Source organism: Taudactylus pleione, unplaced genomic scaffold (genome assembly GCF_031769625.1).
Source record: "Taudactylus pleione unplaced genomic scaffold, aTauple2 ptg000845l, whole genome shotgun sequence".
NCBI lineage: Eukaryota > Metazoa > Chordata > Amphibia > Anura > Myobatrachidae > Taudactylus > Taudactylus pleione.
In genome coordinates this window covers 6,503,085-6,647,263 of record NW_028285247.1, presented here as the reverse complement: position 1 = coordinate 6,647,263, position 144,179 = coordinate 6,503,085, and the positions used below count along the sequence as shown (strand labels likewise).

General features: G+C 46.4%; 1 protein-coding gene across 4 annotated transcripts; it reads left to right on the top strand.

The window, feature by feature from the left end:
• The first annotated feature begins 24,986 nt into the window (after nucleotides 1-24,986).
• On the top strand, nucleotides 24,987-140,244 carry ZBTB40 (zinc finger and BTB domain containing 40). Of its 4 annotated transcripts, none has more exons than XM_088458644.1 (18): nucleotides 24,987-25,071; nucleotides 31,416-32,466; nucleotides 45,260-45,393; nucleotides 56,089-56,296; nucleotides 56,396-56,556; nucleotides 63,358-63,550; nucleotides 65,825-65,961; nucleotides 66,263-66,461; nucleotides 66,805-66,938; nucleotides 87,199-87,367; nucleotides 100,991-101,437; nucleotides 102,345-102,551; nucleotides 103,637-103,801; nucleotides 104,289-104,503; nucleotides 104,597-104,759; nucleotides 111,181-111,267; nucleotides 118,556-118,782; nucleotides 138,862-140,244. In XM_088458644.1, exons 2-18 carry the CDS (start codon nucleotides 31,467-31,469, stop codon nucleotides 139,105-139,107), a joined length of 4,092 nt encoding a protein of 1,363 aa, XP_088314770.1. In that variant the 5' UTR covers nucleotides 24,987-25,071; nucleotides 31,416-31,466; the 3' UTR covers nucleotides 139,108-140,244. The 4 variants fall into 4 exon arrangements, with proteins under 4 accessions (XP_088314770.1, XP_088314772.1, XP_088314771.1 ...); XM_088458646.1 differs by having other exon boundaries at nucleotides 25,032-25,058; XM_088458645.1 differs by having other exon boundaries at nucleotides 25,056-25,076.
• Nucleotides 140,245-144,179: the final 3,935 nt, after the last annotated feature.

The window sequence follows — 144,179 nt, the reverse complement described above, 5'->3', positions numbered from 1 at the left end:
CACAGACACAAACATTTATGATAAGGTTGTGATGAAATGTTTAGTAGGAAGAGATATAGAGACAGGTAGAAGAGATAATTTCAACAGGATAAGTAAATGTTTATTTTGTTTTGTTGTTATGGTTTATCTCACACTGTTTCTTTGTTTAAGCCAACAGGTTGCTAGTTGGAGCAGGAGATGAGAGAACGTTGCTGGAGATGTGCCTGAGATGACGATGGCCAGAGAGTGATTTCTTATACAGGAGAGTGAGTCCAGGAGGACAACAGAGTTAAAAGATCTGACAGCACAACCATTATATACATCTATGTGTATTGTGCAAGACTGAACTTGTGCCTTATATTGGTTGGATCCACACACTCACCAATATTTTTATATTCTCAAGACTTTCAAGATTTCACTGAACTGAACTTTACTGATAATAATTATCTTATAAGTAACTGATATATTTGATATAATCATATGTATTATTCACTGTTTTATTAGAGTATTCACATATAAAAGGGGATTGTTTATGTTTGAGTGCATGGTGGGTAGGAAGATATTACAAATATGGGATGTAGGAGCTCAATTAGTTAATACTGCCAGGGAATGGCGGGCTCTGTTAAACATTACACGTAATTGTAGTGATACCCCAGACGTGATGCAATTAACACTTGATCCTGATAAGAGCAGAGATCTTTTGGCCATTGTATACACTGTGTTGGCTAATATTCCATATATTCATCCAGATGATGTGTATTACCTTTGTGGAAGAAAGGCCTACAAATGGTTGCCCTATGGGGGATTTGGTAATTGTACATTGGGACATTTGATACCCACCACATTCTTTACAGATGGGAATCAAGTTAATACCAAGCAGATTCTGCATCATTTGTTAACCAAGAGAGCAGTGCGGCCTTTAAAACAGTATTATGAGGAAAGTTGGTTACAGTGGTTCAACCCTGTTCAGAAATAGGGCGTTGGTTCACTGGTTTACTGCATATGCTTATTTATGGAATCATGATTATAATATGTATGTATTTTGGGATCAAGGTATTATTTCTTTGTGTAGGGAAATGTTGTAACACGCTGGATTCTGTTAAATTGATGCCGATTAGGAGGAAAGATTCCTATGAGAACATGATATACATGTCTTCCACACCATAAGCCCAAGGGTGGATTGTATTGGGATAGCAAAATGGCTACTGACAGCCATTTCTATTCATGGTTCTTATGTGTGTATCAGACATGAAGTGGTATCAGGCATGAAATGGTACAGGAATGTGGAAGCAGACAGGCCATAAATCCTTTAGGCGTTCTCTACTGCGATGTACGCTTGCATTAAGTTTTAGAAGTCCTTATCAGTAGTTAACCAATAAAGTAGTTTGAAGTAGGTTATGCCCATATTAGTAAGAGTTAGATGGGTATGCAAGTAGGATACTATATAAACGAAGAACAAAGAAGCTTCCAGTGGCCTGCCCTATGCCTGGACCAGAGACTGCAGCTGGTGGCTAGGATATTGTTCGTTCCAGCTCTATTCTGAGAGGAGGCTCCTGGATCGTGTAACCATCTTATATTCCGAAGCTAAGTAACTATTATTCTTCCATATCTTGTTATCTGTTGTAATAAATTATATCTTTTTTTTTCAAGATACTGGTTTGTGTGGCTTAATTAACCTTCTGTATCCAAGAACCTTATCTCGTTCCATCGGGAACAACCTGTTAATTCAAAACCATTCCAGGAGACTACCTCATGAAGCTGGTTGAGAGAATGCCAAAGTGCAAAGCTGTCATCAAAGCAAATGGGGGCTACTTTGAGGAATCTAAAACATAAAATATATTTTGATTTGTTTAACACTTTGTTGTTTACAACATAATTCCATATATGTTCTTTCATAGTTTTGATGTCTTCAGTATTCATCTACTATGTTGAAAATAATTTAAAAAAACAAAAAATGAGAAGGTGTGTCCAAACTTTTGACTGGTACTCTATATGTACTGTATATATGTATACATATATGTGTGCGTGTATATATATATATATATATATATATGTGTGTATTTATATATACAGTCAGGTCCATAAATATTGGGACATTGACAGAATTTTCAGATTTTGGCCTCTATTCACCACCACAATGGCTTTGAAATGAAACAAACAAGATGTGATTTAACTGCAGACTTTCAGATTTATTTTGAGGGTAATTACATCCAAATCAGGTGAACGGTGTAGGAATTACAACGGTTTCTATATGTGCCTCCCACTTTTTAAGGGGCCAAAAGTAATGGGACAAACTAAACAATCCTAAAGCTAACATTCACTTTTTAATACTTTGTTGCAAATCCTTTGCAGGCAATTACAGCCTGAAGTCTGGAATGCATAGACATCACCAGACGCTGGGTTTCATCCCTGGTGATGCTCTGCCAGGCCTCTACTGCAAATGTCTTCAGTTCCTGCTTGTTCTTGGGGCATTTTCCCTTCAGTTTTGTCTTCATCAAGTGAAATGCATGCTCAATCGGATTCAGGTCAGGGGACTGACTTGGCCATTGCATAACAATCCACTTTTTAGCCTTAAAAAACTCTTTGGTTGCTTTTGCAGTATGCTTCGGGTCATTGTCCATCTGCACTGTGAAGCGCCGTCCAATGAGTTCTGAAGCATTTGACTGAATGAGCATATAATATTGCCCAAAACACTTCAGAATTCATTCTGCTGCTTTTGTCAGCAGTCACATCATCAATAAATACAAGGGAACCAGTTCTATTGGCAGCCATACATGTCCACGCCATAACACTACCACCACCATGCTTCACTGATGAGATGATATGTTTTGGATCATGAGCAGTTCCTTTCCTTCTTTTCTCTTCCCATCACTCTGGTACAAGTTGATCTTTGTCTCATCTGTCCATAGGATGTTGTTCCAGAACTGTAATGGCTTTTTTAGATGTTGTTTGGCAAACTCTAATCTGGTCTTCCTGTTTTTGTGGCTCACCAATGGTTTGCATCTTGTGGTGAACCCTCTATATTCACTCTTGTGAAGTCTTCTCTTGATTGTTGACTTTGACACATATACATCTACCTCCTGGAGAGTGTTCTTGATTTGGCCAACTGTCGTGAAGGGGTTTTTCTTCACCAGAGAAATAATTATTTTGTCATCCACCACAGTTGTTTTCCATGGTCTTCTGGGTCTTTTGGTGTTGCTGAGCTCTCCGGTGCGTTCTTTCTTTTTAAGAATGTTCCAAACAGTTGATTTGGCCACACCTAATGTTTTTGCTATCTCTCTGATGTGTTTGTTTTGATTTTTCAGCCTAATGATGGCTTGCTTCACTGATAGTGACAGCTCTTTGGATCTCATATTGAGAGTCGACAGCAACTGATTCCAAATGCAAATGTCACACCTAGAATCAACTCCAGACCTTTTACCTGCTTAATTGATAATGAAATAATGAGGGAATAGCCCACACCTGTCCATGAAATAGCTTTTGAGTTGATAGTCCCATTACTTTTGGCCCCTTAAAAAGTGGGAGGCACATATTGAAACCGTTGTAATTCCTACACTGTTCACCTGATTTGGATGTAATTACCCTCAAATTAAATCTGAAAGTCTGCAGTTAAAGCACATCTTGTTTGTTTCATTTCAAAACCATTGTGGTGGTGAATAGAGGCCAAAATCTGAAAATTCTGTCAATGTCCCAATATTTATGGACCTGACTGTATATATATATATATATATATATATATATGTGTATTCCAAAACTGTCCCGCACTCTCAACTCAGGAGTAGACAACGATGGGGTGCTTCCAAGGATCAATGGAACCCACATACATGCTTGAATTTCCAACCGATGGAAGGAGGCACTCACCACTTGAATAGTAAAAATAATATTTATTCATAGTCAATTTTCACACTTGTATGGATGCATCTGTATTCTGGTCAACGTTTCGGTCCACAACAGAACCTTTGTCAAGACCTCATCCAAAACATCATACATACATATGGTAATAAAAAAAACTCTGTGAAAGAAGAAAAAAACAAACAAACATATTGACATGTCTAACAGGCTCCCCAAAGCTAATTTAAACTAGTGAAAAAGACCAAAAGAGCATAGTATATAGCTTGCTGGGAACTATGTGCAAACATACATACACAGAATAGTGTATATAATGTATATAATATATGTGTACAGACATTGAAGATGATGGCAAGTGCTGACATATTTTTATTATGGTTCATTTAAAAGTAGACATATAAACCTATATATTTATGGTCACTCGTGACTATAGAGACAACCAGCATGCGTGGGAAATGAAATATACCCCAAAATGCACACACACCGGATACCTAACTCCTATATCCAAAAAAGATTTAAAAAAAGTACTTCATAAGTCAATCACATCATAGTGAAGCAGTTGTATGAGGCAGGGCATATTGAAGATATAATGCCTGCAGAACATGAGGAAATAATGACCTAACTGGTCAGCATAATTCACAGCGCATATCCGTGGGAATGCTCTTACCTCATGCATCAAGACTGTTCAATGAGAGATGGAGTGCATCCGCGTGGTGTGTGGAGAATGAATCGATCAGCCGCTTAAAGCTGGCGTACCGATCATCCCTGAAAAAGCCGCGAGACCGGAAGTGCGCGGTCATGTAGTGACGTACTTCCACGTGTCAGCTTGAGCCGCACGCTTAAAGCTGGCGTCACGATCATCTCTGAAAAGAGCCACGAGACCGGATGTGTGCGGTCATGTAATGATGCACTTCCGCGTGTCAGCGTGACCCGCATGCTGTCAGAGGTAACCTAGGTGAGCGGATACAGTGGCTCAAAAGTGCCATGCATATCGCTGATACAAAACAGCTCTGCCATGACAGTAAAGCTCATTCAAATGACCGAAAATTATGGGATGTCTAAATACGGGAGCCTGATCGCACCGTGTCAGTATGCCTGTACAGAACCTTAATGACACAATAACTACATATATACACTTATGACGAACATATATAAAAACTATATGACAGACATGTATATATGATTGTATATAATTCATTTTAGTACCAAATAATTTGATACCACAGTGTTATTTAGATATATGGCTTAACTCACACATTTTAAAATCCATCACTAAACAGACCAATATGGGTATTGACCCGTATACATTTTTCAAATCTTATACGCAATTGATGACAAGCAGTTAGGTAAACATATAAATGGCACAAGTGTGCACACAGTATATTATTATCTAGATGTTATTATTTATGTGCACTCAACTATAATAGTGCATCTATTACAACATACTAGCTCAGGACAAGAGTGTGATAGTCAAACCACACATCAGGGTTAATTGCATTTGTGTAATTTAAAGAAATACATTCAATGGGTTGCGATCATTTAGACCTCTGGGCATAACTGGATCCAGCTCATAAATCCAAAAGCTCTCTCGTCTTTTCAATGTGACCAGCCTATCCCTACCCTGTTTGGGTGGTATCCAATCAATAAGTTTGCATCTTAGTGAAGCTGCTTGATGTCCCTTTTCTATAAAATGCCTCGCCACTAGCTTGTCGCTAGAACCAGTTGAAAGAGCTGCTCGAATGGATGCTCTATGGTTCGCCATGCGGTCTCTAATCCTCCTAGCAGTCAGCCCTACATAATATAGACCACACGGACATATTAAGATGTATATTAAATAATCTAAAGCACAATGTAGTCTATATTTAATTTTTATTTTTCGACCGGAGTGCGGATGCGGGAACGTAGGTCCCACAATCATGGAGGCACAGGTTACACAATTGCCACACGAATAGCTCCCAGGTCTTTTCAACATGATATCTGATATCTCACTTTGTTTACCAGGATACACGGTGGGTCGCATTAGCAACTGTCTCAAATTTGGCCCTCTTATATGCCATTATGGGAGGTGACATTTTTTGAAAAGGTAACATTTGATCACTTGTGACAATGGGCCAGTACTTTTTCAAAGATTTCTGCGTTGTCTTGGCATTGCCATCAAATGTAGTAATGTATATAAGACGAGAGTCTTTTTTGAAAGTATTCTTGGTTGCACTAGATTCCACAGAAGCAATAGATCTAGCTTTCTCCAAGCATCGTGTTAAAGTGGACTGTTGGTAACCACGCCCGAGGAACCTTCCCGTCATTTCATGTAGTTGAGTCTCTCTACTAGATTCCGTGGAATTGATGCGTATAACCCATAAATACTGCGACAGTGGTAAATTGTCTTTTAACGCTGTCGGATGATGGCTGGTGTTAGAATTGATTTCATATGTGAATTTTATGGGAGTGTCCAATGAATTTAAATTGGTCACCATCAATTCAAAAGCTTCAATAGACCCGGTCCTGATTAGGAAAACATCATCGATAAATCGACGATAGAATTTGATCGAGCTGCCATAGACCGAAAAGATATTTTCCATCTCATATTTGGCCATGAATAAATTGGCGTATGACGGAGCCAAGTTGGAACCCATCGCTGTACCTGATACTTGCATATAGTATCGGTCTTTATATTGAAAATGGTTTTTATGTAATACCAAGGCGGCAAGCTCAATCAAAAATTCTGTGGGAAAATCTTTCGATGGTCTGGTCATCAATGCTTCCTTTAATGCCTCTAGCCATTTATCGTGTGGAATCACAGTGTAGAGAGACTTGACATCTAGAGTGGCTAATAGGATATTATCTAGGGCTCCAATGTCCCTGATACACTCCAGGAAGTGACCCGTGTCATGTAGATAAAAAGGATTACCACAGACCAGTGGTTGTAATTCACTGTCCACAAAAATAGCTAGAGGTTGCAAAACTGACCCTTGGGCCGATATTATCGGTCTCCCAAGAGGTCTCACTAAGGTCCTGTGGATTTTGGGTAATGTGTAGATGATTGGGCACTGTGGTTTATCCACTGTCAAGAACCTTAATTCATCATCATTAATCCACATCTGTGAGTGGGCATGTTGTAAAACTGCATCAACTTGATGTTTAATATCTTCCACCGGCCTAGCAGTCAAAGTAGTGTATACATCTGAATCATTTAGCTGTGACCAGTGCTCGAAGTGTGCCGGTATACAACGGTATGGCATACCGGCACTTCGAGCAATTAAGATTTTTTTTCCCCCTCTAATTTACAGGACAGAGGGCGGCGCGGGTCTCCACCCATTTGGACAGTCCCCTAAGCCAGAGGCATGTATTTATGCGGCTTGGCTCAGTGAAAACTCTGGGCTGTCAGTCACCGAGCAGCTGCCCGCCTATCTCCGCCCATCCGCCCTGTGAGCCGTTCATTGTCCCCCGCCAGAAGAGCCCAGCATGTTCCTCAGAGCCTGCCCGTGGCTTGGATGCCGGCAGCCGTCCTCCTAGCTCCAAACCCCCGCCCACTTGCCCGGGTGTACTACTGCCTTCCGGCTGCTCTGAGCCCTCCCGCATTGCCAGATACCTGCCCCCGCTGGAAGGTCTCTGCAGCAGCATTACACACTGCATATGCAGAGACCAGCATTGGCCACCTGTGTGCAGGGATGCCGTGAGGGAAGGGGGGAGCGGGTACTGTTTACCTGGGCCCGGCACCGCCCCCCCTCCCTCTGCCTGTGGGGGGGAGCGATCACATTGATCGTGCCCCCCTATGGCTTGCTGAGGGGCCCACACACTCCCTTCCCCAGCGCGCAGCGCGGCGCTGAAAAATAATGTAATTTATGTATTTATAAAGCCTAAGGGGGCGTGGCCACGGCTCCCGCGATTAGGCCATGCCCCTTCCTGGCCTGGGTCTCGGCAGCACTGCCTGTGTGTGCCCATCCTCTGTCGGTTTCTGTGACATCCTGGTTAGTCATGAGTCACAGCCTGACAGCCACTAATATTGGCTCCCGCGGTGAGTTTCAATTGATATTTGGTTGATAATTCTAATACAGCAGTTAAGCATATCTCATATAATGGCCACTGGAGGTATCAGATTTTTGGATGAGGGTCTTCTCTCACAGGCTGAGAGTGGTGCAATCTCATTCACTGATGATGAGATTAGTAAAGTGCTGTTTGAGAAATTGGACTTCAATTCACTACCTGCTGAAACTTCAGCTGACATTTTCTATAGACTCCTCAGGTTGCAGAGATGAGAAGTAGATCTTTTATTACACGGCCAATTTTTATCAGAATATCACCATCGTAAACAGATTCCCAGGGGATTTAGAATCAGTAATGTACCTACCCTGGGCAGAAATAACCCAGTCTTTTGCAGCCGGTGGTGTGCTATTTTAAATAAATGTTCACTTGACCTGATGGTTCTTGTGATTGAGGAGGTTGGTAGTGAATTGCGAAAGGTTAAAATCGATATTGAACTGGCCAATTTAGTCACACTACCTCAATTGAAAGAAGATAAGGGAACTAATTGGTTGGAGAGACTGCAGTCTCAAATCGACACTTATAAAAGGGATTTAACTTCCTTTAAGAGGAAAAAATTGAACGTTGTTATTAGTGATTATCAAAATCATACCGTATATCGCTGGTTGTTAGGTGATAGTAGTATGCCTAGATCTAGACCACAAAATAGACCACCACGCCGACAGCGAACCTTACATTATCCCATGGAGTCTTGTTCCTCAGTCTCAACATCTGATACTGATGCCAATTATGGCACAAGTGCACCTGGCAGTCATTTTTTAGACCAAGTGACGGACCAAGAACATGTTCCACCAGAAGCAGCCCCAGGACGAGTCGGAGACCGCACCCAAGGCAGAGTGGTCATAAGACGATGAAGAAGGGGCTGGCAGATTTAAGTCGAGTATTTAATTTATCTGACACACCACTTGATGAAGTGCAATTAACATTATTAGCTAAAGGTTTAACATTTGTACCTACATACAGGCATAGTGGCTTTAAAACAGCTATAGATATGTATAAATTCGGTAGATCAATGAGGTTAAAAGAATTCTTCGCAGAGAGGAACACTGCTGTGCCGGTTAAGAAATTCAAAGGAACATCTACTTTTGATCCCCCATCACACAATGCCAGCTTGAAAACGTACTTAAGACTTGTTAATAATGAGATTGCCTCCACGAATGCTCCTAAAGTCTATGATAATTTAACTACCAAAGAAAAAACAGCATTGCAGGCCCTTAGGGAGAATACTCACCTTGTTATTCGATCGGCCGATAAAGGGGGAGCAGTGGTTGTGCAGAACTGGGAGGACTATGATGCCGAGTTGATGTCACAGCTAAATGATTCAGATGTATACACTACTTTGACTGCTAGGCCGGTGGAAGATATTAAACATCAAGTTGATGCAGTTTTACAACATGCCCACTCACAGATGTGGATTAATGATGATGAATTAAGGTTCTTGACAGTGGATAAACCACAGTGCCCAATCATCTACACATTACCCAAAATCCACAGGACCTTAGTGAGACCTCTTGGGAGACCGATAATATCGGCCCAAGGGTCAGTTTTGCAACCTCTAGCTATTTTTGTGGACAGTGAATTACAACCACTGGTCTGTGGTAATCCTTCTTATCTACATGACACGGGTCACTTCTTGGAGTGTATCAGGGACATTGAAGCCCTAGATAATATCCTATTAGCCACTCTAGATGTCAAGTCTCTCTACACTGTGATTCCAGACGATAAAGGGCTAGAGGCATTAAAGGAAGCATTGATGACCAGACCATCGAAAGATTTTCCCACAGAATTTTTGACTGAGCTTGCCGCCTTGGTATTACATAAAAACCATTTTCATTATAAAGAACGATACTATATGCAAGTATCAGGTACAGTGATGGGTTCCAATTTGGCTCCATCATACGCCAATTTATTCATGGCCAAATATGAGAGGGAAAATATCTTTTCGGTCTATGGCAGCTCGATCAAATTCTATCGTCGATTTATCGATGATATTTTCCTAATCTGGACCGGGTCTATTGAAGCTTTTGAATTGATGGTGACCAATTTAAATTCATTGGACACTTCCATTAAATTGACATATGAAATCAATTCTAACACTATTAACTTCTTGGATGTTTCCATTAAATATTCTGATGGGAAACTGGATACCACTATTTTTAGAAAACCAACAGATAGGAATTTGGCATTGCTGCCCACCAGCCATCATCCGACAGCGTTAAAAGACAATTTACCACTGTCGCAGTATTTACGGGTTATACGCATCAATTCCACAGAATCTAGTAGAGAGACTCAACTACATGAAATGACGGGAAGGTTCCTCGAGCATTGTTACCAACAGTCCACTTTAACACGATGCTTGGAGAAAGCTAGATCTATTGCTTCTGTGGAATCTAGTGCAACCAAGAATACTTCCAAAAAAGACTCTCGTCTTATATACATTACTACATTTGATGGCAATGCCAAGACAACGCAGAAATCTTTGAAAAAGTACTGGCCCATTGTCACAAGTGATCAAATGTTACCTTTTCAAAAAATGTCACCTCCCATGATGGCATATAAAAGAGGACCAAATTTGAGACAGTTGCTAATGCGACCCACCGTGTATCCTGGTAAACAAAGTGAGATATCAGATATCATGTTGAAAAGACCCGGGAGCTATTCGTGTGGCAATTGTGTAACCTGTGCCTCCATGATTGTGGGACCTACGTTCCCGCATCCGCACTCCGGTCGAAAAATAAAAATTAAATATAGACTACATTGTGCTTTAGATTATTTTATATACATCTTAATATGTCCGTGTGGTCTATGTAATGTTGTAGGGCTGACTGCTAGGAGGTTTAGAGACCACATGGCGAACCATAGAGCATCCATTCGAGCAGCTCTTTCAACTGGTTCTAGCGACAAGCCAGTGGTCAGGCATTTTATAGAAAAGGGACATTTGCAGCTTCACTAAGATGCAAACTTATTGATTGGATACCACCCAAACAGGGTAGGGATAGGCTGGTCACATTGAAAAGACGAGAGAGCTTTTGGATTTATGAGCTGGATCCAGTTATGTCCAGAGGTCTAAATGATCGCAACCCATTGAATATATTTCTTTAAATTACACAAATGCAATTAACCCTGATGTGTGGTTTGACTATCACACTCTTGTCCTGAGCTAGTATGTTGTAATAGATGCACCATTATAGTTGAGTGCACATAAATAATAACATCTAGATAATAATATACTGTGTGCACAGTTATGTACCTAACTGCTTGTCATCAATTGCGTATAAGATTTGAAAAATTTATACGGGTCAATACCCATATTGGTCAGTTTAGTGATGGATTTTAAAATATGTGAGTTAAGCCATATATCTAAATAACACTGTGGTATCAAATTATTTGGTACTAAAATGAATTATATACAATCATTTATACATGTCTGTCATATAGTTTTTATATATGTTCGTCATAAGTGTATATATGTAGTTATTGTGTCATTAAGGTTCTCTACAGGCATACTGACACGGTGCGATCAGGCTCCCGTATTTAGACATCCCATAATTTTCGGTCATTTGAATGAGCTTTACTGTCATGGCAGAGCTGCTTTGTATCAGCGATATGCATGGCACTTTTGAGCCACTGTATCCGCTCACCTAGGTTACCTCTGACAGCATGCGGGTCACGCTGACACGCGGAAGTGCGTCATTACATGACTGCGCACTTCCGGTGTCGTGGCTCTTTTCAGGGATGATCGTGACGCCAGCTTTAAGCGTGCGGGTCAAGCTGACACGCGGAAGTGCGTCACTACATGACCGCGCACTTCCGGTCTCGCGGCTTTTTCAGGGATGATCGGTACGCCAGCTTTAAGTGGCTGATCGATTCATTCTCCACACACCACGCGGATGCACTCCATCTCTCATTGAACAGTCTTGATGCATGAGGTAAGAGCATTCCCACGGATATGCGCTGTGAATTATGCTGACCAGTTAGGTCATTATTTCCTCATGTTCTGCAGGCATTATATCTTCAATATGCCCTGCCTCATACAACTGCTTCACTATGATGTGATTGACTTATGAGGTACTTTTTTATCTTTTGTGGATATAGGAGTTAGGTATCCGGTGTGTGTGCATTTTGGGGTATATTTCATTTCCCACGCATGCTGGTTGTCTCTATAGTCACGAGTGACCATAAATAAATATATGGGTTTATATGTCTACTTTTAAATGAACCATAATAAAAATGTGTCAGCACTTGCCATCATCTTCAATGTCTGCACACATATATTATATACATTATGATTATATACACTATTCTGTGTATGTATGTATGTTTGCACATAGTTCCCAGCAAGCTATATACTATGCTCTTTTTCACTAGTTTAAATTAGCAATATATAGCAGATAACTCACCCATGTGCTGTCACCTCCACAATCCCCAGCTGTGGCTCAAACTGATGTCGTCATCAGAGAGGGCCTGGGCGTGGTGAGAAAATACCCAGTGCCATCACCATAGCAACGCCCCCTCTCTGATGACGACATCAGTTTGAGGCACAGCTGGGGATTGTGGAGGTGACAGCACATGGGTGAGTTATCTGCTATATATTGCACTGTTTTTTATTATATGTATGTCTTGATAAAAGCATTAAGTTGCTGAAACGTTGACAGCATTTCTGGTTTGACCTGGTTTGACCTAATTTATTTATATCTGCTGCATAAGTCCCATTGAGTGCCCTCTCTCTGTTTTTTACTTATTTAACCCATGGTTGACTGTGGCACCAGGGCTGCTGATATTTAGTAGGAGAGTGCCGGACTATTATTCTTACATATGTATATAATAGGCTGTTCATATGAAACAGGATTTCTTTTGATCAGAGCTCGGTTGGTGGTAATAACAATGTAGTTCAACCAGGGGATCGTACATAGGGCCTGATTCAGACCCGGACGCTATGCTGCGCTCGCTCGCACTGAGCGATTTTTCGCAATCTGCACATGTGTATGAGTTGCAATGCTCGTGCGCGAATCAAACATTGCGATGGGAAAGTGCTCGCCCGTAGCCAGCAGTCGGGCCGCTATTTTGAGTGACAGATAGTGCCGTTTGTGGGTGGTAACGGGAAGGATTTTTGTAAACGGGGATGTGGATGTGCGAACGCAGACATGCCGACCATCAGAACGGCGTTTAATTGGTGTGCATAATTAGCAAAGTAGCGTCATTACACACGTGACTGGGTTGTATTTTAGCCAGAACTGCTCACAATGTTGTGGTGGGAAAAGGCTACCACAACCGCTGCAAGCAGCTCCAATGGATCTCGATGTTCCCAGTTAATCCTACAATTGCCGGAGATGACGTGTGTTGCGAGTGGCAAAGGGGAGTCTTTATACAGGTGCGAGCACATAGTGCGGCCGCTTGCTATCACTTAGTGGGCGGCTTTACACGACGCAGTGCGAGCACATGATTTAAATAGCCGGCTCCTTTTAGCCAGCGAGCTAAATCAGGCCTATAGACCACTGGTGAGTAATGTGATCTCTCTCTGCATGTCAGCTAGAGATCACATTACTCACCAGTGGTCTATGTACGATCCCCTGGTTGAACTACATGGTTATTACCACCAACCGAGCTTTGATCAAAAGAAATTCTTTAAGGATTAAAATTCTCAATTTTTTTCATCTGTGGCGCCTTCTGGACATTTTTTGTGTATATATATATATATATATATATATATATATTTATATATATATATATACACATACTTTTATATTTATATATACACATTGCCCCTCCACCCCACGATCCCTGGGCATTGGCTTTAGTAGATGACGTAGATGGACTAGTATCGTCATGACTGGTGGCACTGGCAGCAGCAGCACTAGTACGTGGTTCCTGCTCTCCTCTCAACTAATCGTTTTCCATATCAACAAACACGAACAAAGAAGGGTACAGAGCACACATCAATTTGTACCAATTTTAAATATTACACTGTAGTATCAATGACGTAGAGTGTCACAATATTTTTATGAATAATACACTGCGGTACCACTTACAGTGTCACAATATATTTTATATGAATAATACACTGCTTTTCCACTTACAGTATCACAATACGTGTTGAATATTACACTGTGTTTCCACTTATAGTGTCACAATACGTGTTGAATATTACACTGCGCTACCACTTACAGAGTCATAATATTTTGTATGAATAATACACTGCAGTTCCACTTACAGTGTTACCATATTTTTATGAATAATACACAGCGGTTCCACTTACAGTGTCACAATATGTTTTATGAATAATACACTGCGGTTCCACTTACAGTGTCAAAATATTTTTTATTAGTAATACACTGTGGTGTCACAATATTTTTTATGAACATTACACTGCTGTTTCATTTAGAATCACAATATTTTTTATGAATATTACACTGCGCTACCACTTACTGTGTCACAATACTTGTATGAATATATTACACTGCATTATTACTGACCAACAGTGTCTCAATACTTGTATAAATAATATTACACTGTGGTATTACTGACTGACAGCGTCACTCACAATACTTTATGAATTATACACTGCAGTATGATGAACCTACAGCGTCATTCACAATATGGGCAGCAGTACACTGGGGGGGTGGGGGGTACGGCATACAGCGTCACAGTGTGGGGTACAGCACAAAAAAATATATTTTTTACTTTTTTTTACTGTTTTATAATTTTAAACCTATAGTATTTTTATTTTTTGTACAGCCGTTGGCTGGACAGCACACTGGATGGACAGCACAACCCTGGACAGCACACCCCTTGATGGACAGCACAGCACACCCCTGGATTAGCAATGACAACACAGCTCCCTGGACAGAGCACAGCACACCCTGCCTGAATTAGACAACACAGCACAGCACAGTAAACCCCTTGATGGGCAACACAGCCCCCTGGACAGAGCACAGCACACCCTGCCTGGATTGGACAACACAGCCCAGCACAGCAAACCCCTAGATGGGCAACAGAGAACACCCCTGTATTCGGTGTCGGACTGGGACATAAAGGGCCCACAGAGGGAATGCAATGGTAGGGGCTTATGGCGTAACTAGGCTATTTGGAGCCCAGGGCAAATGTAAAAATGGAGGGTCCCCCCATGTGTGCGCACCTTCAGGTCGCAGAAAAACAATGGGCGTGGTCAAAAGGGCATGGCCACTTAAAATGGGGTGTGTCAACGTGACACACACCCCTTCTCGTCACTCTGAACATTCCTCTCCATTCCATATGCACCTTAACCCCAGTAGTGCCCCTTATACAGCCCCCCCTATGCAGTGCCCCCAGTAGTGGTCCCTCTTATGCAGGCCCCCAGTAGTGCCCCTTATACAGTACCCCCAGTATGCAATGTCCCCAGTAGTGGTCCCTCTTATGCAGGCCCCCAGTAGTGCCCCTTGTACAGTACCCCCAGTATGCAATGTCCCCAGTAGTGGTCCCTCTTATGCAGGCCCCTAGTAGTGCCCCTTGTACAGTACCCCCGGTATTGATCCCCCTTATGCAGGCCCCCAGTAATGCCCCTTATACAGTACCCCCAGTAGTAATCCCCTTTATGCAGTGTCCCACGTAGTGGTCCACCCTATGCACTGCCCCCAGTAGGGCCCCTTATACAGTGTCCCCAGTAGTGGCCCCCTTTATGCAGGCCCCCAGTAGTGGTCCCCCCTATCCAGTGCCCCCTGTAATGGTCCTCCCTATTCAGTGCCCCCAGTGCAGTCCCTTGTGCCTCCAGTAGTAAGCCACTTATATAGTGCCCCCAGTAGTAGACCCTACTATGCAGTGCCCTAGTAGTGGTCCCTCTATGAAGTGCCCCTTATATAGTGCTCCCAGTAGCAGACCCCCCTATGCAGTGCCCCCCAGTAGTAGCCCCCCTCTGCAGTTCCCCCAGTAGTGGTCCCCGATGGAGTATCCCCAGTAGTAGTCCCCCCATTAGTGCCCCCAATAGATGTCCCCCCCATCAGTGCCCCCAGTAGAGGTTCCCCCCATTAGTGTCCCCAGTAGAGGTCCACTCCATTAGTGCCCCCAGTATAGATCCCCTCCATTAGTGCCAGCAGTATAGGTCCCCTCCATTAGTGCCCCCAGTATAAGTGCCCCAGTATAGGTCCCCTCCATTAGTGACCCCAGTATAAGAGTGCCCCCAGTATAGGTCCCCTCCATTAGTGCCCCCAGTATAAGTGCCCCCAGTATAGGTCCCCTCCATTAGTGTGCCCAGTATAAGTGCCCCCAGTATAGGTCCCCTCCATTAGTGCCCCCAGTATAAGTGCCCCCATTAGTGCCCCAATATAAGTGCCCCCAGTATAGGTGCCCCCAGTAGTGCTATTAGTATAAGTGCCCCCATTAGTGCCATCAGTATAAGTCCCCACAATATAGAAACCCCCTCCGACAAATACACACTGAAAATAAAACAATAAAAGAAAATTACTTACCTGAATCCACGCTCCTGCCCCCGCGCCGTCCGCACGTCAATTCTCCCGGGCTGGCGCACTCTGCATTATGGAAGAGACGTCATGACGGCATGGCGTCTCTCCCATTACCCACTGCAGGAGCCGGAAGGGAGCCGACTCTTGCAGTGGGCGCTGCAGCAGTCAATGAGAGTCTATCTGACTCTCACTGGCTGCTGTTTCAGACACACATCGCCGCCAGCGCTGGCGGTGATGTGTGTGTTAGAATGCACAGCATGAGCCCGCCGGCCACCATCCTCCTGGCGCTAGTGGGCAAGCACTCAGGGGGAGGGAAAGTGGCTCGGCTGTGCAGCACACAGCCAGCGCCGGTCCTGTGTAAATGTGTAGTGCTGACCGCACTCACTGCGGTCGGCACTACACTGGCTAACTAGGATGGGATGGTACCGTGGCCGGCGGCGCCACCTCCGCACCGCCAGTCCCACGGTGCCATGGGCAGGTGCCCTGCTTGCCCTGCCCTAGTTACGCCACTGGTGGGGGCCCACTGAAGGGAGGCAGTGCAAAGCTAAAGGGGTGTGGCTAGCTAGCAGAGGAACATAAGTAAAATTTTGAAAAATGCACAAAATAACAATAATAATGCTGAATCTGGTATTCTAGTTATAGTTTAAAACCAGGTAAGTAATACATTTTACGTCCAGTCTCCAGAAGGCATTGGGTTTAGAAGCTGTAGCTCTAGTAACCTTTGGCTACCTTGGATACAGCTATCAGCATTGTAAAGTCTGAAATGTATGTACGGTGAGGGAAAAACCCATTGTTAGTCCTGTTACATTAAGGTGCCAGCATCTGCTGCACTTTGTGCCACAGTGTCCGCCATATAATGCAGACAGTTGTCGCAATTCTCACTATATAAAGCAGAGAGTGTCGCAGTGCCCACCATATACTAATATAGAGTGTCACAGTGCCCACCATATAATGTAGTGTGCCGCAGGCCCACCATATAATGCAGAGTGCCACAGTGCCCACCATATAATGCAGAGTGTCACAGTGCCCGCCATATACGTAATATAGAGTGTCACAGTGTCCACCATATAATGCAGACAGTTGTCGCAATTCTCACTATATAATGCAGAGAGTGTCGCAGTGCCCACCATATAATGCAGTGTGTAGCAGGCCCACCATATAAAGTAGAGTGTCGCAGTGCTCGCCATATACATAATATAGAGTGTCACAGTGCCCAATATATAATGCAGAGTTGTCGCATTACTCACTATATAATGCAAAGAGTGTTGCAGTGCTCACCATATAATGCAGTGTCGCAGTACCCACCATTTACATAATAAAGAGTGCCGAAGTATCCACCATATAATGCAGAGTGCTGTAGTGCCCACCATATAATGCAGAGTGTCGCAATGCCCACCATATAATGCAGCATTGCAGTGCTCACCATATACGTAATAAAGAGTGCCGCAGTGCCCACAATATAATGCATTGTCGCAGTGCCCAACATATAATGCAGAGTGCCGCAGTGCCCATCATAAAATGCAGAGTGTCGCAGTGCCCGCCATATAATGCAGAGTGCCGCATTCCCTGAGGTAGGTGGCATAGGCCGACACGCGTAGGAGCGAACCCTATATCATCACCATTAACCGTACTTATCTCATACCACAGTGTCCCTCCGCCTGCCCAAGTCTCCTCTAAAATTAGGTGAGTTGGCGCACAGCCCCCCCCTACATTTATCTCCTATCCATCCACTAATGGTGGTAGTATATTTAGATCGACATTTTCTTGTTTCTAATAAAAAACCACAAAAGTTTTACAGCACGCAACTGTGTGTAGTAGGGGTGTGCACCGGCCACTTTTCGTGTTTTGTGTTTTGGATCTGGATCTTTCTTCGTGTTTTGGATCTGGATTGGTTTTGCCAAAACCACCCTTCCGTGTTTTGGGTTCTGGGTTTTGTGTTTTGGATCTGTATTTTTTTTTAAAAAAGCATAAAAACAGCTAAAATCACAGAATTTGTTGGTTTCTCTGCTCCTATGCTATTATTAACCTCAATAACCTTAATTTCCACTCATTTCCAGTCTATTCTGAACACCTCACAATAGTGTTTTCATGTCCAAAAGGTTGCACCGAGGTAGCTGGATGACTATGCTAAGCGTCACGAGTGGGCGGCACAAACACGTGACCCATCTAGGAGTGACACTGCAGTGGCAGACAGGATGGCAGTTAGAAAAACTAGGCCCCAAACTGTACATAATGCAAAGAAAAAAAAGAAGTGCAAGATGGAATTGTCCTTGGGCCCTCCCACCCACCCTTATGTTGTATAAACAGGACATGCACACTTTAACAAATCAATCATTTCAGCGCCAGGGTCTGCCACACAACTGTGGCTGAAATGATTGGTTCGTTTGGGCCCCCACAAAACAAGCTGGCAATTAATGTGTCCCTGCACAAACTGGCTCTACGGAGGCAAGATGTCATCCTCATCCTCCTCATCCACCGATTCCTCACCCTCTTCAGTGTGTACATCCTCATCCTCACAGAGTATTAATTCGTCCCTGCTGGAACCACAGGTCCCTCTGTACGTTCTGGAGGCTGGTCTCCCTGGAAGAGTTGATAATTCATTTTATGAACATCATCTTCTCCACATTTTGTGGAAGCAACCTCCTACGCCTTTCGCTGACAAGGTTCCCGGCTGCACTAAACACTCTTTCAGAGTACACACTGGAGGGGGGGCAACTCAGGTAAAATAGAGCCAGTTTGTACAGGGACCTCCAAATTGCTTCTTTTTCCTGCCAGTACAGGTACGGACTGTCTGACATGCCTACTTGGATGCTGTCACCGATGTAATCCTTTAACAGACAGACGCACGCTTGTCGCTGCTGCTTTGAGGATTCAAGTGCGGCTACAGCCCACACAATTCACAAAGACAGAAAAAAAAAAGAATATTTTTATTGTTTGTGGAGCACACTTTGAGGGTTACACCACCCTTTAACAGACAGACGCACGCTTGTCGCTGCTGCTTTGAGGATGCAAGTGCGGCTACAGCCCACACAATTCACAAAGACAGAAAAAAGAAGAAGAATATTTTAATTGTTTGTGTAGAACACTTTGAGGTGTCACCACCCTTTAACAGACAGACGCACGCTTGTCGCTGCTGCTTTAAGGATGCAGGTGCGGCTACAGCCCACACATTTCACAAAGACCGAAAAAAAAAGAACAATATTTTAAATGTTTGTGTAGAACACTTTGAGGTGTCACCACCCTTTAACAGACAGACGCACGCTTGTCGCTGCTGCTTTAAGGATGCAGGTGCGGCTACAGCCCACACATTTCACAAAGACCGAAAAAAAAAGAACAATATTTTAATTGTTTGTGTAGAACACTTTGAGGTGTCACCACCCTTTAACAGACAGACGCACGCTTGTCGCTGCTGCTTTAAGGATGCAGGTGCGGCTACAGCCCACACATTTCACAAAGACCAAAAAAAAAAGAACAATATTTTAATTGTTTGTGTAGCACACTTTGAGGGTGTCACCACCCTTTAACAGACAGACGCACGCTTGTCGCTGCTGCTTTGAGGATGCAAGTGTGGCTACATCGCACACAAGTCACAAACACATTAAAAAAAATAGTTTTTTATTTTTTGGAACACTTTGAGAGTTACACCACCCTTTAACAGACAGACGCACGCTTGTCGCTGCTGCTTTAAGGATGCAGGTGCGGCTACAGCCCACACATTTCACAAAGACCGAAAAAAAAAGAACAATATTTTAATTGTTTGTGTAGAACACTTTGAGGGTGTCACCACCCTTTAACAGACAGACGCACGCTTGTCGCTGCTGCTTTAAGGATGCAGGTGCGGCTACAGCCCACACATTTCACAAAGACCAAAAAAAAAAGAACAATATTTTAATTGTTTGTGTAGCACACTTTGAGGGTGTCACCACCCTTTAACAGACAGACGCACGCTTGTCGCTGCTGCTTTAAGGATGCAGGTGCGGCTACAGCCCACACAATTCACAAAGACAGAAAAAAGAACAATATTTTAATTGTTTGTGTAGCACACTTTGAGGGTGTCACCACCCTTTAACAGACAGACGCACGCTTGTCGCTGCTGCTTTAAGGATGCAGGTGCGGCTACAGCCCACACAATTCACAAAGACAGAAAAAAGAACAATATTTTAATTGTTTGTGTAGCACACTTTGAGGGTGTCACCACCCTTTAACAGACAGACGCACGCTTGTCGCTGCTGCTTTAAGGATGCAGGTGCGGCTACAGCCCACACAATTCACAAAGACAGAAAAAAAAAGAACAATATTTTAATTGTTTGTGTAGCACACTTTGAGGGTGTCACCACCCTTTAACAGACAGACGTACGCTTGTCGCTGCTGCTTTGAGGATGCAGGTGGAATCTAGACGGGATTTGGAACCGAGGACACACTACCTCCATCAATTGTCTAAATCCCACTGCACTAATGTCGGATACCGGACGCACGTCTAACACCAACATAGCAGTCAAGGCCTCAGTTATACGTTTTGCTTCAGGATGACTGCTGTCGTACTTCATCCTCATCGCTAGGGACTGTTGGAGGGTCAATTGTTTAGTAAAAGTAGTGATGTTCCTACTTCCTCTCTGGGATGATGAACAACTCCCAGCAGCAGCAACAGCACTAGGAGGAAGAGGTTCTTGATCTTTCCCTATTTTATTTTTATCGGAGAAAGTTTGGTCCTCCATTTATGTTATATTGATATATATACGTGCGGCTAAAGCGCACACAAACACAGAAAATATTATTTTATTTTTGCTGGAGAGTAGTGCACTTTGTGGGTTACACCACCCTTTAAGAAATGAGCCAGCCGGCTCTTTACTTATGGGACACAGGCGCACGCTTGGCGCTGCTCCTTTGTTGATGCACGTGCAGCCACAGTGCACACAATTCACAAACACAGAAAATAATTTTTTTTTTGGTTTGGACTGGAGTGTACTTTCGGGGGTTACAGCACCCTTAACGGTCAAGCCAGCCGGCCCTTTACTTATGACACAGGCGCACGCTTGGCACTACTTTGTTGATGCACGTGCGGCTACTGCGCACACAATTCACAAACACAGAAAATATTTTTTTTTTAGGTTTGGACTGGAGTGTACTTTCGGGGGTTACAGCACCCTTAACGGTCAAGCCAGCCGGCCCTTTACTTATGACACAGGCGCACGCTTGGCACTACTTTGTTGATGCACGTGCGGCTACTGCGCACACAATTCACAAACACAGAAAATAATTTTTTTTTTGGTTTGGACTGGAGTGTACTTTGGGGGTTACAGCACCCTTTAACGGTCAAGCCACCCGGCCCTTTACTTATGACACAGGCGCACGCTTGGCACTACTTTGTTGATGCACGTGCGGCTACTGCGCACACAATTCACAAACACAGAAAATAATTTTTTTTTGGTTTGGACTGGAGTGTACTTTCGGGGGTTACAGCACCCTTAACGGTCAAGCCAGCCGGCCCTTTACTTATGACACAGGCGCACGCTTGGCACTACTTTGTTGATGCACGTGCGGCTACTGCGCACACAATTCACAAACACAGAAAATAATTTTTTTTTTGGTTTGGACTGGAGTGTACTTTCGGGGGTTACAGCACCCTTAACGGTCAAGCCAGCCGGCCCTTTACTTATGACACAGGCGCACGCTTGGCACTACTTTGTTGATGCACGTGCGGCTACTGCGCACACAATTCACAAACACAGAAAATAATTTTTTTTTTGGTTTGGACTGGAGTGTACTTTCGGGGGTTACAGCACCCTTAACGGTCAAGCCAGCCGGCCCTTTACTTATGACACAGGCGCACGCTTGGCACTACTTTGTTGATGCACGTGCGGCTACTGCGCACACAATTCACAAACACAGAAAATAATTTTTTTTTGGTTTGGACTGGAGTGTACTTTCGGGGGTTACAGCACCCTTTAATGGTCAAGCCAGCCGGCCCTTTACTTATGACACAGGCGCACGCTTGGCACTACTTTGTTGATGCACGTGCGGCTACTGCGCACACAATTCACAAACACAGAAAATATATTATTTTTTTAGCACTTGGGGGGAGCACCCCTGATGGACAGAGCACCCCCTGGACAACACTACAGCACTCCTTTAGGACTGGGACACTGCACAGGACTTTGGAGTGGACACAGCCCCTATGGAGAACTGACTGCACAACACAGTCCAGCCAGCCCCTATGGACTTTGAAGTAGTGGACACAGCCCCTATTAACAACAGCAGCACAGCACAACACAGCCAGCCCCTATGGACTTTGAAGTAGTGGACAACAGCAGCACTACACTACACTACACTACACAGCCCTAACTCCCACCCTCCCTCTTCACTGTCCACAGCCGAGTGAGAAAATGGCGCCGACGCGGGTACCTTATATAGGATCCAAAACCCGCGAGACTCGGAAGGCGGGATGATGACGTTTTGCCTCGATTTCAGATCCGAGTCAGGCGGGAAAAGTCGAGCCTGACTCGGATCGGACTCGGATCGGGGGGGCTCGGGGGGGTTCGGATTTCAGAAATCCGAACCCGCTCACCCCTAGTGTGTAGGGTCTTTTTTAAATACAGAGTCTAGTACTGATCCAGCATTCCCTCATATCATTACAGTGTGCAGTCCGTTGACATATGTGTGTGCTTACACACATATGTACTCTTTATTCACTTGCAGAGTACCGCAGTGCCCACCATATAATTGTAGAGTGTCGCAACACAATCCAAAATCTGCTGGCTGATGATGTTTTGCCTCGTTTTGGGATCCGAGTCAGGCGGGAAAACTTGAGCCGGACTCGGATCCCGGCCCCAGTGGCGCCGATGGGGGGGGGGGGGGAGAGTACGAATTACCAGGGCCCGGGCTTGCTGGAAGGGCACGGCACTGCCCCCCTCTCTTCTACATCATGCTGCTGTGTGCTGGGCTGCAGTGGGAGACTGCTCGCAGCTGCTAAGCAGCAGCTGGAGCAGTCTCCTATGCCTATCAGTGTGATCACTACCCCCATTGGCTGTGCGCTGGGCTGAGAGGCTCATAGCACCCCCCTCCCAGCATGTTTTTTTTTCTATGCTTTTTTTCTAGGGGGCGTGGTCACGCTACCCGTGATTAGGCCATGCCCCCTGTCACCCAGGCCTGGCGCGGCTCTTGGCGGCCCTACCCGGCTTAGATCGTGAAGTTCAGGTGGGAATCCCGAACTTCACGCTCGTCTCTACTTTAAATGTCCGTGGACAGTGCAAGTCCGTTGGTGGATTCAAACAATGCACCATCGGCGCACTATCACGATGACCATTGACACTTACAAAGCCCTATGACCGGCGTAGTGTTTCCTTTCTCTAAGCATGGCCTCTGTAGTTGTGTCTCTGCATTTGAGTACACGCCCTTAACACTTTCATAACATGCTCGCCCTTTTTTACGTTTACTTAAGGAACACACAAACAGGGTGCACTATGGCTATCCGCCGTTTGCTCTGTTAGAAGAGCTGCAACAGCAGTCTCTGTGTACACTGGGTGGTACGCATGCACCATAGAGCTTTCTGAGACTTTCACGCATGCACAGTAGCAAAAAATATCTCAACTGTGCAAACATTGACACTGCACCCACCTCTGAATCAGGCCCTCTGTCCCCATCTTATAAATAACCACTTGCGTTGATCTTTAAGAAGCCAGTAATGCATACATGCCTACTCTCCCGGGACCTGCGTGTGGCTCACAATTTTTCTGGTAGCCCCCTGCACCCCCAGAAGAGTAGGCACTTCTCCTGCATCCTGCCCATTTCCTGGTGAAGTGGGCAGAATGGGGAGGATCTTACTGGGAATCGGCGGCCTGTAAGTAGAGGGCGAGGGCTAATGACATACTGTAGTTCTATGATAATTTCATCATTTGGCCCGCCCCCTATTTAAATATGCGGGATTTGCAGCATTTTGCCACAATGAGGTGGGGCCTAATGACGTGAATAGTCCAGCCACGCACCCATCATCGCCCACCGGCATCTCCTCTCCTTTACTGATTGACAGTGCTTTGTACTATATCCTGCACTAGTAATGCTCTTAAGGCATACTTGTCAACATTCTGGGTGCGCCCTCCAGTAGGGGGCAGGGGAAGCCAGGTTGGCACAGCAAGGGGGACGTGGCAGGGACGTGGCCATGGCGTGACCGTTTGATCATGGCCCCGACCCCACTATACAATGCTGAGATTACCGGCATTGTGAAGCAGGGGGTGGGGCCATGATGACGCAATTCAGTGCAAATATTTCCAGGCGGCCAGGAGCACCACCCGGGTTTCACGAGCCTCCCGGCTGCCCTGGAAGTATGTGTTAAAGAGGGGTTGCCAATTACAGAAGAAAATTAATTAAACCTTTGAAAGAGTGGAAAAGTGAACAAGTTTTAACCATTCAACTGCTAGCTATCATTTATTAAGTATATTCTATAAGTAGAAGTTGATTGGTTGCTATGGACAACTAAGGTTTACTACATTTCCCCATAATTAGTAAATATAGTAACTAGGCCCCTTATGATACGAGAGTTAAGTCACGCTAAAAGATGCAACCCGACAGACAGCAGCTGGAAACCCCAGTCACACACTAGTTACTACTATTTTGTTATTGTTGTATGCCTCCGAAAATCAATCTTTTTTTTTTTTTAAATCAACTTTATTGACAGCGCCTTCGGCAAACAGCGTTTGGCTTCTTTCCCTGAACATGCACGTTGTGCGTATGGCACGCCGTGCGTGCGTCTGACGGCTGGTGAGGTCGGAGGGTAAGGTAGGGGGGATTGGGCCGGGGCCTAACGTAGAATATGAAGAAGGTGTCATAACACACCGGGTGCGGGAGATACATAGAGCAGAGCCGCCGGCCGCGCACAGCGGGTGAGTGTGACATAGAGGAGGTCTCAGCCCACCCCCCAATCCCGTGCTTGCGGGTGGCGCTGCTTCTCAGTCCACCCTGGAGCGTCTGTCCCCCTGCCACTGACATGTATGCCCAATGAATGTCTGGCTGAGCTGGTGTCTGTGGGCTGTGCCAGGGACGAGGTCAGCGCAGCATTACTTACCTGAGAGTGATTATCATTACACCTCACAGCTGCTATTCTCCTGTGGGCTTGTTATTGTATTTCAGCTGATCGTCCTAGGTCTCCTCCAATCTGACCTTTGTCCCTCTGTTTTATGCACTGTCCCGGTTTTTGCTGAAATGTTCAAATGCGTCTACAAATATCCATCCTAAAAGAGCACCAAATAGCTCAGGTTGCTGCGCCACTGACTTTGTGACTAAGCTGCATCCCGTTAGAGACTTTTTCACAAAATGTGTCATTAGCTGGGTACACACTATGTGATGTGTGTACCCAATGAGGGCAGAATGTGATAGAATAATGTATGATGGCATGATGCTTTTGGCAGTATGGAGTCGTTCATCGCATCATCCCTTCTGCTGTGATGAACGACCCATAGGCATGCAGTCGGGCATACTCAAAATGCATCAACATGATATATCTTTCCGATCTACGTCGGAATGATATATTGTGCAAGGGATTGCATAGTGTGTACCCAGCTTTAGTTGTATTGCTAATGCAACAAAATGACATGTACGGATACCCTGTATTGATGTGAGGTGGAGATTGCAAAAGGTGTCTGGTGGAATGTGAAAGTGACAGTTAGGCCACACAGAGGGCCGAATTCAATTCAGTGCGATATTGAATAGCTGTGGGAGGGAGCTCCCGTAGCTATTCAATTCAATGCGCTGTTTGCCTGGTCGGGAATCAGGTAAGTTTGAGAATGTCGGTTCTCGTGACTTAACCTGGGTGTTAAGGTGCGGAAACCGGCGTTCTCCAACTAAAGTGCGGAGCTCGCGGCTGTTAGGGCCGCGCTAAGCTGGCAAACAGCTGCGCGCCCGACACTTGTCGGATTTCTCCTTGCATCCCCAGGGGGATGCGAGAAGAAATCCTTTAGCCGGCCAAACAGCGTGGTGTATTGAATAGCTGCGGGAGCTCCCTCCCGCGGCTATTCAACAATGTGCTGAATTGATTTCTGCCCAGAGAGTCCTTAACCAGGATGCTGGGTTAATTTATACCAACAGGGTAACACAGCGGTATCACTGGTAAGTACTATAGCGGTATTGCAGGGGTTAACAGTGGTATTTAGGTGTCTCAGATCAAGAGCTAAGTACTATGCTTCCACACAATACTGTGACACTCTACACAGTAAAGTTGATGACATCTGCACATGATCTCATCGGGTCTGACTCTGGGTCCTTGTACCCAACATGTACATTTGAGAGAGGAGACAGTGCCGGAGCGTGCTGTGTCCTGGGAGAGATGGGCAGCTCCACCCACCCGTGTCTGTCCATGTAGACAGGCAGCAGGACACTACACATATGGGCAGCCACTGACCCAGTCTCGGGGAGACATAAGAGGATGGTGGGAGCATGCAGCTGGAATTGGGGGGCTGCATAGAGGCTGTGAAAGCAGCAACTGAGGATGACTATTGGGGTGGGTTGGTAACACCATGGGGTGCATGGTGTTTGTGTGTCCAGGAAGCTGCTGCAGACAGCAGGGCACAGACATTGTGTATGGAGGCACAGTGACAGCAGGCAGCAACATACTGATAGAACTTCTGCTGAGCTGCCAGTGACAGGGCATCAGCCTGGGCCAGATGTTCCCAAACGCGGTCCTCAAGGCTCCCCAACATTTCAGGTTTTAGAGATCTCCATGATATAGCACAGGTGGTTAAATCAAATTGATGAGGTACTAATTAAATCACCTGTGCTCAACCTTGGATATCTCTAAAACCTGAACTGTTGGGGGACCCTTGAGGAACGTGTATGAGAACATCTGGCCTAGGCTGCTGCATGTGACTTGCATGTTCCATGTACTGTTTATACACTACTGTGGGTATGTTCATAGTCACATGTGTATACATACAGCATCCTCCCTCCCCAGCAGCACTGGGTTGGTGTCAGTCTATGTCCTAGGATATTGATATTGATACAGGCCTTTCACAGGGCCCCACTCCCTGCAGCTGGAGTGCCAGTCTCCTCTGCTGTCTGCTTCTGTCCCCGAGGTACACGCTCTTAGTGTCCCCTGGTCCAGAGTCTCTGGCTGGTGCTGTGCAGCTGCTGCTTCCTGTGAGCCGAGTCTCCACCTCCAAACAGCAGGAGGTGGCGGCAGCCATATGCAGTGGGTGGCATTTCCACCGGCTATTTGAGGGTGACACAGGGCAGAATCCTATTGGTTGCAGTGCATAGCAACTGGATACTATTGGCTGCAGTGCGTGTCAGTCGTCATTGGTTGCGGAGCGTGTCCCCCGGGATTCCATAATTTTGTGAAAGTGTCTTTCTCTGCAGTTTTTGGGTAAAGGACATGCTAGAGCGCATAAGTGTGTTCACTGTGTATAATAGTGATATGTAAGGTCTGTACAGGGGCTAGTGTACATTCAGTTCAGATTCCCATTTTGCAGCTTTTTTTTCCTGTTCATATTAAATAACTATCCAATGGGCCCAAGCTGTCAGAACAGCTGTTTACAAAGTAATGTATTTAGATGTCGCTGAGTGCAAGCTGCCATATTTCTGCGTAAGACCTGCGGTACACTGGAGAAAAAAATGTCTGGATCGTTTGCATACAAAGTGTAATATTTATTGTTGAAACTTTCCTATCCTCTTACTGATGGAGGGAGTCTAATTTTAAGCGTTGTATACCTCACTGCAATCCTTTAACTACCTTGTTGGTACAGCAGGAGCAGCTAGCATCCATAAAGCTATGTATGTAGTATTATACAAAAACAGCTGAGGTGCTGAATGCTTTGGCACATCTGTTCTGCTATGTTCCTGCAACTTACCCAGGGGCCATTCCATGTCAAGTGGACCAATGACAATCTTCGATTTTGTTGAAATTTAGCATGAAGGTACTTTTGTAAAGTTTCATGTCACCGTATGCAATAGTAGTGTAGTTGTGGTCCTGGTAGTGGAGGTAGGTGAAACTGGCAGATCTAGGAGAGCAATAGTTGTGAAAGTGCACGGGCTTATAAAACTTTTGATGCGGATTTCAAAAGTTGATGCCTCAAGGCTTATGGTGCATCCACACGGTCAGATTTGTCAGATGAACGATTTGATGAACAATTTGACCAACGGTTTTTGACTGCATTAAAATGAATGGAATCGTCCAAATCTGACTGCAAACACATCAGATGTCAGATATCATTATCTGACCATCGGGAACACGCATCGTTCAGATATGTCAGATTTTCCTTCAGGTATGAACGATTGAACGATTTTTTAAATCGTTAACGTTCAGATCTGAAGAAAAATCTGACCATGTGTATGCACCATTACAAAAAAGTACTTTTTCGACAGTATGAGGCCACAGTTGGCCAAAAAAATCAGTTGTGTAAAAATTTTTTCTGGAATTCAGCTGCCCAGATCACCAAAGGAAAACATTATTTTAGTATGACATTAGTATAGCTAACTATCCAAGTGGACAGCATCACAATCATAAAATGGGAAGCAGTCGGGAAGCCGATGGACGGATTCCCGACTACTAATCCCGGCAAGGGCTAAATGACAGGCGTCGGAATCCCGACACCTGTCATTTTACCTATGCCGGGAGCCCAACACACGGTTTACCGCTCGAAGGTAAGCCGGGTGCTGACAGCCGGGCGGGGGGGAGGGTTAGGTTTAGGGTTCCCGGGGGGACTTGGGGTTAGGCACCCCACCGGGTGTATAGGGTTGGGACTTTGGGGGGGGTTGGAGGGGGCGGGTGAATACTTACCTTTCGACAATCGGGATTTACACTGCTGCCAGGATGCTGCTGTTGGGATTTGTAAATCATACTGAATCCTCATAAAATTACACACTTTATTGGGAGTAAAGGAGAAACGCAATCTTATAACATTAGTCGTGACCAACTTTTTTGATAACTTTCATCCTAATTTAAATAAAAATAGTCTTTATTAGTCCAAATAAATATATTTTTAAATGAGCACTAAAAGTTGTATGGCTGTGCCTAATTACAATTCAAACATTCATTACCTTATAGTGAGAGCCATTTAAACATGCCCCGTTGTCCATAATATTAAGTGCTGCGCAAGCCGAAAATGACCTAACTTTTAAAGCCTGTTTTCTCTCTGCTCTTTTTAAGGAATGTTGTTTCAAGAAAATCGGTTCTGCTTCTTTTTTGCTATTGAACTTCAAAGATATCGGAAAATTGAATGCGCGATCTGTGAAAGCAATTTTAGATGACATTATCACAGGAACTAAGTAACTTTAAAGTCTGTTATTTTATGAATGTGATGCTGCCCACTTGGATTGTCATACTAAAATAATGTTTGGAGATATAGGCAGCTGAATTCCAGAAAAAAATTTGACACATCGGATTTTTGGCCTCATAGTGTCAAAAAAGTACTTATTGTAAGCCTTGAGGCAGCAATTTTTTAAATCCGCATCAAAAGTAGTATTATGGTGCATACACACGGTCAGATTTTTCCTTCAGATCTGAACGATAACGATTTAAAAATCGTTCAGTCTTTCATATCTGAAGGAAAATCTGACATATCTGACATGCCTGAACGATGAACGATGCGATGGTCAGATAACGATATCTGACATCTGATGTGTTTGCAGTCAGACTTGGACGATTCCATTCATTTTAATGCAGTCAAAAATCGTTCAATCGTTCAAAACTTTGGTAAAATCGTTCAATCGTCATCTGACAAATCTGACCGTGTGTATGCTCCATAAGCCCGTGCACTTTCACAACTATTGCTCTCATAGATCTGCCACAGCAATTACTTGAACATTGCTGATTGTGCACCGCGGAGTTGTTTACAGTTTCACCTACCTCCACTACCAGGACCACAACTACACTACTATTGCATACGGTGACCTGAAACTTTACCAAAGTTAGTTCTACATATATACCAACCTTCATGCAAAATTTCATCAAATTCGGAGATAGTTAAGTGGGGACGATTTTCAAAATTGGTCCATTTGACACGGAATGACCCCCAGTCTACTTTCAACGCTTTTTGTTGTTGTTCTATTATATGTTTATAAACCTATTACTTGGCACTTATAAAAATTGCTTAGCATTGACACTTGTCTCTGCTTCATTGGAGCTTAATTTAAAATTTGTGCCTTACAAACACACGTTCTCTAAAGTCCTATTCCTCAGAAGCCAATGAAACTGCTGGTAGGTTTGGACTATGGGAAGAGATTGGAGGATCCTGGAGGTAGATCATGCAAACGTGTGTGTGTGTGTATATATCTCTATGTATCTCTATCTATATATCTATATATCTCATACAAACTCGGCACTCACTTGGTTTTCAAACTGCAACTTTTTTAAATACAGGGAATGTTGGTTCCAAAATATTGCAATAATTTGGCTTTAAGCCAGGATCCATATTCATGTTTTCAATGCATGCAAGCTTGAGCCAAAGGTGGCAGACCAAGATCATTTATCTGAGAATCAGTGTAGGGATTGGCCAGATGGGAATGACTGTGAAGTGGTGGCCAGCTTAACAAATTATTACAATATTTTGGAACCAACATTCCCTGTATTTAAAAGAGTTGCAGTTTGAAATTCAAGTGAGTGCAGAGTTTGTATGATATTTATTATGTAGATGGTGTGGTCACATACTAAGGGCACCCCAGATGGTTGAGTGCCGTGGATTAAGCCTGTCGTGTGTGTGTGTGTGTGTGTGTGTGTGTGTGTGTGTGTGTGTGTATATCTATATCTATATATATATATCTCTTCAAAGGCTGTCACTCCACACTGACTGCAGCTTCATAGGGTGCCAGTCATAGTAAATAACAAATGCACATGTTCCCAGAACGGCACTCCTACCTCATACAGATCCATATAATAACTCCACTGGGACTGGGTATATCTTCATTCAGCGTTTCAAGAAATTTTATCTTTTCTTCAGGAATACATAGTGTGTGTGTGTGTGTGTGTGTGTATATATATATATATATATGTGTGTGTGTTTTCTTTTGTTTCCTCATGGCTCTTGGTCTATAATTAGACTTTAATTAGGTGCTCATTTTACATTTTAAAATCGCTCATTACATTTGCAGCAGAAAATAATAATAATTATTTTGTCATTTTCTTTGCAGGTTCCCAGGCTTGAATTTTTAAAACATCAATAAAGAATTGCATTATAAGTGATGGAGCTTCCAAATTATAGCAGGCAGCTCTTACAGCAGGTATACACGTTGTGTAAAGAGCAGCAGTTCTGTGACTGCACAATATTTGTTGGTACCTTTCATTTCCGAGCTCACAAGCTCGTCCTCTCTGCTGCAAGTTTGCTCTTTAAATCCTTGCTTGAAACAACTGAAACAATCTCGATTGATGCCTCTGTTGTTACCCCAGAAGAATTCTCTCTACTTCTGGAAATGATGTACTCTGGAAAGTTACCACCTGGGAAACACAATCTAACAAAAATTATCTCTGTGGCTGACAGCCTTCAGATGTTCGATGTGGCTGTGAGCTGTAAAAATCTCCTGACTGAACTCATGAATCACTCTGCCCAGAGTCAGAAGGCGAAAGATGTTCCCATTAAGCCTTTAACTTTACTTAAAACCAATATCAAGCCTGCAGTTCCCAGGAGTAATGTTGTGAGTGAAACCTTTGCTATTGAAAAGATGTTGTCTCCCATGGCTACTGGGGAGTCATCTGTGGTGTCTGCCTCTGAGGAGAGAGAGACCAGCATAAGTACAAATCCCAGTTTCCTTACAAAGATGTTGGACACTAATGGGAATCTGAAGTCTACAAACTCAACTCTCTCAGACACTTCAACAGAGCAAATTCCTACTTTACAAAATAGCGATGGCATTGATGGAAAAGAGGATGCTTTAATTGGACCTTCAAATACAGAGAAACCAATATGCCCTGACCAGCTAAACGCAGCTTCAGTCCTGGAGGACTCCGATACAGTGCCAACCCCTCCAGAAGAAGAAACCACACCATGTGTTTCCACAGTACAAGAGAGTAGTCCCCAGCAGACAACCGAACAAGGGGATGAAGAAAAAGGGGCAGATACTGACTCTGTCACAGTGAATATGTGCGCTGAACCTTTACCTTGCTCCTTTGCACAAGATTGTGAACTGCCTGAAGCAGAAGAGAATGTAGAGCCTGCTGCCAAGAAAAGAAGACTTGACGAGCCAGGTAATTTTATGGATTTTTTTGTAAGATTTTCTTGTTTCACAATCTGATCACTTTGAAATCACAGCTCTACCAGTTAATCTGCACGTCACACCAAATGACAATGTTATTTAGTAATATGACTGACGACGTCTCTGCATTTGTTTTTTGCTCTTCTTTGTTTTTTGTTTTCTTTATAATAAAAAAATAAAATAAATATACATATATACACACACACACTACTGTGCAAAAGTTTTAGGCAGATGTGTAGAAAATGCTGCAAAGTAAGAATGCTTTCCAAAAATAGAAGTGTTATTAGTTTATTTTTATCAATTAACAAAATGCAAAGTGAATGCACAGAAATCTAAATCAAATCAATATTTGTTGTGACCACCCTTTGCCTTCAAAACAGCATCAATTCTTCTAGGTACATTTGCACACAGTTTCTGAAGGACCTCGGCAGGGAGGTTGCTCCAAACATCTTGGAGAACTAACCATAGATCTTCTGTGGATGTAGACTTGCTCAAATCTTTCTCTCTCCATGTAATCCCAGACAGACTCGATGATGTTGTGATCAGGGCTCTGTGGGGGCCATATCATCACTTCCAGGACTCTGTTCTTCATTACGCTGAAGATAGTTCTTAATGACATTGGTGTTATGTTTGTGGTCATTGTCCTACTGCAGAATAAATTTGGAGCTAATCACGCTTCCCTGATGGAATTGTATGATGGATAAGTTAATTAATCCTGACCAAATCCCCCAACTCCATTTGCTGAAATGCAGCCCCAAACTTGCAAGGAACCTCCACCATGCTTCACTGTTGCCTGCAGACACTCATTATTGTACCGCTCTTCTGTGAACAAACTATCTTCTGCTACAGCCAAATATTTAAAAGTTTGACTCATCTGTCCAGACAGAACACCTGCTGTCACTTTTCTGCACCCCAGTTACAATGTTTTTGTGCACAGTTGCATCGCTTGGCCTTGTGTCCATGTTGAAGGTATGGTTTTCGGACGCAATTCTTCCATGAAGACCACTTCTGGCCAGACTTCTCCGAACAGTAGATTGGTGTACCTGGGTCCCACTGGTATCTGACAGTTCTGAGCTGATTGCACTGCTGGACATCTTACAATTTCAAAGGGAAGTAAGCATGATGTGTCTTTCATTAGATGCAGTTTCCTTGGCTTTCACTGTGTCTATGGTCCTCAATGTTGCCCGTTTCTTTGTGCTTCTTCAAAAGAGCTTGAACAGCACATATTGCAACCAGAGTCTGCTTTGATATCTTTACCTTGCTGATGCAGTAAAACTACATTGTGTCTTGTTGCTGTGCTAAGTCTTGCCATGGTGGCCTGTGACCTGAAACGGTCTTCCATAAACCACACCTTTTGTAGCAGCATTTGGCTGTTCTTCATCCAGTTTTAAGCCCCTTCTACAGCTGTTTCAGTTAAAGACTGTTTCAACCTACATTTAGAAAATTATCACCTGTTTGGTATGATTGTTTAATCATGCACCTGACTATAATCCTACAAAATTCCTGATTTTGTGCAAGTGTACCTAGAAGAATTGATGCTGTTTTGAAGGCAAAGGATGGTCACACCAATTATTGATTTGATTTAGAGGTTTCTTCTGTTCATTCACTTTGCATTTTGTTAATTGATAAAAATAAACCATTAACACTTCTATATTTGAAAGCATTCTTACTTTGCAGCATTTGCTCCCACACCTGCCTAAAAACTTTTGCACAGTATAGTGTATATGTGTGTAATATATATGTGTGTAATATATATATATATATATATATATATATATATAAAATGTGTGTGTGTGTGTGTATATATGTGTGTGTATATATATTTATATATATATATATATATATATATATATATATATATATATATATATATAATATTTATTTATTTATTTTATGTGGATGCATAGCTAAGTGTACTTGCACTAGCCCACAGGCTGCAAGGAATACCCCACATTTCAACCTGCTCCTCCCAACTTGAGCAGAAGTTGTGACCCTGCAAACGCCACCATCTTGGCCTGCCAATTCATGCGCTTTCCCATAAAAACAGGTGCACATATAGAACATTTAAAGAACATGCAGTGCAGGAAGACACCTTCATAAATTAGCTTTAGTCAAGGTTTATTAAATTTTTTTTAATAAAAAAAATAATTCTAAAAACCTGTCTTTTGCTGGTGATCAAATAACAATGGATGCGCTATTACTGAGGGTTTTTTTTTTGAGTTGGAAATACATGTAGATTATATATCTTGCTCTACCAAATCACATAACATTAAAACAGTGGAAGTGGTGCTTCTGTGGCGGAGACTGGTTGAGTGGTTCCAGAGTGCATTATTCACACAAAACAGCTTAGATGATGGAAGTCAAGCATTGGCCTACACTTTTAATACACCTTTTACACTTGCCTGGTATTCTTTATAAGGGAAAGTCTTTATCAGCCAGTGTAATAAGGAAATGTATGTACTTTAAATCCTTTTCTTGGAGTTCATGGGAGACACAGGCCTTACACTAGGGTATAGGTGGTGAGCTGGAGCTAGGCAACTTTCTTTTCCCAGCAGCCCAGGCTCCCTCTCCCCTAGAACCTGTCCGTAGCCTATAGGTCCAGTTAAGTTAACAAACCCAAGACATGGAGGAAGAAAAAGGAGGCGGACCCGGCACACACTCTGTTCAAATACACACAGTGAAACAGATAACGGTGCAAAAAAAACGCCATAAGCTAGGTGTGTCAGGGCAGATGCCCTGTGTCCCCCATGGACTTCAAGGAAAGGATATGACGGGTACAAACATAAATCTCCTTTATCAATCATGGGGTACACAGGCTTTACACTGGGATATTCCAAAGCTGTCCCCCCCTAACGGAGTTGACGCTCCTGAGGTGCTTTGGGAAACCTTCGCCCAAAGTCCGCATCTGAGGAGGCAAAGGTGTCAAAGGAGAATAGAACCTGAGGAACGTATGGGCAGAAGACCACGTGGCTAGTTTACAAAGCTGCTTTGCAGAGGCGCCATGTCTAGCTGCCCAAAAAGTGATCACTGACTGGGTAGAATGAGCACGTACCGAGGCAAGGACAAGTAGGTCCGCCGTAACATAAGCAAGGGAGATAGTCAAACAGAACCATCTGGCCAAAGTCTGCTTGGTAGTTGGCTAGCCCCGCTTGTGAAAGTCGTACAGGACAAAGAATGAGTCCATCTTAAGAAAATCTCTTGTCCGGTCTACATAAATCCGGAGGGCCCTCACTACATCCAGGGAGGCAAGCTAACGAAGGGACCACAATCTCCTGGTTGATGTGAAACCTGGAAACTACCTTACGGAGGTAGGCCATCCGTATCCCAAGGACAGCCTGGGCTGAATGAAAAATAAGAAAAGGGGAGCGACAAGACAATGCGCTCAAATCAGAGACCCTATGGGCCAATGCGGTGGCGATGAGGAAGACCGTTTTCATGTAAGCCAACAAATGTCTGCTGTGTCCAAAGGCTCAAAAGGAGATGACTGCAGAGCTAGAAGAACCGAAGAGAAGTTCCACGAAGCCACTGGAGGAACAAAGAGGTTGCACATGGAGGACACCCTGTAGGTAAGTCCGGCAACAGGGCAGTCTGTCTCTGGAAGAGGACAGAAAGGGCTGAAACCTATACCTTTTAAAGACCGATGCCCAAATTCAGACCTGCCTGCAAGAAAGACAAGACTCGTGACAGACTGAAGGATATGGGGTTGAAACCTCGAGCCGAACACAAATCATAGTATGTTCTACAAACCCTGTGGTAAGTCCTGACCGAGGAAGGCTTCCTGGCCTGACGCATGGTACGAATTACAGTGTGGGAGAAAACCCTTATCGCTCAAGGTGCCTACACACATGGCAATATTTTACCCGATTCCAACGTATCGGAACGTGTAAAATATCCCCACTCACGATCACGATGCGCGTCCTCGCAGGTCGAACATCGCATCTTCAGATCTGCTGTGCTGTAGGGAAGATCTGACAATCTCAAATCACGATGCACTGGATAGTTTAGGATGCACGATAGATCGTGTGTCAAATTAGCAGCTTTCAGACCAAATCGTGCCCACGACTGCCGGGGAGAGTTCAAGGGGAAATCGTACACATCGTGGGATTGTGAGCACAACGCTATGTGTGTAGGCACCTTCAGGACGCATACCTTAAGAGCCAATCTGTCAAAGTGAGACAGCCCTGGTCTGGAAGGAGGCAAGGGCCCTGAGACAGCAGATCTGGCCTGAGTGGAAGACTCAGCGGAGCGTTGACTGAGAGACCCAGAAGAACTGCATAACAAACCCTGCATGGCCAATCTGGAGCCATGAGGATCATTTTCTACTTCAGGGTATAGGTGTGACGTCAGTCGCCGGGCACCATAGAGTTAAGCTTTTCAGCCTCCCAGGATGCACTAGGGTCCCCCTCCTATACCCCGCCCCCGAGCCAAGGCAAATCAGTTTAGTTTGGTGCCCGGCCGGAGTCGGGTGCACCTGTCGGAGTGGGGGCTAGAAGAGCCCCTGAAGCTTTCTTCTATGCAGCTGTGGCTGCACATCTGGATGTACAGCATGGACAGTCAGTCCTGACGTCCATGCTGTCTTCCCTACACCCCCGCCGGTACCAGAACGCCGGTACCGATCCTGGGATGCTGATGAGCATCTGGGGTCACAGTGTTTGTCCATGGCGCGGCCGTTTACGGTTACAGCACCGGTACAGGAGCCGCCCTGGGCTTGTTTCGCTCAGGCGCTTACAGCCTTAGTGGGCCAGTTAGCTCCGCAGCCCGCGTTTACACCGATGGGTTTGTCCCAGCAGTCAGTGGTGTCGTCACCCATGCAGGGTTTCCCACGACAATTGGTGGTACCCCACAGTCTCCCTATTTCCCCGCTCCCGGTTTCTCAGGAGCCAGCGTGGGTTAACTCCCTGACGAGTTCTGTACAGCACTTGTCGGATGTGTTGCAAGGGGAGTCTGTGATGCGGCCGCATAAACGGCCGGTGGCGTCTCTGTCGGCTCCTTATGAGGATGACGAGGGGACGTCTGATGATGGGGAGATTCTGGATCCTTACGATCAGGAATCTCTCCACAGTAAGGACGCTGATGCTAAGTCCAAGGTATATATTCCTGGACTTATTCGGGCGGTCCGCACAGCCTTGGTGATTGAGGACGAAGTTCCCCCAGCGGCTAAATCTAAGTATGCCTTTTTCAAAGATGTGAAGGGCGATGCCACAGTCTTTCCTCTTTCGGGTCAGTTAGTGGACCATTTAGAGGAGGCGTGGAAACAGCCTGGCAAAAGATACCAGCCGCAGAGACGCCTGGCGGTGGCTTATCCGTTCGCGGATAATTATTTTGCTAAGTGGGAATCCCCTCCACAGGTGGATTCTCACGTGACCCGTCTTGTCCGTAGTGCCACATTGCCGATGCCATCCATGTCCTCCCTTAAGGATGCTACGGACCGCAAGGTGGAGATCTGCCTGAAGTCCGCTTATTCCCTTGCGGGGGGGCAGCACGGCCGGCTATGGCCATTTGCTGGGTTGCCAGAGCGATGGAGCGCTGGGCGGATTCATTAGAGGCTTCTTTTGATTCCGACTGTCCGGCCGAACAGGCGGAGTTGATTGATAATCTCCGTGATTTGGCCACTTATATCAACGAGGCGGCCCTAGACATTAGTACTCTGGTGTCTAGAATTTCTTCAGCAGCGGTGGCTGCTCGTCGCACCTTGTGGCTGCGATCCTGGAAGGCGGACGCAGATTCCAAAAAGGGTCTGGAGGCGTTGCCGTTTACCGGAGAAGTTCTCTTCGGTCCAGATCTGGATAAGATTGTGGCCACGCTGGCGGCAGCCAAATCGGCTTGTCTCCCGTCGGCCGCTGCTCCTTCTGGTTCTGGACCATCGTCCTTTCGGTCATCTAGGGCCCAGGGCAGGCCCAAACCACAGTCGTTTCCTCGACAGGCTGGCCCTAAGAAATCGGCCAAGCCCCGGAAGCAGGCATGGAGTACCAGACGTCCGGCCCCCAAGCCAGATGACAAGCCTGCGGCCTGACTGTCCGGGCCTCCCTTTGGGGGATCCCAGGGTGGGAGGCCGCCTGCTGCAGTTCGCCCAGTGTTGGTCGGCCACTACGACAGACACTTGGGTTCTGGAGGTGGTCTCCCACGGGTACGCCCTCTCCTTCCGGCACAGACCCCCGGCGCGATTCTTCACCACGGGTCTACCATCAGACCGGAACAAGGCTACGGAGCTGCGGAAGGTATTGCACACTATGCTCCAGGCTGGAGTTATAGTGCCTGTTCCATTCTCCCAGAGGGGCCAGGGTTTCTATTCAAATCTTTTTTTGGTACAGAAACCCAATGGGTCGTATCGTCCGATTCTCAACCTCAAAGCACTAAACAAGTCTTTGCGGGTTCCGAAGTTTCGGATGGAGACCCTACGGTCCATCATTTTGGCGCTGGAACCTGGGGACTACATGGTGTCATTGGACATACAGGACGCTTACCTGCATGTCCCTATTCTTTTGCGCCATCAACAGTTCCTCAGGTTTGCAATCCGCAGCGACCACTTCCAGTTTCGGGCGTTACCTTTTGGCCTGGCGACAGCACCACGTGTTTTCACCAAGGTGATGGCGGTCATGGCGGCTTCTCTGCGGCTGCAGGGAGTCCGCATGTTGCCGTACTTGGACGAACTGTTATTGGTGGCAGGATCTCCAGAGCTCCTGTTACGCCACTTGGACCTGACCATTGCACTGCTGCAACGGCACGGCTGGCTAATCAACTGGCAGAAGTCCACTCTAATCCCGTCTCGGAGGATTCTGCATCTTGGAGCCTTATTGGACTCGGGACAGCAAAGGAGCTTCGTGACGGAGGACAAGATCTCTGCTTTACAGTCAAGGGTGCACAGTTGTCTGCACAGCTGCCGGGTGTCCCTACACTCGGCGATGAGGTTACTGGGCTCCATGGTGTCGGTGTTCGACATGGTGGAATTCGCCCAGTTTCACTCCAGACCTCTGCAGCACCTGATCCTGTCCAAGTGGAACGGGCTGCCTCAGTCTCTGAAGTCCCAGACGATTGTGATCACCCCGGAGGTTCGTCTGTCCCTTGCTTGGTGGTTACAGACGACTCCCCTCAACAAGGGACGTCCGTTCTGGGTTCCAAATTGGGTCCTGTTGACAACGGACGCCAGTCTTCGGGGCTGGGGAGCAGTTTCGGGTCCACACTTGTTCCAGGGCAGGTGGACGCCGACAGAAGCGGAGCTTCCAATAAATATCTTGGAACTCCGTGCGGTCTTCAATGCTCTCCAGCAGGCACATCGGTTTCTCCAGGGTCACCCGGTGCAGGTCCAGTCGGACAACGCTACCACCATGGCCTACATAAACAGGCAAGGAGGAACTCGCAGTCGGGCGGCTCTCGTAGAGGTCTCTCGGATCCTGGTATGGGCGGAGCGCAATCTTCCAGCCATATCGGCGGTCTTCATCCCGGGAGTGCTAAATTGGGAGGCGGACTTTCTAAGTCGCCAGGACGTTCATCCGGGGGAATGGTCCCTGCACCCGGACGTTTTTCAACTGCTGGTGGACAGGTGGGGTCTTCCAGAGATCGACCTCATGGCGTCCCGGCACAACAACAAGTTGCCGGTGTACGGGTCTCGCACAAGAGACGAAGGGGCGTCTCTGGTGGATGCTCTGTCCGTCCGGTGGACGTTCCGGTTCGCATACCTGTTCCCTCCGGTCTCCCTTCTTCCACGGGTAATCCGGAAATTCAAACAGGAAGGAGGGATGCTCCTGTTGATAGCTCCCGCGTGGCCCAGATGGCACTGGTTCTCAGACCTTCAGGGTCTGTCCGTGGACAGTCCTCTGCGGTTGCCGCTACGACCGGACCTTCTGTCTCAGGGTCCTTGTCTTCACCCGGACCTGACTCTGCTGTCTTTGACGGCGTGGCTGTTGAGACGGCCATGCTGAGGTCCCGGGGGTTTTCCAGCTCTGTGGTGCGTACCATGTTGCGAGTGTGGCATAAGTTCTTCCAGTGGTGTTGACCGAGAGGTTATGCACCGCGGGAGTTTCGTCTGTCTTGGATTCTCGCCTTCCTGCAAGCGGGACTAGATCATGGGCTTCGCCTTGCTTCTTTGAAGGTACAGGTTTCGGCCCTATCTGTCTGGTTTCACCGTAGGATCGCTAAAATCCCGGATGTGCGCACCTTTATGCAAGGTGTTCTCCGCATTCAGCCGCCCTTTGTTCCACCTGTGGCGCCTTGGGATTTGGCTGTGGTCTTGAGGGCTCTCCATGGACCGCCGTTTGAACCACTGGGCTCAGTGGATCTTAAATGGCTAAGAGCTAAGACTGTTTTCCTTCTGGCTATTGCTTCGGCCAGACGTGTTTCTGATTTAGGGGCTCTTTCTTGTAAACCCCCTTTCTTGGTTTTTCATGGGAACAGGGCAGTGCTCCGCACTCGGCCCGAGTTTCTTCCCAAAGTTGTTTCCCAGTTTCATGTTAACGAGGAAATTGTTGTTCCGGCCTTTAACTCACCGGGTCTTTCCGTGGGTGAGGCCTCTTTGGATGTTGTGCGGGCCTTAAGGACTTATGTTGACCGCACTTCTTCGTTTAGGAAGTCGGACGCCTTGTTTGTCCTCTATGGCTTCCGTAAAAAGGGTTGGCCTGCTTCAAAGCAAACTTTGGCAGCCCGGATCCGTATGGCTATTTCTGAAGCTTATCTTCATGAAGGCCTACCGGTTCCTCCTTCTCTGAAGGCTCATTCCACTAGGTCTGTGGGTCCTTCGTGGGCAGCTCGACGTGGTGCCTCTGCAGTCCAGATCTGCAAGGCTGCTACGTGGTCTTCTGTCCATACCTTCGTGAGGTATTACAGGTTTGACACCTTCGCCTCTCAGCATGCTTCCTTCGGGCGGCGGTTTCTCCTTTCTGCACAGGAGCGTCCCCACCCTTAAAGGATACTGCTTTGGGACATCCCCAAGGTATCCTGTGGATACCCTATGGACCCTGAAGTAGAAAATATGAGATATGGTAAGAACTTACCCTTGTTATCTCTATTTCTACGAAGTCCATAGGGTTCCACAGGACTCCCGCCCTGTCGCACCTGTGCTGCAGATGGGCTTTGCTCTGGTCACCGGTTTTCCATCTCCCTCTGGTGAGAATGTGATTCTTGTATGTGTCCAAATCTTTTTTCTCTCTCTTCCTTCTCCTCCTCCGGCTTATGACTTGATAACTAACTGAGGTGCCTTGGCTCGGGGGCGGGGTATAGGAGGGGGACCCTAGTGCATCCTGGGAGGCTGAAAAGCTTAACTCTATGGTGCCCGGCGACTGACGTCACACCTATACCCCAAGGTATCCTGTGGAACCCTATGGACTTCGTAGAAATAGAGATAACAAGGGTAAGTTCTTACCATATCTCATATTTTTGCTGCCTTCCAATTTTAATTTACAGAGAATTCGCCTAATCATTGAAATTGGAGGAAAGATGTACATTAGTGGGAAGGTCCACTGAACCCACTAGGGTGTCCACCAGAAGAGCTCCCAGATTCCTGGTGCGCGATCAGTATTACTACAGCTTGTGGTTGTTTCGAGATGCCATCATGTCGATGTCTGTCAGGCCCCAGGAGAGAACTAGTAGCTGAAAGGTGTCTGAGTGCAGGGCCCACTCTCCCGAATAAATGTCCTGGCTGCTTAGTCAGTCTCCCAGTTTTGGGCTCCGGGGATGTAGACTGCTTACAGAGCCAGAAGGTGACACTCTGCCCACTGAAGAATGCAACACACCTCTTTCAATGGCTCCGGGATGGTTTGTAGTGGACTGTTGTTTCATTATCAGACTGAACCTTGACTGACCGATGCTGGAGAAGGGGTTGTGCTAGGCAAAGAGCTCTGTAAATTGCTTTGAGCTCCAGAATATTAATAGTTAGTTTGCTTTCCAGAGACGTCAATCATCCCTGAAATGACCCGCCACCCACCCCCAAAGACTTGCATCTGTGTTGAGCAGGACCTATTCTTGGATCCAAAATGGAGGCCCTTGTCCAGGTGGGACCATGCAGCCACCACAAGGAGTAGTTATGGACCTCCCGAGGAAGAATGATTACATGAGAATTGATATGCAGAGGGAATCTGTTCCACCGGGCCAGAATCTCCATGTGTAGAGGACAGGAGTGGTACTGCATGCTCTACCATCTCGAAGGTCGAGACTAGAAAGCCCAGGACCTGCATGCAAGAGTGGATCGACATATGACGGCGACCCAAGAAGGAGTGAACTTTGGCCAGCAAGGACAGAGGCTTGTCCTTTGGAATGAAAATCTTGTAACGTATGGGAGTAACTGATGATCAGCAATTTACTCCTAAATGCCAGAAAACAGATGAAAATGGTCGACAGACAAGTTTGTTAAATGTTTGATCTAAACAATTTGTTCAAACAGTTTTTGACCATTTTCCGGCATTTGGGAGCAAATTGCTGATTGTCATTTGCTTTCATACCTTACCAGATTTTCATTCCAACCAATCAACTAGTTGAATGGTTGGACAGAAAATCTTTACGTGTGTATGCAGCTTTAGGATGAGTCCATGCCTCCTCTAGGAAGTCTTCAAGTTGAGCAGTAGAGGGGAATTCAGCAGGCAACTTCTTATGACTTTTAAATACTGGGACCTTAGAATTTGAAGTCTAGTCAGAGTCCTTGATTGAAAGTGCAGATTTAACTGCTCTTACCTAATGAAACCTCTTGAGTCATAACAAGACAGGGGTGTAGAATTATCACACCTGGTCGACCTGCGCTTGGATGGGCGTTCCTTGTACAGCATCTGTTGGAGAGATGCAGACATCTGCGCCAAGCCTTGCACCGACTTCGAGAGCGATTGGATCCATGGAAGTTCTGCAGCTGCGTGTTGTGAATCTCCTTGAGCAGGTAGAACACTGATGACATGGCCAACACCTGTAGTGAGACTAGAAGGAGGGGGAGGCCTGGGGGTTGCAAGTTGATTTAGGAACTGCGCCATTACCTGTGAGTGGGGGAGCCTATGCCGGTTCCTGATTTTAAGCTGTGGCCAAAGGAACTGCACTGCAGTTCTGTAACATTAAATGCTGCACAGCATTGAAACGCCGAACACAGAGATGATCGTGGTTGGGAGCCTGAGGAAGATAGTACAGTTGTACAACCCAGGAGCACCCCACACCCAAAAGTTGAATAAAAACACAGTGGTGTTTAGTAAGGGGTAGAGTACTGTTAGAGCACTCAAATAAATTAATAAGTGGTGCTATGCAATATAGTAATGTCAATATGAATGCCAATAAACAACAAACTGGTTTTCACAAGAACATTTGTCAATTAAATAACTGTAGTCCCTACAGATATATGAAGGAAGCGACAAACTAAGTATATATAAAGTGTAGAGAACAGACCAAGTACTCCCATATACTTTTAGGCATGCACACAGAAAACATTCAATGCATAAAGGCAGCAAACAACAATCATTTGCTCAACAACCAAGCCCCGACGGGAGAAAGGAGCTAAAGTAAAATCTGACCACCTGGAGTGAGGTATACAGGGAGGCGGAAGCCCTGGTGTCTTTTTCCGCATGAGGGGAGGAGCCAATAGAGAAGGCTATCCCCCCCCCCCCCCCCCCCAGCTTAACGCCCAGGGACATGGCCACCACTGAAAAATAGAGCCCCATTGCCAAATTTACCCTGGTTGTCTATTGGTGGTGCGGAGACCCACTGCCAGCTTTGGCTCTCCCTCTGTGTGCTGGAGCCGGCCAGGTTCACTGACCCAGTCGCCAGTGCTCCGGCCACTGGCGCTAGGGATCATTGGAGCTGCAGTGAGGAAATCTCATGAGACGCTGGCTAACTGCCTGCTCAATTAAAAGAAATAAGAAAATAAAGAAAGTAAAATTAGACTGCTTAAAAGCAGCCCTGAAAAACTGTGCCCACTCCTTGTGCACTAAACGAAAAAGTGGACCTTTAGGCTGGGGTTAGGGTTTAGGGGAGAGGGAGACCATGCTGCTGGGAAAGGAAAGTTAACTGTTTAGGGCCCAGCTACAGCTCACAACCTATATCCCAATGTAAAGCCTGTGTCCACCATGTATGATAAAGAAAAAAATAAATTCAACAACACAGCAGTGAAATGTAATATAAAGTGTACTGATGTTCCCTCACTCATTTAAGGCAAGTTTCCGAAACGCCGCCATTACAGTCCAGGTTTTAAGGATATCCATGTTTGAGTACAGGTGACTTGATTTAGTACCTCAGTCAATTTGATTTATGAATCGGGTAGAAAAACAAATAGGCATATAGTAAGGCATTACACTCCTGCATTAAAACACCTGTAATAAACAATCAGTATAGAGGATGATGGTACTGTAGCTTCTCTTTCACAGAATCCGTAACCAGCAACAGATCAATTTAAGTTTAGCAATAAGGTTAAGAACACATGGTGTAGTAAGTCACTGTACCAGTTATATCCACATAGAAAGTCGCAAGTTTGGTGGCATTATAGAAATGGTTTATCTGACAGCTAGCTCGGTATACCACCCAGCAAATTGCCCTTTTGATACTGGATTATTGTAGTGAAGGCATATCTAGACAATGAAAATCCTTTTTCGATGGTCCAAGTTATGTCAGGTTCAAGCATGGCTTGGCATAGAGTGAAGTATGTGAAGGGGGCTGCGGGAACCGCTCCATGCCCACACTTTACTAAACTAAAGTTCAGGAAAAAATTAAATGGCTTAACTGTAACATTTTGTATTTTTCTACAGTACCCACAGATTAGTGGAAATTGCTTACATTTTGTATGTGCTTGTTTTTCTTATTTATTAATGTATTCTGTTTTTAATATTTAGAAATTGAAAAAACATCTGGTGAGTTGGATTTTCTCGTCCGTTATGAAAGTGTCTTCAGTGAGGCTCTTTCAGACCCACAAAGTGTCTTAGAGAACCTAAAAAAGTGTGAGGAAATCAGTGAGGCTGAGAAACAGGTGAGTCCTTATACAAAGGGTCCCCTGTACAGTGTCCCTGCTACTTACGTTTGTGTCTGTAGCTCATTCCGTCAGTGTTCACTGAACATGAACGTACAGAATTAGGAAAGGGTCTTTTACATGGCCATATTACTGACTTATTGTATTGGCTCTGTGTTTGTGTAAGCAGCAAAGCTGGGTATCATGTTAGAAATTCACTGGTGCAGGAAATGGTAAAATCAATAGTGACTCCCAGACATAATGTAATGCAGATATTGAAATAATGATTTCTGTCATAGGGCAATGTATTCTCCTACATTCGAAATTAGACGTAAAACCTCTTCCCGTTTGAAGTCACTGGGAATGGTATTGTGTCTTTTCATTGATGCATGTTCCCACATCATCCTTATGCCATCTGTAAGATATTCACTTACCCCTTGAGTTACCACACCATCTTTAGCTGGACATCCCACTATGCACGCTGACCACTTTAGAAAGTCTGCCCATCCGTGATCGAGATCTGCTTAGTAGCAGCTGCACTCTACATGCACTGCCCTACTACCTAAAGGCAGGAAAGGACCAGGCTTTCCTAACTCACAAGTTGCAGAAGACGGATGAACCACCAGTGGGTTACAATATTAGCCAAGCATGGCATCTCCCAAGTAACCTGCCTATTCTGAAATGGTGGTTGTCATAATTTGCTCAGGAAGTCTAGGTGGCAGGTTAACTAAAGTTTCAAAAACAGACAAATGGTGTTGCCCATAGCATCCAATCAGATTGTCTATCATGTTCTAGAATACAGTAGAGAAATTTTAGCTAGAATGTAATTTGCTGCTATTGCCACCACTGCTTGTATGTTTGAGAAGCTTTAGTAAATCCACCCCCAGCTCTGGCTTTATAATTTTTTCTTTTTTTTTTCTTTTTCACATAGTGTCTTATATCCTGGGCCTGTTTGATAAAGGCTAGGACAGTTAACAAAAAAAACCAAATCAAGCATGTACTATTGTTTAGCAGTTAGGAACTTGTTCAACTAAGTAAAATGCTAAATACTGTACCTGTCTACAGACACTATTCTGTCAGGTGTAGGGGAGGTTCCTGTTACACCAGCACTGTACTGTGTATCATTACACTGCTGCTGGAACAAGACTAATCGCCTCTGGCTCCAGTGTTATCTGCTTAGCCCCAGCCCTACTTGTTACACTCTAAGCCATAGCACCTCAGAGAGTTATGAAACGTATGGGGGCACTTTACAGAACATTCAGGTTGCATGGGCACAATGCCCAAATTATCCTGCAAAACACCACTATTTTTTGTTTGTATCAGCAGCCCAAAACAGCTTTTATACTCTGTACAATCCATAGCAGGGACCTGCTTCTTCTAATAGAATAGTATGAGACTGTTCCAGTGAGCTGGGGCTATGTCTGTACAATAACAAGTAGCAGGATATTTCCGTGCTCCAGATAGAGAAAGCCTTGGGCACCTGATAACACTGGGCAATTTAGGGGATTTGCACTGAACTAAAGTAACAATGGGATTACTGGATTGATGACACCAGTTGTTCCCAAATGTAAATCGTTAGTGTGTGCTGGTACTACGTAATAATTGCAGTGGGGACTTCTCTGAGGGTTGACAGCCTTTCAAGAATATGTATTGTTTTAGTGTCCTGTCAGGGGAACCTCTGATCATTGCTGGGTTTTGTACATGTGAAGGAAAGGTGTAAGTGATGATGTATTGTACATGGGGCAGATGCACAAAGCCTTGTAGAGTGATAAAGTGGAGAGTGATGGTACCAACCAATTAGCTCCTAATGGTGCATACACACGATCAGATTTTTTCTTCAGATATGGACGATAACGATTTAAAAATCGTTCAGTCGTTCATATCTGAAGGAAAATCGTTCATATCTGACATGCCTGAACGATGGACGATCAACGATGCGCGTTCCCGTTTGTCAGATAACGATATCTGACATCTGATGGGTTTGCAGTCAGACTTGGACGATTCCATTCATTTTAATGCAGTCAAAAATCGTTCAATCGTTCAAATCGTTCAAAACTTTGGTCAAATCGTTCAAATCGTTTAGTCGTTCAGTCGTTCATCTGACAAATCTGACAAATCTGACCTTGTGTACGCTCCATAACTGTCATATTTTCAAACACAGCCTGTAGACCAGGGGTTCCCAACCACTGTCCTCAAGGCACACTAACAGTCCAGGTTTTAGGGATAGTCATACTTGAGCACAAGTGACTTAATTAGTACCTTAGTTGTATTGATTTAACCATCTATGCACAATTGTGGATACCACTAAAACCGGGACTGTTAGTGTGCCTTGAGGACCGAGGTTGGGAATCACTGCTGTAGACTTACAGGAGCTGCTTGGTTGGTACTTTATCATTCTCCACTTAATCACTCTCCAAGGCTTAGTGCATCTCCCCAACGTATGTTGATTCAGAGAATAGCTAGTAAGTGGAGCAGCTTCCCCCTCTGTACACCCGGCGGTGCTCCTTGCAGGGAAAAGGCGAGTAAGTGGAGCCACTTCCCTCTGTGTACACCCCATGCCTGCAGAGAGAAGCAGAGGCTGGGGTCTGTCAGTGCTCGCCCCCACCCGCCCTCTCTGATTACCTGGCATTTTTTGGAAAATTATTAGCCAGTTAAGTAGTTAAAACAGAGGGCCTGATTCAGACCTACTCGCGAGCGCATGTGCGAGACCCGGCCAGCGACAGGCGCTCCGTCGCTACAGGCCTCGTACCAAAGTGGGGCGGCTGTCGATTTTGATTGACAGCTCGCCCTGTTTTGGAGGCGGGCAGGGGGGGTGGCTGGCCAAATGGAGGGGGGCGTTTGGGGGCGGCCTCAGTAGTGAGCTTCCGGCTCTGTTAGAGCAGGAAGCTCACTGGGGCTTGCGATGCACGAGACCCTACCACAAGGGTCTCATCGCAAGCCCGATGATCGCGACCATCCCCTGGCCGCTCGCAAAAGCTGTGGGTGGTTACCCACAGCTTAGCGAGCGGCCAGGAGGCCGGCTCAAAAAAAGAAAAAAAAAATGCCGCCCTGATTCAGAGCGAGTGCTCTTAAATAGCGTCCGGCTCTGAATCAGGCCCAGTCTGTGGCTGAGAGAGATGGCCAGCCCGGCATTGACGTTACCTGGCCACGTAGCACACACCAGGCATATTTCACCTCCAGACAGATGAGTTGTCTAAAGGAATCTCGGACAGGGGGCTGTATTTCAGCAAGGGGGGGGGTTGCATATGGCCCACGTACCACAGATTGGCTACCCCAGCAGTAAAGATATGTTTTAGGCATTGTGTGGTTCTACCTATGGATTCGGTGGCGCAATAGTATGCAACCAGTTCTAGAGCCACTTCATTGCTGGCACTGAGAATGCGTGCCTGTACACATCGGATTTGAGTGAACTGCACTTATGGTTCAATTATACTCTACACCATGCTATACCTGACAGTGGTACTTCAAGGAGAAGAACGGGTGCCAACAGTATCCAATATACATATAGAAGAAATACTACATATGTGAGTGGAATTATGCTCACCTGTATTGAAAGTGACCTATAACAAGAACTTGTAATACAGTTTGTAGTGAGTTGTATGACCCATCCCCAATTAGCGCCTCGGGTGCGTGCTATTTGGATTGGTTTAATGCCATGTATAATGATGCACTATTGGCACTATATATTTCTCCTTTCTGAAAGATATTAAGTTGGAGCGGAGCTCAACAACCATATGAGGCAACAGGAGATCAAGGTGACTTCTAATATGTGTAATATTTTATAGGTGGGATGTATTATTACTTCAGTGTTTTAAGAAACAACATCAGACTTGTTTATAGAGAGATTAACAAGAATTTCTACTTCAGGGTCCATAGGGTATCCACAGGATACCTTGGGGGTATAGGTGTGACGTCAGTCGCAGGGCACCAAAGAGTTAAGCTTTCAGCCTCCCAGGATGCACTAGGTCCCCCTCCTATACCCCGCCCCCGGGCCAAGGCACCTCAGTTTAGTTTGGTGCCCGGCCGGAGTCGGGTGCACCTGTTGGAGTGGGGGCTAGAAGAGCCCCTGAAGCTTTTTCTTCATGCAGCTGTGGCTGCACATCTGGATGAACAGCATGGACAGTCAGTCCTGACGTCCATGCTGTCTTCCCTACACCCCGCCGGTACCAGAACGCCGGTACTGATCCGGGGATGCTGGTGGGCGTCTGGGGTCACAGCTAGCGGTGACCCCAGATGCTCCGGACCATGGCCGGATTCAAGGGGGACAGAGGTAAGCAGCGGGGTCCCGCGGTGGGTCCCCGCTGATCACATGGTCCTAAGTCCCCAGGCAGGGGGCTCCCTGGGGACTGGCTGCAGCGTGGAGCCAGGCGACCAACCTGCGCTTCCACTACCCCCTGGGACAGCGGACCGCAGCAGAGCGGTAGCGCTGCGACGTCCCAGGGGTTAAATGCATGCCAGGGGAGCGCGCCTTCCCTGTCTCACAGCCGGCGCCTCCCCCGCTGCACACAGCCCTCTCTGCACTGTGCTGACTGGTCCTGTGTCAGCGCTCCTCCCCCAGGCCAGCTTCTCTCTGCTCCTCGGCGGCCATCTTCTCTGCAACGCATGGTGAACGCTGCTGGAAGTCTGGAAGGAAGCATCGTGGTCTGGGTCCCCCCGCATACCTCTCCTCCGCTGTGGCTCAGGTCTGTGTATGCAGCGCTGTATCCTACCAGGCCCTGTGTCTGTGTAGTTGAGTGATCAGCGCTGTTAGTGCAGGAATTGTTATTTCTCTGCATTGTATGTGACTGTGCTAGCGCTGCCTGTAACTTTTCTTCTCTAAACTGTCAGCTTTATTACTGTCCCTGTTCTTTCTGCTAAAGCCCTTGCGGTGCGGTGCTGCAGGGTGGTCTCTCGCCTATTTAATACTTAATTGGTGAGAGAGGTCACATACGTGGTGCCATCATGTCTGAAAGTGATTTTCCCCTCCGGCTACAGTGTACCACGTGCAAAGTACCGTTAGCGGAGGGGCAGGGTAGCGCGGAGGGCCTTTGCCGGCAGTGTTTGTCCATGGCGCGGCCTATTACAGTTACAGCACCGGTACAGGAGCCGCCCTGGGCTTGTTTCGCTCAGGCGTTAACAGCTTTAGTGGGCCAGTTAGCTCCGCAGCCCGCGTTTACTCCGATGGGTTTGTCCCAGCAGTCTGTGGTGTCGTCACCCATGCAGGGGTTCCCACGACAATTGGTGGTACCCCACAGTCTCCCTATTTCCCCGCTCCCGGGTTCTCAGGAGCCAGCGTGGGTTAACTCCCTGACGAGTTCTGTACAGCACTTGTCGGATGTGTTGCAAGGGGAGTCTGTGATGCGGCCTCATAAAAGGCCGGTGGCGTCTCTGTCCGCTCCTTATGAGGATGACGAAGGGACGTCTGATGATGGGGAGATTCTGGATCCTTACGATCAGGAACCTTTCCATACTAAGGACGCTGATGCTAAGTCCAAAGTATATATTCCTGGACTTATTCGGGCAGTCCGCACAGCCTTGGTGATTGAGGACGAAGTTCCCCCAGCGGCTAAATCTAAGTATGCCTTTTTCAAAGATGTGAAGGGCGATGCCACAGTCTTTCCTCTTTCGGGTCAGTTGGTGGACCATTTAGAGGAGGCGTGGAAACAACCTGGCAAAAGATACCAGCCGCAGAGACGCCTGGCGGTGGCTTATCCGTTCGCGGATAATTATTTTGCTAAGTGTGAATCCCCTCCACAGGTGGATTCTCACGTGACCCATCTTGTCCGTAGTGCCACATTGCCGATGCCATCCATGTCCTCCCTTAAGGATGCTACGGACCGCAAGGTAGAAATCTGCCTGAAGTCCGCTTATTCCCTTGCAGGGGGGGCAGCACGGCCGGCTATGGCCATTTGCTGGGTTGCCAGAGCGATGGAGCGCTGGGCGGATTCATTAGAGGCTTCTTTTGAATCCGACTGTCCGGCCGAACAGGCGGAGTTGATTGGCAATCTCCGTGATTCGGCCACCTACATCAACGAGGCGGCTCTAGACATTAGTACTCTGGTGTCTAGAATTTCTTCAGCAGCGGTAGCTGCTCGTCGCACCTTGTGGCTGCGATCCTGGAAGGCGGACGCAGATCCAAGAAAGGTCTGGAAGCGTTGCCGTTTACCGGAGAAGTTCTCTTCGGTCCGGATCTGGATAAGATTGTGGCCACGCTGGCGGCAGCCAAATCTGCTTGTCTCCCGTCGGCCGCTGCTCCTTCTGGTTCTGGACCATCGTCCTTTCGGTCATCTAGGGCCCAGGGCAGGCCCAAACCACAGTCGTTTCCTCGACAGGCTGGCCCTAAGAAATCGGTCAAGCCCCGGAAACAGGCATGGAGTACCAGACGTCCGGCCCCCAAGCCAGATGACAAGCCTGCGGCCTGACGGTCCGGGTCTCCCCTTGGGGGATCCCAGGGTGGGAGGCCGCCTGCTGCAGTTCTCCCGGTGTTGGTCGTTCACTACGACAGACACTTGGGTTCTGGAGGTGGTCTCTCACGGGTACGCCCTCTCCTTCCGGCACAGACCCCCGGCTCGATTCTTCACCACGGGTCTACCATCAGACCGGAACAAGGCTACGGAGCTGCGGAAGGTATTGCACACTATGCTCCAGGCTGGAGTTATAGTGCCTGTTCCATTCTCCCAGAGGGGCCAGGGTTTCTATTCAAATCTATTTTTGGTACAGAAACCCAATGGGTCATATCGTCCGATTCTCAACCTCAAAGCACTCAACAAGTCTTTGCGGGTCCCGAAGTTTCGGATGGAGACCCTACGGTCCATCATTCTGGCGCTGGAACCTGGGGACTACATGGTGTCATTGGACATACAGGACGCTATGGCGGTCATGGCGGCTTCTCTGCGGCTGCAAGGAGTCCGCATGTTGCCGTACTTGGACGACCTGTTATTGGTGGCAGGATCTCCAGAGCTCCTGTTACACCACTTGGACCTGACCATTGCACTGCTGCAACGGCACGGCTGGCTAATCAACTGGCAGAAGTCCACTCTAATCCCGTCTCGGAGGATTCTGCATCTTGGAGCCTTATTGGACTCGGGACAGCAAAGGATCTTCGTGACGGAGGACAAGATCTCTGCTTTACAGTCAAGGGTGCGCAGTTGTCTGCACAGCCGCCGGGTGTCCTTACACTCGGCGATGAGGTTACTGGGCTCCATGGTGTCGGTGTTCGACATGGTGGAATACGCCCAGTTTCACTCCAGACCTCTGCAGCACCTGATCCTGTCCAAGTGGAACGGGCTGCCTCAGTCTCTGAAGTTCCAGACGATTGTGCTCACCCCGGAGGTTCGCCTGTCCCTTGCGTGGTGGTTAAAGACGACCCACCTCAACAAGGGACGTCCGTTCTGGGTTCCAAATTGGGTCCTGTTGACAACGGACGCCAGTCTTCGGGGCTGGGGAGCAGTTTCGGGTCCACACTTGTTCCAGGGCAGGTGGACACCGACAGAAGCGGAGCTTCCAATAAATATCTTGGAACTCCGTGCGGTCTTCAATGCTCTCCTGCAGGCACAGCGGTTTCTCCAGGGTCACCCGGTGCAGGTCCAGTCGGACAATGCTACCACCGTGGCCTACATAAACAGGCAAGGAGGAACTCGCAGTCGGGCGGCTCTCGTAGAGGTCTCTCGGATCCTGGTTTGGGCGGAGCGCAATCTTCCGGCCATATCAGCGGTCTTCATCCCGGGGGTGCTAAATTGGGAGGCGGACTTTCTAAGTCGCCAGGACATTCATCCAGGGGAATGGTCCCTGCACCCGGACGTTTTTCAACTACTGGTGGACAGGTGGGGTCTTCCAGAAATCGACCTCATGGCGTCCCGGCACAACAACAAGTTGCCGGTGTACGGGTCTCGCACAAGAGACGAAGGGGCGTCTCTGGTGGATGCTCTGTCCGTCCGGTGGACGTTCAGGTTCGCATACCTGTTCCCTCCGGTCTCCCTTCTTCCACGGGTAATCCGGAAATTCAAACAGGAAGGAGGGACGCTCCTGTTGATAGCTCCCGCGTGGCCCAGACGGCACTGGTTCTCAGACCTTCAGGGTCTGTCCGTGGACAGTCCTCTGCGGTTGCCGCTACGACCGGACCTTCTGTCTCAGGGTCCTTGTCTTCACCCGGACCTGACTCGGCTGTCTTTGGCGGCGTGGCTGTTGAGACGGCCATGCTGAGGTCCTGGGGGTTTTCCAGCTCTGTGGTGCGTACCATGTTACGAGCTCGGAAACCGTCTTCCGCGAGGATATACCATCGCGTGTGGCATACGTTCTTCCAGTGGTGTCGACCGAGAGGTTATGCACCGCGGGAGTTTCGTCTGTCTCGGATTCTCGCCTTCCTGCAAGCGGGACTAGATCATGGGCTTCGCCTTGCTTCTTTGAAGGTACAGGTTTCGGCCCTATCTGTCTGGTTTTACCGTAGGATTGCTACAATCCCGGATGTGCGCACCTTTATGCAAGGTGTTCTCCGTATTCAGCCGCCCTTTGTTCCACCTGTGGCGCCTTGGGATTTGGCTGTGGTCCTGAGGACTCTCCAAGGACCGCCGTTTGAACCACTGGGCTCAGTGGATCTTAAATGGCTAACAGCTAAGACTGTTTTCCTTCTGGCCGTTGCTTCAGCCAGACGTGTTTCTGAGTTAGGGGCTCTTTCTTGTAGACCCCCTTTCTTGGTTTTTCATGGGAACAGGGCAGTGCTCCGCACTCGGCCCGAGTTTCTTCCCAAAGTTGTTTCCCAGTTTCATGTTAACGAGGAAATAGTTGTTCCGGCCTTTAACTCACCGGGTCTTTCCGTGGGTGAGGCCTCTTTGGATGTTGTGCGGGCCTTAAGGACTTATGTTGACCGCACTTCTTTGTTTAGGAAGTCGGACGCTTTGTTGTCCTCTATGGCTTCTGTAAAAAGGGTTGGCCTGCTTCAAAGCAAACTTTGGCAGCCTCGATCCGTATGGCTATTTCTGAAGCTTATCTTCATGAAGGCCTACCGGTCCCTCCTTCTCTGAAGGCTCATTCCACTAGGTCTGTGGGTCCTTCGTGGGCAGCTCGACGTGGTGCCTCGGCAGTTCAGATCTGCAAGGCTGCTACGTGGTCTTCTGTCCATACCTTCGTGAGGTATTACAGGTTTGACACCTTCGCCTCTCAGGATGCTTCCTTCGGGCGGCGGATTCTCCTTTCTGCACAGGAGCGTCCCCACCCTTAAAGGATACTGCTTTGGGACATCCCCAAGGTATCCTGTGGATACCCTATGGACCCTGAAGTAGAAAATATGAGATATGGTAAGAACTTACCCTTGTTATCTCTATTTCTACGAAGTCCATAGGGTTCCACAGGACTCCCGCCCTGTCGCACCTGTGCTGCAGATGGGCTTTGCTCTGGTCACCGGTTTTCCGTCTCCCTCTGGTGAGAATGTGATTCTTGTATGTGTCCAGATCTTTGTTCTCTCTCTTCCTTCTCCTCCTCCGGCCTATGGCTTGGTAACTAACTGAGGTGCCTTGGCCCGGGGGCGGGGTATAGGAGGGGGACCTAGTGCATCCTGGGAGGCTGAAAGCTTAACTCTTTGGTGCCCTGCGACTGACGTCACACCTATACCCCCAAGGTATCCTGTGGAACCCTATGGACTTCGTAGAAATAGAGATAACAAGGGTAAGTTCTTACCATATCTCATATTTTCTGCAAATATTCATCACTTGTGAATTATATATTTGTTATGCTTGTTGCTTTGCTTGCCGCACTGTATATATTGCTAAAACAAATATGCCTTTGGTAGTTGTCTGGTTGCTTTAACAATTATTAATCTGTAGGTCAACCCTTAGTTCCGTGATTTTCAACCTTTTTCAAGTCGAGGCACACTACGCAAAATTTTAAGATTGCCAAGGCACACCATCCTGCAATACGGCAGACGCTACCTATGAAAGGACAAACGCCCGCAGGAACACAACACACTACATTGGCCCCAGGGGTATAAAACAAATCACATTTACTGGCCCCATAGAGAGAAAAAAAAAAAAATCACATTGGCACCCACATAAAAAAAACCAAACTGCTCTCCACAAAGAAAAAACACAGTGGCCTCCACAGAGAAAAGTAAAAAAAAAAAAAACCATTGCTCTCCACAAAAAAAAAAGAAAAAGATGATTGGCTTACCCCATAGGGCTGGCTGGCTGCGAGCAGAATGGGCTGTCTGGGTCACTGGCGCGGGGCGGGTGGGAAGAGCTGGCTGCGTCAGTGGCCCTCGGGAAGAGCTAGCTGGGTAACCGCTGGGCCACTGGCGGGGTGGACAGAGCTGGCTGGGTCACTGGCGGAGCGGGCGGGCAACAGGGTGTGCATGACCTGTGATGTCATGCCGCCGCGTCTAGGCAGATCACGGCCCGGGCGCGCCTGTGGCGCCCAGAGGAGATCAGCGGCAGCTATTGTAAAATGTGCCCAGCGGTCAGGCAGCACCGGTATGCCGCGGCACAGCTGTTGAAAACCGCTGCCTAAGTTTGTCAGGGGGAGATCTCCTCCTGCAGTTGGCTATGCAGTGGGATTGTCCAGACCTCATATTAACCCAGTGTTCTAGAGTATAATGCACATTATTTGTGGTGGGCATGACTTTTGTGGTACTCAAGGGTGGTCCTTGGTGATCTTTTTGTCTGCAGAAGATCCCTCATATTTACAAGTAGGAAGTCTCATAGCAGCACCTGCAGTTTGTTTTACCTCTCACTGTGTTTTGTGCTGCAGGTGGTTGTGGAATGTTGCCAAGCTGAAGAAGGAAGCGCAACATTTGCAAATCTTCTTGAAAAGGTTAAAGATGGACAGAGTATTGTTGTCGAAACTGTTCTGGCTTTGCTGAAGCTGTGCAGGGACACTAATCCGAGCGTAAATGAAGCATTATGTGAGAAGGAGTCAAAGGAGAATGATCCTGAGATGGAATCATCAGTGGAAACAGGTAAAATGCAGAACTGCAACTAAATTTGAGTATGAATCTGGTGTCACTAGATGCATTTACCAAATGTTAAGATGTCTTATGGTGTTTTTTTTTCTCTAGTTGTAATAGGTTCTGCAGCACTTGTGGAGGAAGAAAGAACCTTGTTTGATCTCTTGATGGAACGCAGGGAAGAATTGATCCAGTGCATTACTGAGCTCAGCCCTATTATTGAGTGTCTGGATACAGCAGAGGAAGGATTTCTAACAAACATAGAGAAAAAGGTATATCATCATTGCTTATTGTTTTTTTGGCTTCTCTTTCTCATATTAAAAACTTTTTTAACTATTGAAACTGTCTATTCTCATTTTCATCTAAATCAGAGACAGGGAAAATACATCCTACTGGCTGTATGTGGCCTGTTATGCTGTACACACTAGGCAATATATTGGGCGTTTAATCGGGCGGCGGATATGTCTTGAGCGCGTCGGCAGCTATGTACCTCCGATATGTCTGTGAACAATGTCGTTCTGTCATTGCATCGCAGATATATTGGCACATCTGGTTGTGTGTACGGGTGGACCGCCAACCACCTGTACACTTGTAGGGACTGACGTCACAACCAGGTGGGCAAATTCAAATGCTCGCCAAGCTGTGGCGTCAGTACGACATGTTGAGCTGCTGATTGGTAAGTGTGTATACTTACCTGAATCGGCAGCTCGATCGGCGTGACGGCCAGTTGTCCTTCAAATCTACCTAGTGTGTATTCAGCTTTAGACAATTTAGTATGGCCCTTTTCTTTTGCCTGTATATAGCCCACCAAGCATGGCTGGGGTTAGGGATGGAGACAGCCCACATGCTGCCTATTGTCATAGTTCAGTCACAGCCTTCCTCTGTTGGCTTTACTTCCCTAGCTTCAGTGTGACTTGCTTCCTGTGAATCACACTGGCTCCTGGAGAACAGCTTTATGTGATCCAGCAGGGCCATTTGGCTTCACCTTATTCGTCAGCCTGTCATTTTAAAATCTTTCTGCTTTATCAAATCAAAATGCATTTATGCATGGAGAATGTTGTAGCAACAAAGGACTTAAGTGTGTCTTGTTTTTCTTTATAACACTCTCGGCTAGATTCAGAGATGTACGCAATGCCGATATTTACGCACATCGAGCGATTCTTAGCCATCAAAAATGCACAAATGCCACACTGCACATGAGCAGTGATTGACTTGCGATTATGCTTGCACAGAGGCATCACTCGCAAAGTGAGTGACAGGTAAGTCAGCTTTTAGGGGAGGTAAAGGAGGGGTAGTTAGAAAAACGCAGGCGTGTCTGGCCATATTAACGCCATTTTCTGGGGGTGCATAAATTAGTCACTGCGTTCATGCTTGCAACAGGAGAGCCGTCTGCGGCATCTTAGACTTAAAAGGCTGATGGCCGCCTGATCTGCATTCAATGTTTCCGATGTTTCTGGATTTCTGTGCGAGTGGCGGTTGTGGGATGCTTTCAGTTGGCATCTCTAAGCATTGGATGGGCGAGTGAGTCATTGGCATGCTTTCGCAGCTGCGTTCCGTGCAAAATCGCAGCTGTGATTGCTATAGCGTGCAACTCTGAATCGGGTTGGGTAGGTGATGCCAGTGTTCGGGATTCTGACGGTCAGAATCCCGACCAGGTTACCATCCCATCGGCTGTTGATAAGTTTCTACTTAAGGGTCCATAGAAGGTTCTCTGGAAACCTTGGGGTATAGGTGATGAAGACATCCGGGCACCATGTAGTTAAATTTTTTTCTCCCAGGATGCAACAGGGCCTCCCTCTATACCCCACCCCCGGGCCGGAGGCTCCTCCGTTTCGTTTGGCGCCCGGCTGGAGTCGGGTCACTGTATTGCAGTGGGGCTGTTACTAACAGCCCTGAAAAATTTGAAGTTTTTTCCAAGTGCGGTCAGCGTGAACAGTCCAGTAGAAGTTTGCACGGCTGTATCATCACCCCTGAGACGCTGGTACTGATCCGTGCATCTTGGCTAGCAGGGACCCCGGAGGATTCCTAGACTGCGACTGGACGCTACAGAGTACAGGTAAGCGACACGCAGTGCGGTGGTGCGTGCCAAGACGCAGTATTTTTTCCTCCAAGGTTGGGGAACACCCTGGGGATGATAGCAGGTGTGGCCAGGCACTGAGTCCTGTGTCCATACTAAGCCACTTGGGACTGGAGTTCTGCGGAACACTCCAGCGTCCCAGGGGTTAAATGCTGGCCAGGGGAGGCAGCCTTCCCTGTCTAACAGCCGGCTCCTCCCCGCTGCTGAACACTCTTTTCCACTGTGGTCTGGCTTGATCCGTGACGGCTTTCTGTTTCCAGCTCCGCTTCCCCATGAGTTCTTCGATGATCATTCTCCTGGCTGTGTGTCGCTGATCTCCATAGGCAGTGTGGAGTACAATTCCCCCTACGTTGGTCTGGTTGGTGCTCAGTGTTTGTAGCACTTTTGTCCTACTAGATGCTAAGTCTCTGTAGTTGATTTAAGGAAGTGCCATTAAGTGCAGGTATTATTGTTTTCTGCAGTTGTATGCTAGCACTGTCTGTTTTCTTTGCTAAAAACTGTCATTCTTTTGTTGCTATTGCTGTACCTATTCTGCTATTCTGGGCTATAGGCATGGTGTGGTGAGGGTGTGGCACAAGTCGCAGCTGAGACTCAGTCTCTGATTAAGTGATCCTCTTTACTATGTCTGGCAGTGAGAGTGTGAAAAATGTACAGCGGTGTTAGTGGCAGGGGACATAGCCTCTGAGGAGTTATGTTTTCGGTGTTACACTGCCTCGGGTCCTCTGAGGCTTCTGCAGTTTAGCAGGAGCTGCCATGGGAGTGCTTTGCAAAAACACTAACAACCATTGCAGGGCGTTTAGCAGGCCCTACTATGTGTCCACAGTTCAGTTTTCAACAACAGCACCTGTTGCCAGCGCAAAACCTGCTGCAACCTCCTACACCTTCACAGGTGTTGCCCCCTCAGTGGGTTAATACAGTTGCTATATTGCAGGGTGCCACTGAGGTACGTCAGCAGGACGCACTGATTAGCAGACCAGCTAAAAGGGTCTTGCTATCGTCGCAATCTACTGTATGGGATGATGTGTCATCTGATGATGGACTGCTTCTGGATGAGTCTGAATCTGAGCCACCTCCTCTGGGGATCAAGTCTAATATATATATTCCAGGGCTAGTACAGCTTTAAAAGCAGCTCTGATCATTGAGGAGGATGACCTTCTGCGCATAAAACTAGGCATGCATATTTCATGGAAGAAAAGGTGACTGAGGCTACATTCCCATTGTCTGACCAATTGGTGAATCACTTGGAGGTAGCTTGGAAAGCGGTATCAAAAGTGTCTAGTCTCTGCTTACCCTTTTGCTAAGAATTATTTTTCCAAATGGGAGACTCCACCGGTGGTGGATTCCCATGTCACGCGCTTTGTAAGAAGCGCAACGCTTCCTATGCCTTCCATGTCATTCCTGAAGGATGTTACAGATAGGAAGGTAGAGGTATGCCTTAAATCTGTTTATTCCCTTACGGGGGCTGCGTGCAGACCAGCTATGGCCATTGCTTGGTGGGTGGCTCGGGCCATGGAATGTTGGGCTAATAGCCTTGAAACATCCTTAGCCTCTAATGCTACCAGGGAACAGCTGAATCTGCTGGGAAACCTCAGAGATTCAGCTACTTATATAAATGAGGCAGCTTTGGATATTGGCCTACTAAATGCCAGGGTTTTTTCGGCTGCCTCTGCGGCTCGCCGTTCTCTGTGGTTCCGTTCTTGGAGAGCTGATGCGGAATCCAAGAAGGGGTTGGAATGTTTGCCTTCTGACGGTAAAGTCTTGTTTGGCCCTAATCTGGACAAGATTGTGAATACCTTAGCAGCAGCTAAGTCGGCTTGTCTGCCTTCTGCTCCAGCTTCTTCGGGGTTCGGACTCCGTCCTTTCGGACCTATCGAGCCCCAGGTAAGGCTAGAACTCAGTCCTTTCCCAGGCCATTTAACACCAAGAAATCTGCCAGGTCTAAGAAGCAGCCCTGAAGTGCCAGACGTCCGGCTGCCAAGCCTGATGACAAGCCCTCCGCTTGACGGGATGGGCCTCCTCCTGGGGGACCCCAGGGTGGGAGGCCGACTTCTTCAGTTCGCCCTGTACTGGTGTCAAACTACCACGGATTCCTGGGTGAAGGAAGTGGTCTCTCTGGGGTACGCCCTTTCCTTCCGCAGAAGGCCTCCCCATCAATTCTTTTGCAAAGGGCTTCCGAAAAACGTAGACACTGCTTTGGCTATTCAACAGATGGTACAATCCATGCTACAGGCAGGAGTCATTGTACCGGTCCCGATGTCCCAAAGGGGAACAGGTTATTACTCCAGCCTTTTTCTAGTCCAGAAATCAGATGGTGGTTACCGTCCTATTCTCAATCTCAGGTCCCTGAATAAATTCATCAGGGTACCCAGGTTCAGAATGGAAACCCTACGCTCAGTTATACTGGCTATGGAAGCTGGGGATTTTATGGTGTCTCTGGATATTCAGGATGCATACCTGCATATTCTGATTGTTTCAGCTCACCAATGTTTTCTCAGGTTTGCTGTGTCACAACAACATTTCCAGTTTCAGGCACTGCTGTTTGGCCTTGTAACTGCACTTCGGGTGTTTACAAAGGTCATGGCGATAATGGCAGCCCATCTGCTGCTGCAGGGCATTCGCCTGTTACCATACCTGGATGACCTCTTGCTACTAGCAGGGTCCTCAGAGGTACTTAACCACCACCTGCAGCTAAACGATATTTGTGCTCCAGGTACACGGGTGGTTGATGAATTGGAAAAAGTCCTCGCTGATTCCGTCTCAAAGGATGCTCCATCTGGGAGCTCTGTTGGATTCACAACGGCAAAGGATTTTTTTAACAGCAGAAAAGATCTCCACTTTGCAGACGCATGTACGCAGATGCCTTCACAATCGCCGAGTGTCAGTCCACTCAGCAATGTAGTTACTGGGATCCATGGTGTCGACATTCGACATGGTGAAGTATGCCCAGTTTCATTCCCGGCCTCTGCAGTTATTGATCCTCTCCAAGTGGGACGGATTTCACCATCATATATGGACTCAAATGATGGTGCTCTCTCCGGAGGTGCACCTGTCGCTGACCTGTTGGCTACAAGACTGCTCACCTCACCAAGGGGTGTCCCTTTTAGACCTCTGACTGGGTCCTTCTGACGACAGATGCCAGTCTTCGGGGCTGGTTCGCAGTGATGGGTCCACACTCCTTTCAGGGAAGGTGGACCACAGAGGAAACTGCGCTTCCAATCAATATATTGGAACTGCGGGCAGTCTTCAGGGCTCTGCAGCAAGCCAGGCTGTTGCTTCACGGAAAACCCGTGCAAATACAGTCAGACAATGCCACGACACTGGCTTATCTAAACCGTCGAGGAGGAACTCTTAAGTCAGGCGGCAATGACCGAGGTGTCATGCATTCTGACATGGGCGGAAGGCCATCTACCAGCCATATCGGCGGTATTAATTCCAGGAGTGCTGAATTGGGAAGCGGACTTCCTCAGCCGTCACGACGTGCATCCAGGGGATGGTCGCTTCACCAAGAAGTGTTTCAACTCCTAGTGGACAGGTGGGGCCTTCCAGACGTGGACATCATGGCCTCTCGACTAAATCACAAGCTGCTTCAGTACGGGTCCAGGACAAGAGACTCCAATGCTCTCTTGGTGGACGCTCTGTTAGTCAAGTGGTCTTTCCAGTATGTGTACCTGTTTCCTCCAACCTCTCTTCTTCCTCGAGTAATTTGGAAGTTCAAACAAGAGGGAGGCATGGTCCTGCTGGTGGCTCCAGAGCGGCCCCGACGTCCATGGTACTAAGATCTTCGGAGTCTCTCCATCGACACTCCGTGGCTGTTGCCTCATCATCCGGAACTGTTGTCTCGGGGTCCTTGCCTCTACCCAGATTTGGGTAATCTCTTAACGTCCAAGGGTTTTTCCGGCTCAGTGGTTAACACCATACTCAGAGCACGTAAACCTGCTTCTGCTAGAATTTAACACCGGGTATGGCATACCTATTTTGAATGGTGTCATCCAAAAAGTTATGACCCCCAGGTGTTTAGGATACCCAGATTGTTGGCTTTCCTGCAAGCGGATTTAGACCTTGCTCTCTGCCTAAACCGTACCCCTTCCCTCTTAGTGCCTAACGCTAACCCAACCCCGCTACTTATCTTCGGGATTCTGGTGGTCGGGATGCCGGCACCAGTATTCCGATAAGTGTAGAGGATCGCCACCTGACTGCCGGAATCCCCGTTATCGGGATATTGAGCATATGCCTTCTTAATCAGGCCCTCTGTTTCTAACTCCCATTTGTTTTTGTTCCTTTGTCTCTCATTTTGTGTGTGTACACCTATACTGTTTCTTCATGTGTTCCTCTCTCTCCCCTTTTGTATTTGTGTGCAACTCAAACTTATGGCAAAAAAATACAATCAGAATTGTATTGAATACAGAATATTTGTTTGTGCGGCCCTTAATTGTTTACTAAAATTTAAACGTCCCCCAGATAAATTTATTTTCTCTTGTAGCAAGGCTGGGGAACACTGGACAATGGGGTTGAAGGATGGTGACTGGAGCTGGTACTTATTGAAACTGTAGCTTAGCTCCTCACCCCTGCAATCCCACAATTCCAGTGTTCTTTAAGTGCCTGAGTAGGGAATGTTCTACGAGGGCTGCTATACAGATTTGCCGATTGTCGGCACGTTGTCTGTTCCCTGACCTCACAACTTGCCAGGCATTTGAATTTGCCCGCCCAGTTGATTGTTTGATTGAAAGGCAGATGTATCGCCCACTTTGTACCCAGCTTTAGTCTGCGAGATCTCAGTGAAGCTTGAGAAATATTGTTGTGGAGGAGATTGGGTTCCTATGACACCTATTCCACCAGAATTTAAGTGCTTGCCACTAAATGCTTCACATAGGATACTCAGTGGTGCAGCACTTCATATCCTGACTGAGGTGTGTATCTGTTCATTGAAAGCCTGTACGCTCTGGTGTTCTCCATGTTGTTTCACTCCTGAGTACTTTATGTTCCTTTGTAATGACAGGTGATTACTGATTGCTGTGAAGGTGTATCACACAAAGAAGCCATGGACAAATTATTGAGAAAGGCATCAGAGACCAAGACTTTGAGCCCAGACAGTTTGATAAAACTCCTACAAGCTGTGAGGGAAGCATTCCCTGATCTGCATACATTACTTGATGTGCTAGAGCCACACAGTAGGAAATCCAACTTTAAAGGTAATCCTAATAAAAAATGTTCAGTTAGATGTTTACCGAAGTTATTAATTTTGGGTTTATTTAGGTAAATAAATTGGTAACACAAAGCTTAGCAAAATCTTCATTTTCATATGAGATTATCCTTTTCATATTTTCCCATGTACACACTGCAGTATGAGTGGCTGAAGCTCAGTCATAATAGTTACTGCCACAACCAACTTAGGGCATGATTCAGCAAGGATCGCAATTGCAAAGCTGCACGCAGGCTATAGCTATATGATGTATGCACGCAGGCTATAGCTATATGATGTATGCACGCAGGCAGCTTTGCAATTGCGATCCTTGCAATTATGGTAATGCAGTAGGTGGCATCAGGCCTCGTGCTGCATTACATATCCGAGCTGCTTTGTCCAACGTAGCATCGTATACTCTGCGGACCATCGGCCGGCTCCCTGACCCATGGGGTCCCGCAGCCAGTCTCTGCAGATTAGAATAAGAGGCCAGGAAATCTCAGTCAGCCGACGGAGATCCCGGCCTCTTCCATCCCCCCCAACGGCGGCGACATGGCTCAGTTTCAGGAAAAGGAGGTCATCGCCGCCCCCTCCCCGCCCACAAGCGCCAGCAGACTATCAATCACTGGCAGTTTGCATGCGGGATCACAGACCCGTTCTGCACATGCGCAGAACGGGTCATGTGCCTGCGCAGATTCCCGATCATCGGGAAACTGCGTTCAACAGTGCACTTGCATGGTCCTTACAACATAACCATTTTATGAGTCTCGATGTTGGATATGCCATCAAGTCCAAGAGACACCAGAACGTTAAAATCTAATGTAAGAAATTAACCCGTATTTAAATCATATGCAATAACCTATTCATGAAGATATAATCTACTCGGACAGTATTGCACTTTATCTGGATATGATTATTCCTGGCTAGCGACCCCGGCTTTGCACAGGAGCAATTTCATCTCGACACAGCACCCTGCATCTCATGTCCAAGAACAGCGCTGACTTCTATGGAAGGTGCCTCCTGTTCACTGCGGGTGTATGGCTGAGCGGGAACATCATGCTGGAGAGGGAGAACTTCACGGTGGAGGAGTAGTGGCCGGAGTCTGTCTGCAGGTTCAGTGTAGGGATGGACATCGGAATCCGATGGTGACTAACCATCAGTGGTTTTTTTCCGATGGTAGTGTTTTAACCTTATGATGGTGGCAGTCCGATATTTGCCACAATTGAATGGAAATCATTTAGATGGTGTCCCGATGGTTGGTTGTTTTTTTATTTTAATTCCTAATATTTATTCCTCCCCTGGCTCCTTCCTGGCTACTATGTCTGCATCAGGACATCTTCATGGGTTTATTGAAGGCTGTCTCTCACTCTCTGCATCAGACGTGACCCTGCTCAGTCCCTGACTTTCTCCCTTCTCTAAGCTGCTGCTGAGCAACAGGGCACATTGCCATCTCTGATTGGCTCTCACTGTTTCAGAGAGCCACTCAGAAAGCAGCCCTCACCCCTGCAACAGAAGTCGGTCACTCACACAGCACAACATTTTTTTTTTCTGTGACTTTCTTCATTGCAAGCCTCAGTTTCAGATGCTGTCTTTCTGTTTCAGCACCATGGCATCAAGTTGCAAGATATTTTTCTGTGACTGCTTCAAAAAATCTTCACTGCTCGTCTCCCTTTTGTCACAGATGAATGGTTCATGCACCTAAACCTTCCTCAACCAATGCTGTATAGAATTGTTAAAACTCCACCAAAATCCGTTCAGGAGATTAGCCCCAATAAACACACAGACCCCTAAACTGAGGACTTTATTTTATATGTATGCAAGAGACAGAGAGAGAAGCAGGATGCACTATTGTCTGCATTTATATTTTTCTCTTGAGATATGAGTTCAAAGAAGCTTACGTTCTATGAAGACAAAAAGAAAATGTACATCTAAAGAACTCTGGACTGTAATTTGCACCATTGTGTCTACAACCATCGGTCGACAACAATGTTGACATATTGTCCAAGCCGTTTATGTCTTCATGAGTTGATTGCATATTGCACTCCTTACTACACAGAATACACAGTTTTTTTCTCTCATTGTTTTTGCTTATATGCATGGAGTATCCCAACATACCATAAAATTGCCCATGCTACCTTATCGGGAACCATCCTGTGTGGGAATACTTTCATTCTGTAGTTGGTAAATTAAGCCAAGTTACAGTGGAAGCAATATAATCAATGCTGTATTGATGGTGTAGAACACAGACACTAAATGGCAATACATATCTTGTTTTTCATTGCAGGCAAGCTGAGCACAGCTGATTACGGGTCAGAGTTGCTGAAACAATATCAGGAAAATTTGTCTGAGGTAGTAAATGATGCTGATGTGGTTCTCAGCGCTATTTCATCAGCAAGAAGCTTAACAGACCATGAAAAAGAGGTGAGTCTACAGTTTCTAAAGCAGTGTTGCCCGAGTCTATTTTATGTATTGATATTCCACCCGCTGTGCTCCATCCCTGCATCGGAGGGTAAAGGTGGATCCGACATGCTGCATATTTTACATCGGCTGGCGGCACGGTGTGTGATTCCTGCTGTACCCTGGTGTGGCTATCAGGAGCTGAGTCGGAGTATTTAATAAAACTTTTAATGCACTATGGAGCGCTCCCTTTTTATGATTTATTGACACACCTTTATTTCAAATATCTTTGTTCTAATGGAATTATTATTACATTTTATTTTAGGTGATAGAGAATATTGTAAGGAAAAACTGCAGCACTCGCATTCTCAATATATTTATTACTACGGTCTTTGAAGAGCAAACCTTAGCATCTGTAGCCGTCTGGCAGCTTCTGTTAACCATGCAAGAGTTAAGTCCAGCTGTGAAGTCGCTGATGGATGAGATCCGCAAAGAACCAGGAGCTGATGTTTTCTTCCAGAGTGGTATGGAGAGTCCAGAAAAACACACAGCTTCATTTATAAACCCACCGCTGCTGACGAAATGACATGTATAATAAAACAATGCGCCATAATGAGCACTACCCTTAGCAGACGCCTCTAGGATGCTGCAGCTTCTACTTTGGCTGTAATTTTGTCCATGTTCCACATCGCCTGCAAAAAAAACAAACAAACCAACAACACAGAAATTAATTTTTTTTAATTTTACAAATAATATGCAATTTGAAAACGACAGTCTCTGGTTTTATAAATGTTGCTCATATAGAAATTGAATAATCTAGTTGTTCCTGATCATGTTTGACAAATGCTTTTGTTTTCCTGATGACAGTATTGAACAGACAAAATGAAGTCGCTGACGTTTTGGTGCATTACAGCGAGTTAATTACAGAAGCTTTTAGACACTGTGACGTTCTCAGTTCTGTATTGCCGGAAGATGAAGCTTTGCAAAACTTGGTGAAAGAGGTAAATGTATAGCAACCAAACCAGTTATTTTTCTGCTTCCATATGGGGTGTGTATTTTTGGTAGGTCCACTTTACAAAGGTTTTTCTCATCATCCATCTAGCACTTTCAAATGATAAATACCCTGTAAATATTGTGTTCCATTTTCTGCTGTCGTGGTTGGAACACATTTAAACTTCACAGTTTATTTAGCTTATTCTTGCACAATAATTGGAATTTAGTCAAAATGTCGATATCACAACATAGACATTAAACATATCGGCATGTGAAATGCTGACGTTCTGCTTGGACCAGCAACGGAGGATTATGCTTGGGCTACAGGGGGGGAGGTCAGGCACTAGGGGGAGGGTTAGGGGTTAGACCTATTTATCGCTGGAAGTGTCGCTGGATACGCTGGAGGTCATCATCAGCTGACCGCCCCTCCCAGAAGACATCGATGGAGGTGCAGAACCCAGTAAGTCACCACTACACCACCAGGGACATTTTGTTGAAAGTCTAATCATTTCAGTGTCGACATGATGAATATCGACATTATGAACATTCTCATGTTGACATTGTCAACAAAATACAGTGCATCCAGAAAGTATTCACAGCGCTTCACTTTTTTCACATTTTGTTATGTTACAGCCTTATTCCAAAATGGAATACATTCATTTTTTTCCTCAAAATTCTACACACAATACCCATAATGACAAAGTGTAAAAAGTTTTTTTTGAGATTTTTGCAAATTTAATAAAAAAAAAAAAACCTAAGAAATCACATGTACATAAGTATTCACTGCATTTGCCATGAAGCTCAAAATTGAGCTCAGGTGCATCCTGTTTCCACTGATCATCCTTGAGATGTTCCTACAGCTTAATTGGAGTCCACCTGTGGTAAATTCAGTTGATTGGACATAATTTTGGAAAGCATACACCTGTCTATATAAGGCCCCACACTTGACAGTGCATGTCAGAGCACAAACAAAGTATGAAGTCCAAGGAATTGTCTGTAGACCTCCGAGACAGGATTGTCTCCAGGCACAAATCTGGGGAAGGGTACAGAAAAATATCTGCTGCTTTGAAGGTCACAATGAGTACAGTGGCCTCCATCATCAGTAAATGGAAGAAGTTCGGAACCACCAGTACTCTTCCTAGAGTTGGCTAGCTGTCTAAACTGAGCGATTGGGCGAGAAGGACCCTAGTCAGGGAGGTGACCAAGCACCAAATGGCCACACTGTCAGAGCTACAGCATTCCTCTGTGGAGAGAGGAGAACCCTCCAGAAGGACAACTATCTCTGCAGTAATCCACCAATCAGGCCTGTATGGTATATTGGCCAGACGGAAGCCACTCCTTAGAAAAAAGCACATGGCAGCCCGTCTGGAGTTTGCCAAAATGAAGGATTCTCAGACCATGAGAAACAAAATTGTCTGGTCTGATGAGACAAAGATTGAACTCTTTGGCGTGAATGCCAGGTGTTATGTTTGGAGGAAATCAGGCACCGCTCATCACCAGGCCAATACCATCCCTACAGTGTAGCATGGTGGTGGCAGCATCATGCTGTGGGGATGTTTTTCAGCGGCAGGTATTGGGAGACTAGTCAGGATAGAGGGAAAGATGAATGCAGCAATGTACAGAGACATCCTGGATGAAAACCTGCTCCAGAGCACTCTTGATCTATTGGGTCGACTGTTCATCTTTCAGCAGGACAACAATCCTAAGCACAAAGCCAAGATATCAAAGGAGTGTCTTCAGGACAACTCTGTGAATGTCCTTGAGTGGCCCAGCAAGAGCCCATACTTGAATCTGATTGAACATCTCTGGAGAGATCTGAAAATGGCTGTACACCGACGCTTCCCATCCAACCCGATGGAGCTTGAGGTGCTGCAAAGAGGAATGGGCGAAACTGCCCAAAGATAGGTGTGCCAAGCTTGTGGCATCATATTCAAAAAGACTTGAGGCTGTAATTGCTGCCTAAGTTGCATCAACAAAGTATTGAGCAAAGGTTGTGAATACTTATGTACATGTGATTTCTTCGTTTTTTTATTACATTTTCAAAAATCTCAAACTTTTTACACGTTGTCATTATGGGATATTGTGTGTAGAATTTTGAGGACAAAAATTAATTTATTCCATTTTGGAATAAGGCTGTAACATAACAAAATGTGGAAAAAGTGAATACTTTCCGGATGCACTGTATACTACATCCAATAATTGGGATGTAGTTAAAAAGCCGGCGGACGGGGTTACAGGCGCCAATATACCGACGCTGGAATCCTGACCGCCGGCAAAATGCCGACACCGCTATCCCGAATGAGATCAGGATAGCAGCATTGGCATTCTGACCCTAGAATTCCAGACGCTGGGTAAGTATTGCTGTCCCCGAGGATCGGGAGGTTAGGTTTAGGCACCACCAGGGTGAGATTAGGGTAATGCATTTCCCGGGGAGGGTTAGGGTTAGGCACTGGGGGAGGGGGGTTAGGCACTACTAAAGAGGGGGAGGGTTTAGGGTACTTACCTGCCTGTCGGGAACTTCATGCATCGGGATGACGCTGTTGGGATTTGAACCGGTGGTTATTGAGCCGCTGGTATTTCATATCAAACCCCAATAATTAACTATTTTAGAGTGTTGCAATATTTATAAAAAATATTAAACCTAACTGGAGCTGCATTCCAAGCTGTATTGCAGTGGTTCCCAAACTGGGTGCCGTGTCAACCTGGGGTGCCACAGGGTATGGTGGTCCAGGACCAGATCAAATTATTTGTGGACAATGTGATGGACAAATCAGATTCTTCTTGCATCCATCTGGGGAACATTGGCAATTACGTTGCGTAGAGGGGCTGGTGCAGGAGTATAGGCACTAAAGGTTTAATGAATAAGCACCGCTCCCTCTATCCCCTATAACCCGTTCCACCTCCACCAGACGAATTAAGATAGATTTGTTATTTAGTCTGTTTTCTGCGCCTCAGTTGGGGCTCATTATCCTGGCAGAGTGAGTCACCGCTGCACTGCCTGAGTGTCCTGGGCTCAACCTATACAGCCTGTCTACACCTGACTACGGAGGTATGGGGTATGGTAAGACAGCCTACCTCTGGGGTAGCGCTGGGCTATGGCCCCTATCCACGCACTCCCCGGTACACAGCACCGCATGAGGGTGACCTTGTGACGCTGCCGTTCTGCAGAAAACCACAGCAGTATTCAGCCACCGCAGGGGAGAGGTTTTCTGCGCCATAATCGCCCCTATCCCAGTGAGGCATAGAGGTTGGCTCTTTCCCCTTCCCTCCTTGGCAGGCTGAACGGACGTTCTGGCGCCATCCTCTGAGACTTCCAGTATCAGCAAGGCTGGGGGACCTGCTTAGCTGGGGTTTTGGGCACCTAGAGAAATTGCTTGTTAGCAGAGTAGCGTGTTGTGGTGGGTTAAAACCTGTTCTTGGGTGGTTAGCCCTACTTTGGCATACATATATGTTAAGCTTATTGCTAGTTATATGTGTTAGCCTGATTATTGCCTTTTGGTGGCGATTGAGAACTATTGTATTAGTTCATTAATCCTACTTTTGCTAATGGTTTATTTTAGCTCTGACAAAGTAATGCTGGCCATACACTAGTGCGATTTCGGGCCGATGAATCGTGTAGAAAACGTGTAGTTTTTATGTAGTATACAATCCGGTGTACGCTCCCACCGCTTTTGAAACATATCGTATGTACAGCCCATACTATCTATCGTATCGTATGCAGATAGTGCCGTTTATTTGCTCATGCGATGCATCGTTCGTCCGACCGCTGACATTTTCCTGATGATCACTGTATGTACATCATGTGTCACTCGTACTGCCGGGGAGTTCAAGGGAAATTGTAAGATGAATCTCATCTTATGCTGGTCGTTCTAGTGTATGGCCAGCATAGTTATTTCTTCTTGCTTGCTCCAAGTTAGCTTAGAGCCAGCGGAGTCGTATTACAATATGTACTGAACTGGCGCTTTGATTGCAAATAAAACAGGTAGATAAGCTGTGCTGAGGCCAGCTTTTATTATGGAATATATTTCACCTGCATCGGATCGGCCGGCTACACATCAGAATGATGTGAGCCGGCCAATCCGACGAGACCCTACACTTGCAGGATGCATGGCATCGTACATGATCTCTTCTGAACACAGCACAGCCAATCAGAAGATATCACATGGGACCGAGCATGCGCACTTAACGATATGCGCATTTTGTCGTTCCGATTTGCCCAGAAACGACAAATCGGGACGATATTTTTTAAGTTTGTACACAGCTTTACTCCTTTCAGTTCAGACCTGTGTAACTGTTATATATATATTATTGTACTGCTGACTATCCATAGAGTTTTTAGGCTTTTTGAACCAAGTGAAAATCTAGCTCCTGTGGGGCAATGGTTAAGATGCCTGATTAGTATGTAATGCAACCAGAGTTTGAACCCCAGTAGGGGATGGTAATTTATTAAAATACTACAGGAAGAATGGGCATCAGGTATGCATTATACAGATGACGCCTGTTTATAGATCAGAGGTGGTATGATTTATATATACAGGGCTTTGTTTCTGAAAATAAAATAATAATAATAAAAAAAAAAAAAAAAAACATATATATATATATATATATATATATATATATATATAGCACTATTCCACGGCACTCACCATTCCTAGTTTTGGGGTGCAACATGGTATATTTTCTCATGCACCCCTTTTAACTAGTTATCTAACTTGTGTCAGCTGTTCTCCTAGGTGCTTTGCAACAGGTGTGCTTGGTAACTGTCTCACATTTAAAAGCAAAGTTGCTGTGAGCTTGAAACCTTGATAGCATACCCTGAGTTTAACACTAATGTGATGGCTATGTCCATGTTATAATTCTGAGCAGTAGAGTAGGGACTTGCAGTAAAGTGGGGTCCCGTGACGATGGGCTGCAAGCTTAAATGCATTGATCAATTCATGAACCAAAACCCCACTGGTTATTATATTTATTATTATTAGTTATTATGGTGAGGGCAGAGGCCATGTGATTGATATAAATATATATATAATGTGTTGTCTCCCATATACAAATATTTTGAAATACAGAATTATTTTGGCATGACTGAGATAATGAAACCTTTGCTTATTGATGGGTCAATGTACACAAACTTTGTCTAAGGCACAAATTATAAAAAATATTGTCTAAAATTACCTTCAGGCTGTGTATACAAGGTGCATATGAAACATAAATGAATTTCATTTCCATACACAAACTTTGCTTGAGCCACAAAATTATTGAAAATATAAGTATAAAATTACCTTCATGTTGTGTATAATGTGTATATAACACACAATTGCAAGTGTGTGTATATTGGGGTCCCATTCCCAAGATATTTCATTATGATATGCAAATATTCCAAAATACCCCTGGTCCCAAGCATTTTGGATATGGGAGACTCACACACACACACACACACACACACACACACACACACACACACACACACACACACACACACACACACACACACACACACACACACACACACACACACACACACACACACACACGTGTGATAAGAATTGTGCGTTGTCTATAAGTAAAACCACACTCTCCTCATCCCTCACAAAGTGCAATGATAGTAATTTGCTTAGAGAGAAGGGCATTGCACCCTACCCTGACCAACTGGTTCGGGTTCTCAATTTTATGGGCCTTAAGCAGCTGGCCTGTTCAATAACTGGTCTCCATCCTTGGGGTCGCTACTCTGGTGGATAGTTTCCTCCTTCTGAGTGGTCTGCCTTTGCATTAAAGGTTTTCTTGTCATAGGGGCACCAGGTCTTTCGGTCCCCGTTTCAGCGTTTTTTTTTTTGTTTGTTTTTTTTTTAACCAGAAGTAGGTCTTTGACTAATGGTATGTGGCCTTCTATCTTGCCTGCAGGTGGTCGGATTCCTACCACCCTGGCCATATCAGGGCTACAGGTGCTGGACCTCCAGGGGTGTAGTTGCCTGCTCCGTCCTCTGGTGACCCAGTAGGTTTATTCCTACATGTGCACTGGTCCTCTGTGCACAGGGTGCTTAGGACCCACACTACTTTTATAGTGGTTTTCTACTTCAGGGTCCGTAGGGGGTCCACAGGGTTGACCTTGGGGTATAGGTTGGGAACCAAATCCGGGCACCACGCAGTTAAAGCTTTTAGCTCCCAGGATGCACTTGGGTCCACTCTCCCTATAACCCCACCCCCCAGCCAGAGGCACCTCAGTTTAAGTTGGTGTCCGGCCGGAGTTGGGTCACCGTTACTGCAGGGGGGCTGCTTAGCAGCCCCTAAGCTTAAGAGTTTTATTTTATTATTTTTTATTACTCTTCAGAGCGGCAGCATCAGACTGTCCAATGGACGTCTGAGCTGCCGCTCCTACACCCCGCCGGCGCTGCGACGCCAGTACAGATCTGGGGATCGCAGCGGGACCCCAGAGTCTGTACTAGCCGGGCTCTGGAGGAATCCCTGGGCTGCTGCCGGATCGACGGGGACAGGTAAGTCGCGTGGTCACTGCTTGCGGTGATCCACGCGTGAATATGCAGCCTTATGCCTCCGGTCTCTGGGGACAGACCGGAGGCGCTAGCGGTGGCGGCGGGCTCCCCCTCCATGGAGGCATACCCCGCGTGTCCACAGCCCACCAGGGATTATAGCGGGAGCCGGCATCCCGGGGGGTTAATTACTAGCACGGGGAGGAAGCCTTCCCTGTCTAGCGGCTCCTCCCCTCAGCTCAGCGCGCCTTTCAATAATACAGTCTAATTCGCTGAGCTGCTTCCTCCGCGGGCCACGCTTCTTCTGAGGTCTCCAGTGGCCATTTTCTCTCTGTGGTGCTGCAGAACTCTTAGGATGTCAGTGAGCCCAGTCCCCCTGCGTACCTGGCCATTTTGGGTGAGTGTACACAGCGCTATAGCCTTCCCAGACACTGAATCTGGGCAGTTGAATGTAGCGACATTGTGCAGTATATTATACGTCATGCTTATGTATGTATATATTTTTCTGCATTGTATGTGACTTATGCTAGTGCGGACTGTCTGCTTTTTCTCTCACCTGTCAGTGTATATCTATCCCTTTTCTTTATCTGCCCTAATACAGGTGTACCTGGGGTGGTTCTGAGACCTCACATATATATATTTGTTAATATCTGTGAGGTTTGTCACATACTGTTGCGTGCTGCACGTTGCCATATTTTAGATGGAACTGTGAGTTGCATATGCTGATAATGGGTCCCTGCAGCTAATCTTACCGTCAGTCAGGACCGGTATGGCGCTGCTTAATATTTCCGTCAAGATAGTCAGATATATCTGACCAGGAGATTGCACACGATACTGCACCCATTATTGCTATCCTGCAAGTCATAGCCTGCAGGAATTAGTGCGGAGGATTTTAACTCCGAAAGGTTTATGTATGCGGGGCCCCTTGCACGACCCCCTTAAAGGGCGGTTTATTTCTCAGGATCCTCTCCTTTGAGGATCGCCGGGCGGGCCCCATTGTCGTCACTCGCTTGGAGTTACTTCACCATACTGCCCTTTTGAACTCGGGGTATCTCGCAATTTCTTGCAATTTACCCCTGTGCAACAGACTGTCGCTCCCCGCCGGGGTTTTTCACAGTACATGAATTACCTCCGATACCACATCGGTCTGTCATTCCCCTTGCAGGGATTACCACAACGGCCATCCTGGTGGATGTCGTTTTATACGAAATACTAATTGGCGTGATATACGCCCTGTGGTTACTGACCAGTGGCTCTGCCGTGAACTGGATGGTATATTCGGCTCTTTCCCTCTCACATGGGGGGAGCCGATTTCAAGTATTATCCCTGCTTTGGGGCTGGTAGCCAGGTTCATTCTGGATATAGAGAATGTCGATCCTGCACCTGTATCATACATCTCCCGTTTTCTGCACAGCGGGTGGATCTCATAGCGGGAGTCTGGCTGTCGCCAGATACGAGGAGTCACAAAGGCCTCCTGTTTCCCATTCCCTGAGGGTCCTCACAAGTAATGGAAATCCCCTTCTGGGATGGATTTGTATGTTAATCATCGGGTTACAGGCATTAATACGCCTCCCATCCCGGCCTGGACGGATTTTACGGATCCGTAGGTGGTAACTTTGCCTGAAATCAATGTACTCGTTTTCAGGGCCTGTTGCCCGTCCTACCATGGCCATCGCATGGTGATGCTTTTGTGACGTTTTTCCCCTCCAACACGTCTGAGGTTCAAATATCTTTTGCCGCTCACATAAAATATGCAGTGGTCATATGTGGGATTACCTTATGGGATGCCGGTCTTCTAACTTTCAGGGTTTCGGCGGCGTCTGTATCCGCCGCAGTACCCTATGGCTGCGTTATGGGAAAGCAGAGGTGCACACTCCTTCCATGGGGAAGATCTTGTTTGGTCCTGACCTTGACAAGATCGTTGCATCATTGGCAGTATCACTAATGGGGAGATACCGTCTTTAGCTACTCCCACTACATTCGGACTAACTCTGTTAAGTCTTTTTGTCCTCAGGGTCAGCCTAAAGGCCTGTTTTTTCCTAGGCTGTCGGCCTCCATGGGGGCCACCATATCCAGTACCGAGCAGTCCTGGACTTCCAGACGACCCTGTTTCTACACCTGAGGATATACCCTCAGCCTGACGGGACAGGTCTACATCTGGGGAATTTCCAGAGTGAGGTACTGATTCTCAACGGCCTCTCATTGCTCAGGCAGCCTCCTCACAGGCATTGTTACACGGGCCCTTCTTCAGACCTGATCAGGGCCTTACAATCCCAGAAAGCTATACAGTCTTTGTGGTAAGCAGAGCTATTTCGGCCAACCTCACTATCTCAGTGAGGGACTGGTTGTTCTACTTTCTTTCTGGGGCGGTGACCGACTGGTCCTCATTTGCCTATACTCTGTCTCAAATCCCTGAATCAGATTCCAACGGTGCCTGGACTCAGGTGGAATCGTCCATGCTCCGTCATCCGACGTTTGGAACTTGGGGATTTTAGGGTATATCTGAGTATTCAGGATACGTACCTACGGGTACGTACAGAGCCCTCTCATCAGCATGGGTTCAGGTTTGCTGTGCCACAGCAACACTTGTAAGTTTCGGGCTCTGCCTTTTGGGACTGTCCTCTACTCCACCGGGGTTTACCAGCCTTATGGATTTTCTGACAGTTCACCTGTTCAGGGTATCCGAATGCTCCTTTCTCTGGACGGTCTCCTGCTTTTAGCAGGATCACCAAGGTACTTTACCGCCAGGTCAGGATAACCGTGGCTTCTTCTCGGCACAGATAATTAGTCAACGGAGAAAAAGTCCTCCCTACATCCCTCACAGGGTTTTCTTCATCTGGGAGCACTGCTGGATTCTCAGACTCTGAGAATTTTTCTGGTGTAAGACAAGATCTCCACTCTTCAACTTGGAGTGTGCGGATATCTACGCATTCGACATATGTCATTACTCTTTGTGATGCGCGGTCTACCAGAGTGTCTACCTTTTGGTAGGGTGGAATGTGCTCAGTTCCATTCCAGGCCTTGCCATAATTGACTCCCCTCCAGATGGATCGAGTTTTTCCCATCGGATCGCTGTTCGAACGATGATACTTTCTCCGGAGGCGAGTTGGTCTCTGTCCGGGTGGCTATGGCCATCTCGTCCAGGGTGTTCTTTGCTACAGACAGTGTCTGGTCCGCATTCGTTTCGGGGCAGTTGGACGTCTGTCGTTTCTGCCCTGTCACTTAACTTGTTGATATGCCCTGTCACTTAACTTGTTGATACTTTAGGCTGTCTTGGACCTTCACTCTGGCCTAACCCATATGTCACGGTAAACCTGAATAGGTTCAGTCCAACAGTGTCTTCCATCTAGGCAACACTGGTAGTTGGGTGGCAATGTCAGGTATGTCCTCCATTCTGACATAGTCCAAGGGTCTTCTCCTGGCCAACTCTGCAGTGTTTATTCCCGGAGCTCTCCATTGGGAAGCGGGCTTCCTCAGCCGTCGCGACATGCATCCCGGGGATTAGTCTCTTCTCCAAGAGAGGTTTCAACTCCTGGTGAGCAGAGGGGGCCTCCCTGAGGGGATTGATCCTCATGGCCTTCTGACTTGATCACACATTACCAGTGTTACAGTCCAGCTCCAGGAGTACTGAAGCTACCTTCAGTGACTCTTTGTCAGTGAAGTGGTCCTTCCACTTTGTGTACCTGTGTCCTCCGGTCTCCCTTCTTCCTCGAGGTCTTCGGAAGTTTAATTCGAGACGGAGGGGCTTTCCTTCTGGGGGCTCCAGTTCGTCCCAGACATCACTGGTACTAAGATTTTCGGAGTCTCCTCATCGATACTCCGTTCCTACTGCTTCACTATCTGGACCTGTTGTCTCAGGGTCCTTGTTTTTCCCTGGACCTGGATCGTTTGTCTTTGACTGCGCCCCTACTGTGGTCCTAGGGCTTCCCTGGCTCTGTCTTCATTGAGATGTTTAGAGCAGATAGGCCAGACTTTGCTGGGATCTGCCACGGACTGTGGCATACATAATTCTTATGGTATCGTACCTGTCGATACGATCCTCCGGTGTCCAGGATTTTCAGATATTCTGGCATTCCTTCCGGCTGGCTTGGGTTTCACCCTTGGCCTGGCCTTCCTGACAGTGCGGATCTCTACACTGTCGGTATGGTTAAGATATGGAATTGCTCCGCTCTGGTATCCAGTTCATCCTTTGGAGTGTTTTCTGGATTATGCCTCCACTTGTCCTCCCTAGGGACTCCTGGGGAGTTAGTAGTGGTTCTTTGTTCCCTCCGGGGACAGTCAATGGAACCGCTGGTTGTGATAGCCATTACATGGTCTATTGTTTAAGCTCTCTCTCTCTCAGGGTGTTTAAATCAACCAGGAGAGTGTCTGAATTGGGAGCGTTCTCATGTGGCTCCCTCTTCTGGAGGGCATCATGTCAGGGTGTGAGTTGCTCTCGCCCTGTATTTCTTCTTAGAGTGGTTTTTAGGTTCCATATTATTCTGGAACTTATGGTACGGCCATTCAGTCCCCAGTCTTCTCGGCTGGTGTGGCCTCATTGACTGTGGTCCGGCCTGTTTGGCTTTATATGATACGTTCAAGTTCCTTATGGTAATCGGACTCCTTATTGGTGGTCTGCGGTTTCTGGTTTTCACAGGAAACGATGGCCGGCCTGTAATGAAATGTTGGCTGGATGGCCTCGTATGTCTTCCTCAGGGGCCTACCCATGGGTAGGCATTTCTGTTGTTGAGGCTTGTTTTTTCTCGGGCCATGTAACCCTCGTGGGCGGCTCGTTGTGGCGCCTCGGCTGTTTTGCCTTACTAGGTGTTCACGTGGTCTTCTGTCCATACCTTTTTAAGGTTCTAGGCATTGGTTTCCTTTGCCTCTCAGGATGCTTCCTTTTTGGCGACGGATTCTCCTCTCAGCACAGGAGCGTCCCCACCCTTGGTTGAACTGCTTTGGGACATCCCCAAGGTCAACCCTGTGGACCCCCTATGGACCCTGAAGTAGAAAACAAGAGATATGGTAAGAACTTACCTTTGTTATCTCTGTTTCTACGAAGTCCATAGGGTCCACAGGGCGCCCACCCTGACGCACCTGGCTTCATATGGGCTGTGTTACTGGTCACCGGTTTCCCGTCTCCTTTTCTGTGAGTATGGTTCTAGAGTGTTCCAGTTTTCTCTCTCTTTTTCTCTCCTCCTCCGGCCTTTGGCTACTTACAAACTGAGGTGCCTCTGGCTGGGGGGTGGGGTTATAGGGAGAGTGGACCCAAGTGCATCCTGGGAGCTAAAAGCTTTAACTGCGTGGTGCCCGGATTTGGTTCCCAACCTATACCCCAAGGTCAACCCTGTGGACCCTATGGACTTCGTAGAAACAGAGATAACAAAGGTAAGTTGTTACCATATCTCTTGTTGTCTACTTTCCTTTACCGGAACATATGTTGGGGTCATTTACCTTGCCTCATTTCCTTCAGGGCTCTCTGGGTACAGGTTTTACTCACAGAGGGTATTATCAGAGGGTACTAGTCGAGTCCACTGGCAGTCTTCCCGTTTAGCAGGACCTCCTGCTCCAAGAGCCTGCACCTGGTTTTGTCTTGTCTGATTTTTAAAGCTTTGTTCTTGCAACCTAGGTCTTGAGGGCTTGCGTTTCCAACTTTCCAGCAAGCTGCCCAGGCCATGATTCCTGCTCTTAGCCTGGTTACCATCGAATCTGGAAGCTCTACATATTATGTTGCGAGCATCGAGGTCTCTCCGCGGATTTGCCTAGACTGCCCATGTCCTTTGTCCTTTTTCAGTATGGTTTGACTTTAAGGATCAGGTCTAGGCTCTGTAGGTTCTTTTCTTTCCTTGATAAAGTCCGTCACGTGGACGAAACGCATTGGAGCTTTTTTACCAAACACCAACACAGCATTTGACATTACCCCATTCTGGCCAGCTAACCAGCAAGGGGACTTAAGGAAAAAGCGGACGGTAGCGAACCGGAGCAAGCGGCAAGCAACCAACACCGCATCTAGTACGGGACAGAGCACAAGTGTTTTCTCCAACACTGAGCTCCGGAGTCACCACTGGATTTGAAGGCGCGTGCAGCGAGCTGAACCCCGTGTCTCAGGGAAAGGTAGGGACAGAAACCCGCAGCACTGCAATATAGCAGCGGGCACCCATCCAACCCTTAAAGAGCATAAACATCATTGCGATCATTTATACATTATTATTATTTCTATTTTTATTATTTGTATTTATTTTTATTTTTAAATTTATTATTTTTATTTCATTTTCAGTTTGATTTTGTCTTTCATACATAATATTACTTTTACCTTATTTATTATTATTTCCTTTTATTTGAATGGTCTTGCAGATAAATAATACAAAATATATTAAGAATTTATTGTTTCACAAGCAATCACAGTTATATATCTATTTAATTTTGGACCAGCGCTTCTTATATTTTAAAAAAAAAATCTTTTCTAAGACGTTTTGCCATCATTCCAGAGGTATAGACCTTCCTCCAGGGTGTACTTCGGTTTCAGCCTTCTTATCCCTCTGGGATCCGAATTTGGTATTGGCAGCTCTTCAGTGGCTGCCGTTCAAGCCTTTTGAGACAGTGGAGTCTCAGTATCTTACGTTACAGATGGTTTTTCTTCTGGCTATTGTGTTTGCTAGATACGTCTCAGAATTGGCTGCTTTGCCTTGTTGGGCTTCCCTTTGTCATTTTTTATTCTGACAAGGTGGTTTTTTGGACTCTGTTTTCCTTTCTCCCGAAGGTGGTTTTTCATTTTAATTTGAACCAGGTTATTATTCTCTGCTTTTTCAGGGCCCACCTTGTCTTCTACCTTTACTGGTGTCAGGATGTCTTCAATCTGGCGTACAGTTTCCCTGTTGGGAGTGGACACGCAAGGGCTCCTTTCCATGGTGGATTCCCTCTAGCATCTGTAAGACTTCCTTGTCTTAGGATAGGCCTGTTCTGGCTTCCCTCTGGACTCATTTGACTCATGCAGTTGGGGCTTCTTAGCCGGTTCACCATGGAGCCTCAGTTGTGCAGAGCAGTGACCTGGTCCTTTGTACATATCTTTACCAAATTTTACTGGTTCCATTATTTTGGTTCTAGTGACATTAGTTTTGAGCATTATGTTTTACGCACACAGCTTTGCTGGACAATGTCCCATCTTGTTAGGCTTGCTTTGTGAAGTCCCAAACGTAATTTCAAGTGTCCCCCTGATGTATACAAGAGTAAATTTTGTACTCCTTATAAAATCCTTTCCTTGTAGTCCTCTGCGATTCCTCCCTGTCTGGTTTTGTTATATGTTCTGGTTGGTTCCTTGTGACCTTTGTGATGGTTGTTCCTCCATGTGGCTTTGTTATACAAAAACTGAGGCCTAGCGGAGTGGAATGGGTTATAGGGTATAGAAGGGGAGCAGAGCTTTATACATTAACCTTTTAGTGCCTATACTCCTGCACCAGCCCCTCTACCTCAATTGCTAGTGTTTCCCAGATGGACTACAATGAAGGGAATTTACGGTGAGTACAAAAACCCAATTTTGGTGGCTGTCAATCATAATATATGTTGGCGAACAGAATTGCTGCCCTTTCAACCACCTATATGAACCTAATGATGACCTATTGGTGCAGTGAAAAAAATACTGATACTGTAGGGCTCCGTGATTCAAAAAAGTTTGGTAACCACTGCTCTATTGTATTGAATAATGAATGGAAAGGAGCATATGAGATCAGACTACCATATGAATATACCAAATGAATACATGTCCGCTAAAAGTTCATAAATTTATATATTAGAGGGATATAATTTATTTTTAAAATGTACACAGTCTTCTGGGTTCTTATTTAAGAAGAGACCCAACAAAGCACATCTTGTTTATAGAGACAATTAGAGAGATTAGTGTGCCCCTAAATGCTGTAATGTGCTGCAGAAACCCTACATCTGTCACTGCTAGCAGAGTGGGGACGAGAGGGCAGCTGTGTGACTAACACTCTTTGTAAAATATGCTCCATCTGTATTTGTAGAAGATTGCAGACAATACTTAATAATGTACCCTTTATTGTGAGTTCACAGTTTTAAAATGGGGAAAAAACAAATAAATAGTTTAACCTGGCGCTGATCTAATTATCAATATGTGCTGAAACTGCAGCTCTCTAAATGGACTGTCTACTCAAACTGCCCTCCAGACATAAGAAAAGAATAATATATAAAAAGAAAGCGCTGAATCAGCTATGGATTAAATGTTTTAATATATCCCTATTAATATGATAAAAATAAATATGGTATAAAACCATATACCAGATATAAACCGACAATTATATATAAATTATTCCAACATATATCACAAAAAATGGGCCCACAACACACAAATTTTAAAATAAGAGAAATAATAATCTAACCTATATTGCATGACAATATGCACATATCATATAAAATTATCTAACATATAGACCATGAGTATTCATTTAATAGAGAGACCTCCGCTTTATATAATTATATGAATATAGCTGTAACAGTCATACATTGGAATCCAAATTGATACACAGCATGTAGCTTCAGGAGGTATGCACTTTTGTGTAGTAATACAGATATAACTGTATCAATCATGCATTTAGAATCCAAATTGATACCCAATATATAACTTTGCCAACAAGGTCTATTTCTGAGCAATGTGCGATTTCAAATTCCCAAAAATCCCGATTCAGGTATATTCCTTAGATGTAAAAAAGAAACATCATATTTGGGCAGTTTGTTTGTTCCTTTAGACGATAATATCCCCTGCTGTTATAGGTACATATAGTTCACATTCCTTCAGAGGCTTTAGCTTAGTTAAAGTTATAAGGTTCCTCTCGGCAAATTAATGCAATTTGAATCATAAGTCCAACATGGCCCTGTAGAAATAAAAAAATAACATAAAAATATGCAGAGAATATATTCTTTTTACCGGGATGTACGTTTGCCGCGTCTGAAGACCTTCAGATCAGACAGCTTCCTGCCGCTACACACCTCATTGATTGTGCTTTTGCACCTGTATATTATCCGGGTGGTCACGGCTGTATTCCCACGGAATCCTCCGGGTATTGTGCTTCCTGCGGCAATACGTATCTACATTCGTTTGCATGCCGAGTGCAATCTGTAAGGGTACCCGCAGAGACTAATCATTCATACAGAGGAAGCCGCAGGGGGGAAACCTGGTCTTCCTTTATCATCCATCTGGGGGATGCCATTACCTCTGGGTTATGTATAGTGAGCTGTGGAGTCGGGCATTAACTAATTAAGACTGGCTCCCACACCCTATAATAGCCCCTCCCCTTCCATTAGAACCTGTCTTGTTTTTAAGGTAATAGATACAGCAGGTCCTAGCTCTTTTAGTTAGGTTTTATTTTTTATTTTATTTTTTTTAGTTTGTGTGCTTAGTACCTGGCGACAAGCACTAGCAGAGTGGGAGTTAGGTAGAAATAGAGGTTTTGTGTGAACCCTGTATCCCACTCTAAAGATAACCTCTGGGAGAATCACCTATATAGACCCTGGGACACTCTCCATACCAGACCCATCTGAGGGGGCCGTAAGTTTGGTACCTTTCAAAACCTTGTTGGCTGTATTACTGCTTCCTAGCACGCTGCTTTAGCAGAGCGGCCGGTCATGTTGCTGCTCACGTGGCAGCAGCTGTAGGTGTTACAGAACAGAGCAAGCCGGCTTTTTGGGAGAGGGCGGCTTGTTGGCCACGCTTCCATGACGCAGCGCCGTTGCACACGCAGGCGCGCCACCTATGATGTCATTACTAAGAGTCACTGTACATCAGGCAAGCCCTGTGGATCTCCGGAGGGAGGCGCTGGCGGCTAGGGATCGCCTATGGTGACGCTTGACTGATTGAAGCAGGACGCCGACGGGGAGCTGTAAGGGCAGCGTTGTGACCATCTGAAGCATCCTAAGGATGCTCCAGGTGGCACTGCTGCATAGATTCTGGCTGCAGGGTACCATTCTAGGCACCCTGCTAGCAAGATGAGGCTAGCAGAAAAAAAACTCAGATGGCCAGAACAAATGATTCCGCGAGCCTTATACGGCCCCCACGCCTGAGGTTCCCCATCCCTAGCTTAAAACATGGAAGGCAGACATAGTCCAAGCATTCTTTAGAGGCACTGCCTTTTGAAGGAGGTTTTCTGCTTGGCCCAGAACTAATTAAAATGATTTCTCAAGTCACAGGAGGTAGAAGTCCTTACCTTCTCGCATCAACACTAAAATCTACTAAGTTTCATTCCTTTCGGACTCAAGGCAGGGAAAGCGTTCAGGCCTTCCGGGGTACGCCTAGAGGTCCCCTTAGAGGTGCCTTCAGGGGGTGTGGTGTCCCCGGCTCCTGTTGGCCTGATGCTAAGTTAGCCGATAAATCCACATGACTGTCACGAGACTAGGACCTGACCTTTGGTGGGAGGCTGCTTGCTCAGATTCCGGGAAACTTGGATTCAATCCTGCCCAGAGTTTTGGATAAGTGGACTGTTAACCAGGGGCTACATTTTACATTTGGAGGGTCCTGTTCCAGAAAGATTTTTTTACCACTCCTCTCCCTGTGGATGGTTGCAGAAAGGCGGCTCTGATACCGGCAATTTCTGCGCTTTCCGATTCCACAGTAATTATTCCAGTTCCGGTACTACAGCAAGGCCTGGGGTTTTACTCCAGTCTTTCCTTAGTAGACATACCAGAGGGGTCATTTCATCCCATTCAATGGCGATAAGGGCTTAAATCCTTATCTCCATTGAATCTCCAAAATTCATTTGTTCCATGGAGGAAGGGGACTTTCTGGCCTCCATATTCCCATATGGAGGAGTCATCAACATCTTCTATGTTTTGCAGTAGAGCACCGGCATTTTCAGTTCCAGGCTCTGCCATTCTGTTTATCCACTGCTCCCAGAGTCTTTACTCTGAAGTGGGGGGAGGTCAATGTTTTGGCTTTCAGGACGATTTGTTGCTAAGGGCACCTTAAATAGCCCTAATGCAACAAAATCTTCGGATTACCATAGGCATGCTCCAGAGATTCGGCTGGATCATCAATTTTCCCAAGTCAAATTTAAATCCATCTCAGAGGATGGTATTTTTGGGCCTTCTCTTCGACACCCAGTGTCTCAGAGTGTTTCCTCCAGCGGCAAAGATTCAGTATCTTCAATCCAAAATAAGGATCATTTTACAGATGCCTCACATCTAAATGTTGTTTTCCTTTAAAGCTGTTCCTTTCGCTAAATTTCATGCTCGACCACTGCAAAACCAATTACTTCATCGATGGGTAAAGTCAGACCCTCGATTCAGCAGGCAGATGTTCAGATTCTCTCTTGACCCGTCAGTCACTCCTATGGTGGCTGCAGGATGCAAATCTGAACAGGGGTTGTCAGTAATGAATTGGATCCTTGTGACCACAGATGCCAGCCTAACAGGCTGTGGGGTGGTAGTTCTAGACATGCACCTACAAGGTCTTTGGAAGCTTCTCTTTCCATCAATATACTGGAATTGAGGGCGATTTGGTGTGCATTGGTTCAGACTCAATCCCATCTAAGGAGCCTACCAGTGTGAATCCAATTAGACAATGCCACGGCAATTGCTAATGTAAACAAGCAGATTGGGAGAGGGAGGTTTTTCACATCCTTAATTTGGCAGAAAGTTGGGTCCAGCTATTTCGGCAGTTTACATTCCAAGGGTGGAAAACTGGGAGGCAGACTTCTTAAGTCGCCACAGTGTGAATCCAGGGGAATGGGAATTAAACCAGAAAGTGTTTGCGGAAATTGTTTCCAGATGGGAGTCTCTAGACATAGACCTAATAGCTTCCCATCTCAACAGGAAACTTCCAAGGTACGGATCTCTATCCCGGGATACTCAGGCATTCCTGATGGATACCTTGGAAGTTCCGGCTGGGGTACTTCTTTCCTCCTCTGGTAATGTTACCAAGTGTACGGTATTGATCAGTGGCGTGGCCGGTCATTCTGGTGGCTCCAGACTGGCTTAGTCGTCATTGGTACGCAATTCTTCGGAATATATAGGCAGACGTTCCATATAGTCTGCCCCTGTGTCCAGATATGTTATTTCAGGGTCCATGCCATCACCCCGATTTACCTTGCTTGGCTTTGATGGCATGGTTCTTGAATCCAAACATGATACAGGCTCTCTAACCAGTCACTTCCCAGTTTTATCATTGGGTATGGAAGATATATATTTCTTGGTGTCAATGACACAAGTTTAAACCTGAAAACTTCAGAGTATCTCATCTTTCGTCAATTCTGCTGGATGGTTTGGCTTAAGGGTCTTAGATTGTCCTCCGTTAAAGGACAAATTTCGGCCCGGTCGATCCTGTTGCAAAGGAAATTGGCCACCATTTCTGAAGTTGAAACCTTCTTGCAGGGGGTTCTTCGCATACAGCCTCCTTATGTCCCACAGGTTCCTCCTTGGGACTTAAATTTAGTTTTGGAGGCACTTCAAAAGGCACCCTTTGAGCCATTGGAATCTGTAGACTTGCGATTCCTCACTTTGAAGATTGTTTTTCTTTTGGCCATTGCCTCAGCCAGAAGAGTATCTGAGTTAGTGGCTCTTTCTTGTAAATCTCTACTTCTCATTTTTCATGAGGATAGGGGGGTGGTACGCACTAAACCTTTCTTTCTCCCGAAGATGATATCAGCTTTCCACATTAACCAGAATATTGTCCTTCCAGCCTTCCGCCAGGTTTAAGTGACTAGTGAAGCTTCTTCCTTAGCACTGTTGGATGTGGTACGTGCGTTAAGCATTTACTGCCTCTTTGAGGTGTACGGATTCTTTGTTGGTATTGATTGCACCAAAAAGAGGCTGGCCAGCCCCGAAAGGATCCATCACTAGATGGGTCACTTCTGCCATCCGGCAGGCATATTTTGTCTTCAAATGTGACTGTTCCGGCTTAAATTCGGACCCACGTGACTTGTGCTGTCGGGGCTTCTTGGGCTGTGCGACATGGTGCCTCTGTAGAGCAAACTTTTACCGCTTCCATACATTCTCCCCCCCCCCCATCTTCCTTAAATTGGTCTGTTTTGGTAGATCCCAGAAGTAATGGCATCCCCCAGATGGATGATAAAGGAAACATGATTTTTACTCTCCGTAAAATCTCTTCCTTGGAGTCCATCTGGGGGAGGCTAGGGTCCCTGCCATGTTTGGTTTCTTACTAATTACCTGTTGGGTTTCTCAGTTTTTCCTTGTGTCTTTCTTCGGCTTTGTTAAACGTAGACTGAGGTTCTAGTGGAAGGGGAGGGGTTACATAGGTGGTGGGAGCGACTCCACAGCTCACTAAACATAACCCAGAGGTAATGGCGTCCCCCAGATGGACTACGTGGAACAGATTTTACAGTGAGTAAAAATCGTATTTTTGCACACCCATGCTTCTGAGGGGAGGTTATGATTTTAGGCACATCATTAGGGTTAGTGCCTATTATAGTTTTTCAGGTCCATGATGGCCATGTTTTCAGTTCAATGTATGCCTCCCTGATTAGGAGTGAAAGTGTTTTGGACTTTCATAAGTGCATCAAGACTCCACTTACTTGAATGTCATTCTGCTGAACACATGAAATGAGGCTGAAAAGTGCACGTGTGTATTTTTTCTCTGTGCGTGACTTCCTTCACTGAATTGGAATCCTGCTAGTTCCATCTTCACTTTTCATAACTTCATTATTGAAAGAGACAATTGCCTAAAACACCTCAATATGATTGCAAAGTTCATTAATCCAACTGGTTCTTGTTGTGCTAATTATAATATGCACATTTATTTATCAAATTGAATGTTCTAGCTAATACAACCTTTCTGTTCCTCCAGCTATTGAACATTCCACAGCAGAATGAAGACAGTGATTGTCCTGCAAGGCCTCTCCTTAGTGCTGCACTGCAGCATACAGTCCCTGTCCTGAAGTTCTGCCAGTTGCTCTGCAGTGTTCAGGACTCTGCCCCTGATTTACAACCAGTCTATAAAGAGCTAGAACAACTTGGTAAGTTTTTTTTTTTTTTTTTTCTTCTGTTATTTTGTTAGACCAATAATCCTGCATAAGCTAACAAATAAATTACAACTTTGTTACATTTTAGGATTGCCAAACTCCAAAGTTTTTAATTGTCTTTTGTCTGATTCTATTTGCATATGTATTGTATTTTCTCCTTCTTCCTTGGGGGACACTGGAATACACTGGTGGATAGACAGTGGTGTTTCTTGATGAATTTTTTGATATCTGGGCTTGGCTTCTTCCCCTCTACTGCACCTGACTTCAGTTTTTATCAAGTGCCCTTTGGAGCCAGACTGTTTTTTCAGGCTGCTGGACAACCTGTCTTTCTTATTTTATTTTTGTTCCAGGGGCAGCTTTTTTGCTACCAGGTGGCTGCCTGCTAGGTGGGACTGCTTCTGGGGGACCTGCCACAGAGATGTGTCCGGGCTACCTGAGAGCAGTGTCCAACGCACACCGGAGGCATGGGTAAGGGTAACTACTGCTGGGTACACACTGCCTGACATATCGGCTGTTCAATTGAATGGCCGATATATTGTGTGTCCGTCGGCCAGTGTGTACAGATGATATGTCTGTGAACGACGTAGTTCAGATATATCGCATTGGCTGTGCAGCACAGCCAATGGCAGCTATATCTGCACATCGTGCTGTTTATACGGGCAGTCAGCCGACCACCTGTACATTTGCTGCAGATGCCACGGGGGCGGGGAGGTGGCATTGCGACACCCAGGCAGATGAATCTTTTAGATGGCAGTAATGGTTGTTCAGTGTGTATGAACAACCATCAACTGCAGATATCTGCAGATCAGTCAATCTGCAGATGTATCTTTCAGGTGTGTACCCAGCTTAAGATCCATCTACGGATGGATCACCACTTGTGGATCCCGTGGGCTCCATTGCTAGGACTGGAGTACTAAGGGGGTGGTGCTAGCACAGGCTGTGGGAACATTGGGCCTGATTCAGACCCGGTCGCAAGCGCTGAGCCGGCCCCGTCGTGCGCATGCGCGAGACCGAGCCGGCTCCGTCGTGCGCATGCGCGAGACCCGGATAGCGACGGGCAATCCGTCACTCCTGGTCTCGTACCAAAGGGGGCGTGCTGTCGATGTTGAGTGACAGCACGCCCCCTTTGGTGGGCAGGCCGGGGGGGTGGCTGCCCAGACGGAGGCATTCCCATGGGAACACCTACCGTTTGGGGCCGGCCCCACTGACATCACAAGTGATGTCAGTGGAGAGATTCCGGCTCTGTTAGAGCACGAAATCTCTCTGGGGCTTGCGGCAACGAGAACCTACCACAAGGGTCTCATCGCAAGCCCGATGGTCGCGATGGTCTTGACCATCGCGACTGTCATCATGGCCGCTCGCTATACCTGTGGGTCCGGCTCTGAATCAGGGCCTTTGTCCAGTTTGCTCCATTCGGCCCTGTAGAGAGGTGTTTACAGTCCCCCCCCCCCTCTCCTTTGAGCACGCTTTTGCCTGCAGGTTCGCCCTGTCAAAACCCATCAGCACCATTTTGCCTCAGGAGAGAACCACCAGCAGTTGCTGCACATCAGGTGTCCCTGAACTACCTAGTGGTGTTTCCAATCAGCCACGTACTCGGAGCCTTCCTGCTCAAGTCACAGGCTTGCAATCCTCCCTTTCTGATGGAGTGTGCGTGTGCTGAGAGTGGTCATGAAGGACCTGCCAGCCCAGTGGATATAGATAGAGAGAGAGAATATATAAATATATATAATGTCTATGTCCTGAGGTACGGCACACTCCTTCCCCCTGTGATAAATTTGCCATGGTGCCAGCATATAATAATTTGTATTCTGCTCCAGCGTGCGGCACACAGCGGGTCTTTCACAAACAAAATGACAAACGCATCAAGTTAATCTGCAACGTTTCGGGCTTTATTGCCTGTCGTCAGGCTACATCAATATCGATGTAGCCTGACGACGGGCAATAAAGCCCGAAACGTTGTATATACACACACACATATATACAGTCAGAAATCCACTGCACTCTCTCTCCACTCCCCCAAGATTTGGGGTGCAAACCTGCACTTGCCATTCCCAGGACTGGGGTGCAAGTGGCTTGTGACCACATTGCTTAAATAAATAAAAACAGAACACTCTGCACTCACCATTGTTAAATCACTCACAATAATACATAAATAATGGGGTTTTGGTTCATGGATTGATCAATGCATTTAAGCAGGTTTGCACCCCAAATCTGGGAGTGGCGAATGCAGCGGATTTCTGACTTTGTTTATTTGGCTCATTTTTAATTAGCCTTTTTGTGATCACAGCTGTCTCATGCACTCCTTTGCAAGCTCATTTATTTTAACCTGTGTCAGCTGCCTTTTTGGTAGTATGATAGAAGCTATGTTTGGTGACTGCCTTTAAAAGCCATTAGTTGGCAGGTGAGCTTTAAATCAGTTAACAGTTTTTCAGTTTCAACTCTGATAGCAGCTACCAGGTTTCCATAAGTATGATAGTGTAGGACCTGCATTGATCAATCCATGAACCAAGGCCCCATTATTTATGAATTATTGTTTGTGATATAACAATGGTGAGTGCTGAGTTCTCTGGTTGGTATGTGTCAATAGTACAACTGTATATTAGTTTACACATAATACCTATTTACCAGTGATATATATATATATATATATATATATATATATATCCCTAACTAAGCTCTATGTTTCGGTTCTTAGCTTCATTCTCCCTTACTGTGTGCTGCCTATAGACATTTCTTGATCATTGCTGGAATTGTTTTCTTCTATGTCTACTGTACAGAATTCAAGATGTGGGACAGATACCTGTTTTCTCTTATGGCTGAGATGGGCAATCCTGTGGAATTGCTTCTAGATAAGGGTAGAGCTACACAATATGATCTTTCTTGAAATGTAAAACAAAATGTTAGCATGCATGGTGTGACATGGTCTGTAAGTCATGTGACGCAGGATCCCTGCATGTCACTGCGACAGCAAGTGCTTCCCTGCCAGTGCATATGCTTATCTTGGGTGGCTACCTTAACTGGGGCTATGTCTAACCTGACCCAGCAATTTGCAGCTTCTAGGCGGTTAGTGCATCTTCCTTCTGGAGTAGTGGGTCCTCCTATACTGTCAGGCCATTCTCACCCTCTTCTTGGGGGTCCCTCAGTACCCCCTCTCTCCCAGACTGTTGAGCCTCCCTGGGCTCAGTGATTAGCGCGTTCGGTGGAGGGGTTGGTACAAGTTTCCTCCTCGTTAGAAAAACTGATGGAATCCTCCTCTAGACATCTAGAGGGTGTACCTAAACAGTCTCGAAACAAATGCAGTCTTCCTGCTATACTACAGTCCTAGGAAGAATCCAATTCAGTGGCTTCTCTGAGACAAAGAAGAGGATGAACAGATTCATGAGTCAGACTTGGATTGGTGTTCAGTGACTGAGGAAGACCATGCAGCTCACGCAGAGTGCAGAGGCCTTAATTAAGGTTGTGCAGCAGTTGTTACACATTTCAGATGCAGACATTCTGGAGGCTCAGGAAACTTCTCTGTTTAAAAGGAAACGTAAGCAACCTGTGACTTTTCCTTCACCTCAGTTAGAGGACCTTTTGTCGGCAGCATAGGTGCATCTGGACCATAAGTTCCAGGTATCCAGATGCATGCTGTCTCTTTATCCACTTCTTGTAGTGGATAGAGCTAAGTGGGAATTTCCTCCTTTGGTTGATCTCTCTATTTCGTGGCTTTCAAAGAAGACCACAATCCCATTTCCAGGAGCAACCGCACTCAAGGATAGCTCTGTCAGGTAGCTGAAAAATACTCTAAAGGCCATTTATGTAGCCGCGGGTATTTCTCTTCGTCCCATTCTCATTTCGGCTTGGGTCAACAAGGCAGTTGAAAAGTCCTCCTGGCCGATGGATTGCGTTCTGTTACTCATCGAGCTGATAATCTTCCTCTGGATGAATGCATCAATGAATCCACCTCTTATTTAGGTGAGGCTGCTATAGATGCAACCATGGTTTTGCTGTTTCCCCTGCTTCTGTGGCTGCCAGTTATGCCCTCTGGCTTGGAAATTGGCAGGCAGACGTGGTGTCTAAGCGATCATTGGAAGATCTGCCTTTTTCAGGCAGGATCCTGTTTGGCCAGGAACTGGACAAACTAATTGCTATGGGCCACAGGGGGAAAAGAGTACCTTTTTACCCTCTACGTCAACTACTCCTCTGGCTCGAGACTGTTCAGGGCCATTCTTTTGGACCTCAGCTAAAACTCGCTTTTGGGGATCCAGGGGACGTTCATCCTCCTCCATATTCGGTAAATCAAAGGTTCAACAGACTCCTGGCCTTCCTGTCGTCAGCAACCCAAGACAGCAGACAAGCAGTCCGCATGACTGTTACCCATCCACTTGGGGGATCCCATGGTGGGGGGTCATCGTCGTCTTCATTTTCAACACATTTGGTTTTGCATGTGTTCCAATGCTTGGGAGCGGTGTCTCCTCTCTGTGGGGTACAAGTTGGAAATTCTTGGGCCACCTCCTTGCAGGTTTTTTTTACCACTGGTCTCCCAGTGTTGCGCCATAGGTGGGTGGCCCTGAAGAAGGCGGTTCAAAAACTGTTTGTCTCTAGGGTTGTAGTTCCCTTTCCCAGGGGTTAGATCTCAGGGGTTGTATTCAGACCAGTTTGTGGTACCGAAACCAGTACGTCACATCCCTCACTCTCTAGTCCCTCAGCTTGCACCTTCCGTTTCACAGGTTCAAGATTGAGTCTCTCCGCTCAGTGATTGCGAGCATGGAGAAGGACGAATTTATGGTCTCACTAGACAACTAGGAGGTCTTACTTGCATATCCCTGTTTGGGAACCGCATCAGACCTTCTTCTTTCAGGTTTGCTGTTCAGGATATTCACCTTGAATTCAGGGCCCTTCTTTTCGGCCTCTCCTCGACCCTTCAGGTTTTTACCAAGGTGATGTCGTTTATATGGTGGCTCACCTTTGATACCCTATCTTCTCATGAAGGCCCCATCGGCAGATTTCCTCCGCTCTCATGTTCTCCTGACATACCAGACTCTGGTGTCCCACTAGTGTATTGCTAATTTCAAGAAGTCTCACTTGCTCCCATCAGAGGTTAGTCTTTTTGGGGATGATTTTTGACACTGTCTTGAAAAGGGTTTTTCTACCCCAGGAATAAATCCTAGAAGTCCAATAGTCTATCGTCTATTCATCCATGCATGCGCTTATTGGGGAAGATTGTTTCCTCCTTCGAGGCCACCATGACCTGCTAAATCAAGACCCCTTCTTTCATCATGACTTGACCTGTCTAGATTTGACAGCGTGGCTGTTTGGAGCTATAATCTTGCGAGAAAAGGGTTGTTAGAGCAGGTCACTTACACATTTATCTTGGTTTGCAACATTTAGATTACCACTGTGTGTAGAAGGTGTATCTACTGTCCTGTGTGGATGTGGGATTGTCTTATATCTGTATACACTAAGGTTTAATTTGTATTTTTTCAGCACAAGCTGGCGGATTTACCAGAAATTCATATTTGCAGTGTGTTCTAAACAATCACTTTATGTACTGCTTATGGCCAAGTGGAACCTTATTTTGCTACTCGCTGCTTTGCAGTAGGCTCCGCTCAAGTGTGTTTAGTCAGTTGAACTGAAATTGCTTACTTGGAAAGTTACTTTTCTGTTTTCTATCTCATCAGTTGGGGGTGGTGTGATCTGCACGCAGCTGGGCCTAATACTAGATATGTCCGGTCTCCTCAAATAAGTATGGAGTGTGCTCACTTCTGTGATGGTAAATATGGTGCAGTACTGGGGTACAGGAATATTACGCTAATAAAGTATCTGCTGTGACTATTGTATGTAGGTGTGTCGGATGGATGACGAGACACTTGAGTTGTTGGACACAATGCTCCAGCGGAAAACAATGTCGATGGTGGGTGTGGTTGTCAGGATGGTAAGTAGGGCCTGTTAGAATGCCTCTTTCCTGTATGGTATGTTATACCTACGTAACCCTTAAAGCACTAGTAGTGTGACAAACCCCTGGATGCTGCAGTTCAATGGGATATAGGAAGACCCACCCACCATCTAACAGGTCAATCACCATCTAGGCAGACCTGCTCCAGCGTCTGAAGGTTGTTGCACCATAGGTGTCATAAGGGAAACGTAGTGTCAATAGTATTACGGATAGAGACACCTACCACTGGTCCATTACATCGACATTGTTTCCGCTGAAGCATTTATCTCTCCTAACAACTGAATAAACAACAATCCACCTATCGAGTGTCTTGTCGTCCGTCCTACGCACCTGCATATGATAGTCGTATCACTTTATTACGTAATACTCCTGTATTCACATAAAGGGGCCTACTTGTCACCCTAACAACCACACCAACCGCTACATGTTCTTCCATCTTACCAGCAAGAAGGGTGTCGGAGCTGACAGCTTTTTCTTATAACCTCCTTATCTCATATTCCACAAAGATAGAGCTGCTGTTCACCAAGCTCTCCTGGTCAACAAAAACTTATATATCATCTCGATCACAAAATTGTAGTTCTGGCTTTTTCGCCAGATCAGTCTGAGGTTGTCCACTTTCATAATCTCTTGGATGTAGTGAAAGCCTTGAAAAACTATATGGAGAGAAATACCTCTTTGCCTTGTCTGTGTATCAGGACACTGATTATGGGTAAAATGTTCTGCGCAGAGCAACTGTTGAGTATACAGTCTAGGGGCTGCTTTGGAACATCCTTCGGGTACAGCGGTGGCCCCCAATTTGGATGGAAGAGAAAATGGGAAAACCTGTTTCTGATTCCATTTGGCGGACACTGCGATTTCTCGCCAGTTTCATTAGAATTTTTCGTCCTGGTTGTTTGTTTAATGCTTTGCTTAGTTCTTCTTAGGGGATTTGTTAGAAATAAACCAAAGTCTTTCCAGGGGATGGGTGTAGAGGCTGCAAAATCAGAGGCCAACGAGTGTGTAGTGTAGTTGTGCCCTGATCCAGTGCTAGCACCCTCTTTTCCCAAAAATACAGCAGTGACTCCTAAATGGCTGCAGAGAAACAGATTTTACAGCAAGTACAAAATTCCTTTTTCTTCTTCAGGGTCCATAGGGCTCCACAAGGAGACATTGGGGTGTAGGTGGGACCTGGAGGACCGGACACCGATGGCAAAGCTTTTCTATCCCAGGATGCTCCGGTCCTCCCCCCCCACACCCCACACCCCTACCCATACCCCGCCCACAGCCTGAGGGCACTTCAGTTTCATTGGTGTCCAGCAGGAGCTGGACCACCATTACAATAAGGCTGCATTAAGCAGCCCAAGCTCTGAATTTCTGATATAATTTACAATTTTCCTTTTACCATAACGAGCGGAAAGCACCAGACTGCCCTCTGTGCTGCCGCCCCATCACCCCTCCAGGGTGCTGTGACACCAAGCCTGTGCTAGGTACTCCTGGCGGGGCTCCGAGGAGACTGCAGCCCAGAATCCAGGAGACGGGCTAGGCGGAACCTCGTTCGTGGGGACCCGCGTCTTGGTGCAGTCTTGCCTCTGGTCTCAGGAGACAGATCGGAGGCGCTGATGTGGACACTGGTTCGCACACGACTCCACTAGACCACCGGGGCACAAATATACTGGCGCAGAGGGGTATTATAAAGGCCAGGGGGCCTGGTGGTTAACGTCAACCAGGGGATAAGGCGCTCTTTCTGCAGCCCCTCCCCCAGCTCAGGGTGCCTTTCCATTGCGGTCTTGGTGTTCCCTCAGCTGCCCCTCCGCCCCCTTAGAGATGCGCGGCAGCCATTTTATGCAAGCAGTTCTCCGGGATATGCTGGGTCCAGTCTCCCTGTATACCTCTCCCACGGGCCAGGTTATACAGCGCTACATCCTACCAGCCACTGTGGCCTGTGTAGTTGATCTTAGTGCCCATTGCAGAACTAATGTTTTTTTTTTTTGCGTTTGTATGTGATTTCTGCTAGCGCTAATCTCTATTTTCTATACCGTCAGTTTATACCTGTCCCTTTTTTCTACTATATCCTGACATACTAAGGTATAGGGGGTTTATTGTACTTCACATCTTCTATACAATTGTGAGGGCTATCGCATACTATATAGCGCGGTTGCATACTACATTGTGCCATATATAGTGCGATTGCAGACTACATTGTGCCATATTACACATACTGGAGGATGTTCACTGCAATGTATCATACTGTGTATTCTATTATTCTTTGGCTATGTCTGGCAGATGAAAGCATAACAAGCAGCCTGATGCTGCTGCTCCTACTCTGTTGACCTGTAAGTCCTGCTCAGCGGGCTTAGCCCCAGAGGACCTCATTCAGGATAGTCTTTGTACTAATTGTTACACAGCTCTAGGCCCCTCAGCCCCAGTGTGTCTCCATCAGGACCCACCATGGGTGGCCTTTTCACAGATGCTGGCAAATACTTGCGGACCACATAGCAGCCCCCGTGGTGGCTCCCCCTGTGGGGATGGCCACAGCAGGTACTCCCCACAAATCCTTTGCCTCCCCCATGGGTAGACGTACTGTCTACCTCCGTACAGAGTTTGGCTAATACCTCTATGTTTTTTTTTAGCAAATGCTGCAAAAGGAAAAGCCTTTACCTACTAAAGCTACTAAATGTGCTCTGTTATCTTCCCAGTCCACTCAGTAATCTGATTCTGATATATCATCTGGGGAGGCAGAAGATGCAGACCTCTCTCACTCTGACTGTCTCAGGAGAAGAGGAGCCACCCCCTAAACTAATTATACCTGCTCTTATGAGAGCTGTAAAATCTATTTTACAATTCGAAAAGGATGAACCCGCTTCTCAGAAACGACAAAAGGTAGTTTTACCAGAATTCCCTCAATCGGACCTGCTATCTGATCACATGAGTGAAGCATTGAATATGCCTGGTGAAAGGTTTCAAATTCCAAAACTGTTCAGTTCCTTTTACCCTCTTCCAGCTACTGATTGCACTAAATGGGAAGTTCCCCCAGCAGTGGATTCTCATGTAACATGTCTGGTTAAAAATGCCAAGCTTGTCATAAATCTATTTACTTTCTTACAGGAGCTATTACTCGTCCTGTTAAGGCTTCGGCCTGGGTGGCGAAAGCCATTGAGAGCTTTGCAGAGGCCTTAAGAGACATTTCTCACATTAAGGATGCAGTCTCCTACTTTGGTGAAGCAGCTATGGATATGGCTATCCTGGCCTTCAGGATATCTGCCACGTCGGTAGAGGCCCGCCATATTGTTTGGCTCTTTCCTGGAAAGCAGATTCAGACTCAAAACAGGCTCTGGAGTCTCTGCCTTATTCGGGAGACATCCTATTTGGTCCAGAATTAGATAAAATTGTGACTACTTTGACAGCTTCCAAGACTGCGTTTCTACTGTCTGCATATAATACGTTTTGCATATAATACGTCATCCTTTCAGTCCTTTCGCCCTCAAGGCAAAGCCAAGTATCGGTCCTTTCCACGGTAGCAGACTTCAGCCAAAGCCTCCAAGCCTGGGGCCAAACAAGCCTCGGCTAGCAGACGTCCACTTGTGAAGTCTGAGGACAAGCCTACAGCCTGATGGGGAGGGCCTCTACCCCCACCCACCCAACAGTTCTTTTGCACAGGACCTCCATTGGACTCAACTAAGGCCCTGCTGCTCCACAAAGCCATTCAGTAATTACTGAATTTAGCGGTAATAATTCGGGTACCCTCCTCACAACGGGGCAAGGGCTATTATTCTACCCTTTTCTTAGTTCAGAAGCCCAATAGGTCTCATCGGCCTATCCTCAACCTCAAATCTAAGAACAAGTTTATCAGGGTACCCAGGTTTTGTATGGAAACCCTCCGTTCCATTATCCTAACTATGGAGCCTGGAGATTTTATGGTATCCCTAGACATTCAGGACACTTGCCTACATTTACCTATAGCGCCTTCTAATCAACAATATCTCCAGACTGCTACACTGCAGCAACATTACCAATTTCAGACTCTGCCGTTTGGCCTCTCAACGACCCCTCGGGTCTTTACCAAAATCATGGCAGTTATGACGGTCTCTCTTTGTCGTCAAGGGATCAGACTGCTCCCATACTTGGATGATCTCTTGCTGTTGGCCAGCTCCCCAGAGACTTTTCACTACCATCTGCAGGTAACCATTGCCTTTCTACATACAATTGCACGGTTGGCTGTACAACTGGAAAAAGTCTTCCCTGACTCCCTCTCAAAGGTTGGTACATTTGGGAGCCCTCCTGGACTCTCAAATTCAGAGAATCTTCGTAACTGCAAACAAGATTTCAGCACTGCAGCACAGACTATGCAGACTGCTTCACAATCGCGAGTGTTGATTCACTCTGCAATGCAGGCATTGGAATCAATGGTGTCCATCTTTCACATGGTGGAGTTCGTCCAGTTTCACTCCAGGCCCTTACAACACCTGATCCTCTCCAGGTGGAACGGGCTACCCCATCTGCTCAAATCCCAGACAATGAGAGGTTCGCCTATCCCTAGCCTGGTGGCTACAGACTTCCCATTTGAACCAGGGTCATCCCTTTTGGATCCTGACTGGACTCCTCACCGCGGATGCAAACCTCCAAGGATGGGGCGCAGTATCCAGCCAGCACTCCTTCCATGGCTGATGGTCCCCAGTTGAAGCAGTGTTGCCAATCAACATCCTGGAACTTCGAGCTATCTACAGAGCTCTCACTCTGGCTCAGAATATTCTGAAAAGCAGGCCAGTACAAGTACAGTCTGACAACGCCATGGCTGTGGCCTACCTCAATCACCAAGGGAGCACTTGAAGTCAGTTAGCAGTGAAGTGTCCCGCATTCTCACATGGGCCGAACGCAATCTCCCAGCCATCTCCGCAGTGTTCATCCCGGGGATTCTCAATCGGGAAGCGTATTTCCTTAGCCGTCACGACATGCATGCAGAAGAATGGTCTCTACAACCTTAAGTCTTTCAGCTTCTGGTAGACAAATGGGATCTTCCAGAAGTGGATCTCATGGCCTCAAGACACAACAACAAACTATGGAGCCAGAACATAGGACCCTGACGCGGCCTTCATAGATGCCTTGTCGGTGAAATGGACCTTCCATTTGCCATATCTCTTCCCTTCAATATCACTGGTACCTCGAGAAATTCAGACGGGAGGGGAGCACAGTCCTGTTGATAGCTCCGGCTTGGCCCAGAATTCATTGGTACTCGGATCTTCTAAGGCTCTCCATAGACGTTCCTCTTCAACTTACTCTACGAGTAGACCTGTTGTCTCAGGGTTCATGTCTACATCCGGACCTAGCTATTTATGGTCTTTAAATGCTTGGCTCTTGAGACATCCGTCCTAATGGTTATGGGTTTCTCCGACTCTGAGGTCCAGACTATGCTCAGAGCAGGATTTACCACAGAATATGGCATACGTATTTCCAATGGTGTGCTCCCCACGAAACTATGACCCTCAAGTCTTTAAAGTTTTTCGAATTCTTTCCTTTCTTCATCCTGGACTGGATTTAGGCCTCCGCCTAGCATCTCTCAAAGTGCAGGTTTCTGCTTTGTCTATCTGGCTTCAGAGCAGAATTGCACCTATACCGGATGTTCTTAGGATACAGCCTCCCTTTGTCCCTCCTTTGGCTCCATGGGAAAATCGGACTCCCTCTTTGTCCTATATGGATTCCACACAAAGGGATGACCAGCTAACAAACACTCTGGCCAGGTGGATTCGCATGACTTAGCTCCCAGGCTTACACGCAGACTGGCCTTCCTGTGCTGACTACGGTGTCTGCTCATTCTACTCGTTCTGCAGCCCGGCGTGGCGCCTCAACTGAACAGCTATGCAAGGCGGCCACGTGGTCTTCTGTCCACACCTGTTTTTTAGGTTTTATACCTTTGATACATTTGCCTCTCAGGATGCTAGGGTTCTCCTATCAGCTCAGGAGCATTCCCGCCCTTGAACTGCTTTGGGACATCCCCAATGTCTCCCTGTGGAGCCCTATGGACACTGCAGAAAATGAGAGTTATGGTAAAACTTACCTTGGTTAACTCTTTCTTTGAAGTCCATAGGGTCCACAGGGCACCCGTCCTGACGCACCTGGCTTCTATGGGCTTCTTCTCTTAGTCACTTGTTTCCTTCTCTGCGTGAGTGTGAGATTCCTCAGTGTACCAGTCTTCCTTCTCTCCTGTCCTGCTCCTGCCTTGGGCTTGTTAACAAAACTGACTTGCCATCAGGCTGTGGGTGGGGTATAGGGGGAAGGACCGGTGCGTTCTGGGATTGAAAAGCTTTGCTGTTGGTGACCGGTCCTCCAGGTCCCACCTACACCCCAACGTGTCCCTGTGGACCCTATGGCAGAGGCTCCAAATCACGCTCCTCAAGGCTCCCCAACAGTTCAGGTTTTAGAGATATCCATGGTTGAGCATTGGTGATTTAATTAGTACCAAAGTCTATTTGATATAACCGCCTGTGCTTAATCATGGATATCTCTAAAACCTGAACTGTTGGGGAGCCTTTGGGACCGCGTTTGGGAACCTCTGCCCTATGGACTTCGAAGAAAGAGAGTTAACGAAGGTAAGTTTTACCATAGCTCTCCTTTCTTTTTATTCAGCCCATCATGGGGAGATGTATCAAACCTTTTAAAGAGAACAAGTAGAGAAGATGGCATGCCAATCTAATACTAGCTATCATTTATCTAGTCCATTCTATAAAACGATAGCTAGAGAGAGAGAGTGTGTGTGTGTGTGTGTGTGTGTGTGTGTGTGTGTGTGTGTCCCACTCAGTGTGGACTGGACACTGCAGACACGGCTTGGTCTCCTCTGTATTTGTAACTCCTAGCCAAAATTATTGAGCTTTACGGTTTCAAGGAGTGCAGCCACTCTTACCTATAGCTAAATAGTATTGGGCGCTTCCTAGTACCCTTGTGGGTGCCAGGGTAATTAGTAAGAAAATAGTGTACCTATTTTTAAAAATTCCTTTAATACATTTATTTATGGTTATATGAATTTTTGTATAACTGTTTAAAAAAACCAATACCCCATATAATGTTCTTGTCTACCTACTTGGTGGTTAGTCACTATCATTCTGCCTGGTTTGCTGAGGAAGTACAGGTTGAGTCTCCCATATCCAAAATGCTTGGGACAAGGGGTATTTTGGATAACGAATATTCCGTATTTTGGAATATTTGCATACCATAATTAAATATCTTGAGAATAGGACTCAAATATACATACATAATGCATTGATGTGTTATATACACCTTATACACACAGCCTACAGGTAATTTTATACAATATTTTCAATCATTTTGTGGCTCAAACAAAGTTTGTGTACATACATGAAATTCATTTATGTTTCATATACACCTTATACACACAGCCTGAAGCTTATTTTATACAATATTTTTAATAATTTGTGCTTTAGACAAAGTTTGTGTACATTGAACCATCAAAAATCAAAGGTTTCATTATCTGAGTCATGCTAAAAAAATTCCGTATTTCGGAATATTCCGTATTTCGGAATATTTGGATATGGGAGACTCAACCTGTACCTCCCATCTAACATGGCAACCTGCTACAGCAGAGTGTGAGAGAGCATGGTGGACAGATTTTTCTTATATTTAATTTATATTCCATATTAATGTCAAACAATAACTTTATTTGTTCTTTATATTTCATCTTTTTTGCTTAGGACTGGTAGTGGATGGGAAGTGCAATTTTCAGAGTTCTAATAAGTGGACTGTTAACAGTGACTGCCAGATGGAACTTATCGATGATGTCGGTGATAGAAATGAGGAAGATGATGAAGCAAAAGATGATGAAAATGAAGAGGTGGATTCTGAAAAAGAGAGGGCTGAACTAACACAAGAGAAGGGATCGAAAAAGAACTTCATCTGCAAGTCTTGTGACAAGATCTTCCTCTTCCGCTGCCGCCTGGAGGTCCATATGAAGCGCTGCCGGATGGCAAAAAGAAATCCGCTACAATGCAAAGACTGCAATGTGGTGCAAGCTTCTAAAAAGGAGCTGGATCAGCATAGAGAGGAAGCGCATGGCTACCTAATTTCTCGCACTAGCAAAGGGAAAAGGAGAATGCTCGTGACATGTGACATTTGTGGCAAAGAGTTTGCTCATCCCTCCGGTAATTCTGTAATGTGTAACCGATTTCTGTTAAATTCTTTCAACCTGTTTCAGGAAGTGATTGTTTCTTTTCTGTAATTATAAAATGGACTGCTAGATCCAGCTTTCTTCTTCAGGGTCCATAGGTATCCACAGGGATAACATGGGGTAATGTGGTTTGAGAGATCTTGGCACCAAACGGTTAAAGCTTTCAGCTCACAGGATTCATTGGGTCCTCCTTCATATATATCCCACCCCTATTCACAGACCTTCAGTTGTTCGTTTGGTGCGGCAGGATCAAGACACACCCTTTTGTAACGGGACTGCTCGTGCAGTCCTTAGCTTTTATTTTGTTTTATTTTATTTCTTATGTTTCAGTAAGCAGTAACCAGCGACTATATTAAGGCGCAGATAAGGCGACTCCATCTATCTCCGGCGGGCCAAAACATCAGTAATTGTGCTGGTGATTTCGGCGGGTCTCGGCTTAGCTTGCTAGCTTTATCCATCACGCCTGACCTGTTACTCCTTCTGGCATTGCAATGATATCACATAATGAAGGGGAAAGTAATAGTTGCTGATTATACTGTATAATAAATCTATAACATGGTCAGGATTACAGTTCTAATTCACTTCTGTCACTCTCCTATAGTATATTTCCCTCACATTACACAGCTTGTCCGTAACACTTAATCAGGTTTAAAGTCGCACATCAGAGCAATAATAGCCATTGAGATCAACGTAATAAAGCACCCATTGCTGTAATCAGGACTTCAGGTTTCGGGAAAAAATTTTTTTTAATTAGTGTAGATTATGTAACCATCACCCAGAAAGGATCTATAAACAACTCTAATAATAAAGTTTGTTTTTAAAAATCATATTAGATCAAATGGTGATCTGTAGTAAACGTCTCTTGATTATTTGTCGCTCAGGTCTGCAGTACCATAAACGGACAGAACATTTTGATGAGAAGCCATTCTCCTGTGAAGAATGTGGTGCGAAGTTTGCTGCAAACTCCACCCTGAAAAACCATCAACGTCTGCACACGGGAGAACGTCCGTTTATGTGCAAGCACTGTCACATGACCTTTACCCAGGCAGCTGCACTTTCCTACCACACCAAAAAGAAGCATTCTGAAGGTATATTGAAGACCTGATTTAAGATTTGGTTACTTTCATAGGAACATAGCCAACATTGGGCCTGATTCAGAGCTGTACACTAATAGCATCGCTGATGTATGCTAATGCAATAGTAGGCGTCTTAAGAAAACAAAGTCCAAAGTCTAAGCTTGCTTAGAATGGGCAACAGCTCTCTTTTGCCGGGACCAGGAAATCTGTGTCTGAAGATGCAGACCCTAGCCTTACTCCCATAAAATGTAAGCAACACTCCTTTGTTTTGGGGAATGGTCGCTGCCCATTCCCCGGCCTCTAATCAGGCTGCGGCATACAGGGCACTGCATCCAGCACACACACACACTGCTGCCCCGGCACTTGCGCAGTCCGCCCACCATCGAACTTGTACGCAAAGCATCGGTTTTGCATACAAGTAAATCAGCTCCATTATCAACTTACTTTTAGAACATTTAAAACAGATTGTTTTTCAAAGGGCAACTTTTAAAATTGATTACCTAGTTCTGGCCCTCGATGGGTTCCCTAGTTTCACAAGCCTGTTTCTAATGACACTCTTGGTAATATAAAGTAGACATTGGGGCTAATGCAGAGATAGTAGCCAAATGCATGTAAATTACTTAAAATAAAAAAGGCACAGAAAAATAGCTATACACATATGCAGCGCGTACTCTTAGATCTCTTCTGATGAGTACGCCTTCGTGTCAGCTACATCCGACTTGCTCTTCCACCTGCCCTGTAGCAGAGGCAAAGACACGTCACCTAACAAACATATGCACATACTTGCTTCATGCTGGCCTGCATGAGTCACATTTGTGTAAACATATCCTTCCTGAACTTTATTACGTAAGTTTTGATATATTCAAAATACTTTACCTTCTATTGGTCTATTTTTTTTTTTTCTGGATGGTTGCTGTATATCCCAGAACTGCCTAATGAGCTGCACCCCCTCTAACCACAAGCATCTGTTCTTTAACCTTCATAGTGGAGAGGTGCAGGAGTTGCTTTTCTGAACTAGTATCACTCTACATCATATCACTGTGTTCTAGAAGCAAATACTTTTAAAATGTAAAAGTGACTCTGATCTTTCCTTCCAGGTAAAATGTACGTGTGCCAGTACTGCGATGCTGTCTTTGCACAGTCCATCGAGTTGACTAGACATGTGAGAACTCACACAGGAGACAAGCCATACGTCTGTCGAGAGTGCGGAAAAGGTTTTAGCCAGGCCAATGGACTTAGTATACACCTGCGGACATTCCACAGTGAGTTACATAAACTCTTTTGCAGAAGATCTCTCCCATGCTTGTTTTGCAATTTACACACATTATGGCAGGGTGTAATCCAGACACCTGTCCATTTAATCTGCCCAGCAGCAGTCCCCCTGTTGCCACTTACAAGCCCCCAGGACTCCAAAGTGGTGCACTGAAGTGCAGCCGAGAGCCAACTGTGACCTTCCCATGGCTGCTGCCTCTCCACTGCACCACTAACAAGGGTTCATACTCTCTCACCACAGTGCTCTGGATTGGCATAATGCTGCCGAGATTGTATCGTTCCATAATGCCGATTGATTTGCTCTTTCCACACTGGACACACATTTTATTTATAGATGCACAGTGCTGAACTCTATGTAACGTACAGGGTGCTGGTTCTGTGGAAACCTATGCTGCAGCAAATGTCTGGGTGTGTGAAAGAGCAAACTGGCCACATGTCCATTTTTTTTTATTTTTTAAGTAATTGCTTTGTTTTCAGACATTGAAGATCCTTATGATTGCCAGAAATGTAGAATGAGTTTCCCTACATTGGAGGAGAACCGACAACACATTCAAGTCGTACATTCCAAGGAATACCACCCGTGCCCTTCATGTGAAAAGATTTTTAGTGCCCCTTCTCTACTAGATCGACACATTGTCACGCATGTTGGAGGAAAGCCTTACAACTGTGAGATCTGTGACAAAGCATACCAGGTATATAAATGTAATCTTCCACTTGCCAGTTATTTTAGACAATTCACCAGGTTCATTGGTGTAGTGAAATGTTAACCTCCTGACTTTCCACAGCAACTGTCCGGCTTATGGTACCACAACCGCACACATCACCCGGATTTGTTTGCTGCTCAGAATCATCGCTCTTCCAAGTTCTCTTCTGCACAGTGTAGTTCCTGTGAACAAGTCTTCTCAAACAGCTCTATTCTCCAGAAGCACACAAAGCTAGAGCATCCAGGTGAGTATGTGAATGGAGTTAAGATCATTTTTAAAACCTAACCTCTTAACAACAATAAAGTTTATTTACCTAAAAAAATATATATTTTATTAAATGTTACATCAGATATTTTTGGAGGAATGAACCTATGTTTGAGTGTGCAGCCTATTCATTTATTAGGCACTATCTCCCCTTGGTAATACACCAAAGGTGAGATATGTATGCTTCAACCATAGGAAGCAGGGCACGGACATCGCATTTCCTTCTCATTTCTTTTTCAGTGCCCTGCGTCCGAGGTGGGCACAATACTGTATGACATGACTTTCATAATTTATTAATATTTTTTTTTACTTCAGGGTCCATAGGGCTCCACAGGGAGACAATGGGGTGTAGGTGGGACTTGGAGGACCGGACACCGACAGCAAAGCTTTTTCAATCCCAGGATGCTCTGGTCCTTCTACCCTGCCCACAGCCTGAGGGCAACTCCATTTCGTTGGTGTCAGGCAGGAGCTGGATCACCGTTTAACAGTGGGGCTGCTATGAAGCAGCCCAAGCTTACTTTTATGATTTAACTTTCTTTTCATTTATTTTACTTCAAGAGCAGCAGCACAAGACAGTCCTTTGGAAATCTGCACTGCTGCTACATCACCACTCGCGGCGCCGTGACACCAGCCCTCAGCAAGGTACTCCCAGCGGGGCTCTGAGATGGACCTAGCTAGCAAGGCTTCCCGGACCCCAGACTGCAGCCGGGACTCAAGGGGACAGGTAAGGCGGATGCCTGCTTGCGGGGACCCGCGTCTAATGCGCAGTCATGCCTCCGGTCTCGAGAGACAAACCGGAGGTGCTAATGTGGACACCGGTTCGTCCGGGACTCCACTAGACCATCAGGGCAATACAAGCACTGGCGCAGGGCACAATTTAAGGCCAGGGGACTCTGTAGTTAATGTCACCACAGGGAAAAAGACACTTCCTGCATCCCCCCTCCCAGCTCAGGGTGCCCTTCCACTGCAGTCTTGCTGCTTCCTGAGCTGCTCCTCCCTCACCCTCTGCCCCCTCTGAGACTCACGGCAGCCATTTTCTGCATTCAGGTCTCCACAAACGCTGGGTCCAGTCTCCCTGTATACCTCTCCCAAGGGCCAGGTTATACAGCACTATACCCTACCAGCCACTGCGGTCTGTGTAGTTGATTTTAGTGCCCACTGCATTTATATTGCATATTCTGTATTGTATGTGACTTGTGCTAGCGTTGCTGTCTGTTTCCTTTTTTTTCTTAACTGTCAACTTTATACCTTTCCCTTTATTCCACTATAACCCTGGCATACTAAGGTATAGGTTGTATGCTATCACATACTTTGCTGCCCACTACACTGTGCCGTATTACACATACTTGTGAGTTGCTCACTGCACAGTGCCAGATTGTGTTAAATTTTTTTCTTACAACTATGTCTGACAGAGGCAAGAATAACAAGCAGCCTGCTGCTCCTACTCTGGTATCTTGTAAGTCCTGCTCAGCGGGCCTAGCTTCAGAGGATCCCATTCAGGATGGTCTTTGTGCATCTTGTTATACCATCTGCCCTGGTGTCCTATCCTCAGGACCCACCCTGGACTACCTTTTCACAGGTGCTGGCAAAAGTTGCAGACCACCTAGCGGTCCCTGTGGTAGCTCCCCCTATGGGATGGCCACAACGGGTACTCCCTGTAAATCCTTTGCCTCCCCAATGCGTTGATATGGTTTCTGCCTCAGTGCAGAGTCTGGTCAATACATCTACAGCTTTTCAACAAAAGCTACAAAAGGAGAGACCCCTACCTAGTAAATCTACTAAGCGTGCTGTGTTATTTTCCCTTTCACCCAGTTACCAGATTCTGATTTATCATTTGGGGAGGCCAAAGACACAGATCTCTCTCACTCTGACTCCCCATTGGGAGAGGAGTCGTCCCCCTCTAAGTTTAATATACCTGCACTTGTCAGAGCTGTAAAATCTATCCTTCAAATAGAAGCGACAGAACCCACTCCTAAGGCAAAAGAGACACTATTTAAGCGACAAAAGGTAGTTTTGCCAGAGATTCCTCACACTGATCAGCCATCTGATCATATGAGTGATGCATGGAATATGCCAAGTAAGAGTTTTCAGCGGCCTAAACGTTTAGCTTCCTTTTACCCTCTTCCAGCTACTGATTGCACTAAATAGGAAGTTCCCCCTGCAGTGGATTCCCACATGACACGTCTAGTTCTGAATGCTAACTTACCTATCTATACTGCAACCTTCTTAAAGGAAACTATGGATAGAAGAATTGAAGCTTGTCTCAAATCTCTATACTCTTACTGGCGCGATTACTCGCCCTGCTAGGGCTACGGCCTGGGTAGCAAAAGCCATTGAGAGTTGGGCAGAGGTTTTAGAAGATACATTTTCCCTCTGATGCTTCCCTGTCCTACATATCTCACATTAGAGATGCAGTCTCCTATTTAGGCTCAGCAGCTCTGGATACTGCTCTCCTCGCTTCCAAGGCATCTGCCACTTCCGTGGTAGCTCGCCTTACTGTTTTGGCATCGCTCATGGAAGGCAGATTTGGAGTCTGTCCAATTCTGGTCCAAACAGGATCTCCCCAGAGTAAGGCAAAATTGTGACTACCTTGGCAGCTTCCAAGATGGCATTCTTGCCCTCTGCATATAATGCAAAGCCACAGATGTCATCCTTTAGTCCTCAAGGAAAAGCTAAAGGTCAATCCTTTCCAAGGAAACAGGCAACCACTAAGGCCTCCAAGCCTAGTACCAAACCGACCTGGGCTACTAGACGTCCACGTACCAAGCCTGTGGACAAGCCTTCAGCCTGACTGGGTGGGCCTCTCCCTGGGGGTTCCCGACTTCTTCAATTCGCCCAGTTCTGGCGTCAGACCACATCAGATGCATGGGTAAGAGATGTGGTCTCCCACGGATATGCCCTCTCATGCCTGAGGCACCCCCCCTTCCCCAGCAGTTCTTTTGCATAGAACCTCCATTGGATCCAAGAAAGGCCCTGCTGCTCCAAAAGGCCATTCAGTCCTTACTGCTCTCAGGAGTAATAATTCTGGCCCTTCCTCACAGCGATGGAACGGCTATTATTCTACCCTTTTCAGAAACCCAACGGTCTCATCGGCCTATCCTCAACCTCAAGTCTCTAAACAAGTTCATCAGGGTGCAAAAAAGAAAGGAATGGGAACCGCACTGAAAAATATACTGCCACTGTAACAGGGATGATATATCTCTAAAAAAAAACCCTATAAAGCAATACACAGATGATTTACAAACCAATTGTTTAAAATATAGTACTCCCAAGAATGATCATAAGACCTCGGTCTATCAGATCTATAAATAGGTAAGTGCTTGGTGCTCCCCAGAGTCTGTTTACAACATATAAACCAACAAGAAAAAAATTAAAAAAGGGACTCTTTTGTGGGGGGGGGGCACACAAATAGGTATAGAGAGTAGGCCAGCCAGCCTATTAAGAATTAGCTTTTATTATGTATAATTAAAAAAGGAAAAAAAGCAACTATGAATGAACAGATAAAATCAACAAACAAATATTCTACACATAAATCACAGGGGATGCATCTCTTCCATTAAAAATTTAGAGAATGTGACTTATTTAGGCTAAATATAGTGGTTTTGTCATGTACTAACAGCCACAAATCAATATATTGCCACTTGTATAACATATCAAGGAAAAAGCATTCCTCCAATGAGGAAATGTTGAAAGCCAGGCTAGATAATACTGTTAATTGAAAAAATATATGTTGCAAATAGCCACAATATCGTGTATCGCCGATGGTTTAGTCTAGGCATATCATTTTAGGAATAAATACATATATTGTTCTAAATAGGGTGAATAATTCCCTAATGCCTGCATGCACTCTGAGCTATACACATCCAGATAGGGTTAATAATAACTACCAGTGAGCCATCTGGTGTACATATGACACTACTGATTGAAATACACCTTAATTTGTATTGCTGTTCATAAACATCACATATTGAATAGCATGGAGATCATGATATACAATGTTTACTTCTCCCTCATGTAAATGATCAGATCTGCTGAAACAGCAGTGATCCAGCAATATGTGTATGTATAAGTTAGTATGCTGTCAGGACCAGTGGCCATCTGCCCTGATGCGCTAGGCAGTGCAGGGGGTGTGCACCACTTACCTGGTCAGCTGTCCGGACGTGTAGCTTTGGTAGTAGTCAGTGGGGATAATGCTCCCATACTTAGACAATCTCTTGCTGTTGGCTAGCTCCCCAGAATCTCTTCATCGCCATCTACAGGTAACCATTGCCTTTCTATAAACGTACGATTGGTTGATCAACTGGGTAAAGTCTTCCTTGACACCTTCTCAAAGAATGGTACATCTGGGAGCCCTCCTAGGCTCTCGGGTTCAGAGAATCTTCCTAACAGCAAACAAAATCTCTGTATTACAGCACTGGGTGCGCAGACTACTACACAGTCGCCGACTGTCAATTCACTTTGCAATGCAGACTCTAGGATCCATGGTGTCCACCTTTTGACAGAATATTTTTGGAGTGTGGGAGGAAACCGGAGTACCCGGAGGAAACGCACGCAAGCACAGGGAGAATATACAAACTCCATACAGTTAGGGCAATAGTGGGAATCGAACCCATGACCTCAGTGCTGTGAGGCAGTAATGCCTAACCATTACACCGTCTGTGCTGCCCAAACAGGAAGGGGGCACAGTCCTGTTGGTGGCTCCGGCTTGGCCCAGACGCCATTGGTACTCCGATCTTCAAAGTCTCTCAATAGACGCTCCTCTTCAACTTCCTCTTCGACCAGACCTGTTGTCTCAGGGTCCCTTTCTACATCCGGACCTGGCTCCTCTGTCTTTAACGGCTTGGCCCCTTGAGACATCCCTCCTAAGGTCTAAAGCAGGGGTCTTCAATCTTTGGCCCTCCAGCTACTGTAGAACTACACATCCCAGCATGCCCTGCCACCGTTTTGATATGACAGCATGCTATAACTGTGGCAGGGTGTTCCTGGGATCTGTAGTTCCTCAGTAGCTGGTGGGCCAAAGGTTGTAGACCCATGGTCTAAGGGATATTCTAGCTCTGTGGTCCAGACCATGATCAGAGCACGTAATCCGGCCTTTGCCAGGATTTATTACCGTGTATGGCATACATATTTCCAGTGGTGTGCCCCTAGAGACTATGACCCTCAAGTTTTTAATGTTTCTACAATACTTGCCTTTCTTCAGGCTGGACTGGATATTGGGCACCGCCTGGCATCTCTGAACGTGCACATCTCTGCTCTCTCCATCTGGTTCCATCACTTCAGCAACCTCCTTTCGAACCCCTGAAATCTGTAGATGTCAACTGGCTCACTGCAAAGACTGTTTCTTCTGGCTATAGCATCTGCCTGTAGGGTATCGGATTTAGGGGCGCTCTCCTGTCTCTCCCCATTTCTGATCTTTCATACGGACAGGGCTGTTCTTAGAACACGCCTGGGCTTCCTTCCCAAGGTGGTTTCTCGTTTCCACCTTGATGAGGAAATTGTGGTTCCGGCTTTTCAATCGCCAGTCCTCTCAGCAGGTGAGGCTTCTTTGGTTGTGGTTCGGGCTCTGAAGATCTGCGTCGACCATACTAGTTCTATCAGGAAATCTGGCTCCCTCTTCATCCTATATGGATTCCACAAGAAGGGATGGCCAGCTAACAAACACTCTGGCCAGATGGCTTTGCATGACTATTTCACAGGCTTATACGCAGACTGGCCTTCTTGTGCTGGCTACAGTATCTGCTCACTCTACTCGCTCTGTGGGTCCCTCGTGTGCAGCCCGCTGTGGCGTGTCTACTGAACAACCCTGCAAGGCGGCCATGTGGTCTTCTGTCCACACCTTTCTTAGGTTCTATGCCTTTGATACATTTGCCTCTCAGGATACTTCCTTCAGCTCAGGAGTGTCCCCATCCTTGAACAACTGCTTTGGAACATCCCCATTGTCTCCCTGTGGAGCCCTATGGACCCTGAAGAAGAAAAGGAGAGTTATGGTAAAACTCTTTCTTCGAAGTCCACAGGGCACCCGCCCTGACACACTCTCACACAACTGAGAAGGAAACCAGTGACCAAGAAAGGTAACCCAAAGAAGCCAGGTGCGATTCTTCTGTGTACTAGTCTTCCTTCTCTCCTCTCCTGCTCCTGCCTTGGGCTTGTTGACAAACTGATTGCCGCAGGGTATAGGGGGGGGAAGGACCGGAGCATTCAGGGAATGTAAAACTGTTTGGTGTCCGGTCGTCTTATTCACCACCTACACCCCATTGATTCCCTGTGGACCCTATGGACTTCGAAGAAAGAGCGTTAACAAGGGTAAGTTTTACCATAATTCTCCTTTTTTAGGTAAACCTGTATTGGAAATCACGTAAAAAAATTTCAGCAATTTGACTGACACTGTCAACTTTTTTCAGATGGTAAGGCATATGAATGTGAGAAGTGCAAGCAGACATACCCAACGTCAGCCGCATTGCAAGTTCATATCAAATGCAAGCACTCAGGCAAGTATGGAGACGCTGGTAATTTAACGTGAAGAATTTCACCCAACACTCATGATACTGAAATGCACCCAATGCTATAAATAAGATGAAATGCAGAGTTGTAATTACTTAGGAAGTACCATTTGCACAATTTCCTTGTGGATCTAAAGCTTTCTACTATTCAGTGTTTTGCTATAGTTTGCCATATTCATGTAGGTGTCACGTTGTCCCTACTTCTTGGACTTAGTAAGGCTGGGGAACACTGGACAATGGGATTGTAGGTTTGGGCTGGAGCTGGCACTTAATGTTCATGTAGCTTTAAATCCTAAACTCCTCCAGCCTGCAATCCCACATGTCGTGTTCTTTAATTGCTTTAGATATTTCCTTTTGATTTGTAATTTATGATTTGGTTTTTTAGTTACGTACCTGTGCGCTGCCTGTGGACTGAGTGCGGCGGTGGTGACTCAGTGGGGTCAGCTAGCCGGCCAGGGGGAGGGGGGGGTGCAAGTGCCTGCGGTGGCTCCCCTCCCAGATGGGCCGGGTGTGCGCGCGCGCGCTCACAGGCTGCCCAGGTGAGACGGGTTTGACCGGAGTTTTCCCCACTACTAGGAAGTACTCCAGGTCCGTGTAGACAGAGGGGGCGGAGCTTCCAGCGTTGCTCTCCCCCTCTTGCAGCAGCTTTGGCTGTGTCTCCTGGAATGCTAAGTACTGCATTGTATTCACTGCCTATGTAATAGCTGCCTGTTTATAGCTATTTTGCCTTAAGTAAATCACACCTGCTGGTTTTGTTTACTATGGACTGCAATTACGGTGTAGTGGTTAGCATTACTGCCTTGTCACACTGCGGTCGTGGCTTTGATTCCTGCTACAGCCCTAACTGTGTGGAGCTTGTATGCTGGGATTCCCACTACAGTCCTAACTGGATTTTGTATGCTGGGATTCGCCACAGCCCTAACTGTGTGGAGTTTGTATGAAGGGATTATACTATGTTTTGGGCGATGTTGTTTATCACGCACCGGGTAATGTGCAGTTGCCCGTGGGGGCCCGGGCTGTATAGGGCCTGATGACGAGCAAGGGTTTGTTGTGCTGCGTCCACCAGAGTGGGATCTGCGTGGGCTCTGGCTCTTAGCAGGTACATGACAACCCTGGTGCAGCTGGTTGCTCTTCACAGGGGGACCAAGTTTAGACTTGGGTATTCCCTCATCTCTGTTGCAGGCTTCTTTCCCTCCAATAGGGTTAGGTACCCAGTTATGGTATGACCAACTCGGGCTTTGTGCTTTACATCTTCAAGATTTAAGACCGGTTCCTCTCACTTTGCACAGCTTTGTCTGGAATCCTCTGCTGTGTGAGGCGCAGTTGGATGGTGGTCTTGGAGGCGACTTCCTCCTTCCAGGGGTTCATTAGAAGGTTTGCATGTGAAGGAACTTGCAAAGTCTTGTGTTGTCCCTAAAGGTGAGAACCTACTGTCCGTTTCAACTCATTGCTGCTGTGCGCCACACTCTAGGCGGTTTAGATACGGAATCCCAAGCGGTGGCTCTGGGTTTGTCCAAGCATTGGCGACTGAAAATCATTACTTTTCCTTTGGCGAATATCTCTGGTCTCATCAGGGAGACCTAGGAGACGCCAGATTAAGAAATCTCCGTTCCTCGCACATTTGCTTCCACAGAATTATGTACAGTGCATCCGGAAAGTATTCACAATGCTTCACTTTATCCACATTTTGTTATGTTACAACCTTATTCCAAAATGGAATACATTAATTTTTGTGCTCAAAATTCTACACACAATGGGGTAGATGTATTATAGCGGCACTTAACGTGCCGCTATAACGCTTTCCGCTTCGCATCTTTACTGAGGCGAAGCAGGAAGCACTACTGATGAGATGTATAAACATCTCATCGGCCGGAGAGGGGGAGCGTTAACTCCCCCCTCTGGCGCTACCCGCTAGAGACAGCAGCGCATCAGCCTAGTGCTGATACGCTCTCTCTCTCTCCCGGCCGGCTCCACTGAGCATGCGCGGGATCTCGCAAGTATCGCAAGATCCCCACGTGGAGCCGGCAGCCGCTGCAGCAGGGACAGCGCTGTCCCTGCTGTGGGGATAGGCTAATGCCAGGCTGTAGCTGTCGATAACGACAGCTACAGCCGGCCGAACGGTCATGCGTTATGACCGTTCGTACATGGCCCTGCCGTCGGCACTGCTATCTTATAGATAGCAGCGCCGATAATGACAGGGGCTCACAGCGCCCCTGTCATTTACCGCCCAGACCCCGATCATACATCGGGGAGAGGCGGTATCAGCGCACATAACGTGCGCTGATACCGTTTCTGGGCTTCGTACATCTCCCCCAATACCCCATAATGACAACTTGTACAAAGTTTTGGTTTTTTTTTTTGCGATTTATGCAAATTTTATTTAAAAAAAAAAAACTAAAATCACATGTATATAAGTATTCACAACCTTTGCTCAATACTTTTTGATGCACCTTTGGCAGCAATTACAGCCTCAAGTTTTGGCACACCTATCTTTGGGCAGTTTCGCCCATTCCTTTTTGCAGCACCTCTCAAGCTCCATCAGGTTGGATGGGAAGCGTCGGTGCACAGCCATTTTCAGAGATGTTTTTATTTATTTATTTATTAACAGTTTCTTATATAGCGCAGCATATTCCGTTGCGCTTTACAATTGGAAACATTGATAGAACAAAACAGGGTAATAACAGACAGACATAGAGGTAAGAGGGCCCTGCTTGCAAGCTTACAATGATGTTCAACTGGATTCAAGTCTGGGCACTGGCTGGGGCCACTCAAGGACATTCACAGAGCTGGGACACTCCTTTGATATCTTGGCTGTGTGCTTAGGGTCATTGTCCTGCTGAAAGATGAACCATCCCTCCAGTCTTAGGTCAAGAGCGCTCTGGATCAGGTTTTTGTCCAGGATGTCTCTGTACATTGCTGAATTCATCTTTCCCTCTATCCTGACCAGTCTCCCAATTCCTTCCGCTGAAAAACTTCCCCACAGCATGATGCTGCCACCACCATGCTACACTGTAGGGATGGTATTGACCTGGTGATGAGCGGTGCCTGGTTTCCTCCAAACATAATGCCTGGTATTCACGCCAAAGAGTTCAATCTTTGTCTTCTCAGACCAGAGAGTCCTTCAGGTGCATTTTGGCAAACTCCAGGTGGGCTGCCATGTGCTTTTTACTAAGGAGTGGCTTCCGTCTGGCCACTCTAATATACAGGTCTGATTGGTGGATTGCTGCAGAGATGGTTGTCCTTCTGGAAGGTTGTCTTCTCTCCACAGAGGAATGCTGTAGCTCTGACAGAGTGACCATCAGGTTCTTGGTCACCTCCCTGACTAGGGCCCTTCTTCCCCCGATCGCTCAGTTTAGATAGCCGGCCAACTCTAGGAAGAGTCCTGTTGGTTCCGAAATTCTTCCATTTACGGGTGATGGAGGCCACTGTGCTCATTGGGATCTTCAAAGCAGCAGATATTTTTCTGCACCCTTCCCCAGATTTGGGCCTCAAGACAATCCTGTCTCGGAGGTCTACAGACAATTCCTTGGACTTCATGCTTGGTTTGTGCTCTGACATGCACAGTCAAGTGTGGGACCTTATATAGACAGGTGTATGCCTTTCAAAATCGTGTCCAATCAACTGAATTTACCACAGGTGGACTCCAATTAAGCTGTAGGAACATCTCAAGGATGATTAGTGGAAACCGGATGCACTGAGCTCAATTTTGAGCTTCATGGCAAAGGCCGTGAATACTTATATACATGTGGTTTCTTAGTGTTTTTTTTTTTTTGTTGTTTTTTTATTCAATTATTTAAATTAGATTTAAATCTCAAAAAAACTTTTACACATTGTCATTATGGGGTATTGCGTGTAGAATTTTGAGAACAAATATGAATTTATTCAATTTTGTAATAATTTTGTAACATAACAAAATGTGGAGAATGTGAAGCGTTGTGAAAACTTTCCGGATGCACTGTATCTGAGTGGAAGCACTTCCCACGTTTGTCGATGCGACAGCCTTTTAGCTCAACACACGCCCTTCCTGCTTGGGGCTCAGTGTCCTTTAGGGTTCCGCTAGCTAAGACTTGGGGGTTGTCTCCTGTCTGTTTAATAGGCTCGGGGGTCGTTATTCGGCCTTGGCAGGCATTGACATGTTTGCCATGTGCTAGGGTCACTTCTGCTGATGAATTCATCATGGGGCTTTATGATGATTCGCCATGGGATTCCCTGCCCGCTTGGTGGGACAGTTTTATGGCAGACTTTGTGTGGGAGGCCATGCAGGGCGGGGCACAGGTAGATTATGGTTTTCAGCTACGACACTTTGGGCTCAAAGGGCCTTTGGCTCTGCACTTCAGATGTGCATTCCTTGCAATATTTTCTGATGGGTAAGGACGTTCTTTTAGCCAAAACTGGATACCATATTCCCCTCCGCAGTTTTCTTACTGTACTGTGGCGGTACCTATTGGCGGGGTCAGGGTTTTCAAGTTAACGTTACTCTTTTTGGGGTGGATGCGTGCTTGGAAGGTCAGTTTGTCATAAGCTGATTCTGCCCCGGTTTCCGGAGGCAGTTTTTTTCTCGTACCACTCACCGTCCTGGGGACACTGCTCCAAGGAAACCTAGTGACCTATGCAGTATCTCGCTCTCTCTCTACCCTATTTGCGTGTGCATGGTTCTACAGTTACTCCACTTCAGAGACTATTGAGAGACATGTTCAGACTACTGCGTGCTATGCATCATTCGCTACGGTTCCATTTTGTATCTCGGGGGCCTGCCACCAAGGCGTTGCTTTTTGTTTTTCGAAATCGCCCTTCCCCTAGAAGCGACGAACATGGTGGCATTGGACCGTGGTATCTTTCCAGTCCTCTCGGCTGGCATTTTTTATTCAAGTTCCGCCGCAGGACCGGAAACTGAGGTTCTTTCTCCTTTCTGGTTTGGATGCCGAATTGCTCATTCAGCCGACCTTGTATCTTCGTGCCTTTAGTACCAAGGGGGTTGGTAGTTCAGTTCGAATTAACTCCTATGATTAGAGATCCAAAGCACGGAGGCCAACAAAGTCTCGCTAGGCGTCTGGAATGCGTACATTCAATTTCCGTTTCGAGGCAGGTAGTCTTTCTTTCTCAGTCTGCAATCAAATCTGTCACCTGTCTGTGCCGGGCTCTACCATTCGGTGGAGCCCCAGCTTCGGGTGTTTGCAACAACTAAAGTCGGTTATGTCTCGCAGGTTGCACATGGAAGGTATCACAACTATGCCCTCTTCGTATGTTCTGCTAGTAAAGGATACTTTGGGTCGACAGTCACAGACCTTCCTAGGTTGCTTGTCAAGTACATTCAAATCAATGTTGTGTCCTGACTGTTCGCAAGGTATCCCCTGCTTTCTTGTCTGCACCTCCAGTTCTGGGGGTGGCCTTCGGCATCTCTCTCCAGCTGGGTTTCTCTTGTGGTGGACAGTTCATGGACCCTACCGAACTTCCTCTCATCTGTTCTGTTGGTATCTTATCCGTCTATCTTGCGGCACATTTGGTTGTTGGGCATAATGGTCTCCACTTAGGGAGCATTCAGTGGACACGTCCACTCATAGGAGTAATTCTTCAAATCTCAGACTGGTTGTTCGTCATCCCTCTCATCTCTGCTTTGGTCCAACAGCATTGGTGGATGGTTTCTGTTGTTCTCCTCCAGGTTTAATCCTGGGTCCCACCGGGATGGCTTATTGTGACTGTGGATGCGAATCTCCTAGACTGAGGAGCCAGGAAATTGCTTTTTTGACTCCAGAGACTTTGGTCGCCGTTCGCAAGTCTAGGCTGATCGATGTGCTCGAGCTCCAAGCCATCTTTCTAGCCCTCTTGTGGGGGCCCTGTCCTCGCCAGCCGGCTGGTTTGCAGTCAAATAACTGCACAGCGGTGGCATATGCACGTCATCCCGGAGGCCCAAGAGCGCGGAGGCGTTGATTGAGACCTTTGTTCTGACTCTTGGTGGTTATACGGGGAGTGGGTAATGGGACAGCGGACTTCTTCAGCAGAACCACGTTTCTCCCAGGGCAGTGGTCTTTCTGTCCTGTGGTCTCCCTACCGTTCGTTCGGACGCATGGTCTTCCGTGGGGGGGGGATCTCATGGCCTCTCGACCAGTCTTTGAGGCTCAACAGGTTTGTATGTGATCCGGGTATCTGCTGGCTCCTGCAGTGTATGCCTTGACTCTTCGTTGGTAGTTTCGTCTAGCGCCTGTTTCCGCCGACCCCACTCTCCAGGTGCGTTGAGACTTCCAGAGTGAGGGTTAATCCTATTGGCTCCATGCTGGCTACGCTGGTCACTGTGCACGGAAATTCTCAAGCAGTCGGTAGGCCCCGGGTTGCATCTTCCACTTCAACCAGACCTGCTGCAAGAAGATCAGTTTTTTTATCTACATAGTGACCTTTCTCGTTTGGTTTTCCCGACCTGGCTTTGGTGACCAAGCGTTGGAAAGCTAACCTTTTTTTTTTTTTCTCTTGATGGTCTGTATTATTCTGCAAGCCTGGACACCGTTTACATCTCGCGTTTTACCTCAAAGTTTGGAAACGCTACCTCTTGTAGTGTTAGTATGAACATTACAGGTTTTCGCCTCACGTTTCTTGGCATTGGCGGGACTTAAGCAGCATAGGACCGTCATGTGGGTCTCTGGTCTCTTGTCCTCACGTTTGATAATTTTTTTACGGTTTCAGGTTTTGGGCACTCCGGCAGCACCCATTTTGGGCGTACGGTTCACCGGCCAGACAGCCTGAGTGTTCCCTTCCCTGGGGGCGGCTGTTGAACATCCCATTGTCCAGTATTTCCCAGCCTTGCTGCAAGCCAAAATAGGATTTTTGGTCAACTTACTGTTGAATCCTTTTCTCTTAAGCAGGAGGTGGAACACTGCGAACCCTCCCTCACGCTCAGTCCTACAAGGTGTTTGGTTCTTGTCCCTCTTTTTCCCTACTAGTTTGGTTGTTCTAACAGTTTGACGGGGCTCCTGCTACTCCTCTCTGGACTCTTTTAAAGAAGTATTGGAATTGGGGGATTGAAGGGGGAAGGATTTTAGGGTTTTAAGCTACAGTTTCAATAAGTGCCAGCTCCAGCCCCAACCTACAATCCCATTTCCAGTGTTCCCCAGCCTGCTTAAGAGAAAAGGATTCAACGTTAAGTTGACCAATCCTATTTTGAAGTTCATAGAAGCGCAGCATAGATAATATTTACTGTCTGTTTAAAAGAGATGCAATGCTAAAGGATTTTTCAATGTTTCCTGGATTTATTTGTGTGTTCTTATTTGGATTTTCTTGCTTTCAGGTTCCCAGCCATTTCAGTGTCTTTACTGCAGTGAGTGTTTCCAGTTTCCAGGCGCCCTGCAGCACCACGTAGCCACAGACCATTTTAATGAGACAGATAGCACGTTTGGTTGTGAACTATGTGGAGAACTTTTCACTTCACAGACCCAGCTAGAGACACACTATGAAACAGACCATCCCGACATAGTACTGACAGAAGGTCAAGCAACAAACGCTCAGGTCCTGCAGGTAATTGTATAGATATCTGCCTTATGTGCACATTCTCAAAAGCCTTATGTTTTATTTGCCAGGCCGTCAAAATGAATACAGTGGTGAAATATTTCCCTTGCTACAGTAAATGATTACTGTGCATTTTTGCTTCTAAAATGATTATTATAAATGCAAATGATTCATAAAAGGCATGTGTGAATTTGAAAAGACATCCGGAGAAAGAAGCTCTATTAATAGTTTCACTATAGCAAGTATAAGACAGCTACTCTTCCAGTTTTAGATGGGGCTTTTTTTTAAAGAATGCTACTAATTGCAAGTTCCATTGCATTCAAAAGTTAATTTATATAGGTGCAGGAATGGCACCTATATAATACCAAACCTAGCAGCAGCTTGGGTTTCTAAGACCATCAAAAAATGGGTCTGAGCTTCTAAGGTAGAACATCCTAGGACTGAACTTTCAGCGAGAAAAAAACAAATTAGAGTATCATACATAGAGTACCTGGGAGAGGCAGACCTCGACAAAAGTTATCAACAATATTAGTAGTCAGGCTTTTTTCAGGACACACAAGAATTGACAGACCAAGAGGCAAGAGGTTCCTAGGTGCAAAGAGCCCAGGTCCATGCAAAACGCATGACAAAGAAACCGATTTGGCTCCATTGGGAGCCTGTCTTCTTTTGTTCCAGCAAATGAGTGGTTTACTGCAGATGGATTGGTTTATGGATATTATGAAGAGAGTGTTCATATTTGTTCTCCTGAGACCACCACCTATAACATTTTGATCAACAAATTTTCTACAATCATTTCTGGTGCAAATTAGTATTTTAAATAAGAATTTACTGCGCTCTGAAGGAGTAAATAAGTTGGTATACGGCAGCACTTAATCAGATAAAAGGAGTCCTCCTTCTCACATATACAATGAAAATAAAGAGAAAAAGTGCGCTCAGATGCTCAACATGGTTAATTATATCCTGAGGTGAAAATAAATTGACAGTGCATGTATTCATTAAAAATATAGTAATTTATTCATAAATAAAAATAGTATAAATTGAATATTCCCTATATATGTCAATATATGGTATGACTCAACACTCTAAGGGGGTGCTGAATAGGAACCAGGTGTTACACTAAACATACAGGTGATTATTATTTTAACTGTGGGGAGTCGGCTTATCTTTTAGGGACAAGCTCTCCGTATGTTCTCTGCTGTTATGCTTATAACATAGCATAGCAGCCCCTAAGCTTTATTTTTATTAAGATAGAAGATTTATTGTTTTATTTTTTTTTACTCTTCTGAGCGGCAGCATCAGACTGTCCAGCTGGACGTCCACGCTGCCGCTCCAACAACCCCGCTGGCGTTGCGACGCCAGTACTGATCTGGGGATCGCAGCGGGACCCCGGAGTCAGTACTAGCGTGGCTCCGGGACCTCCCACTGACTGCTGCCGGGCTCACGGGGATTCAGGTAAGCCGCGTGTAGCGCTGTCATCGCTGCACGCAGGGGAAATGCAGTCTCTAGCCGCCGGTCTCTGGGGACAGACCGGCGGCGCTAGTAGCGGCGGCAGGCGCCCCCCTCTGCAGGCATACCCCGCTCGTCCGCTGGGCCACCAGGGAATAATGGCTGGAGGGGACCCAGCGTCCCTGGGGTTAATTACTAGCCAGGGGAGGCAGCCTTCCCTGGTTTAGCGGCTCCTCCCCACAGCTCAGCGCGCCTTCTCTCACGTGTGCTGGCGTCGCTGAGCTGTTCTTCATGCGGCCACTCCTCCTCAGAGCTCTCCGGCGGCCATCTTCAAGGCTGTAACGCAGACTCCCAGGCGGTGCATGGACCGGTCCCCCTATGTACACCTCCTCTGCAAAGGGACAATGTGCGCAGTGCTATAGCCCTCCCAGACACTGAATCTGGAAGGTTGATGGTAGCGAAAGGTGCGGTGAGTCAAATCCTTACTGCATTGTATGTGACTTTTGCTAGTGCTGCTGTCTGTGACTTATTTCTAACTTACTGTCAGCTTGTTCCTATCCCTTTCCTTTTCCATACGGCCCGACAGGTGTGTGGGGGAAGGGCTTTTTTCTGTGGACCTCGCTTGTATAAATCAAGTATTTGCGAGGTCGGTCACATACAGTTGTGTGCTGCACAGTTCCATATTGTGGGCTGTTTGTGTTGCATGCTGTGAGTGCGGAGGTGTTTTCACCATATTCCCTCTGGTGATACGTTTTCATTGAGCATTACTGTATCATGTCTGATGAGGAGACTGAGCACTTCGGGGCTCCTGTGCTGTTTTCCTGCAGACGCTGTGCTGCTGGAGTTGATAGGGGGGATCTATCTCAGGATGGTCTGTGCGGGCGGTGCCAGCTGGTGCCTGGCCCCTCTGTGCCCCCTATTTCACAGGATCCTCCTTGGGCGATGTTTTCCCAGGTGTTGGCATCTATTGTGGACCGTTTAGCGGTGCCGGCTGCGGTGCCTGTTAGGGCGTTGCCCCAGCCTAACATCCCCCATTCCCCGGGTATTCCGCATTTATTGCAGTCTCCCCCGGGGTCTCAAACTGTGGGTCCTTATGCGGGGGTGCCTGTGTATGTCCAGTCCCCCCCTGTGACTCAGCAGTCGATGGTGCCTTTTTCAGGGTTATCCTCATGCAGCGCCTCCACCTTGGGTGGATGTACTCTCCAGCTCTGTGCAGAGTCTGGCGGCCTCATCCTCTGTTTTTCAGTCTATGTTGCAGAGTGATTTGCCCCCTAAGGCCCAAGCGTCACGTAGTGAGTTCTCTAACAGCACAGCTGTCTGACTCGGATGTGTCTTCGAATGATGGAGAAGTTCATGAAGACACTGACTCTGACGCCGCGGCCCAGGAGATGGAGACTAAATCTTCCATTAATGTGACGGCATTGGTTAGGGTGGTGCGCGCTATCTTTCTTATAGAGGATGATGCACCCTCCCCGAAATCTAAGTACCCTAACTTTAAAAAAGCTAAGGTTACGTCGAGTGTCTTTCCCTGGTCTGACCAGTTGACGGATCATGTGGCGGGGGCCTGGCAGTTGCCCAGTAAGAGATTCCAACCACAAGAGGTTGGCATCGAATTATCCTTTTCCTGAAGCGCATTGCAGGAAGTGGGAAACTCCACCGGCTGTGGATTCCCACGTCACCCGCTTGATTAAGAGCGATACGCTCCCATTACCGTCTATTTCCTCTTTGAAGGATCCCACAGACAGGAAGGTCGAGATATGTTTGAAATCCATTTACTCCCTTTCAGGGGCGGTGGCGCGCCCATCCATGGCCATCTCATGGGTGGCTAAGGCCATTGAGAGCTGGGCTAACGCTTTGGAGGATACTTTTCCAGAGGATGCTCCGGAGATCCAGAGAGCGTTAATTGGACAAATGAGGGATGCCGCTTCCTATGTAGGGGAAGCTTCGTTGGATGCTAGTCTGCTGACCTCTAGGGTGTCGGCTGCAGCTGTATCTGCTCGTCGGTCCTTGTGGCTGAGGTCTTGGCGAGCAGATGCGGACTCTAAAAAGGGTCTGGAGGCATTGCCTTTTAATGGTGATTTGCTATTTGGTCCGGACTTGGACAAAATAGTGGATACCTTGGCTAAATCCAAGTCGGCCTTCCTTCCTTCGGGTTCAGCGCCGGCTAAGGTTCGGAGCTCTGCCTTTCGGTCCTTTCGGGTTCAGGGTAAGGCCAAGGGTCAGTCCTTCCCGAGACATTCGGCGACCAAGGCTACACCCAAGCCCAAGAAGCAGGCATGGAGTGCTCGGCGCCCTTCTTCCAAGCAGGAGGATAAACCTGCTGCCTGATGGGACGGGCCTCTCTCTGGGGGACTCCAGAGTGGGAGGCCGACTTCTCCAATTTGCCCAGTGTTGGCACAATACTACCACGGATGCCTGGGTTCGAGCAGTAGTCTCTCAGGGGTACGCCCTGTCTTTTCGGTTCAGGCCGCCCCGTCAGTTTTTCTGTACGAGTCCTTCTCTGGACAAGACCAAAGCTGTCCAGATTCAGGTAGCTATAGAATCCTTGCTACAAGCAGAGGTCATTGTTCCCGTTCCGCAGTCTCAGCGCGGGACGGGGTACTACTATTCTACTCTGTTTCTGGTGCAGAAACCCAATTGTTCTCATCGCCCTATCCTGAATTTGAAGTCTCTGAACAAATACCTCAGAGTTCCCAGGTTCAGGATGGAAACGTTACGTTCCATCATTCTGGCGATGGAACCCGGGGATTACATGGTCTCCCTCGATATCCAGGACGCCTATCTCCATGTGCCCATAGCACCGGCACATCAGCGGTATCTGAGGTTTGCAATCCTGAACCATCACTACTAGTTTCGGACGTTGCCTTTCGGCCTTTCCACGGCTCCGAGGGTGTTCACCAAGGTGATGGCAGTTATGGCTGCCCACCTTCGGGGTCAGGGTATACGGCTGTTGCCGTACCTGGACGATCTGCTGCTGGCAAGCTCCCCGGAGGTGCTTCTTCGACATCTCCACCTGACCATTGCTTGTTTTCAAGCACACGGGTGGTTGACAAATTGGAAGAAGTCCTCTCTGATCCCATCACAATGGATAGTCCATCTGGGAGCACTTCTGGATTCTGGTCAACAAAGGATTTTCTTGACTCCGGAAAAGGTGTCCTCCCTACAACTGAGGATACACAGTTGCCTGAGCAGTGGCAGAGTGTTGGTCCATTCAGCAATGAGAGTCCTGGGGTCCATGGTGTCGGCAATCGACATGGTGGAATTTGCCCAGTTCCATTCCAGGCCCCTGCAGGGGCAGATTCTATCGCAGTGGAACGTGTTACCTCACCGGATCCGATCCCAGATGCTGGTTTTATCCCCCGAAGTGCGCCGGTCTCTTGCGTGGTGGCTTCAGTCAGCTCATCTCATCCAGGGTCGCCCCTTTTGGATCCCGGACTGGGTTCTGCTTACGACAGATGCCAGTCTCCAGGGTTGGAGGGCAGTGACCGGCTCGTTGTCTCTTCAGGGTCATTGGTCGGCGGAGGAAGCCGCCCTTCCCATAAACATTCTAGAGCTGCGGGCGGTGTACCGTGCTCTACTGTTGTCAGGCACCGTTCTTCACGAAAGAGCAGTTCAGGTGCGATCGGACAACGCTACCACGGTAGCGTACATAAATCACCAGGGAGGGACTCGCAGTTGAGCTGCGATGTCACAGGTGTCTCAGATCCTGGCTTGGGCGGAGTGCCGCCTTCCGGCAATCTCGGCAGTCTTCATCCCGGGAGTCCTCAACTGGGAGGCAGACTTCCTCAGCCGTCACGACGTGCATCCCGGGGAATGGTCGCTTCACCCAGAGGTGTTTCAACTTCTCGTGGACAAATGGGGACTGCCGGAGTTGGACCTGATGGCCTCCCGTCACAACTGCAAGTTGCCCGTGTACGGCTCAAGGACAAGAGATGCAGGCGCAAGCCTAGTGGACGCACTGTCGGTGAAATGGACGTTTCACCTAGCGTACCTGTTGCCTCCGATTTCCCTGCTACCTCGGGTACTCAGAAAAATCAAACAGGACGGGGGCACGTTTCTGCTGGTGGCTCCAGCGTGGCCCAGACGTCCTTGGTACTCCGATCTCAGAAGCTTGTCTGTAGACGCTCCGTTTCTTCTGCCTCAGCGTCGGGACCTGCTGTCTCAGGGGCCCTGCCTTTACCCGGATCTGGGTCGGCTGTCTTTGACGGCGTGGCTCTTGAGACAGCCGTCTTAAGGTCCCGGGGTTTTTCAACCTCTGTCATCGGTACCATGCTGAGGGCGCGCAAGCCTGCCTCTGCACGGATTTACCACAGAGTGTGTTTCTAGGATTTTGGCATTTCTACAGTCAGGTCTTGACCTGGGCTTACGTCTTGTTTCCCTGAAGGTTCACGTATCGGCTCTGTCTGTTTGGTTCCAACGACGGATTGCTACCCTGCCTGATGTTCACACCTTTTTCCAAGGAGTGCTTAGGGTTCAACCTCCCTTTGTGCCTCCAGTGGCTCCTTGGGACTTGGCGGTGGTTCTTCGGGTCCTGCAGAGACCTCCCTTTGAGCCTCTTGAGTCCGTTGACCTCAAGTGGTTAACACTGAAAACTGTGTTTCTCCTGGCAATTGCTTCAGCCAGGAGGGTTTCCGAGTTGGGGGCACTTTCCTGTAGTCCCCCCTTCCTAATTTTTCACCAGGACAGGGCCGTGCTGCGTACTCGTCCTGAGTTTTTGCCTAAAGTAGTCTCTAAGTTCCACATCAATCAGGAACTTGTGGTACCAGCTTTTCAATCTCCTGATCTTACAGCTGGTGAGGCTTCATTGGACGTTGTCCGTGCTCTCAGAGTTTATGTTGATCGGACTGCTTCTGTAAAAGTCCGATTCCTTGTTTGTCCTCTTTGGTTTTCATAAGAGGGGTTGGCCTGCCAACAAACAAACGTTAGCCCGTTGGCTTTGTTCTGTTATTAGGGAGGGTTATATACAGGAACGTTTACCTGTTCCAGCCTCTGTTAAGGCTCATTCCACTCGGTCTGTGGGTCCTTCTTGGGCTGCTAGACGTGGTGCCTCTGCTGTTCAGCTATGTAAGGCGGCCATTTGGTCTTCAGTTCAGACATTTTTGAGGTTTTATGCGTTTGACACCTTTGCCTCTCAGGATGCATCCTTTGGGTGCAGGATTCTCCTTTCTGCACAGGAGCGTCCCCGCCCTTAGTTGAACTGCTTTGGGACATCCCCAAGGTCAACCCTGTGGACCCCCTATGGACCCTGAAGTAGAAAACAAGAGATATGGTAAGAACTTACCTATGTTATCTCTGTTTCTACGAAGTACATAGGGTCCACAGGGCGTCCGCCCTGACGCACCTGGCTTCAAATGGGCTGTGTGACTGGTCACCGGTTTTCCGTATCCCATTTCTGTGAGTATGGTTTCTTGTGTGTTCCAGTCTTCCTTCTCTCTGTTTAGTCTTCTCCTCCGTCCTTGGCTGCTTACCAACTGAGGTGCCTGTGGCTCGGGGGCGGGGTATAGAGGAGAACGGACCCAAGTGCATCCTGGGAGCAGTGAAAGCTTTAACTGCGTGGTGCCCGTGGATCCAGATCCAGCTATACCCCAAGGTCAACCCTGTGGACCCTATGGAATTCGTAGAAACAGAGATAACAAAGGTAAGTTCTTACCATATCTCTTGTTTTGCATTGTATGTGACTTTAATGCTAGCTGCTGTATTGACACTTTCTATTTTCTAACTGTCAGATATATCTATCACTGTTTCTCCTCATCCCTCTGTACAGGTGTGTGGGGTTTTTCATTGTCTTACACATTTACTTGTGAAGATGGTCACATTGCAGTTATACCTGTGATACATGTTATGTCTAAAAGCACGGGGAAGAAGGAGGTTGAGCCTCCTATGCTGGTATCTGCAGGCTTGTCCGAACAGGATTTTGTGCAAGACTGTTTGTGTAGGGCCTATTATAAACGGCCTCTTCTCCAATCTAAACACCAGCATCTGCTCAAGAACCACCTTGGGTGGCCTCTTGGTCTCAGGTTTTGTCAAATTTAGTGGAACGTGCAGCAGCTTCAAAGGCTCCTGCAGCGGTGCTGCATACCTCTATGGGGTACCCACAACATTTACATCCTTCTATGTAAATGTCTCCCATGAATTCTTTTTGGTTTAAGGCTTATGCTCACTCTAATCAGTGTATGCTGCCGTCTATAGCCGCTCAGTAGATAATGCAAGCGAATAGTCCAGCTGTGGTAAAACAAAAGCATAAGAGAGTATCCCCCAGGCATTGCCTCTGGATCCTCTCTCACTGCATCATCAGACTCTGATACTCAGAGTTCCGGTTCTTACTCTGTTGCGTAAGACCACCAATCCTCGGTAGATGTCCCTCTGGTGAGAGCAGTTAGGTCTGTCCTAAGTATAGAGGAAGAGGAGATTCCGCCTAAATCTAAGACTCCGGTCTTTAGGCGTCAGAAGGTGGCAAAGGATTATTTCCCTCAGTCTGAACAACTGACGGATCTCATGTCTGAAGCATGGAATACTCCAGATAGGTGTTTCCATGCAACAAAGAATTTAACTTCTCGGTACCCATTTTTACTGGGTGAGTGTAGCAAATGGGAAGTTCCTCCAACGGTAGATGCTCGTGACGAGATTGATCCGGAGTTCTACGTTGCCTATCACTGCCGCATCATCACTTAAGGAGTCTACAGATAGAAAACTATTTGAAAACCGTTTTTCATTTTCTGGAGCTATTACCAGGCTGGCTATGGTCGTAGCCTGGTTGGCCAAGGCTATGGAAGAATGGGCGACGTCTCTGGAAGATAGTATGCCAGATGTGTAGAGAAAAAGCGGATTTTGCGTCCGCATGGGCATAATTGCACATGGTTGCGTCAGCAGAATCCGTAACTTTCCCTTGTAAATGTATATGTACTGTTTTGTGTAAAGGAAATGACAAACCTTTGAAGATGGACAGAAAGGTTTAACCAGAGGTTATAGGAAGATTGTTTCCCTGCCAGCCATAATTATGTCAACTTGTATGTAGCCCATAAGAAGGATGTCCAGGGAAATTACCTGACAGCTGGTTAGATCCTTGATAACCAGTCTGTAAGAGATCTATGTTCTGTGTATGGTCAGAGATCAAAGAATTGTTGGTTATACTCACAGACAGTCAGGCTACAGAGGTGTATGTTTACTCACTTAATCTGTGTGCACGTTTGTTGACCTAAGCCCACTTCTCAACCTTTAGTAAGGTCTGAAAGGTAATTAAGAACCCCTGCGCAAATGATAGAGAAACCCCATAGTCCAGCTAGAGGGACAATACACTCTGGGCTGAGAAGGGTTAACACCCCCCAGGGGGGGTGAGGGGGGAAGGAGCTGGGCATACATGGATAAAATACAGGCTCACTGGTAAGAGTGTGTGATTCTCTGCTTGAGGTTGTCTACAAGACACAGGGCACCGGACGTCGTCACAGGGAAAGGCCTCATTCCCAAAGATTGTTCTATCCGTCGTGATCTGAATGGTCTGTTTTCTCCCATTTTATTATTTGATTTGATTTACTGGAAATTGTGATTAACTGTGTTTGTGACTTTTTGTAACATCCTTATATCCTTTGTAATTTTTGTACATAAGCTTTGAAGATATTTCTTGAATTAAACTAAACTAATTCTAGTTCTGGAACTGTGTTTTTATGACCCCAAACGCCCATGTTTGGCATGTTACCCATATTTAAATATTGATACGTTGTGTGTACAGGTGAGAGCAGAAGCTTGCCTTACGTTTTAGCGTTAAATTGGTCTTTTGCTGGTGGCAGTTACCGGAATTAATAACCACAAGCGCTGAGATAACTGGTATAAGTCACGGGCGGTGATTCTCAGATTGAAGTATCTGGAGAGATCGGCCGGAGGTCCGTGACAAGATGCTACTAGAGAACAGCTGTCTTATCTCTGCCAATTGCGAGAAGCAGCTGCGTATGTTGGGGAAGCAGTTATTGATGCAGGTATTCTGGCTTTTAAAGTATCGGCAGCCTCAGTGGCTGCTCGATGGACCCTGTGGCTAAGAACCTTGAAGGCAGATACAGGGTCCAAGAGAGCCCTTGAGTCTCTACCTTTTGTTGGGAAGGTACTGTTTGGGCCGGAATTGGATAACATAGTGACTTCTCTGGCAGCATCTAAATCTGCTTTGTTGCCCTCTACGTCTACCTCTAAGTATAAGCAGACGTCCTTTCGCCCGCAAGGAAGGGCAAAGGGACAGTCTTTCTCTAGGCAGGATATTTTCCGCAAAGAAACGCAGACCAGCCGGATGGTAAGCTCGCTGACTGATGGAGCAGGCCTCCCCCTAGGGCATCTCTGGGTAGGAGGCCAACTTCTCCAGTTCTCTTACCCCTGGCATCAGACAACTACGAATGCTTGGGTTCGAGAAGTGATCTCATGGGTTCGCCCTCACGTTCCTGAGGCATCCCCCTCAGAAGTTTTTTTTTTTTTTTTTTTTTTTTGTACAACTCTTCTTTCAGACCCAGTCAAGGCCTTGGCCCGCCAAGAAACTGTTTGGGCCCTCCTGAGGTCAGGAGTCATAATCCCCGTTGCTTTGACGCATCAGGGAAGGAGTTAATCAAATTTGTTTCTGATTCTGAAACCAAATGGGTCTCTTCGCCCTGTTCTGAATTTAAAGTCTCTTAACAAATTCATCTATGTACCAAAATTTCGTATGGAAACCCTACTGTCTATTATGCTAGCAATGGAGCCTGGAGATTTCATAGTTTCCCTAGACATACAGGATGCGTATCTGCATGTACCTATTGCACAGTCTCACCAAAAGTTTCTGAGATTTGCTGTGGGTAAGCAACATTATCAATTTCAGGCTCTATCCTTCGGTGTGTCTACAGCACCTCGGTTATTCGCCAAGATTATGGCAGTTATAGTGGCTCATCTCAGGCGACAAGGAGTCAGGATACTACCATACTTGGACGACCACCTGATATTGGCACAATCTCCGGAGGTTTTACAACACCATCTCTAAATGACCATTGCCTGTCTGCAAGAGCACGGCTGGATAATCAATTGGAAAAAGTCTTCTCTTTCTCCAACTCAGCAGATGGTACATTTGGGGGCACTGCTGGATTATCTGGGGCAAAGGATTCTTTTACCAGTGGACAAGATTGCTGCCCTACAAGTACGGGTACGCAAACTGCTCCGCAATCAGAAAGTGTCAGTTCACTTAGCAATGCAGGTACTGGGGTCCATGGTATCCACCTTCGACATGGTGGCTTATGCCCAGTTCCATTCAAGGACCCTGCAGCGATGGATTCTGTCTCATTGGGATGGTCAGTATCACCTGATAAGGTCTCAAATGATCCGCATCTCGCCAGAAGTTCGCCTCTCCCTTGCGTGACGGCTGCAGATGACTCATTTAGACAAGAGTCACCCATTATGGATCCCAGATTTGGTGCTCCTCACCACAGATGCAAGTCTGCGAGGATGAGGCGCGGTGACAGGTCATCACACCTTTTAAGGGAAGATGGGCAGCTCAGGAAAGTCACCTGCCCATAAAGATTTTGAAGCTTCGTGCAGTGCACAGTGTGCTCCTTCTGGCGCAGGACCTCCTTCGTGGCAGGCCTGTCCAGATTCAGTCTGACAATGCAACCACAGTGACCTACATCTAACATCAGGGAGGCACACGAAGTCTGGGAGCTATGAGGAAAGTGGCGAACATACTGGTTTGGACAGAATGCCATCTTCCAGCAATCGGCAATATTCATCCCAGGAAGCCTCAACTGGGAAGCGGACTTTCTAAGTCATCAGGACATACACGCCGGACAATGGGCTCTTCATCCGGACCTCTGTCAGTGCTTTGTGGACAAGTAGGGACTACCGACGGTAGACCTCATGGCATCACGTCACAACCACAAGGTCCCCACGGATCCAGTACAAGGGACTCCTCAGCCGCCTTCGTGGACGCTCTGGCGGTGAGGTGGGACTTCAGGTTGGTCTACCTCTTTACTCCGATCTCCCTCCTCCCAAGGGTTGTCAGAAAATTCAAGCCAGAAGGCGGCAGGATGATCCTAATAGCTCCTGCCTGGCCCAGGAGACATTGGTTCACTGATCTGACATGTCTATCCCTAGACAGTCCACTTCCTCTACGGCCGGATTTGCTAGTGCAGGATCCCTGCCTATATCCAGATCTACCTTGGCTGGCTTTGACGGCATGGCTCTTGAGTCTTCCATCTTAAGGGCCAAAGGTGTTTCTACTCCCGTGATCCAGACGATGCTTAGGGCAAAGAAGCAAGCTTCGGCCTGCATCTTTTATGGGATTGGCATTCTTTTTTTCCCGTTGGTGTTCCCACAGAAAACCCATGACCCTAAGCTTTTCAGGTTTTCCGAGTTCTTGCTTTTCTTCAGGCTGGATTAGACTTAAGTCTTCGTCTGGCTACCTTGAGAGTTCAAGATTCTGCATTGTTTAGTTCCAGAACAGAATTGCTGCTCTGCCAGACGTTAGAACATTTTTTCAGGGTGTTCTCCGTCTGCAGCCTAAGTTTGTCCCTCTGGTGGCACCATGGGATTTATCCTTATTTCTCAGGGTGCTGTAGGCTCCCCCCTTTGAACCCTTAGACCCAGTGGACCTCAAATGTTTGACAGCGAAGACCCTTTTTCTCTTCGCTATCTCCTCATCTCACAAAGTTTCTGATTTTACAACACTTTCATGTCTCTCTCCATTTTTTGTTTTTCTTCAGAATAGAGCTGTCCTCCGTACAAGGGCGTGTTACCTTCCAAAGGTGGTATCCCATTTTTATATAAATGAAGAAATTATAATCACAGCCTTTCAGTCTTCTGGCCTTTCTGTAGGTGAGGCTTCACTGTATGTGGCTACATGGATCGTAGCAGTGCCATCAGGAAATTAGATGCATTTTTTGTGTTATATGGCTTTCATAAACGAGGCAGGCCAGCTAACAAGCAGACTCGGTGGATGCGTATGACTATTTCTCCCTATTTCTATAGGCTGATCTCCCTGTTGCAAACATGGTGACAGCATATTCTGCTCTGTCTGTGGGACCATCGTGGGTGTTTAGACATGGCGCCTGTGTAGAATAATTGTGCAAGGCGGCGACTGTGTCTTTGGTCCACACTTTCATTAAAGTCTATGCATTTGATACTTTTGCCTCCCAGGATGCTTCCTTTGGGAGGCAAATTCTCCTTTCTGCTCAGGAGTGTCCCTACCCTTAAGGGAACTGCTTTAGGACATCCCCCAAGGTAGTACCTGTGGACCCTGAAGAAGAAAATAAGAGTTATGGTATGTTATGGTATAACCTACCTTAGTTAACGCTTTCTTCGAGGTCCATGGGGCACCCACCCTGACGCGCTTGGCCTCAGTTGGGATCGGTTATTTTCTTTTTGAGTCACTGATTCCCTCTTTGTTTTTTGTTTCTTGTGTACATTGTACTTCCTTCTCCACTTTCCATCTCTTGCCATTAGGCTTGTTTACAAACTGAATGCCTGTGGCTGGGGGCGGGGTATGTAGGGAGGCCGTATGCATGTTGGGAGTTGAAAACTGTAGCTGTTTGGTGTAATGGATTACTCCAACTACATACCCCCAAGGTAGTTCCTGTGGACCCTATGTACCTCGAAGAAAAATAGTTAACTAAGGAATGATATCAGATATTACAGTGCGATCGAGTCCAAAAAAAAGAACAAAAATAACATAAATAGTAACATCGGACAAATATATGGGCAGTACAGGCGGTGTAATGGTTAGTATTACTGCCTCACAGCACTGATGTCATGGGTTCGATTCCCACCATGGCCCTAACTGTGTGGAGTTTGTATATTCTCCCTGTGCTTGCGTGGGTTTCCTCCGGGTACTCTGGTTTCCTCCCACACTCCAAAAATATACTGGTAGCTTAATTGGCTCCCAACACAAAAAAAAAAAATATTAACCCTAGTGTGTATGTGTGTTAGCATGTATTAGGGAATATAGATTGTGAGCTCCACTGGGGCAGGGACTGTTGTGAATAGCCAAATATTCTCTATAAAGCACTGCGGAATATGTGTTAGCTATATAAATAACTGGTAATAAATTAATATAGGTGACCAAATTATTAATACAAATAAAAACTTAGAAAACATCTGCAGGGAAGTTGATAGCATTGAAAGGAGTAGTTTGAGGTGAGGGAGGCAGCACATACCACCCATGGGTCTCCGCAGGCATTCAGTGCTCTGGGTAGAGGAAGATGGAGGTCTGTATTCAGCGGAGAGCCAGGGAGCCCATACTAGGGCAAAAATATGGCCTCTATCATGAAGATAACTTATCTCCTCCATGGCAGCCGCATGCCAGATCTGGCATTTAAGCGCAGAAAGAGACTGTGTAGGAATAGTTTTCCAGTTGATGGCTTCCAGGGATTTGGTCGCAGACAGGATATGCATAAGTAATTTCTTAGAAAATTTATCAAGATTTGGGCTTAGCATAACAAAAATACCCGTGGTCCTTTGCGACCGGGGATTCCAAAAGGGAGTTCAAAAGACTGTGAACAGAGTCCCAGAAGCATATAATATTTTGACATGTCCACCAGATGTATACCCCTTTGGCCGCAGCCCTGCCAACAGTCGGGTAACGAGGAGGGGAACATTTTGTGGAGTCTCACAGGGGTATAGCACCATCGATTTAAAATGTTATGAGGTGTCTCTAATTTTAGTAGAGATGTAGCATTTAGCAATCCCTAGTCATACTTCCTCCCATGTTTCCTCATCCGGATGGGGTCCAAGATTTTTCTCCCATTCAGCTTCATGAAATCTCAGGGAGGGAAGGGTTATATCAAGGAAAGTTGGGAGATCAGCCCTTTAGTTAGGGGACAATATTTACAGCGGTATTCAAAAGGCGTCGGATCCCGAAATACCGATGCTGAGGGTAGGGAGCGCAAAAAATTAGTGAACTGAAAAAATTTGAAGCGGGCTTAGTACTTGAAATGGGCATTCTTGTTGACGTTCTGACAAGGACAACCATTGGCCCTGTCTGGAAAAATCTACAGGGAACTTAAGGCCTGTTTTAGACCACGAATACACTCTGTTAGTGGAGGACCCAGGGAGAAACACGGGATTGAACCAAATAGGAGTCAGGAGTAAAATTGGGGAGGTAAGCTTCAATTTAAGTGAGTGCTGAGCACAAAGAGATATTAACTTTAAGGGTAGGAAGCTGTTTAGAGATGACAGGGCGCTTTTCGGGGCGTAAGCCCCATATGGGGATTAGGTCAGGAAGGGCAAAGTAGGTAGCTTCTAGATCTAGCCTGGAAGTGGACCCTGGGGGCGAAAGAGGCAACAATTTGCGTGAAGTGGGAAGCCAGGTGATAGCTTAATGTCTTGGAGACCCCTACCACCAGCATTTACTCAGAACAGTGGCCGAGATTCGGGGGGGTGGGGAGGGTCTGTGGTTCCAAATAAAACGGACCAGAGCCTTTTGGATATCACGAAGGCAGGTACAGCATCAGAAAGTGTTTGAAACAGGTAGAGCCGCTTGGGTATAATGTTCAGTTTAACCGATATGATCCTGCCCAGCCAGGAAATGATGAGGTGATTCCAAGAAACCATATCAGCCTCCATTTTGGAAAAAATAGCTGGAAAGTTCTCGCGATTAAGGAGGTCATAGTAAGAAGCGAAAGAGGTCCCCAATTATCGAATCCGTTTGGGTTGCCATTTAAATTTTGAAATCGACCTTTAGCATCTCAGTAACCTGAGGGGGCACATGAAGCAGCATGGCTTCTGATTTTGAGTAGTTCATCTTATAATTAGAGACAAAACTGTAGGACCGCAAGAAAGTGAAAAGGTTGGGAAAAGAAATCAATGGCTGAGTTACGGAGAAAGGATATCATCTGCAAAGAGGGAAATCTTGGAGTGAGTGCGCACCACCTGCACCCCCCATATATCCAGGAGGGAACTGATAGGCAAGCGGTTCTATCACAAGGGCAAAAATCAGAGGGGACAGGAAAACCCTGCCGGGTGATAAGATCATTCTTAAACCTAAAGTCTTGAATGTAAGCATTCAAGTTGACATGGTTGGGTTAAATTTCCACAAATCATATGTTACCCCCCAGAAATAATATTCCGGGTATAAGTTTCGATAGAAAAGTTTTTTACCAGAATAAAACATTTGATCTTTCAGGAGTTAGTGATGCGGTGTATGAAACTTTTAGGAAAGTGTTGTTTTTTTTCTTCCGTTGAGACTGTTCAGTATTGAACAGACTTAATTTGAGGAGATTTCAGATCAACATCCTAACGTATTGGAGCCAATCCTATCACTGGTTGGATGCATAGACAATCAGATTGTCTCCGACAAAGTGGCATTTTTTTTATTGAGATTGTGTTTAAGGAGGGATAACTTGATCAAACTCATGTAATTTAACCTGATGGTGGTCACAAAAGATGTAAGTCTTCAGGCATGGAGGACGGCAACTCTGCTTCTTGTTTTACAGAGTGCTTGGTCCACGATTGAACCCTGCCTTCCCATCAAAGTACTTCAGCTCAGGGCAATTTTGAACATCCAGTGAGGAACTTATGTTGGGTACACACTGACAGTACCATATAGTCGCCCACATAGGATTTATGTACTCCAAGCTCTGTATTTTGCCACAGCCATCTTGTAGACCTTTAGTTTCCGTACAGTGAGGAGGAAATGTTAACACTGTTGCTCCATGCAGCCTTTCCAATCCCCATGTTTGTGGTTGCTGCAGTGTCTTAAGCCAGAAGGGGAGTACTAAGGGCACAATTTTTCATTTGTTGATTCAAAAACTACAATTAACCTTTTTAACACTTCAACATTTGGGGCCCTGTATCTCTTCTTCTAGGGTGTCTTACAGTTATGGGACTCCTCCCCAGGTGTGGTCCCCCACACTCTCCACTATCTAAGACCATGATTTGTGTCCCGTATGGAGTTTTTAAGGACAACCAAATGAGGCCAGTGTCGCTACAAAGTCTGCTTTCGATTACCACTTGGGTTGCTAGGGTGACCTTAAAGTACAGGATGGTATATTTTTAGTTGAGATGAAACTGTAGCCTTCCTAAATCTAGGACGTTTGCTCCTACACAAAAGATACAGATGTCAACTCTACCAGATTTGCAGCAATTAATGTGAAAGTGCTGTGTTAGGGTACAGTGAATAAAATGTTGGACAGTGCATATACATCCAAGAGGTATATTTCTGCGTTACTTTTTCAGTGAAAGCAATCTTAGGACTTAATGTTATGGGTGAAGAGGAGCAGCTTCCTTCCACACGATAGTCCTAAGCATATTGGGTTTTTTTTTGCTCCAGAGTTACTCTCTTCTTCTGGTAACAAACAGTCCTTGTCCAGATTACGAAGACTTTCTGGACTTGCCTACTCAGTTCTTCATAGCTTATGCCCCATTTTGGATCTAAAAGCCTTCAACAATTTCATGGGAGCAATTCAAGTGGAATTTGCTCTGCTCAGGGGTTATAGCAAGGGAATTCCTGACCTCCTTGGATATCAAGGATGCATACTACTTACACATCCCCAAATGGTAGACTATCAGAGCATTCATCCATTTGGCATTTCAATGGGTACAATTGCCAAATTTTAGTTGCACAGGCCTTCACTAAAGTCCTGGTCTTCATATTGGCAATTAGGTGTCGGCGTGTGTCTTGACAGTATCCAGTAAGTGACCCAATCTTGAGTGGGCCATCTAGACCATGAAAAGCTATAACTCGATTATAAACAGGCCCAACCAAGACTTATATGTTTCCATCAGTCATCTTGGTTGTACATGAAAGTAATAATGATTAATGTTTCCACTTTCCATAAGTGCAGTTTTATGTGCATCTCCTGCAGAGCAAACGGCTGTGCTCATTACACGTTTCGAGCCATGTTTGTTGCCACCTTTAGGTGGTAGATTGTACAGTCTTCTCAAAACAAGATTGACTCAGTCAAAGGGGTCTATTTATCAAGCAGTGAAAAGTGTGGACGAGTGGAGAAGTTGCCCATAGCAACCAATCAGCTTCTACCTATTATTTTATAAACTGTACTTGATAAATGCTACTTCAAAGTTGATTGATTGCTATGGGCAACTTCTCCACTGGTTCACCACTTCACACTTTTCACTGCTTGATAAATAGACCCCAAAGTCCCTCTTTTGTCATTAGGTCACTACAGATCCTAGGCTTCAGATATGTCCAAAGTTGTACTCGGGAGTAACTCCCTATAAATCTGCAACTTGAACCTCGGCATTACTAACCTGCCCATCACACTTACTAATCAGGCAATGCCACTGCAGAAGCTTACCATGATGAAAGCAGCTTGAATCTTCCAATAGGATATGCAATTTGAACTGTTTATCTTGGCAGTGTACAGTATGTACCAAGAGTAGAAAACCTTAAGACAGACTTTAAGTTGCCAATGCTTAGACTCCAGTATCTTTATCCCAGGATCCTTCAGGATCTTGTGGATATTTTGGGGTAATCTGAGAAAGAACTGCTATCATCATCAGCTCGATTGCAAATTCTTTTCATTCCTATAGGCCCATTTAATCTCCTGCAATATTTTGAGGATCATTGAGTGTCTTTACGCAGTGATTGGTGTTAAGAGTTCTTAAGACTTATGTCACACTCCACCAGACCAAGACGATTGGTCTCTTAGGTGATGTGGTTCGGGACTTCAGTGTGCCTAGTCTGCATAGTGACCACCTGGTCATCCCTACCAATAGCGGATTCAAGGAGGGGGTGATCACTCCAGGGCTGGATTAAGGTCTGTGGGGGCCCCTGGGCAACAAACATGTGGGGGCCCCTATTAAATGTGACAAACTGGGGGTATGCGCAATGGGGACCTTATGCAGAGCCCCCAGTAGTGTCAGTGCCCACAGTGGTAGTTCCCCGTATGCAGTGCACCCAGTAGTAGTGTCCCTTATGCAGTGCCCCCTATGCAATACTCCCATTAGTAGTGCCCCCTGTAGTAATGCCCTCTGTATAAATGCCCCCACTAGTACTACCCCTGTAGTTGTGCCCCAAATAGTAATGCCCCCCAGTAGTAATTGGGCGTGTGCCCAATAGTAATGCCCTAGTAATAATGCCCCCTGTAGAAATCCCCCAGTAGAAATACCCATGTAGTTGTGCCCCCAATAGTAATGCCCCCAGTAGTCATTCCCCCTTTAGTAGAGCCCTCTGTAGAAATGCCCCAGTAGTAATGCCCCTCTATTAGTGCCCCAATACTAATGCTCCCTCTCTAGTAGAGCCCGCAATAGAGATGCCCCCAGCAGTAATGCTTCCCCCCCCGAGTAATGTTCCCAGTAGTAATTCCCCCCCCCAGTAATGCCCCCAGTAGTAATGCCTCCCCCCTCCCCGAGTAATGCCCCAGTAGTAATGCTCCCCCCTGAATAATGCCCCCAGTAGTAATGCCTCCCCCCTCCCCGAGTAATGCCCCAGGTATCATGCTACCCCCGAGTAATGCCCCCCGCCAGTAATGCCCCCAGTAGGCCGCTTGCACTAAAAAAAAAAAAAAAATAAAGTTCATACTTACCTGAACCTTAGCCCTGCGTCGGCTGCAGTCCGCTCGGCTGCTCCTCCACACTATGGCAGAGACGTCATGACGACTCTGCCATAGTGCTCTGCGTGAGCCGGAAGCTGGAGCTCATGTGAGCTCAAGCCTCCGACTCCGGCTGCCGCCGCGGGGAGGGAGCCGGGCGCCTGCTGTTTACAGTGGGCGCCTGGTAAAAGGAGCCTCCCTGCGGCGCCGGGGTTAGGTTGGCCGGAGGAGGCGGAACTGGTTCCGCCTCCTCCGGTCCACTTTAACCCCGATGGGTGTGGGGGCCCAGGGACGATCGCCCCTGTCGCCCACCCCGTTAATCCGGCCTTGGATCACTCCATAACACACCCTTCTCCTTCAGCCGGCCATAACCTTCCTTTGCTCCTCGGGGCCAAGCCCTCAGCTGGCTCCGCCTTCACCGGGCACAGTCTGCTGAAACCTAGGCTCCTGTGATGACCCAAAGTTGAATGTGTGTGTTATGGGGGCGATTGACACACACACACACACTCGCCACTGATCCCTACGTAGTAGTTTTTGGGTTTTTTTGCTCAATAATGGAAGAGGAAGGTATACATCACCCCATCGAGGTATGCAAGATTTCCGTCCTTGCATGAGGAGTCATCATTATTGGTCTAGTGCCCCTACCTTCTAGGGTGAAATATAACCAACTGCCTCTGTCCCCCCACAGTTTTGTAGAAAGGGATTTAACGGTAAGTTCAAAAGGAATTTGTATGTAATGCCGGCTGTCAGGATGCCTCTTGTCAGAATACCGACAGCTGCATCCTGACAGTCGGGTAAGTATACTTAACACCCTAACCCTCCCCGGACTTACCTCGTTCAGGCTGGCGTTCCAGTGTCGGGAGTAAGATATGCGTAGATATTTCCACGCCTATCTTAAGTCCATTGTCGGGATTCCCCTATCGGTATTGAGGCTGGCGGTATCGCGGCTGCCGGTTTCATAACTACATCCTGTTCAAAATACATTGTTTTTGTTATATAACTCATTAGGAATACGCTTCAATTCAGTGTTTTGCAGTGTTTGTATTGTCACTGGTTTCTGAAAGTTATATTACAAGTGCACATCATCTGGAACACAGGTTAACATTTGTACAACAGGATAACTGAAGTGTAACTCTGCTCTACCTTTGGTTCTCGGCAGGTCATTCACACTCAGGATCAAGTAACAGCTACAGAACAAGTGATTACCTTAGATGAATCACAGCTGGCTGGATCTCATATGATTGTGACCTTACCGGATTCTCAAAGCAGCCAAGCTACTGCTACAGAACTAGTGGCTACTACTACAGAACTAGTGGCCGTCAGCATGGAGGATTTATTTGATGGAACTGTCACCCTTATTTGTGGAGATGCAGTCTCTGGGTCAACACAGAGAACTCAAAGCTAAAGATCTATTCCAGATTGCTACTTGGCTCTACCTTCAATTTATTATTGGTTGTAAACTCCCAAATGGCTTTTATACCACATTCTGACTTTTGTTCTTTTTTATTTTAATGTATTTGGCCTTTACACCTCACTACTGTTATTTATTTGTTTTCCTCCATGTGAACCGCTTGCGTTTGGTTTTCTTACTGTTTGCGGTCTGATATTTTCAACAGATTGGTTATTGTAACTCCACTGATTTGCTTTATCCCTTTTGTTAGTATGCTGGAAGCAATACTAACTAACAAGCCTGAGCGCTATGCCGTGACTTACAGCCAATGCCAAGTGTATGGTAACTGATACTTAAAAGGAGTGTTCTATCATCCCTTTTGTAAACCCGCTCGGCACCCGAGCTGTAAAAAGGGAAAGAGCTTTTCAGTGCCTCCCATACCGATCCTTTTCTAAAGCAGGGATCAGAGTTTGGAGAAGCCATGGTAGAACTCCTTTATAACTTTCTATTAAAGATAAAAAGAAAATGGCAACAGCCTTCTATGCATATGCAGGGTTATTTGTATAGTTGACTACATTGCTGGCTGATGCATCTCATTTCAGAACTGATGGAAATGTTACTTTATGCTTAAGCTGGAAAATATAGAAATTAAACTGATTTTGCAGAATTTGACCTCTAAATTAGAATGAATTGCTAATGTTTCTGCACATTTACAGCGTCTCTGTATTTGCCTCTTCCTGTGGAAGAACTCTGCAAAAAATCTATAGCTATAAATTCAGGGTCAAGATTAACGTTCACTTTCGAATGCAGTTGTTATTTTAAATGTAGAAGATGTTTAATTATTGACATTAATCATACAGAAAATATATACATATTAATTTTGTATTGTCATGTATAACTCACATCGCTGTCTCCAAAGTGAATTTAAGTTGCTTATCCCTTTAGGAAAAGGGACAACTGGCCTAGCCCATTGTTTCAAGTAAGTTAATAAAACACATCTTATACACATTTTTTTTCTTTTTTTTTTTTTTTGAATCGTGGTTTTTATTAATACTCTCATAGATAAAGAAGCAAAAACAAAACACAACAAAGGAGAACAGAGCTGTCCTTATGAGACTTTTGTACAGACAATAAAACTGCATAGTAATGGTAGGAGACAGAATTGACGTATTTGTACGTTAGATTTGTAAACATTTGATAACAATATAGGTCACAATTGTTTTCAATTACATTGTGTGTGTTTTGCATATCATTATAGTCCTTAAACCCAAACTTGGCTTTTACAAAATGAGCCTTATAAAGCAACCCATGCCATTTGAAGGTTCATGCTGTGTTTCAAGTCTTGAAAATCAAAATAACAAATTGGACATACCTTCACACAATGTGTTTTTTGCTAATTATAGATCTTCTTGGAGGGAATATAGACGCCTGCACAAATACTAGAGATCTGTGCGGTGCTTGAAAACTGCAACATATTTTTGGGTCAAATTGTCCTTTAGTAAATGTTGTATTTTGGGCTTAGAACCCGCAGCCAATTTGTGGTGGATCTTGTCGCTATTGTAACGCTCAGAAAACCTGCCATTTAGTAAATCTTGCCCAGTTTAATGTTTTGGTTTGGATTATGAATAGGAACACTTCAGCTCTCCCAAGGCCTCTCTGTATTCTGTATTCTGATATCTGATAAGGAAGACTCACAGCGTGAACAGAGTGATATCAAGGAAGATTTTTTTTTTTTTTTTAAAACATCTGCTTATTTACTTAAAAGCATAAACATTGGCAAAGGATATGACAAGTCAAAAAAGGATGATACAAAGCAGTAATCATTGGCAGTGAGAACCAGCTAAATAACAAATGGTCCGATATTACAACACACATAACAATAACAGACCAACTGATATTACAGAATCTAACGCTGGCAATTTAGATACTACAAATACCATCAATAGAAAATGACAAAACATAAACACTGCAATAAAGGAATATTATAGTAAATAACATGAGATAAAGTAGAAGGAAAGGGGAGGAAAGTATAGTCAGAAGGGGGTGATATACTGAGTGCCATACTTGTATATATTAGAGGACTGAAATATACATATAGGGTTGATGTCACACATATAGATGTGTCCTTACACGTCTTTGCTGCAGTCACGCTAAAAAACCCTCTTGGTGCGCTAGGTCCCATGATACTCTGCAAGCGCAGGGCGTTTTTTTTTTTGCCAAAAATGCATCTAGGTTAGAATCTGACTAGGATGCACTAGCAGACTCTGCTGATTAATTTTTATATGCAATACTTGTAGATCTGTGTGCAATTAAGGGGTGAATTCAATTAGGTCAGAGTTTGCAAATGGTTAAAAACTGGCAGACTTCGCCTTCATGCGCGCACCCGAGATTCACACAATTCAATTAGGAATGCCAATTTACACTATGCCGAAACATCAGTACCATTGTATGCCCTGGGGATTTCGGCGTGGCTCAGCTAGCAGCATTGATGGGGTCCGGACTGCGATCGGATTCGCGGAGATGGCAGGTAAGATGATTGTCTGAGCAGGATTTTGTGCAAGATGGGTTGTGTGGTGTCTGTTGTGAAAAGCCACCTTTTTTATCTTGTGCACCAGCACAAGAACCACCCTGGGTGGCCTCTTAGTCTCAGATTTTGTTGCATTTGGTGGACAGTTCCGCGGAGTCGCGTGGTTCTGCCATGATACTGCCTCCTGCTATGAGGTACCCACAGCATTTGCATCCTTCTGTGTATATGTCCCCCATGGATCCCTGTTGGTTTGATTCTTCTGCTCACTCTAGTCGGAGTATACTGCAGTCTATAGCCTCAGCAGGTGCAGGCGAATAGACCAGTGGCAGGCAGTAAAGCAGGGGCACAAGAGAGGTTCTCTTCAGACGTTGCATCAAGATTCTGACTCAACCTCCTCATCACACTTTTGATACTCCAGAGTTCGGCGTCTTAGTTGAAGAAGACCACAAATACTCTGTGGATGTCCCCTCTCTGGTGAGAGCAGTTAGATCTGTCCTTGGATTAGAGTAAGAGAAGGTTCTGCTGAAATCTAAGACTCTGGTCTTTAGGCGTCAGAAGGTGGATAGAGATTATTTTCCTCAGTCTGAGCAACTGACGAATCTCATGTCTGAAGCATGGTGTACTCCAAATAAGCATTTCCATGCTACAAGGAATTTAACCTTTCAATACCCATTTGCACTTGATGAATGTAACAATTGGGATAGCATGCCAAATGCTACCAGAGAACAGCTGTCTTATCTCGGCCAGATGCAAGAAGCATCTATGTATATGGGGGAAGTGGTCATTGATGCAGGTACAGTATCTTGGCTTCTAGGGTATCGGCAACTTTGGTTGCAGCTCAAAGAACCCTTTGGCTAAAAGCCTGGAAGGCGGATACCGGGTCCAAGAAGGCCCTGAAGTCTTTGCCTTTTGATTGGAAGGTACTGTTTGGACCACAGCTGGATGACAGCGTCTTCTCTGGCGACATCTAAGTCTGCGGGGTTGCCGTCTATGACTACCCCTTAGTATAGGCAGTCATCTGCTCAGTCCTTTCACCCACAGATTAGGGCAAAGGGACAGTCTTCCTCTAGGCAAGATAATTCCCACAGGAAACCACAGACCAGGAAATCCTGGTCAACCAGATGTCCTGCTTCCAAGCCAGACAATAAGTCCACTGCCTGATGGGATGGGCCTCCCCCTGGGGGGGGTCTCTGGTTTGGAGGCCAACTTCTACAGTTTTCTCATGCTTGGCATCAGACGACTATGGATGCCTGGGTTCAAGAGGTGGTCTCATGGTTACGCCATCACGTTCCTGAGGCATCATTCTCAGAGGTTTGTTTGTACGACCCTTCCTTTAGACCCGGTCAGGTCTTTGTCCTTCCGGGAGGCTATTGGGGCCCTCCTGAGGTCAGGAGTCATGATCGCCATTCCTGTGACGCAACAGGGAAAGAGTTATTCAAATTTTGTTTGTGATTCAGAAACCAAATGATTCACATAGCCCTGTCTTGAATCTGAAGTCTGTTGAGAACAGATTCATCCATGTGCCCAAATTCTGCATGGAAACCCAACGGTCAATTATGCTGGCAGTGGAGCCTGGAGATTTCATGGTCTCCCTGGACATACAGGATACATATCTGCATGTTCCTATTGCACGATCTCACCAAAGATTTCTGAGATTGGTGGTAGATCAGCAACATTACCAATTTCAGGCTCTACCCTTTGGGCTGGCCACAGCAACTCTGGTATTTACCAAGATAATGGCAGTCATGACTGCTCATCTCAGATACTGCCATGTTTGGATGACCTGATATTAGTACAATCTCAGGCGATATTACAATGTCCTCTTCAGATGACCATTGTCTGCCTACAAGAGCGTGGCTGGATAATCAATTGGAAAAAGTCTTCTCTTTCTCTAACTCTGCAAATGGTGCACTTAGGGGCACTGCTGGACACTGTGGGTCAGAGGATTCTTCTACAAGAGGACAAGATTGTGGTGCTACGATCCCAGGTGCACAGTCTACGTTGCAACCAAGAAGTGTCAGTTCACTTGGCAATGCAGGTGCTGAGCTCCGTGGTATCCATATTCGACATGGTGGCTTTATGCCCAGTTCCACTCCAGGTCCCTGCAGCAATGGATTCCGTCTCAGTGAGATGGTCAGTATCATCGGATAAACTCTCGGATGATCCAAATTTCGCCATAGGTTCGGCTTTCCCTTGCCTGGTGGCTGCAGGCGACTCATCTAAACAAGGGTCGCCCATTATGGGTCCCAGATTGGGGGGTACTCACCACAGATGCAAGTCTGCGAGGATGGGGAAGGTGTACGGCTCAGGAAAGTCACCTACAGATAAATGTTTTGGAGCTTCGGTCAGTGCACAGAGCGCTCATTCTGGCACAGGACCTCCTTCACGACAGGCCTGTCCAGATTCAGTCTGACAACGAGATGACAGTGGCCCATAGCAACCATCAAGGAAGCACACAAAGTCCATCAGCCATGAGGGAACTGGCGAACATTCTGTGTAGGCAGGATGACATCTTCCAGCAATCTCTGCAATATTCATCCCAGGAGTCCTTAACTGGGAA

What these genes read in the sequence shown, in the direction of transcription:
- ZBTB40 (XM_088458644.1), top strand. Translation starts at nt 31,467, where the DNA reads ATGGAGCTTCCAAATTATAGCAGGCAGCTCTTACAGCAGGTATACACG. An exon ending in TAACAAACATAGAGAAAAAG is followed by an intron (nt 56,557 to 63,357) that starts GTATATCATCAT and finishes TTGTAATGACAG; the next exon opens with GTGATTACTGATTGCTGTGA. An exon ending in CAAAAAGAAGCATTCTGAAG is followed by an intron (nt 102,552 to 103,636) that starts GTATATTGAAGA and finishes CTTTCCTTCCAG; the next exon opens with GTAAAATGTACGTGTGCCAG.